Source organism: Salvelinus namaycush, unplaced genomic scaffold (assembly GCF_016432855.1).
Source record: "Salvelinus namaycush isolate Seneca unplaced genomic scaffold, SaNama_1.0 Scaffold455, whole genome shotgun sequence".
In the NCBI taxonomy this organism is placed as follows: domain Eukaryota; kingdom Metazoa; phylum Chordata; class Actinopteri; order Salmoniformes; family Salmonidae; genus Salvelinus; species Salvelinus namaycush.
The window spans coordinates 1-120,158 of NW_024061148.1; the positions used below are offsets into that span (position 1 = coordinate 1).

At 43.8% G+C, this 120,158-nt stretch overlaps 1 protein-coding gene across 5 annotated transcripts; it reads left to right on the forward strand.

Moving 5' to 3' along the window:
* Positions 1-8,587: 8,587 nt before the first annotated feature.
* On the forward strand, positions 8,588-98,663 carry LOC120041376 (probable global transcription activator SNF2L2). 5 transcript variants are annotated; one of them, XM_038986330.1, is made up of 16 exons: positions 8,588-8,690; positions 9,253-9,360; positions 9,659-9,745; positions 17,572-17,618; positions 17,805-17,971; positions 32,258-32,421; positions 32,526-32,753; positions 33,905-33,931; positions 41,469-41,546; positions 42,457-42,675; positions 53,775-53,998; positions 72,347-72,452; positions 72,557-72,658; positions 80,475-80,610; positions 94,935-95,098; positions 97,076-98,663. In XM_038986330.1, the coding sequence occupies exons 2-16, from the start codon at positions 9,277-9,279 to the stop codon at positions 97,109-97,111; spliced, it is 1,869 nt and encodes a 622-aa protein (XP_038842258.1). In that variant the 5' UTR covers positions 8,588-8,690; positions 9,253-9,276; the 3' UTR covers positions 97,112-98,663. The 5 variants fall into 5 exon arrangements, with proteins under 5 accessions (XP_038842258.1, XP_038842256.1, XP_038842257.1 ...); XM_038986328.1 differs by lacking the exon at positions 97,076-98,663 and adding an exon at positions 95,584-95,625 and having other exon boundaries at positions 32,526-32,801; XM_038986329.1 differs by lacking the exon at positions 33,905-33,931 and having other exon boundaries at positions 32,526-32,801.
* Positions 98,664-120,158: the final 21,495 nt, after the last annotated feature.

Sequence of the window (120,158 nt, forward strand, 5' to 3'; positions counted from 1 at the left end):
GTTAGGGTTATATCCTAGCCTATAGGGTAAGGGTTATATCCTAGCCATATAGGGTAAGGGTTATATCCTAGCCAATAGGGTAAGGGTTATATCCTAGCCAGATAGGGTTAGGGTTATATCCTAGCCAGATAGGGTTATATCCTAGCCATATAGGGTTAGGGTTATATCCTAGCCATATAGGGTTAGGGTTATATCCTAGCCAGATAGGGTTATATCCTAGCCATATAGGGTAAGGGTTATATCCTAGCCAGATAGGGTAAGGGTTATATCCTAGCCAGATAGGGTTATATCCTAGCCAGATAGGGTTATATCCTAGCCAGATAGGGTTAGGGTTATATCCTAGCCAGATAGGGTTAGGGTTATATCCTAGCCAGATAGGGTAAGGGTTATATCCTAGCCAGATAGGGTTATATCCTAGCCAGATAGGGTTAGGGTTATATCCTAGCCAGATAGGGTTAGGGTTATATCCCAGCCATATAGGGTAAGGGTTATATCCTAGCCAGATAGGGTTTATCCTAGCCAGATAGGGTAAGGGTTATATCCTAGCCAGATAGGGTAAGGTTATATCCTAGCCAGATAGGTTAGGGTTATATCCTAGCCAGATAGGGTAAGGGTTATATCCTAGCCATATAGGGTAAGGGTTATATCCTAGCCAGATAGGGTTAGGGTTATATCCTAGCCAGATAGGGTAAGGGTTATATCCTAGCCAGATAGGTAAGGGTTATATCCCTAGCCAGATAGGGTAAGGGTTTATATCCTAGCCAGATAGGGTAAGGGTTATATCCTAGCCAGATAGGGTAGGGTTATATCCTAGCCAGACAGATATAACCCAGGGTAAGGGTTATATCCTAGCCAGATAGGGTTAGGGTTATATCCTAGCCAGATAGGGTAAGGGTTATATCCTAGCCAGATAGGGTAAGGGTTATATCCTAGCCATATAGGGTTAAGGGTTATATCCTAGCCAGATAGGGTAAGGGTTATATCCTAGCCAGATAGGGTAAGGGTTATATCCTAGCCAGATAGGGTAAGGGTTATATCCTAGCCAGATAGGGTAAGGGTTATATCCTAGCCAGATAGGGTAAGGGTTATATCCTAGCCAGATAGGGTAAGGGTTATATCCTAGCCAGATAGGGTAAGGGTTATATCCTAGCCAGATAGGGTTAGGGTTATATCCTAGCCAGATAGGGTTAGGGTTATATCCTAGCCATATAGGGTAAGGGTTATATCCTAGCCAGATAGGGTAAGGGTTATATCCTAGCCAGATAGGGTTATATCCTAGCCAGATAGGGTTAGGGTTATATCCTAGCCATATAGGGTTATATCCTAGCCATATAGGGTTAGGGTTATATCCTAGCCAGATAGGGTTATATCCTAGCCATATAGGGTAAGGGTTATATCCTAGCCAGATAGGGTAAGGGTTATATCCTAGCCAGATAGGGTTATATCCTAGCCAGATAGGGTAAGGGTTATATCCTAGCCAGATAGGGTTAGGGTTATATCCTAGCCAGATAGGGTTAGGGTTATATCCTAGCCAGATAGGGTAAGGGTTATATCCTAGCCAGATAGGGTTTATATCCTAGCCAGATAGGGTTAGGGTTATAATCCTAGCCAGATAGGGTTAGGTTATATCCCAGCCATATAGGGTAAGGGTTATATCCTAGCCAGTAGCCAGATAGGGTTATATCCTAGCCAGATAGGGTAAGGGTTATATCCTAGCCAGATAGGGTTAGGGTTATATCCTAGCCAGATAGGGTAAGGGTTTATCCTAGCCAGATGGGTAAGGGTTATATCCTAGCCAGATAGGGTAAGGGTTATATCCTAGCCAGATAGGGTTAGGGTTATATCCTAGCCAGATAGGGTAAGGGTTATATCCTAGCCAGATAGGGTAAGGGTTATATCCTAGCCAGATAGGGTAAGGGTTATATCCTAGCCAGATAGGGTAAGGGTTATATCCTAGCCAGATAGGGTAAGGGTTATATCCTAGCCAGATAGGGTTGGGTTATATCCTAGCCAGATAGGGTTATATCCTAGCCAGATAGGGTAAGGGTTATATCCTAGCCAGATAGGGTAAGGGTTATATCCTAGCCAGATAGGGTTAGGGTTATATCCTAGCCAGATAGGGTAAGGGTTATATCCTACCAGATAGGGTAAGGGTTATATCCTAGCCAGATAGGGTAAGGGTTATATCCTAGCCAGATAGGGTAAGGGTTATATCCTAGCCAGATAGGGTTAGGGTTATATCCTAGCCAGATAGGGTTAGGGTTATATCCTAGCCAGATAGGGTTAGGGTTATATCCTAGCCAGATAGGGTAAGGGTTATATCCTAGCCAGATAGGGTTAGGGTTATATCCTAGCCAGATAGGGTTAGGGTTATATCCTAGCCAGATAGGGTTATATCCTAGCCAGTAAGGGTTATATCCTAGCCAGATAGGGTAAGGGTTATATCCTAGCCAGATAGGGTTAGGGTTATATCCTAGCCAGATAGGGTTATATCCTAGCCAGATAGGGTAAGGGTTATATCCTAGCCAGATAGGGTTATATCCTAGCCAGATAGGGTTATATCCTAGCCAGATAGGGTTAGGGTTATATCCTAGCCAGATAGGGTTAGGGTTATATCCTAGCCAGATAGGGTTAGGGTTATATCCTAGCCAGATAGGGTAAGGGTTATATCCTAGCCAGATAGGGTAAGGGTTATATCCTAGCCAGATAGGGTAAGGGTTATATCCTAGCCAGATAGGGTAAGGGTTATATCCTAGCCAGATAGGGTTAGGGTTATATCCTAGCCAGATAGGGTAAGGGTTATATCCTAGCCAGATAGGGTTAGGGTTATATCCTAGCCAGATAGGGTTAGGGTTATATCCTAGCCATATAGGGTAAGGGTTATATCCTAGCCAGATAGGGTTATATCCTAGCCAGATAGGGTAAGGGTTATATCCTAGCCAGATAGGGTTATATCCTAGCCAGATAGGGTTAGGGTTATATCCTAGCCAGATAGGGTAAGGGTTATATCCTAGCCAGATAGGGTTATATCCTAGCCAGATAGGGTTAGGGTTATATCCTAGCCAGATAGGGTTAGGGTTATATCCTAGCCAGATAGGGTTATATCCTAGCCAGATAGTGTTAGGGTTATATCCTAGCCAGATAGGGTAAGGGTTATATCCTAGCCAGATAGGGTAAGGGTTATATCCTAGCCAGATAGGGTTAGGGTTATATCCTAGCCAGATAGGGTTAGGGTTATATCCTAGCCATATAGGGTAAGGGTTATATCCAAGCCAGATAGGGTTATATCCTAGCCAGATAGGGTAAGGGTTATATCCTAGCCAGATAGAGTTAGGGTTATATCCTAGCCAGATAGGGTAAGGGTTATATCCTAGCCAGATAGGGTAAGGGTTATATCCTAGCCAGATAGGGTAAGGGTTATATCCTAGCCAGATAGGGTTAGGGTTATATCCTAGCCAGATAGGGTAAGGGTTATATCCTAGCCAGATAGGGTTAGGGTTATATCCTAGCCAGATAGGGTAAGGGTTATATCCTAGCCAGATAGGGTAAGGGTTATATCCTAGCCAGATAGGGTTAGGGTTATATCCTAGCCAGATAGGGTTAGGGTTATATCCTAGCCAGATAGGGTAAGGGTTATATCCTAGCCAGATAGGGTAAGGGTTATATCCTAGCCAGATAGGGTTAGGGTTATATCCTAGCCAGATAGGGTTGTATCCTAGCCAGATAGGGTTAGGGTTATATCCTAGCCATATAGGGTAAGGGTTATATCCTAGCCAGATAGGGTTATATCCTAGCCAGATAGGGTAAGGGTTATATCCTAGCCAGATAGGGTTATATCCTAGCCAGATAGGGTAAGGGTTATATCCTAGCCAGATAGGGTTAAGGTTATATCCTAGCCAGATAGGGTAAGGGTTATATCCTAGCCAGATAGGGTTATATCCTAGCCAGATAGGGTTAGGGTTATATCCTAGCCAGATAGGGTTAGGGTTATATCCTAGCCAGATAGGGTTAGGGTTATATCCTAGCCAGATAGGGTTATATCCTAGCCAGATAGGGTTAGGGTTATATCCTAGCCAGATAGGGTAAGGGTTATATCCTAGCCAGATAGGGTAAGGGTTATATCCTAGCCAGATAGGGTTAGGGTTATATCCTAGCCAGATAGGGTTAGGGTTATATCCTAGCCATATAGGGTAAGGGTTATATCCTAGCCAGATAGGGTTATATCCTAGCCAGATAGGGTAAGGGTTATATCCTAGCCAGATAGGGTTAGGGTTATATCCTAGCCAGATAGGGTAAGGGTTATATCCTAGCCAGATAGGGTAAGGGTTATATCCTAGCCAGATAGGGTAAGGGTTATATCCTAGCCAGATAGGGTTAGGGTTATATCCTAGCCAGATAGGGTAAGGGTTATATCCTAGCCAGATAGGGTTAGGGTTATATCCTAGCCAGATAGGGTAAGGGTTATATCCTAGCCAGATAGGGTTAGGGTTATATCCTAGCCAGATAGGGTTAGGGTTATATCCTAGCCAGATAGGGTAAGGGTTATATCCTAGCCAGATAGGGTAAGGGTTATATCCTAGCCAGATAGGGTTAGGGTTATATCCTAGCCAGATAGGGTTATATCCTAGCCAGATAGGGTTAGGGTTATATCCTAGCCATATAGGGTAAGGGTTATATCCTAGCCAGATAGGGTTATATCCTAGCCAGATAGGGTAAGGGTTATATCCTAGCCAGATAGGGTTAGGGTTATATCCTAGCCAGATAGGGTAAGGGTTATATCCTAGCCAGATAGGGTAAGGGTTATATCCTAGCCAGATAGGGTTAGGGTTATATCCTAGCCAGATAGGTTAGGGTTATATCCTAGCCATATAGGGTAAGGGTTATATCCTAGCCAGATAGGGTTATATCCTAGCCAGATAGGGTAAGGGTTATATCCTAGCCAGATAGGGTTATATCCTAGCCAGATAGGGTAAGGGTTATATCCTAGCCAGATAGGGTTAGGGTTATATCCTAGCCAGATAGGGTAAGGGTTATATCCTAGCCAGATAGGGTTAGGGTTATATCCTAGCCAGATAGGGTAAGGGTTATATCCTAGCCAGATAGGGTAAGGTTTATATCCTAGCCAGATAGGGTAAGGGTTATATCCTAGCCAGATAGGGTAAGGTTTATATCCTAGCCAGATAGGGTAAGGGTTATATCCTAGCCAGATAGGGTAAGGGTTATATCCTAGCCAGATAGGGTAAGGGTTATATCCTAGCCAGATAGGGTAAGGGTTATATCCTAGCCAGATAGGGTAGGGGTTATATCCTAGCCAGATAGGGTAAGGGTTATATCCTAGCCAGATAGGGTAAGGGTTATATCCTAGCCAGATAGGGTAAGGGTTATATCCTAGCCAGATAGGGTAAGGGTTATATCCTAGCCAGATAGGGTTAGGGTTATATCCTAGCCAGATAGGGTTAGGGTTATATCCTAGCCAGATAGGGTAGGAGTTATATCCTAGCCAGATAGGGTTAGGGTTATATCCTAGCCAGATAGGGTAAGGGTTATATCCTAGCCAGATAGGGTAAGGGTTATATCCTAGACAGATAGGGTAGGGGTTATATCCTAGCCAGATAGGGTAAGGGTTATATCCTAGCCAGATAGGGTAAGGGTTATATCCTAGACAGATAGGGTAGGGGTTATTTCCTAGCCAGATAGGGTAAGGGTTATATCCTAGCCATATAGGGTAAGGGTTATATCCAAGCCAGATAGGGTTATATCCTAGCCAGATAGGGTAAGGGTTATATCCTAGCCAGATAGGGTTAGGGTTATATCCTAGCCAGATAGGGTAAGGGTTATATCCAAGCCAGATAGGGTTATATCCTAGCCAGATAGGGTAAGGGTTATATCCTAGCCAGATAGGGTTAGGGTTATATCCTAGCCAGATAGGGTAAGGGTTATATCCTAGCCAGATAGGGTTAGGGTTATATCCTAGCCAGATAGGGTAAGGGTTATATCCTAGCCAGATAGGGTAAGGGTTATATCCTAGCCAGATAGGGTTAGGGTTATATCCTAGCCAGATAGGGTTAGGGTTATATCCTAGCCAGATAGGGTAAGGGTTATATCCTAGCCAGATAGGGTAAGGGTTATATCCTAGCCAGATAGGGTTAGGGTTATATCCTAGCCAGATAGGGTTGTATCCTAGCCAGATAGGGTTAGGGTTATATCCTAGCCATATAGGGTAAGGGTTATATCCTAGCCAGATAGGGTAAGGGTTATATCCTAGCCAGATAGGGTTATATCCTAGCCAGATAGGGTAAGGGTTATATCCTAGCCAGATAGGGTTAAGGTTATATCCTAGCCAGATAGAGTAAGGGTTATATCCTAGCCAGATAGGGTTATATCCTAGCCAGATAGGGTTAGGGTTATATCCTAGCCAGATAGGGTTAGGGTTATATCCTAGCCAGATAGGGTAAGGGTTATATCCTAGCCAGATAGGGTAAGGGTTATATCCTAGCCAGATAGGGTAAGGGTTATATCCTAGCCAGATAGGGTTAGGGTTATATCCTAGCCAGATAGGGTAAGGGTTATATCCTAGCCAGATAGGGTTAGGGTTATATCCTAGCCAGATAGGGTAAGGGTTATATCCTAGCCAGATAGGGTTAGGGTTATATCCTAGCCAGATAGGGTTAGGGTTATATCCTAGCCAGATAGGGTAAGGGTTATATCCTAGCCAGATAGGGTAAGGGTTATATCCTAGCCAGATAGGGTTAGGGTTATATCCTAGCCAGATAGGGTTATATCCTAGCCAGATAGGGTTAGGGTTATATCCTAGCCAGATAGGGTTAGGGTTATATCCTAGCCATATAGGGTAAGGGTTATATCCTAGCCAGATAGGGTTATATCCTAGCCAGATAGGGTTAGGGTTATATCCTAGCCAGATAGGGTTATATCCTAGCCATATAGGGTAAGGGTTATATCCTAGCCAGATAGGGTTATATCCTAGCCAGATAGGGTAAGGGTTATATCCTAGCCAGATAGGGTTATATCCTAGCCAGATAGGGTAAGGGTTATATCCTAGCCAGATAGGGTTAGGGTTATATCCTAGCCAGATAGGGTAAGGGTTATATCCTAGCCAGATAGGGTTAGGGTTATATCCTAGCCAGATAGGGTAAGGGTTATATCCTAGCCAGATAGGGTTAGGGTTATATCCTAGCCAGATAGGGTAAGGGTTATATCCTAGCCAGATAGGGTAAGGTTTATATCCTAGCCAGATAGGATAAGGGTTATATCCTAGCCAGATAGGGTAAGGTTTATATCCTAGCCAGATAGGGTAAGGGTTATATCCTAGCCAGATAGGGTAAGGGTTATATCCTAGCCAGATAGGGTAAGGGTTATATCCTAGCCAGATAGGGTAAGGGTTATATCCTAGCCAGATAGGGTAAGGGTTATATCCTAGACAGATAGGGTAGGGGTTATATCCTAGCCAGATAGGGTAAGGGTTATATCCTAGCCAGATAGGGTAAGGGTTATATCCTAGCCAGATGTGGTAAGGGTTATATCCTAGCCAGATAGGGTTAGGGTTATATCCTAGCCAGATAGGGTTAGGGTTATATCCTAGCCAGATAGGGTTAGGGTTATATCCTAGCCAGATAGGGTAGGAGTTATATCCTAGCCAGATAGGGTTAGGGTTATATCCTAGCCAGATAGGGTAAGGGTTATATCCTAGCCAGATAGGGTAAGGGTTATATCCTAGACAGATAGGGTAGGGGTTATATCCTAGCCAGATAGGGTAAGGGTTATATCCTAGCCAGATAGGGTAAGGGTTATATCCTAGACAGATAGGGTAAGGGTTATATCCTAGCCAGATAGGGTAAGGGTTATATCCTAGCCAGATAGGGTAAGGGTTATATCCTAGCCAGATAGGGTAAGGGTTATATCCTAGCCAGATAGGGTAAGGGTTATATCCTAGCCAGATAGGGTTAGGGTTATATCCTAGCCAGATAGGGTTAGGGTTATATCCTAGCCAGATAGGGTTAGGGTTATATCCTAGCCAGATAGGGTAAGGGTTATATCCTAGCCAGATAGGGTAAGGGTTATATCCTAGCCAGATAGGGTAAGGGTTATATCCTAGCCAGATAGGGTTAGGGTTATATCCTAGCCAGATAGGGTAAGGGTTATATCCTAGCCAGATAGGGTAAGGGTTATATCCTAGCCAGATAGGGTAAGGGTTATATCCTAGATAATAATATGTGAATAGTGATCATCATGTGAATAACTCTATAGATAATAATATGTATTATGCGCCACTGTGAAAGGCAGGTCGTTTATCCCTTACATTTTCAGGAAGGAACATCTGCTGTGAAACGGAAATAATGAAATAAATACATGTGAAAGTGGTGAAAAGCTTTAGAGATGAGAGATGGTGACAACAAATCAGCACTTTGGGCCATATTCAGTCAGACGGGTCTGTTGTAACCATAGTGACTTTGTCCATGACCATACATAACAGTTCATAAACCTCACCCTAGAGTAACTACACTAGTAACTAGCTTGTTAGTAGATGAAGTTAATGGAGGACCCTGATTGATCCCCAGGTGGACTTGAATGAGGAAGAGACAATCCTGATTATCCGCCGTCTCCACAAGGTGCTCCGCCCCTTCCTGCTCAGACGACTCAAGAAGGAGGTGGAGTCCCAGCTTCCAGAGAAGGTGAGAGGGCTTATACTATAGACACTTTACAGTAATTTAACCACAGATACTTGGTACTGAATGAAACTTTACAGTATGTAAACCACAGATACTTGGTACTGAATGAAACTTTACAGTAATTTAACCACAGATACTTGGTACTGAATGAAACTTTACAGTATGTAAACCACAGATACTTGGTACTGAATGAAACTTTACAGTATGTAAACCACAGATACTTGGTACTGAATGAAACTTTACAGTAATTTAACCACAGATACTTGGTACTGAATGAAACTTTACAGTATGTAAACCACAGATTCTTGGTACTGAATGAAACTTTACAGTATGTAAACCACAGATTCTTGGTACTGAATGAAACTTTACAGTATGTACCAAAGATACTTGGTACTGAATGATACTTGATGTATACAAACCACAGATACTTGGTTCTGAATGATACTTGATGTATACAAACCACAGATACTTGGTACTGAATGAAACTTTACAGTATGTAAACCACAGATACTTGGTACTGAATGAAACTTTACAGTATGTAAACCACAGATACTTGGTGTTGTAGGTGGAGTATGTCATCAAGTGTGACATGTCGGCCATCCAGAGGGTCCTGTACCGCCACATGCAGTGCAGAGGAATCCTCCTCACCGATGGATCAGAGAAAGACAAGAAGGTAGGAAGCAGAGATCCTGTTAACTCATTTTGTGACAGTCAGTTCTCTTTCTAACTATTGACCCTGATCAAGCAGCTCAGATATGTGACATTGTTATTGTGGTCCTCAGGGTAAAGGAGGAGCGAAGACCCTGATGAGCTCAGATATGTGACATTGTTATTATGGTCCTCAGGGTAAAGGAGGAGCGAAGACCCTGATGAGCTCAGATATGTGACATTGTTATTATGGTCCTCAGGGTAAAGGAGGAGCGAAGACCCTGATGAGCTCAGATATGTGACATTGTTATTGTGGTCCTCAGGGTAAAGGAGGAGCGAAGACCCTGATGAACACCATCATGCAGCTGAAGAAGATCTGCAACCACCCCTACATGTTCCCACACATTGAGGTATGTAACATGTTCCCACACATTGAGGTACGTTACATGTTCCCACACATTGAGGTATGTAACATGTTCCCACACATTGAGGTATGTAACATGTTCCCACACATTGAGGTACGTTACATGTTCCCACACATTGAGGTACGTTACATGTTCCCACACATTGAGGTATGTAACATGTTCCCACACATTGAGGTATGTAACATGTTCCCACACATTGAGGTACGTTACATGTTCCCACACATTGAGGTATGTAACATGTTCCCACACATTGAGGTATGTAACATGTTCCCACACATTGAGGTATGTAACATGTTCCCACACATTGAGGTACGTTACATGTTCCCACACATTGAGGTACGTTACATGTTCCCACACATTGAGGTACGTTACATGTTCCCACACATTGAGGTACATTAGTTCTAGAACCTCCCCTACATGTTCCCACACATTGAGGTACGTTACATGTTCTCACACGTTGAAGTACGTTACATGTTCCCACACATTGAGGTATGTAACATGTTCCCACACATTGAGGTACGTTACATGTTCCCACACATTGAGGTATGTTAGTTCTAGAACCTCCCCTACATGTTCCCACACATTGAGGTGCATTAGTTCTAGAACCTCCCCTACATGTTTCCACACATTGAGGTACATTAGTTCTAGAACCTCCCCTACATGTTCCCACACATTGAGGTGCATTAGTTCTAGAACCTCCCCTACATGTTTCCACACATTGAGGTACATTAGTTCTAGAACCTCCCCTACATGTTTCCACACATTGAGGTACATTAGTTCTAGAACCTCCCCTACATGTTTCCACACATTGAGGTACAATAGTTCTAGAACCTCCCCTACATGTTTCCACACATTGAGGTACAATAGTTCTAGAACCTCCCCTACATGTTTCCACACATTGAGGTACATTAGTTCTAGAACCTCCCCTACATGTTTCCACACATTGAGGTACAATAGTTCTAGAACCACCCCTACATGTTCCAACAAATTGATGTATGTTAGATCTAGAACCACCCCTACATTTTGAATAATCTCAAGTATTACATGTATTTTGATTTGCTGAACATTTTTTTGCTTACTACATGATTCCATGTTTTGTTTCATAGTTTTGATGTCTTCACGATTCTACAATGTAGAACATAGTAAAAAATAAAGAAAAGCCCTTGAATGAGTAGGTGTTCTAAATCTTTTGACCGGTAGTGTACATTTTGTAGCACATTGAGGTACATGACATTTTCCAACACATTGAGGTACATGACATTTTCCAACACATTGAGGTACATTACATTTTCCAACACATTGAGGTACATGACATTTTCCAACACATTGAGGTACATGACATTTTCCAACACATTGAGGTACATTACATTTTCCAACACATTGAGGTACATTACATTTTCCAACACATAGAGGTACATTACATTTTCCAACACATTGAGGTACATGACATTTTCCAACACATTGAGGTACATGACATTTTCCAACACATTGAGGTACATGACATTTTCCAACACATAGAGGTACATTACATTTTCCAACACATTGAGGTACATTACATTTTCCAACACATTGAGGTACATTACATTTTCCAACACATAGAGGTACATTACATTTTCCAACACATTGAGGTACATGACATTTTCCAACACATTGAGGTACATTACATTTTCCAACACATTGAGGTACATTACATTTTCCAACACATAGAGGTACATTACATTTTCCAACACATTGAGGTACATTACATTTTCCAACACATTGAGGTACATGACATTTTCCAACACATAGAGGTACATTACATTTTCCAACACATTGAGGTACATTACATTTTCCAACACATTGAGGTACATTACATTTTCCAACACATTGAGGTACATTACATTTTCCAACACATAGAGGTACATTACATTTTCCAACACATTGAGGTACATTACATTTTCCAACACATTGAGGTACATGACATTTTCCAACACATTGAGGTACATGACATTTTCCAACACATTGAGGTACATGACATTTTCCAACACATTGAGGTACATGACATTTTCCAACACATTGAGGTACATGACATTTTCCAACACATTGAGGTACATTACATTTTCCAACACATTGAGGTACATGACATTTTCCAACACATTGAGGTACATGACATTTTCCAACACATTGAGTTACATTACATTTTCCAACACATTGAGTTACATGACATTTTCCAACACATTGAGGTACATTACATTTTCCAACACATTGAGGTACATTACATTTTCCAACACATTGAGGTACATGACATTTTCCAACACATTAAGGTACATGACATTTTCCAACACATTAAGGTACATTACATTTTCCAACACATTAAGGTACATTACATTTTCCAACACATTAAGGTACATTACATTTTCCAACACATTGAGGTACATTACATTTTCCAACACATTGAGGTACATTACATTTTCCAACACATTGAGGTACATGACATTTTCCAACACATTGAGGTACATGACATTTTCCAACACATTGAGGTACATTAGATCTAGAACCACTCCTACGTGTTCCAACACGTTGAGGTACATTTCACTCAGAACCACCTTTAGATGTTCACACACATTGAGGTAGGTTACATGTTCTAACACATTGAGGTAAGTTAGTTCTAGAACCACCTCTACATTTTCCAACTCATTGAGGTATGTTACATGTTCTAACACATTGATGAGGTACATGTTCCAACACGTTGAGGTGCATTAGATCTAGAACCACCCCTACATGTTCCAACACATTGAGGTACATTCAATCTAGACACCACTACATGTTCCAATATAGATGTACATTAGATCTAGAACCACTCCTACGTGTTCCAGCACATTGAGGTATGTTAGATCTAGAACCACTCCTACGTGTTCCAGCACATTGAGGTATGTTAGATCTAGAACCACTCCTACGTGTTCCAGCACATTGAGGTATGTTAGATCTAGAACCACTCCTATATGTTCCAGCACATTGAGGTATGTTAGATCTAGAACCACTCCTACGTGTTCCAGCACATTTAGGTATATTAGATCTAGAACCACTCCTACGTGTTCCAGCACATTGAGGTATGTTAGATCTAGAACCACTCCTATATGTTCCAGCACATTGAGGTATGTTAGATCTAGAACCACTCCTACGTGTTCCAGCACATTGAGGTATGTTAGATCTAGAACCACTCCTACGTGTTCCAGCATATTGAGGTATGTTAGATCTAGAACCACTCCTACGTGTTCCAGCACATTGAGGTATGTTAGATCTAGAACCACTCCTACGTGTTCCAATGTAGAGATATGTTACAATGTTCCAATACATTGAGTGATGTTACATGTTCCAACACATTGAGGAACGCTAGCTTACCTGCCGTAACACCCCTGATTCAAGTTGCCAACGAATCAGTCTTCTGCTGTGTGTAGACTTCACAGTTACTGTCGTTTGTGTATTCTGATTATGGAGTTCTGTGCCTGGAAGTCTGAACGCATCATGCGTCCTCAGCTATTTAAATGTGTCCACATTGAATCCGGATTCCGTTTTCCTGCGCTATATTAAATTGGCAGTATGCATCCTGCAAACTGTGGAATTGGCAAAATATGACAACACAACAACAACTTGATGGCAGTAGCTAACTACTGTAGCTAACCAGCAAGCTAACCTATGTAGTTAGCCAGCATGCTAGCATACACAGCTAAAGGGATTGCAAACAGGTTACCATAACTCTAGCCAAACAAAAAATAGTTTTTTTCTAAATATTAGCTAGCTGGCTAGCATTTATGAGGCCATCAAACATATTCCTCACACGCTAGGAATGTATTTCCTCTCAACGTTATAATGAAAAGGTGCCTCTCTGTCTCAAAGTACACGTTTTTTGAAGGCTGGTGGGCAGAGTGCTGATGACTTTGCCCACTGTATGTGCTTTCCATAGCCTGATTATGCCCAGACTGAGGTAGCAGAAGTTTCATGTAAGTGTCAAGCTTAGACACGGCCTTCAACACAGACATATAAGTTGAATCAGCAGTGTTACTACTTTTTCTGCAGCATAAACCTGACCCCACAGTCTGGCAGGGTAAGACTTGCCTGGAGGGTAGAGGTCAGTCTGGCAGGGTAAGACTTGTCTGGCAGGGTAAGACTTGCCTGGAGGGTAGAGGTCAGTCTGGCAGGGTAAGACTTGCCTGGAGGGTAGAGGTCAGTCTGGCAGGGTAAGACTTGCCTGGAGGATAGAGGTCAGTCTGGCAGGGTAAGACTTGCCTGGAGGGTAGAGGTCAGTCTGGCAGGGTAAGGCTTGCCTGGAGGGTAGAGGTCAGTCTGGCAGGGTAAGGCTTGCCTGGAGGGTAGAGGTCAGTCTGGCAGGGTAAGACTTGCCTGGAGGGTAGAGGTCTGTCTGGCAGGGTAAGACTTGCCTGGAGGGTAGAGGTCTGTCTGGTAGGGTAAGACTTGCCTGGAGGGTAGAGGTCTGTCTGGCAGGGTAAGACTTGCCTGGAGGGTAGAGGTCAGTCTGGCAGGGTAAGACTTGCCTGGAGGGTAGAGGTCAGTCTGGCAGGGTAAGACTTGCCTGGAGGGTAGAGCTCAGTCTGGCAGGGTAAGACTTGCCTGGAGGGTAGAGGTCAGTCTGGCAGGGTAAGACTTGCCTGGAGGGTAGAGGTCAGTCTGGCAGGGTAAGACTTGCCTGGAGGGTAGAGGTCAGTCTGGCAGGGTAAGACTTGCCTGGAGGGTAGAGGTCAGTCTGGCAGGGTAAGACTTGCCTGGAGGGTAGAGGTCAGTCTGGCAGGGTAAGACTTGCCTGGAGGGTAGAGGTCAGTCTTGCAGGGTAAGACTTGCCTGGAGGGTAGAGGTCAGTCTGGCAGGGTAAGACTTGCCTGGAGGGTAGAGGTCAGTCTGGCAGGGTAAGACTTGCCTGGAGGGTAGAGGTCAGTCTGGCAGGGTAAGACTTGCCTGGAGGGTAGAGGTCAGTCTGGCAGGGTAAGACTTGCCTGGAGGGTAGAGGTCAGTCTGGCAGGGTAAGACTTGCCTGGAGGGTAGAGGTCAGTCTGGCAGGGTAAGACTTGCCTGGAGGGTACAGGTCAGTCTGGCAGGGTAAGACTTGCCTGGAGGGTACAGGTCAGTCTGGCAGGGTAAGACTTGCCTGGAGGGTAGAGGTCAGTCTGGCAGGATAAGACTTGCCTGGAGGGTAGAGGTCAGTCTGGCAGGGTAAGACTTGCCTGGAGGGTAGAGGTCAGTCTGGCAGGGTAAGACTTGCCTGGAGGGTAGAGGTCAGTCTGGCAGGGTAAGACTTGCCTGGAGGGTAGAGGTCAGTCTGGCAGGGTAAGACTTGCCTGGAGGGTAGAGGTCTGTCTGGCAGGGTAAGACTTGCCTGGAGGGTAGAGGTCTGTCTGGCAGGGTAAGACTTGCCTGGAGGGTAGAGGTCAGTCTGGCAGGGTAAGACTTGCATGGAGGGTAGTGGTCAGTCTGGCAGGGTAAGGCTTGCCTGGAGGGTAGAGGTCAGTCTGGCAGGTTAAGGCTTGCCTGGAGGGTAGAGGTCTGTCTGGCAGGGTAAGGCTTGCCTGGAGGGTAGAGGTCTGTCTGGCAGGGTAAGACTTGCCTGGAGGGTAGAGGTCTGTCTGGCAGGGTAAGACTTGCCTGGAGGGTAGAGGTCTGTCTGGCAGGGTAAGACTTGCCTGGAGGGTAGAGGTCTGTCTGGCAGGGTAAGGCTTGCCTGGAGGGTAGAGGTCAGTCTGGCAGGGTAAGACTTGCCTGGAGGGTAGAGGTCAGTCTGGCAGGGTAAGACTTGCCTGGAGGGTAGAGGTCAGTCTGGCAGGGTAAGACTTGCCTGGAGGGTAGAGGTCAGTCTGGCAGGGTAAGACTTGCCTGGAGGGTAGAGGTCAGTCTGGCAGGGTAAGACTTGCCTGGAGGGTAGAGGTCAGTCTGGCAGGGTAAGACTTGCCTGGAGGGTAGAGGTCAGTCTGGCAGGGTAAGACTTGCCTGGAGGGTAGAGGTCAGTCTGGCAGGGTAAGACTTGCCTGGAGGGTAGAGGTCTGTCTGGCAAGGTAAGACTTGCCTGGAGGGTAGAGGTCTGTCTGGCAGGGTAAGACTTGCCTGGAGGGTAGAGGTCAGTCTGGCAGGGTAAGACTTGCATGGAGGGTAGAGGTCAGTCTGGCAGGGTAAGGCTTGCCTGGAGGGTAGAGGTCTGTCTGGCAGGGTAAGACTTGCCTGGAGGGTAGAGGTCTGTCTGGCAGGGTAAGGCTTGCCTGGAGGGTAGAGGTCTGTCTGGCAGGGTAAGACTTGCCTGGAGGGTAGAGGTCAGTCTGGCAGGGTAAGACTTGCCTGGAGGGTAGAGGTCTGTCTGGCAGGGTAAGAGTTGCCTGGAGGGTAGAGGTCTGTCTGGCAGGGTAAGACTTGCCTGGAGGGTAGAGGTCTGTCTGGCAGGGTAAGACTTGCCTGGAGGGTAGAGGTCAGTCTGGCAGGGTAAGACTTGCCTGGAGGGTAGAGGTCAGTCTGGCAGGGTAAGACTTGCCTGGAGGGTAGAGGTCTGTCTGGCAGGGTAAGACTTGCCTGGAGGGTAGAGGTCTGTCTGGCAGGGTAAGGCTTGCCTGGAGGGTAGAGGTCAGTCTGGCAGGGTAAGACTTGCCTGGAGGGTAGAGGTCAGTCTGGCAGGGTAAGACTTGCCTGGAGGGTAGAGGTCAGTCTGGCAGGGTAAGACTTGCCTGGAGGGTAGAGGTCAGTCTGGCAGGGTAAGACTTGCCTGGAGGGTAGAGGTCAGTCTGGCAGGGTAAGACTTGCCTGGAGGGTAGAGGTCAGTCTGGCAGGGTAAGACTTGCCTGGAGGGTAGAGGTCAGTCTGGCAGGATAAGACTTGCCTGGAGGGTAGAGGTCTGTCTGGCAGGGTAAGACTTGCCTGGAGGGTAGAGGTCTGTCTGGCAGGGTAAGACTTGCCTGGAGGGTAGAGGTCAGTCTGGCAGGGTAAGACTTGCATGGAGGGTAGAGGTCAGTCTGGCAGGGTAAGGCTTGCCTGGAGGGTAGAGGTCTGTCTGGCAGGGTAAGACTTGCCTGGAGGGTAGAGGTCTGTCTGGCAGGGTAAGGCTTGCCTGGAGGGTAGAGGTCTGTCTGGCAGGGTAAGACTTGCCTGGAGGGTAGAGGTCAGTCTGGCAGGGTAAGACTTGCCTGGAGGGTAGAGGTCTGTCTGGCAGGGTAAGAGTTGCCTGGAGGGTAGAGGTCTGTCTGGCAGGGTAAGACTTGCCTGGAGGGTAGAGGTCAGTCTGGCAGGGTAAGACTTGCCTGGAGGGTAGAGGTCAGTCTGGCAGGGTAAGACTTGCCTGGAGGGTAGAGGTCAGTCTGGCAGGATAAGACTTGCCTGGAGGGTAGAGGTCAGTCTGGCAGGATAAGACTTGCCTGGAGGGTAGAGGTCAGTCTGGCAGGGTAAGACTTGCCTGGAGGGTAGAGGTCAGTCTGGCAGGGTAAGACTTGCCTGGAGGGTAGAGGTCAGTCTGGCAGGGTAAGACTAGCCACCCCAGGCCTGAGATGTGACACCCAGCCACAGCCCACCATCATCCTCTTGTTTTATTGTCTCTGCAGTGAAACCTTTAATGAGTCGTTGACTAGAAGAGTTCGGCAACATTTTAATTGGTCCCAGACTGCATGCAGATGTTTCATTTGTGTCTGTTTTAATTCACACAATTCAATCTACAATATTTACTTAGTGAAGTTAGGATTTGTTGTCTGATAACTATGTAGATGTGCCAACTAATCACAAATAAACTCTAAGAAAATAGATTTTTTTTTATTGTATTCTGATTTTCCACTATCTGTCTTGTCTCACAGGAGTCCTTTGCTGAGCACTTAGGCTTCCCGAACGGCGTTATAAGCGGGTAAGATACTCAACATTGCCCATTCAGTTATTAAACAAAACATGAATTTCCTTCAAAAGGCGAACGCTAAACACCCCAGACAACACTTTATAAGGTTATTTATTCTCCTTCCCCTCCTCCCCAGACAACACTTTTCCCTTCTGGAACCATAAGGTCATTTATTCTCCTTCTTCCCCTCCTCCCCAGACACGAGCTGTACCGTGCATCGGGGAAGTTTGAGCTGCTGGACCGGATCCTTCCCAAGCTGCACGTCACCAACCACAGAGTTCTGCTGTTCTGTCAGATGACATCACTCATGACCATCATGGAGGACTACTTTGCTTACCGCAATTTCCTCTACTTGCGCCTCGACGGTATGTATCTCTGACCCTAAACATTAACCATACCTCAATTTCCTCTACTTCAAATCAAAGTATTTGTCACGTGCGCTGAATACAACAGGTGTAGACCTTACAGTGAAATGCTGACTTACAGGCTCTAACCAATACACAATGCAAATAGTCCAGGTAGCCATTTGATTACCTGTTCAGGAGTCTTATGGCTTGGGGAGTAAAAATTGTTGAGGAGCCTTTTTGTCCTAGACTTGGCACTCCGGTACCGTTTGCCATGCGGAAGTAGAGAGAACAGTCTATGACTGGGGTGGCTGGAGTCTTTGCCAATTTTTAGGGCCTTCCTCTGACCCCGCCTGGTGTAGAGGTCCTGGAAGGCAGGCAGCTTTGCCCCAGTGATGTACTGGGCTGTACGCACTACCCTCTGTAGTCCCTTGCAGTCGGAGGCCGAGTAATTGCCGTAACAGGCAGTGATGCAACCAGTCAGGATGCTCTCGATGTTGCAGCTGTAGAACCTTTTTTTTTTTTATATATATATTTTTTTTTGCATTTTCCAATTAACAACATTCAAGACAAACGTGAAAAGATATTAGACAACAATAGGACAAAGTGACAATAACAGATGAGCATAACAAAGAAAGAAAAAATAAAACAAATTATAATTATATATACATACAGTAAAAAAAAATTATAATGAGACATTGGATCATATGGTCACCTGCCGTAGGCTACATATTATACGTTACGTGTGAAACATTATATAAGGATAATATAGAGATTCATTCAATGTGATGTGGGGGGAGATTCTCCATATAGTCAATAAAAGGTTGCCAAATTCTGTAAAATGTATTTAACTTATTCCTCAAGCGGTAAGTAATTTTCTCCAGTGGGATACAACTATTAACTTCTGATAGCCACATTGCAACTGGCAGGGGGGAATCCATTTTCCATTTCAAGGCGATACATTTCTTGGCAATCGCTAGCAATATTTCTGTTAGCTTTATAGTATGGCTTTGCCTAAGATTGGTGTTAGTAAAGTTGCCCAGTAGACAGACCTCCGGGTCTAGAGGGAATGCAACCCCATGAATTGAGGATATGGTATCGCATACCCCCTGCCAGAAACCGTGTAGTTTTGAACACTGCCAAGTGGAATGGAGGAATGTTCCTTCATCTGAGCCACATCTAAAACATAGGGAGGAGATATCAGGGTTGAACTTGTGCAGTCTAGATGGGGTGATGTAGAGCTGATGGAGGAAATTAAACTGGATCAGTCTGTATCTGGAGTTCAATGTGGATGTAACACCATCCCTGCATAGGTCACTCCATAGACCCTCATCAAGATCAATACCCAGATATTTTTCCCATCTAAGTCGGGGTTTATCTAGCCCAGGCAGTGTTAGTCCTGACATAAGAGCATCGTAAACACGGGAAATGGTCTTGAACAGTGGTTGGTCTGCGTGGCAGAGTTGTTCAATAGGTGACATCTTAGGTAGGTTCCATTGTCCCTTGAGAGACACCCTAATAAAGTTTCGTAGTTGTAGGTAGCTAAAGAAGTCCCTGTTAGGCAAGTGGTATTTCTGTTTCAGCTGATCAAAAGACATAAGAACTCGCTCCTCGTAACAATGTTCCAGAAGAGTGATCCCCTTATCAGACCATGGTCTAAAGTTACTATTCTGGAAAAACATAGGAATCAATCTATTGTTCCATAAAGGGGTTTTAGGGGAAAGGAATCCCCCTCGTCCGAACAGCTCATGCAGTTTGCACCATGCCAGGACAGAATGTATGATTAAAGGGTTGTCTGTGATGGTTTTTATAGATTTTCTGTCCCATTTGTAAAACAATTCTGCCCCAGTGTCATCATTTACCTCAAGCTTTTCAATGTTCAACCATGAGGGAGAGGGACCTGTCACGTTCCTGACCTGTTTTCTGTTGTTTGGTATGTGTTTACTGGTCAGGGCGTGAGTTTTGGGTGGGCAGTCTATGTTTTCTGTTTCTATGTTGGTTTTGGGTTGCCTGGTATGGCTCTCAATTAGAGGCAGGTGTTTGACGTTTCCTCTGATTGAGAGTCATATTAAGGTAGGTTGTTCTCACTGTTTGTTTGTGGGTGATTGTCGTCCGTGTCTGTGTCTGCGCACCACACGGGACTGTAGCGTTTGTTCGTTCGTTTGTTATAGTCTGTACCTGTTCCTACGTGCTTCGTGTTATATGTAAGTTCTCATGGTTTAGGTCAGTCTACATTCGTTTTTGTTATTTTGTAATCTTTCCAAGTGTTTGTTTTCGTGTCTCGTCGTTTGATTTAATAAATCATTATGTATTCACAACCCGCTGCATTTTGGTCGAATCACTACTCCTCCTCTTCGTATGAAGAGGAGGAGGAATGCCGTTACAGGACCCTTGTCAAACCTCTGAGCCAGAAACCTAGACTGTGCTGCCCAGTAGTACATTCTAAAATTGGGGAGGTTTAAGCCCCCTTGACTGTAATCCAGGGTCAGTTTATCCAGGCCAACCCTAGGGGTTTTGCCGTGCCAGATAAACCGTCTGGTCATCTTGTCGAGAGAGGAAAAGAATGCTGCGGGAACAGGGATAGGGAGAGATTGAAACAGATATAGAAATCTGGGCAGGACATTCATTTTAATTACATTGATTCTACCCAGTAGAGTGAGAGGTAAGTCCATCCATTTACAAAGGTCACCCTCCACCTTTTGCCAGAAATTGGCCAGATTGAGTTTATAGAGGTTGTTCAGGTTACCATCCACCATTATGCCCAAATATGTGAAGCCCATAGGCGACCATCTAAAAGGAAACTTGTGCTTGATGGTATGATGGTCAAAGACAGACAACGGTAAGATTTCGCTTTTATCTAAATTGACCTTATATCCAGAGAAAGAACTATAACACTGTAGTAGGATCTGCAAGTGAGAGAGGGAGTGTTCTGGGTTTGTTAGAAATAAGATAAGGTCATCCGCAAAGAGTGATAATTTATGGGTATGGGGGCCCACCTCAAAGCCATGTATGTCAGGGCACGTTCTAATAGCCTCAGCCAACGGTTCGATGGCGAGGGCAAAGAGGTGGGGGCTAATTGGGCAACCTTGTCTGTTCCCCCTATGGAGAGGGAAAGAGGAGGAAGTAATCCCGTTGGTAGCAATCCTAGCTTTAGGAGATTTGTAGAGTGATTTTATCAAATTTACAAACCCGGTACCTAAACCAAACTTTTCCAAGACGCGAAAGAGGTATGGCCATTCAACCCTATCAAAGGCCTTTTCAGCGTCGAGGGAGACTGCGACACTCGGTATTTTGTTTTTGTTAGCAAGGTGAATTATATCAAAGAACCTTCTGAGATTATTGGAGGACAATCTATTAATTATGAAGCCAGTCTGATCTGGGTTGACCAACAGGGGAAGACATGACTCCAGTCTCTTAGATAGCATCTTGGTGACCAGTTTACAATCTGTGTTAAGGAGAGAGATTGGTCTATATGAGGCGCACTTTAGTGGATTTTTCCCTTTCTTGTGGATTACAGTAATCACTGCTTGAGAGAAAGACTCTGGAAAGCAGTTGTCTTCCCTGGCTTTTTTAAGTACCTCCATAAGGTAGGGGACCAACAGCTCCCTAAATTCTTTATAGAACTCTGGAGGGAAGCCATCCTCCCCAGGAGATTTATTAGAAGGTAAGGATTTAATGGCCTCCAACAATTCAGGAACTGAGAAGTGTTCACTCAGGCGCTCGCTGTCTTCCCCTGACAGGCATGGGAGGTTGAGAGAGGAGAGAAAGGAGTCGATCTCTGATAGATCATCGCTTGATTGGGAAGTGTAGAGGTCTTCATAGTATTTCTTAAAAGTATTATTAATTTCAGTAGGGTCGAAAGATATCTCATTAGTAAGAGTTTCTATAGCATTAATTGTCCTCTTACTTTCCTCTGCTTTCAGTTGCCATGCCAATACTTTGTGTGCTTTCTCTCCAAGCTCGTAATAACGCTGTTTTGATTTAGTGATGGCCCTCTCAGCTTGATATGTGTTCAGAATATTATATTTCAGTTTTTTATTTACCAAAAGCCTGTATAGATCTTTAGTTGGGCCTCTTTGGTAGGTTTTCTCTAGCTCTGAGATTTCAGATTCAAGGGCACTCAGTTCCGCACCGTGTTTTCTCTTCAGCCCTTTAGTATAGGAAATGATCTGTCCCCTCAGATAGGCCTTCAATGTGTCCCAAAGAATGAAACTGTCAGGAGCGGAGGGTTTGTTTGTCAAAGTGAAAATATTGATCTGCTCTTTGATGAATGCACAAAATTCAGGTTGCTTTAGGAGTGTAGAATTTAGTCTCCATCTATATGCTCCATTTACCTTGGTAGGAATGGAGATTGATAATACCAGGGGAGAATGGTCACTAAGCAATCTGGGGAGATACTCGACATCTAACACTCTATGAAACAGTTGTGTCGACAGTAAAAAGTTATCTATGCGTGTGTGTGTCTTGTGTGGGTGTGAATAAAAAGAGTAGTCCCTATCCTGTGGGTGCAACTGTCTCCAGATGTCTAGTAAATTGAGATCTTTCATGAATGACATGGTGAGCTTGCTGGCTTTGGTAAGAAGTGAGGGTTTATCAGAGGACCTATCAAGAACTGTATCTAAACAAAAATTAAAATCTCCTCCAACCAGTAACCATCCTGGTGGTGCTTGAGCGACCTGAAGGAAGACATTCTGAATAAACATATGGTCATCGAAGTTAGGAGCATAGATATTCAATAGGGTCCAAGACTCTGAAAACATATGCCCCTGCACCAAAACAAACCTGCCAGAGGGATCAGAGATGGTGTTGCTGACGCAGAAGGGGATGTGTCTACTTATCAAAATTGCAGTTCCTCTTACTTTGGAGTTAAAAGAGGACGCAAAAACTTGTCCTACCCATTCCCTCTTCAATTTCTTGTGTTCACTGGCTGTAAGATGTGTTTCTTGTAAAAACACAATGTCAGCCTTTAATTTCTTAAGGTATGTATAGACTCTCTTCCTTTTAATCGGGCTGTTAAGACCTTTTACGTTGAATGTGACATATTTTAGTGGATTAAGCATAGTAGGGTTTCAAATATGTAACTGAATGGAAATCTATCATATGTAGATAGTTAGGAAATGTTTCAACTTTGGTTTGAACACAGAAGTGACCTATGTGTCTCTTTAGGAAGGAAACAATAAACATAGAAAAAAGGGGAAAAAAATAAAGAATCCCACCCACCCCGATTGTTAGACTAAAACCACAATCCCAACAATCAAACATGAATACACTTGTAGAGATACGTTGCTGCTCGCTTTCCATCTTGCTCTTACTAGCTAAGCCTTGGCGTAAACTAAAACCTGCGAGCTCTCTAAATTGAAAACAAACGTTGTGAATAGATATTTATGGCTGAATATTTACTGCCCACGGTAAGGGCTGCTTGAGTCTCTTTTCGAAAGATTAACATAAATGAGGGGGAAAGCAGTGGGCCTAAACCCACTTATTTGCTTCGCCCAGTGATATGTACTAAACCAAAATATACTCTCCTGTAAATGTAATAGAACTCACCCCGGAAAGATACGGTTAGTTGAAAATGTACAAATCAATTATAGCGACCGGAGGATATCAGCGGTTCAGTCCGGATAAGAGAAAACAAACAAACTGCATCTTATCCCCCAAAGAGACCGTCCTGGCTCAGACGTTGCTCAGTTCTTTGAGAAAAGTGTACACTTCTCCCGGCGTGTTGAAGAGATAGCTTCGGCCTTTGTACTGAACTTTCATCCGCGCAGGGTGGATGAGGTAGCCGATGATGTTCTTCTCCTTCAGTGCTTTGGCGGCAGGTCTGAACTGCTTGCGACGTCTTGCGAGATCCACGCTCATATCCGGGAAAAGGCTGACCCTCTTGCCATCAATGGTTATGTCCCCTTTGGCTCTTGCGAGTTGCAGTACCTTCTCTCTGTCTTGGAAACGGAGGAACCTGATCAGGACGGCCCGTGGGGGCTCATCTGGCCGGGGTTTCGGCGCTGATGTTCTGTGGGCGCGTTCGATTTCCAGTGACTTGGTGAAGTTGATTGTGCCTAGGACATCCGGGATCCATTGAGTGAAGAAACGGACCGGGTCACGGCCCTCGCTGTCCTCTTTCAATCCCACCACACGGATATTACTACGTCTGCTCTGATTCTCCATCTGATCTACCTTGTTTTTGAGGTAGGCATTGTCCTTTTGCAGTTGTATCAAGACCTGGTCATGTCGAGCGATGGTGTCTTCAACTGTGCTAATGCGCAACTCTGCCTCAGTCGTTCTCAAAAGGAGATCATTCATGGAGGATTTCAGGTCGTCAATGGAAGAATGGAGTTCAGCCGTTCTCTTATCGATTTTCATAGAAAGACCTTTGTTACCATCCTGAATTTCCCGGAGGAGAGTAGCCAGCATGTCGGCAGGCTCGCAAGAGGCCGAGAGCAACAGTCTGGAACTGTCGTTTGAGTTATGAGGGCTAATGCTAATCTTGCTAGCGTTATCGTTATCTTGGGAATCAACGACGTTTTGGTCGTCCTTCTTGCCTCTCTTTCGGCGGTCCATGGCTCTTTGGGAAGGTAAGTACTTGACAATTTATCAGCCGATGTTAGAATATTGTTTCAACGTTGTTATTTAGGTAATAATAGAATAACTTTGAAGAGCTCGGTTTGTCAACGTCTGCTCAGCTCCGCGGCATCACGTGCTCCTCCGCTGTAGAACCTTTTGAGGATCTCAGGACCCATGTCAAATCTTTTTAGTTTCCTGAGGGGGGATAGGCTTTGTCGTGCCCTCTTCACGACTGTCTTGGTGTGTTTGGACCATTCTAGTTTGTTGTTGATGTGGACACCAATGAGCTCTCAACCTGCTGTGCAGCCCCGTCGATGAGAATGGGGGCGTGCTCGGTCCTCTTTTTCCTGTAGTCCACAATCATCCCCTTAGTCTTGGTTATGTTGAGGGATAGGTTGTTATTCTGGCACCACCCGGCCAGGTCTCTGACCTCCCTATAGGTCGTCTCATCGTTGTTGGTGATCAGGCCTACCACTGGTGTGTCGTCTGCAAACTTAATGATGGTGTTGGAGTCGTGCCTGGCCATGCAGTCGTGGGTGAACAGGGAGTACAGGAGGGGACTGAGCACGCACCCCTGGGGAGCTCCAGTGTTGAGGATCAGCGTGGCAGATGTGTTGCTACCTACCCTCACCACCTGGGGGCGGCCTGTCAGGAAGTCCAGGCTCCAGAGGGAGGTGTTTAGTCCCAGGATCCTTAGCTTAGTGATGAGCTTTGAGGGCACTATGGTGTTGAACGCTGAGCTGTAGTCAATGAATAGCATTCTCACATAAGTGTTCCTTTTGTCCAGGTGGGAAAGGGCAGTGTGAAGTGCAATAGAGATTGCATCATCTGTGGATCTGTTTGGGCGGTATGCAAATTGGAGTGGGTCTAGGGTTTCTGGGATAATGGTGTTGATGTGAGCCTTTACCAACCTTTCAAAGCACTTCATGGCTACGGACGTGAGTGCTACGGGTCGGCAGTCATTTAGGCAGGTTGCCTTTGTGTTCTTGGGCACAGGGACTATGGTGGTCTGCTTGAGACATGTTGGTATTACAGACTCAATCAGGGACATGTTGAAAATGTCAGTGAAGACACCTGCCAGTTGGTCAGCACATGCCCGGAGCACACGTCCAGGTAATCCGTCTGGCCCTGCGGCCTTGTGTATGTTGACCTGTTTAAAGGTCTTACTCACGTCGGCTACGGAGAGCGTGATCACACAGTCGTCCGGAACAGCTGATGCTCTCTTGCCTCAGTGTTGCTTGCCTCGAAGCGAGCACTGAAGTTATTTAGCTCGTCTGGTAGGCTCGTGTCACTGAGCATCTCGCAGCTGTGCTTCCCTTTGTAGTCTGTAATAGTGTGCAAGCCCTGCCACATAAGACGAGTGCCGGAGCCGTTGTAGTACGAGACGATCTTAGCCCTGTATTGACGCTTTGCCTGTTTGATGGTTCGTCTGAGGGCATAGCGGGATTTCTTGTAAGATTCCGGGTTAGAGTCCTGCACCTTGAAAGCGGCAACTCTACCCTTTAGCTCAGTGCGAATGTTGCCTGTAATACATGGCTTCTGGTTGGGGTATGTACGTACAGTCACTGTGGGGACGACGTCCTCGCACTTATTGATAAAGCCAGTGACTGATGTGGTGTACTCCTCAATGTCATCGGAAGAATCGCGGAACATGTTCCAGTCTGTGATAACAAAACAGTCCTGTAGTTTATCATCTGCTTCATCTGACCACTTTTTTATAGACCGAGTCACTGGTGCTTCCTGCTTTAATTTTTGCTTGTAAGCAGGAATCAGGAGGATAGAGTTGTGGTCGGATTTACCAAATGGAGGGCGAGGGAGAGCTTTGTACGTATCTGTGTGTGGAGTACAGGTGGTCTAGAGTTTTTTTCCCTCTGGTTGCACATTTAACATGCTGATAGAAATTAGGTAGAACTGATTTAAGTTTCCCTGCATTAAAGTCTCCGGCCACTAGGAGTGCTGCCTCTGGGTGAGTGGTTTCCTGTTTGCTTATTTCCTTATACAGCTGACTGAGTGCGGTCTTAGTGCCAGCATCTGTCTGTGGTGGTAAATAAACAGCCACAAAAAGTATAGCTGAAAAGTCTCTATGCAAGTAGTGTGGCCTGCAATTTATCACAAAATACTCTACTTCAGGCTAGCAAAATCTAGAGACTTCCTTAGATTTCGTGCACCAGCTGTTGTTTACAAATATGCACAGACCGCCCCCCCTCGTCTTACCGGAGTGTGCTGTTCTATCTTGCCGGTGCAACGTATATCCCGCTAGCTGAATATCCATGTCGTCATTCAGCCACAATTCCGTGAAACATAGGATATTCGTTTTTGATGTCCCGTTGGTAGGATATTCGTGATCGTACCTCGTCTAGTTTATTGTCCAATGATTGCACGTTGACGAGTAGTATTGACGGTAACGGCAGCTTTCCCACTCGCCTTTTCTGGGTCCCGACCAGGCATCCGGCTCTTTGTCCTCTGTACCTGCGTCGCTTCCTCTTGCAAATAACGGGGATGTCGGCCCTGGCGGGTGTTTGGAGGATGTCCTGTGCGTCCTCCTTGTTGTAGAAGAAATCTTTGTCTAATCCGAGGTGAGTGATCGCTGTCCTGATATCCAGAAGCTCTCAGTCTAGTCCGAGGTGAGTGATCGCTGTCCTGATATCCAGAAGCTCTCAGTCTAGTCCGAGGTGAGTGATCTCTGTCCTGATATCCAGAAGCTCTCAGTCTAGTCCGAGGTGAGTGATCGCTGTCCTGATATCCAGAAGCTCAGTCTAATCCGAGGTGAGTGATCACTGTCCTGATATCCAGAAGCTCAGTCTAATCCGAGGTGAGTGATCACTGTCCTGATATCCAGAAGCTCTCAGTCTAATCCGAGGTGAGTGATCGCTGTCCTGATATCCAGAAGCTCTCAGTCTAATCCGAGGTGAGTGATCGCTGTCCTGATATCCAGAAGCTCTCAGTCTAATCCGAGGTGAGTGATCGCTGTCCTGATATCCAGAAGCTCTTAGTCTAATCCGAGGTGAGTGATCGCTGTCCTGATATCCAGAAGCTCTCAGTCTAATCCGAGGTGAGTGATCGCTGTCCTGATATCCAGAAGCTCTCAGTCTAATCCGAGGTGAGTGATCGCTGTCCTGATATCCAGAAGCTCTCAGTCTAATCCGAGGTGAGGGATCGCTGTCCTGATATCCAGAAGCTCTCAGTCTAATCCGAGGTGAGTGATCGCTGTCCTGATATCCAGAAGCTCTCAGTCTAATCCGAGGTGAGTGATCGCTGTCCTGATATCCAGAAGCTCTCAGTCTAATCCGAGGTGAGTGATCGCTGTCCTGATATCCAGAAGCTCTCAGTCTAATCCGAGGTGAGTGATCGCTGTCCTGATATCCAGAAGCTCTCAGTCTAATCCGAGGTGAGTGATCGCTGTCCTGATATCCAGAAGCTCTCAGTCTAATCCGAGGTGAGTGATCGCTGTCCTGATATCCAGAAGCTCTCAGTCTAATCCGAGGTGAGGGATCGCTGTCCTGATATCCAGAAGCTCTCAGTCTAATCCGAGGTGAGTGATCGCTGTCCTGATATCCAGAAGCTCTCAGTCTAATCCGAGGTGAGTGATCGCTGTCCTGATATCCAGAAGCTCTCAGTCTAATCCGAGGTGAGTGATCGCTGTCCTGATATCCAGAAGCTCTCAGTCTAATCCGAGGTGAGTGATCGCTGTCCTGATATCCAGAAGCTCTCAGTCTAATCCGAGGTGAGTGATCGCTGTCCTGATATCCAGAAGCTCTCAGTCTAGTCCGAGGTGAGTGATCGCTGTCCTGATATCCAGAAGCTCTCAGTCTAGTCCGAGGTGAGTGATCGCTGTCCTGATATCCAGAAGCTCTCAGTCTAGTCCGAGGTGAGGGATCGCTGTCCTGATATCCAGAAGCTCTCAGTCTAATCCGAGGTGAGTGATCGCTGTCCTGATATCCAGAAGCTCTCAGTCTAATCCGAGGTGAGTGATCGCTGTCCTGATATCCAGAAGCTCTCAGTCTAATCCGAGGTGAGGGATCGCTGTCCTGATATCCAGAAGCTCTCAGTCTAATCCGAGGTGAGTGATCGCTGTCCTGATATCCAGAAGCTCTCAGTCTAATCCGAGGTGAGTGATCGCTGTCCTGATATCCAGAAGCTCTCAGTCTAATCCGAGGTGAGTGATCGCTGTCCTGATATCCAGAAGCTCTCAGTCTAATCCGAGGTGAGTGATCGCTGTCCTGATATCCAGAAGCTCTCAGTCTAATCCGAGGTGAGTGATCGCTGTCCTGATATCCAGAAGCTCTCAGTCTAATCCGAGGTGAGTGATCGCTGTCCTGATATCCAGAAGCTCTCAGTCTAATCCGAGGTGAGGGATCGCTGTCCTGATATCCAGAAGCTCTCAGTCTAATCCGAGGTGAGTGATCGCTGTCCTGATATCCAGAAGCTCTCAGTCTAATCCGAGGTGAGTGATCGCTGTCCTGATATCCAGAAGCTCTCAGTCTAATCCGAGGTGAGTGATCGCTGTCCTGATATCCAGAAGCTCTCAGTCTAATCCGAGGTGAGTGATCGCTGTCCTGATATCCAGAAGCTCTCAGTCTAATCCGAGGTGAGTGATCGCTGTCCTGATATCCAGAAGCTCTCAGTCTAGTCCGAGGTGAGTGATCGCTGTCCTGATATCCAGAAGCTCTCAGTCTAGTCCGAGGTGAGTGATCGCTGTCCTGATATCCAGAAGCTCTCAGTCTAATCCGAGGTGAGTGATCGCTGTCCTGATATCCAGAAGCTCTCAGTCTAATCCGAGGTGAGTGATCGCTGTCCTGATATCCAGAAGCTCTCAGTCTAGTCCGAGGTGAGTGATCGCTGTCCAGATATCCAGAAGCTCTCAGTCTAATCCGAGGTGAGTGATCGTTGTCCTGATATCCAGAAGCTCTCAGTCTAATCCGAGGTGAGTGATCGCTGTCCTGATATCCAGAAGCTCTCAGTCTAATCCGAGGTGAGTGATCGCTGTCCTGATATCCAGAAGCTCTCAGTCTAATCCGAGGTGAGTGATCGCTGTCCTGATATCCAGAAGCTCTCAGTCTAATCCGAGGTGAGTGATCTCTGTCCTGATATCCAGAAGCTCTCAGTCTAATCCGAGGTGAGTGATCGCTGTCCTGATATCCAGAAGCTCTCAGTCTAATCCGAGGTGAGTGATCGCTGTCCTGATATCCAGAAGCTCTCAGTCTAATCCGAGGTGAGTGATCGTTGTCCTGATATCCAGAAGCTCTCAGTCTAATCCGAGGTGAGTGATCGCTGTCCTGATATCCAGAAGCTCTCAGTCTAATCCGAGGTGAGTGATCGCTGTCCTGATATCCAGAAGCTCTCAGTCTAATCCGAGGTGAGTGATCGCTGTCCTGATATCCAGAAGCTCTCAGTCTAATCCGAGGTAAGTGATCTCTGTCCTGATATCCAGAAGCTCTCAGTCTAATCCGAGGTAAGTGATCTCTGTCCTGATATCCAGAAGCTCTCAGTCTAATCCGAGGTAAGTGATCTCTGTCCTGATATCCAGAAGCTCTCAGTCTAATCCGAGGTAAGTGATCTCTGTCCTGATATCCAGAAGCTCTCAGTCTAATCCGAGGTAAGTGATCTCTGTCCTGATATCCAGAAGCTCTCAGTCTAATCCGAGGTAAGTGATCTCTGTCCTGATATCCAGAAGCTCTCAGTCTAATCCGAGGTAAGTGATCTCTGTCCTGATATCCAGAAGCTCTCAGTCTAATCCGAGGTAAGTGATCTCTGTCCTGATATCCAGAAGCTCTCAGTCTAATCCGAGGTGAGTGATCGCTGTCCTGATATCCAGAAGCTCTCAGTCTAATCCGAGGTGAGTGATCTCTGTCCTGATATCCAGAAGCTCTCAGTCTAATCCGAGGTAAGTGATCTCTGTCCTGATATCCAGAAGCTCTCAGTCTAATCCGAGGTGAGTGATCGCTGTCCTGATATCCAGAAGCTCTCAGTCTAATCCGAGGTGAGTGATCGCTGTCCTGATATCCAGAAGCTCTCAGTCTAATCCGAGGTGAGTGATCGTTGTCCTGATATCCAGAAGCTCTCAGTCTAATCCGAGGTGAGTGATCGCTGTCCTGATATCCAGAAGCTCTCAGTCTAATCCGAGGTGAGTGATCGCTGTCCTGATATCCAGAAGCTCTCAGTCTAATCCGAGGTGAGTGATCGTTGTCCTGATATCCAGAAGCTCTCAGTCTAGTCCGAGGTGAGTGATCGCTGTCCTGATATCCAGAAGCTCTCAGTCTAATCCGAGGTGAGTGATCGCTGTCCTGATATCCAGAAGCTCTCAGTCTAGTCCGAGGTGAGTGATCGCTGTCCTGATATCCAGAAGCTCTCAGTCTAGTCCGAGGTAAGTGATCGCTGTCCTGATATCCAGAAGCTCTCAGTCTAGTCCGAGGTGAGTGATCGCTGTCCTGATATCCAGAAGCTCTCAGTCTAGTCCGAGGTGAGTGATCGCTGTCCTGATATCCAGAAGCTCTCAGTCTAATCCGAGGTGAGTGATCGCTGTCCTGATATCCAGAAGCTCTCAGTCTAATCCGAGGTGAGTGATCGCTGTCCTGATATCCAGAAGCTCTCAGTCTAGTCCGAGGTGAGTGATCGCTGTCCTGATATCCAGAAGCTCTCAGTCTAATCCGAGGTGAGTGATCGTTGTCCTGATATCCAGAAGCTCTCAGTCTAATCCGAGGTGAGTGATCGCTGTCCTGATATCCAGAAGCTCTCAGTCTAATCCGAGGTGAGTGATCGCTGTCCTGATATCCAGAAGCTCTCAGTCTAATCCGAGGTGAGTGATCGCTGTCCTGATATCCAGAAGCTCTCAGTCTAATCCGAGGTGAGTGATCGTTGTCCTGATATCCAGAAGCTCTCAGTCTAATCCGAGGTGAGTGATCGTTGTCCTGATATCCAGAAGCTCTCAGTCTAATCCGAGGTGAGTGATCGCTGTCCTGATATCCAGAAGCTCTCAGTCTAATCCGAGGTGAGTGATCGCTGTCCTGATATCCAGAAGCTCTCAGTCTAATCCGAGGTGAGTGATCGCTGTCCTGATATCCAGAAGCTCTCAGTCTAATCCGAGGTGAGTGATCGTTGTCCTGATATCCAGAAGCTCTCAGTCTAATCCGAGGTGAGTGATCGCTGTCCTGATATCCAGAAGCTCTCAGTCTAATCCGAGGTAAGTGATCGCTGTCCTGATATCCAGAAGCTCTCAGTCTAATCCGAGGTGAGTGATCGCTGTCCTGATATCCAGAAGCTCTCAGTCTAATCCGAGGTGAGTGATCGCTGTCCTGATATCCAGAAGCTCTCAGTCTAATCCGAGGTGAGTGATCGCTGTCCTGATATCCAGAAGCTCTCAGTCTAATCCGAGGTGAGTGATCGCTGTCCTGATATCCAGAAGCTCTTTTCTGCCGTAAAATACGGTGGCAGAAACATTATGTACAAAATAAGTTACAAATATCGCGAATAAAACCACATAATAGCACAATGGGTTGGGCGCCCGTAAAACTGCTGCCATTTCGTCCCCCGCCATTTTAGATTGGCTTGCACCTCGACTGTATGCATCTCTGACCCTTAACTTTAACCTCAACTTCCACTACCTGTGTCTATACGGTATGAAATTGTCTTAACTTTAACCTAATCCAAATGCAGCCTCCTTTACCTGCGCCTCAACAATGTTTTCATCAGTTTATGACCGGTGTATTGAAGTACAGTGCTTGTGGTATGTGTTGCTGTGTGTTGTAGGCACCACCAAGTCTGAGGACCGTGCGATGCTGCTGAAGAAGTTCAATGAGAAAGGTTCCCAGTACTTTGTGTTCCTACTGAGCACCAGAGCCGGGGGACTGGGCCTCAACCTGCAGGCTGCGGACACTGTGGTCATCTTTGACTCTGACTGGAACCCTCACCAGGTACACACACACACACACACACACACACACACACACACACACACACAAACATTCTAGTTACCCCTGGCTAACCCTGTAGTTTCTCCGTTCTGATTGGCTCCCAGGACCTCCAGGCCCAGGACAGGGCTCATCGTATTGGTCAGAAGAACGAGGTCCGTGTTCTGCGTCTGTGTACGGTCAACAGTGTGGAGGAGAAGATCCTAGCGGCTGCTAAGTACAAACTGAACGTGGACCAGAAGGTGATTCAAGCTGGGATGTTTGACCAGAAGTCCTCCAGCCACGAGCGGAGAGCCTTTCTCCAGGCCATACTGGAAACAGAGGAACAGAATGAGGTTGGTCACGGTGGCGTGGGAATAAAGATTAAATGCAGTTCCTTGCAGGTATGTTGGAGATGTTCACACATTCACCTTGATCCATGTAACACAACTGATCTAGAGGGTTGATCCATGTAACACAACTGATCTAGAGGGTTGATCCATGTAACACAACTGATCTAGAGGGTTGATCCATGTAACACAACTGATCTAGAGGGTTGATCCATGTAACACAACTGATCTAGAGGGTTGATCCATGTAACACAACGGATCTAGAGGGTTGATCCATGTAACACAACTGATCTAGAGGGTTGATCCATGTAACACAACTGATCTAGAGGGTTGATCCATGTAACACAACTGATCTAGAGGGTTGATCCATGTAACACAACTGATCTAGAGGGTTGATCCATGTAACACAACTGATCTAGTGAGGAACATAAAACCAAAGTGCCCAGATACAAAAACTATTCAACAATGCTAAAACTCACTTAGCCGCATTCAAACATGCTAAAACTCACTTAGCCTTGTTCAACCATGCTAAAACTCACTTAGCCTTGTTCAACCATGCTAAAACTCACTTAGCCTTGTTCAACAATGCTAAAACTCACTTAGCCTTGTTCAACCATGCTAAAACTCACTTAGCCTTGTTCAACCATGCTAAAACTCACTTAGCCTTGTTCAACCATGCTAAAACTCACTTAGCCTTGTTCAACCATGCTAAAACTCACTTAGCCTTGTTTACCATGATAAAACTCACCTAGCGTCATTCAACCATGCTAAAACTCACTTAGCCTTGTTCAACTATGCTAAAACTCACTTAGCCTCGTTCAACCATGCTAAAACTCACTTAGCCTTGTTTACCATGCTAAAACTCACCTAGCCTCATTCAACCATGTTAAAACTCACTTAGCCTCGTTCAACCATGCTAAAACTCACTGACAAAACATGGAAAACGTAGATGACATGAAACCAGTTAGTTTAGGTGAGATCAGTACTGAGGCAATTTCAAAGCACACAGAATGCATACCATACCATGTTGTACTATATGCATCTACAATGTGCAGCGTATGCTTGATCCATTATCCTCAACATGGTAGAAGCCTTAACAAAACCACCTTATAATGTGAATGTTTCCTGTGTTCTTGTGTTTTTCCTTCTAAATGAAGGAGGAAGAGAAAAGTCAGGTGGCTATGGTAATTAACAACTATTATTATCATCATATTGTGGCTATAGTAATTAACTGTTATTATCATCATATTGTGGCTATAGTAATTAACAACTGTTATTATCATCATATTGTGGCTATAGTAATTAACAACTATTATTATCATCATATTGTGGCTATAGTAATTAACAACTATTATTATCATCATATTGTGGCTATAGTAATTAACTATTATTATCATCATATTGTGGCTATAGTAATTAACAACTATTATTATCATCATATTGTGGCTATGGTAATTAACTATTATTATCATCATATTGTGGCTATAGTAATTAACAACTATTATTATCATCATATTGTGGCTATAGTAATTAACTATTATTATCATCATATTGTGGCTATAGTAATTAACTATTATTATCATCATATTGTGGCTATAGTAATTAACAACTGTTATTATCATCATATTGTGGCTATAGTAATTAACAACTATTATTATCATCATATTGTGGCTATAGTAATTAACAACTATTATTATCATCATATTGTGGCTATAGTAATTAACTATTATTATCATCATATTGTGGCTATAGTAATTAACAACTATTATTATCATCATATTGTGGCTATGGTAATTAACTATTATTATCATCATATTGTGGCTATAGTAATTAACAACTATTATTATCATCATATTGTGGCTATAGTAATTAACTATTATTATCATCATATTGTGGCTATAGTAATTAACTATTATTATCATCATATTGTGGCTATAGTAATTAACAACTGTTATTATCATCATATTGTGGCTATAGTAATTAACAACTGTTATTATCATCATATTGTGGCTATAGTAATTAACTATTATTATCATCATATTGTGGCTATAGTAATTAACAACTATTATTATCATCATATTGTGGCTATAGTAATTAACTATTATTATCATCATATTGTGGCTATAGTAATTAACTATTATTATCATCATATTGTGGCTATAGTAATTAACAACTATTATTATCATCATATTGTGGCTATAGTAATTAACTATTATTATCATCATATTGTGGCTATAGTAATTAACAACTATTATTATCATCATATTGTGGCTATAGTAATTAACAACTGTTATTATCATCATATTGTGGCTATAGTAATTAACTATTATTATCATCATATTGTGGCTATAGTAATTAACAACTATTATTATCATCATATTGTGGCTATAGTAATTAACAACTATTATTATCATCATATTGTGGCTATGGTAATTAACTATTATTATCATCATATTGTGGCTATAGTAATTAACAACTGTTATTATCATCATATTGTGGCTATAGTAATTAACTATTATTATCATCATATTGTCATCTACGTTTTCCGGCGTAACATCAGCCTGTATGAGTGGCTGGCTGGCTGGCTGGCTGGCTGGCTGGCTGGCTGGCTGGCTGGCTGGCTGGCTGGACAGGAATAGGAGTAGGTTGGCCCCAGAGGCTGATCTAGGATCAGTTTTATATATTTTATTAAGGTTCAGGTTTAAAAAGGTTTGGACTGTAAGCTGATCTTAGACCAGTGCCCACAGCCAATTTCTATCTTGAATGGCTGGCTGTCTACTGCATGGCTTTGTGAAGCCCAGTAGGGAATGCATGAAGGACGGATCGGTGTTCAATACGATACAATACAATACAGGTACACAATACAATACAATACAGGTACACCATACAATACAATACAATACAATACAATACAATACAGGTACACCATACAATACAATACAGGTACACCATACAATACAATACAATACAATACAATACAGGTACAGGTACACCATACAATACAATACAGGTACACAATACAATACAATACAGGTACACCATACAATACAATACAATACAATACAATACAGGTACACCCTACAATACAATACAGGTACACCATACAATACAATACAGGTACACCCTACAATACAATACAGGTACACCCTACAATACAATACAGGTACAGCATACAATACAATACAGGTACACCATACAATACAATACAGGTACAGCATACAATACAATACAGGTACACCATACAATACAATACAGGTACACCATACAATACAATACAATACAGGTACACCCTACAATACAATACAATACAATACAATACAATACAGGTACAGCATACAATACAGATACAGCATGCAATACAATACAGATACAGCATGCAATACAATACAGATACAGCATACAATACAGATCCAGCATGCAATACAATACAGGTACAACACACTACAATACAGGTACAGCACACAATACAATACAGGTACAGCACACAATACAATACAGGTACAGCATACGATACAATACAGGTACAGCATACAATACAATACAATACAGGTACACCATACAATACAATACAGGTACACCATACAATACAATACAGGTACACCCTACAATACAATACAGGTACAGCACACAATACAATACAGGTACAGCATACGATACAATACAATACAGGTACACCATACAATACAATACAGGTACACCATACAATACAATACAGGTACACCCTACAATACAGGTACACCATACAATACAATACAGGTACACCCTACAATACAATACAGGTACACCATACAATACAATACAGGTACAGCATACAATACAATACAGGTACAGCATACAATACAATACAGGTACAGCATACAATACAATACAGGTACAGCATACAATACAATACAGGTACACCATACAATACAATACAGGTACACCATACAATACAATACAGGTACACCCTACAATACAATACAATACAATACAATACAATACAGGTACAGCATACAATACAGATACAGCATGCAATACAATACAGATACAGCATGCAATACAATACAGATACAGCATACAATACAGATCCAGCATGCAATACAATACAGGTACAACACACTACAATACAGGTACAGCATACGATACAATACAGGTACAGCATACAATACAATACAATACAGGTACACCATACAATACAATACAGGTACACCATACAATACAATACAGGTACACCCTACAATACAATACAGGTACAGCACACAATACAATACAGGTACAGCATACGATACAATACAATACAGGTACACCATACAATACAATACAGGTACACCATACAATACAATACAATACAGGTACACCCTACAATACAGGTACACCATACAATACAATACAGGTACACCCTACAATACAATACAGGTACACCATACAATACAATACAGGTACAGCATACAATACAATACAGGTACAGCATACAATACAATACAATACAATGCAGGTACAGCATACAATACAATACAGGTACAGCATACAATACAATACAGGTACAGCATACAATACAATACAGGTACAGCATACAATACAATACAGGTACACCATACAATACAATACAGGTACACCATACAATACAATACAGATCCAGCATACAATACAATACAGGTACAGCATACAATACAATACAGGTCCAGCATACAATACAATACAGGTCCAGCATACACTACAATACAGATCCAGCATACAATACAGATCCAGCATACACTACAGATCCAGCATACAATACAATACAGGTACAGCATACAATACAATACAGATCCAGCATACAATACAGATCCAGCATACAATACAATACAGGTCCAGCATACAATACAGATCCAGCATACACTACAGATCCAGCATACAATACAATACAGGTACAGCATACACTACAATACAGGTCCAGCATACAATACAATACAGGTCCAGCATACAATACAGATCCAGCATACACTACAATACAGGTACAGCATACAATACAATACAGGTACACCCTACAATACAATACAATACAATACAATACAATACAGGTACAGCATACAATACAGATACAGCATGCAATACAATACAGATACAGCATGCAATACAATACAGATACAGCATACAATACAGATCCAGCATGCAATACAATACAGGTACAACACACTACAATACAGGTACAGCACACAATACAATACAGGTACAGCACACAATACAATACAGGTACAGCACACAATACAATACAGGTACAGCATACGATACAATACAGGTACAGCATACAATACAATACAATACAATACAGGTACACCATACAATACAATACAGGTACACCATACAATACAATACAGGTACAGCACACAATACAATACAGGTACAGCATACGATACAATACAATACAGGTACACCATACAATACAATACAGGTACACCATACAATACAATACAATACAGGTACACCCTACAATACAATACAGGTACAGCACACAATACAATACAGGTACAGCATACGATACAATACAATACAGGTACACCATACAATACAATACAGGTACACCATACAATACAATACAATACAGGTACACCCTACAATACAGGTACACCATACAATACAATACAGGTACACCCTACAATACAATACAGGTACACCATACAATACAATACAGGTACAGCATACAATACAATACAGGTACAGCATACAATACAATACAATACAATGCAGGTACAGCATACAATACAATACAGGTACAGCATACAATACAATACAGGTACAGCATACAATACAATACAGGTACAGCATACAATACAATACAGGTACACCATACAATACAATACAGGTACACCATACAATACAATACAGGTACACCATACAATACAATACAGGTACAGCATACAATACAATACAGGTCCAGCATACAATACAATACAGGTCCAGCATACACTACAATACAGATCCAGCATACAATACAGATCCAGCATACACTACAGATCCAGCATACAATACAATACAGGTACAGCATACAATACAATACAGATCCAGCATACAATACAGATCCAGCATACAATACAATACAGGTCCAGCATACAATACAGATCCAGCATACACTACAGATCCAGCATACAATACAATACAGGTACAGCATACACTACAATACAGGTCCAGCATACAATACAGATCCAGCATACACTACAATACAGGTACAGCATACAATACAATACAGGTCCAGCATACAATACAGATCCAGCATACACTACAATACAGGTACAGCATACAATACAATACAGGTACAGCATACAATACAATACAGATCCAGCATACAATACAGATCCAGCATACAATACAATACAGGTACAGCATACACTACAATACAGGTACAGCATACAATACAATACAGGTCCAGCATAAAATACAGATCCAGCATACACTACAGATACAGCATACAATACAATACAGGTACAGCATACAATACAATACAGATCCAGCATACAATACAGATCCAGCATACAATACAATACAGATCCAGCATACAATACAGGTACAGCATACAATACAATACAGGTCCAGCATACAATACAGATCCAGCATACACTACAATACAGGTACAGCATACAATACAATACAGGTCCAGCATACAATACAGATCCAGCATACACTACAATACAGGTACAGCATACAATGCAATAGAATACCCTGGTACAGCATACAATGCAATACAATACAGATACAGCATACAATACAGATCCAGCATGCAATACAATACAGGTACAACACACTACAATACAGGTACAGCATACAATACAGATCCAGCATACACTACAGATCCAGCATACAATACAATACAGGTACAGCATACAATACAATACAGATCCAGCATACAATACAGATCCAGCATACAATACAATACAGGTCCAGCATACAATACAGATCCAGCATACACTACAGATCCAGCATACAATACAATACAGGTACAGCATACACTACAATACAGGTCCAGCATACAATACAGATCCAGCATACACTACAATACAGGTACAGCATACAATACAATACAGGTCCAGCATACAATACAGATCCAGCATACACTACAATACAGGTACAGCATACAATACAATACAGGTACAGCATACAATACAATACAGATCCAGCATACAATACAGATCCAGCATACAATACAATACAGGTACAGCATACACTACAATACAGGTACAGCATACAATACAATACAGGTCCAGCATAAAATACAGATCCAGCATACACTACAGATACAGCATACAATACAATACAGGTACAGCATACAATACAATACAGATCCAGCATACAATACAGATCCAGCATACAATACAATACAGATCCAGCATACAATACAGGTACAGCATACAATACAATACAGGTCCAGCATACAATACAGATCCAGCATACACTACAATACAGGTACAGCATACAATACAATACAGGTCCAGCATACAATACAGATCCAGCATACACTACAATACAGGTACAGCATACAATGCAATAGAATACCCTGGTACAGCATACAATGCAATACAATACAGATACAGCATACAATACAGATCCAGCATGCAATACAATACAGGTACAACACACTACAATACAGGTACAGCACACAATACAATACAGGTACAGCATACGATACAATACAATACAGGTACAGCATACAATACAATACAGATCCAGCATACACTACAATACAGGTACAGCATACAATGCAATAGAATACCCTGGTACAGCATACAATGCAATAGAATACCCTGGTACAGCATACAATGCAATACAGGTGTAAAATACAATATAGGTACATCATACAATACAATGCAGGTACAGCACAAAACACAGGTACAGTATATGGTACAATACAGGTACAGATACAGCATACAATACAATACAGGTACAGATACAGCATACAATACAATACAGGTACAGTATACGGTACAATACAGGTACACCATACAATACAATACAGGTACACCATACAATACAATACAGGTACAGATACAGCATACAATACAATACAGGTACAGTATACAATACAATACAGGTACAGCATACAATACAATACAGGTACACCATACAATACAGATCCAGCATACAATACAATACAGGTACAGTATACGGTACAATACAGGTACAGATACAGCATACAATACAATACAGGTACAGCATACAATACAATACAGGTACACCATACAATACAATACAATACAGGTACACCATACAATACAATACAATACAGGTACACCATACAATACAGGTACACCATACAATACAATACAATACAGGTACACCATACAATACAGGTACAGATACAGCACACAATACAATACAGGTACACCATACAATACAGGTACAGATACAGCACACAATACAATACAGGTACACCATACAATACAGGTACAGATACAGCACACAATACAATACAGGTACACAATACAATACAGGTACACAATACAATACAGATACACCATACAATACAGGTACAGATACAGCATACAATACAATACAATGCAGGTACAGCACAAAACACAGGTACAGTATACGGTACAATACAGGTACAGATACAACATACAATACAATACAGGTACACCATACAATACAATACAGATCCAGCATACACTACAATACAGGTACAGATACAGCATACAATACAATGTATCTGTACTGTGTGATGTCTTGTTCTGTACTGTCTGATGTCTGTCTTTTTGTACTGTCTGTCTGTAGGAGGAAGACGAGGTGCCTGATGATGAGACTCTGAACCAGATGATCGCCCGTAATGAGGATGAGTTTGAGCTGTTCATGGTGAGAAGCACATGACATTAACAGTAACCTTCAGTATGGTGCTTTACATTAACAGTAACCTTCAGTATGGTGCTTTCTAGACATTGATATGTATTATTGAATACTGACACAATAAGACCACTATAGGGTAAAGGTTAGGATTAAGGTAAAGGTTAGGGATAAGGGAAAGGTTAGGATTAAGGTAAAGGTTAGGATTAAGGAAAGGTTAGGATTAAGGGAAAGGTTAGGATTAAGGGAAAGGTTAGGATTAAGGTAAAGGTTAGGGATAAGGGAAAGTTTAGGATTAAGGAAAGGTTAGGGATAAGGGAAAGGTTAGGATTAAGGGAAAGGTTAGGATTAAGGGAAAGGTTAGGATTAAGGGAAAGGTTAGGGATAAGGGAAAGATTAAGGTAAAGGTTAGGATTAAGGTAAAGGTTAGGGATAAGGTAAAGGTTAGGGATGAGGTAAAGGGTAAAGGTCAGGGTAAAGGTTAGGATTAAGGTAAAGGTTAGGGTAAAGTTTAAGATTAAGGTAAAGGTTAGGGAAAGGGTAAAGGTAAGGATTAAGGTAAAGGTTAGGGATAAGGTAAAGGTTAGGATTAAGGTAAAGGTTAGGGATAAGGTAAAGGTTAGGGATAAGGTAAAGGTTAGGGATAAGGTAAAGGTTAGGGATAAGGTAAAGGTTAGGATTAAGGTAAAGGTTAGGGATAAGGTAAAGGTTAGGGATAAGGTAAAGGTTAGGGTAAAGGTAAAGGTAAGGGTAAAGGTTATGGTAAAGGTTAGGGTAAAGGTAATGGTAAATGTAAGGGTAAAGGTTAGGGTAAAGGTTATGGTAAATGTAAGGGTAAAGGTTAGGGTAAAGGTTAGTGTAGAGATTAGGGTAAAGGTAAGGGTTAGGGTTAGAAATCAATAAAGTGTTGTTTCCTCTTTAGAGTATGGACCTGGACCGGCGGCGGGAGGACGCCAGGAACCCTAAAAGGAAGCCTCGTCTGATGGAGGAGGTCGAGCTGCCATCTTGGATCGTCAAGGATGACGCAGAGGTGGAGCGGCTCACCTGCGAGGAAGAGGAGGAGAAGATCTTCGGCCGAGGATCACGCAGGAGAGGCGACGTTGACTACAGCGACGCCCTGACAGAGAAACAGTGGCTCAGGGTAGGCTGGAACATGTTATTTTATTCTCAATAATAACTTAAGTATTTATAAAGATGAAACAAAACAGAAACAATGGCTCGGGGTTTTGCCAGAATCTAATTCTTAATCCCATTAACCCCCTAGTGGAGAGCTAAATAACCCTAGGGAATGGGACAATATTACATCACTTGCAAACAGCCCCTAGTGGTAGGGAGAGCTAAATAACCCTAGGGAATGGGACAATATTACATCACTTGCAAACAGCCCCTAGTGGTAGGGAGAGCTAAATAACCCTAGGGAATGGGACAATATTACATCACTTGCAAACAACCCCTAGTGGTAGGGAGAGCTAAATAACCCTAGGGAATGGGACAATATTACATCACTTGCAAACAACCCCTAGTGGTAGGGAGAGCTAAATAACCCTAGGGAATGGGACAATATTACATCACTTGCAAACAACCCCTAGTGGTAGGGAGAGCTAAATAACCCTAGGGAATGGGACAATATTACATCACTTGCAAACAGCCCCTAGTGGTAGGGAGAGCTAAATAACCCTAGGGAATGGGACAATATTACATCACTTGCAAACAGCCCCTAGTGGTAGGGAGAGCTAAATAACCCTAGGGAATGGGACAATATTACATCACTTGCAAACAACCCCTAGTGGTAGGGAGAGCTAAATAACCCTAGGGAATGGGACAATATTACATCACTTGCAAACAGCCCCTAGTGGTAGGGAGAGCTAAATAACCCTAGGGAATGGGACAATATTACATCACTTGCAAACAACCCCTAGTGGTAGGGAGAGCTAAATAACCCTAGGGAATGGGACAATATTACATCACTTGCAAACAGCCCCTAGTGGTAGGGAGAGCTAAATAACCCTAGGGAATGGGACAATATTACATCACTTGCAAACAGCCCCTAGTGGTAGGGAGAGCTAAATAACCCTAGGGAATGGGACAATATTACATCACTTGCAAACAGCCCCTAGTGGTAGGGAGAGCTAAATAACCCTAGGGAATGGGACAATATTACATCACTTGCAAACAGCAGAAGCTGTCAAAGGAAAGCAATTCAGTAAAGTGCTGTTTACGGCCTTTTCACAATGTCTGTATTGGCGGCAGTACTAACTTTCCTTATATTTCTCATGCAACAAAATCGAATGAAGAATGGAGAAAGACCCACTTAGAATTTGTGGCATGCACTACTCATGTAAAAAAGCAAGATGGCGCCGACAGATAGGGCAGCTCTGCTTCTAGCTCCTAAGCAACTTTGCAGTTACATTATTAGCCCAGGAATTTTTTTGTGATATTACATACAACCGTAAATAACTTTTGAATATCAGACCGGCGGTAACTCAACAGCATTACGACCGGGAATATGACTTTCCCGAATTGGATCCTTTTTTCGTACCCCCCATGGCAATTTAACTGATTCCAGAGGCTGATCCAAAACACAGCCGGCGGAGAAGAGGTATTTGGAGTGGACTTCTAGTCCGACTCAGGAGGCGCGCACACCATCCACCGCTTCCGGGTGTATTACTCGCTAATGTTCAGTCTTTGGATAATAAAGTAGACGAGCTCAGGGCGAGGATCTCCTTCCAGAGAGACATCAGGGATTATAACATACTCTGTTTCACAGAAACATGGCTCTCTCGGTATATACTGTCTTTGTCCATACAGCCAGCTGGGTTCTCAGTATATCACGCAGACTGGAATAAAAAACTCCAGGAAGAAGAAAGGCAGGGGTGTATGTTTCGTGATTAACAACTCATGATGTGATTGTAATAACATACATAAACTCAAGTCCTTTTTTTCACCCGACCTAGAATACCTCACAATCAAATGCCAACCGTATTACCTCTCAAGATAATTCTCTTTGGTTATTGTCATAGCCGTGTATATTCCCCTCAAGCCGATACCACAACATCCCTCAAAGTACTACACTGGACTTTATGCAAACTGGATTACACATATCCTGAGGCCACATTTATTGTAGCTGGGGATTTTAACAAAGCAAATTTAAGAAAAAACGCTATCGAAGTTCTATCAACACATTGACTGTAGTACTCGCACTGCTAAAACACTCAACCACTGCTACTCCAACCTCTGGGATGCCTACAAGGCCCTCCCTCGTCCTCTCTTAGGCAAATCTGATCACTCCATTTTGCTCCAGGACTTTTCAACGCTCGTCTGAATCCACGCTGCACTATTGTTTTGATCACACAGACTGGGATATGTTCCGGGTAGCCTCTGAGAATAACATTGACAAATGCATTGATTTGGTGACTGAGTTTATCAGGAAGTGTATAGGAGATGTTGTACCCACTGTGATTGTTAAAACCTACCCAAACCAGTAACTGTGGAAATCGCATTTCACCATGGCAAGGTGACTGGGAATATGGCCGAATACTAACTAGGCAATGAAACAGGAAAAACGTCATTATAGAGACAAAGTGGAGTCACAATTCAACGGCTCAGACATGAGACGTATGTGGCAGGGTCTACATACAATCACGGACTACAAAAGGAAAACCAGCCACTTCGCGGAAACCGACACCTTCCTTCCAGGCAAGCTAAACACCTTCTTTGCCCGCTTTGAGGATAACACAGTGCCACTGACATGACCTGCTACCAAGGACTGTGGGCTCTCCTTCTCCGTGGCCGACGTGAGTAAGACATTTAAACGTGTTAACCCTCGCAAGGCTGCCGGCCCAGACTGCATCCCTAGCCGCGTACACAGAGCATGCACAGACCAGCTGACTGGAGTGTTTACGGACATATTCAATCTCTCCCTATCCCAGTCTGCTGTCCCCACGCTCCGTATCACTCACTTCTGTCATCATGAAGAGCTTTGAGAGGTTAGTTAATGATCATATCACCCTACCTGACATCCTAGACCCACTTCAATTTGCTTACCACCCCAATAGATCCACAGACGATGCAATCACCATCACACTGCACACTGCCCTATCCCATCTGGGCAAGAGGAATACCTATGTAAGAATGCTGTTCATTGACTACAGCTCAGCATTCAACATCATAGTACCCTCCAAGCTCATAATTTAGCTTGTGGCCCTGGTTCTGAACTAGAGGTCGACCGATTAATCGGAATGGCCGATTAAATAGGGCCGATATCAAGTTTTCATAACATTTTTTTTTTTTACACCACCTTTAATCTTTATTTAACTAGGCAAGTCAGTTCACCTCTCTGGGGTAGCCCTGGCCAATAGCCAGGGAAAATACAGAGCGCCACATTCAAATAAAATGATATAAAAATCAAACTTTCATTAAATCACACATGTAAGATACCAAATTAAAGCTACACTCGTTGTGAATCCAGCCAACATGTCAGATTTCAAAAAGGGTTTTCGGCGAAAGCATAAGATGCTATTATCTGATGATAGCACAACAGTAAACATAAAGAGTAGCATATTTTAACACTGCAGGCACGACACAAAACGCAGAAATAAAAATATAATTCATGCCTTACCTTTGACGAGCTTCTGTTGTTGGCACTCCAATATGTCCCATAAACATCACAAATGGTCCTTTTGTTCGATTAATTCCGTCGATATATATCCAAAATGTAAATTTATTTGGCGCGTTTCATCCAGAAAAACACAGCTTCCAACTTGCGCAACGTCACTACAAAATATATCAAAAGTTACATGTAAACTTTACCAAAACGTTTCAAACTACTTTTGTAATACAACGTTAGGTATTTTTAAACGTTAATAATCGATCAAATTGAAGACGGGATGATCTGTGTTCAATACAAAAAGAAAACAAACTGACGCAACTTTTCTGGTAATGTCCCTCCCTTAAACAATTTACTTCAAGTGACCCTCATTTAAGATGGACGTACTTCTTCATTACACAAAGGAAAAACCTCAACCAATTTCCAAAGACTGGTGACATCCAGTGGAAGCGGTAGGAACTGCAAACAAGTTCCTTAGAAATCTGGTGTCCTAATGAAAACTCATTGAAAAGACAGTGACCAAAAAAAAAAGAAATATGAATGGTTTGTCCTCTGGGTTTTGTCTGCTACATAAGTTCTGTTATACTCACAGACATGATTCAAACAGTTTTGCATATGTTATATTCTGGGGATGAGTAGCAGGCAGTTGAATTTGGGCATGCTATTTATCCAAAAGTGAAAATGCTGCCACCTACCCCAAAGAAGTTAAGAACACGTTCTTATTTTCAATGACGGCCTAGGAACGGTGGGTTAACTGCCTTGTTCAGGGGCAGAACGACAGATTTTTACCTTGTCAGCTCAGGGATTCAATCTTGCAACCTAACCTATGGTTAACTAGGAACCACCAGCTTTCATATGTTCTCATGTTCTGAGCAAGGAACTTAAACGTTAGCTTTCTTACATGGCACATATTGCACTTTTACTTTCTTCTCCAACACTTTGTTTTTGCATTATTTAAACCATATTGAACATGTTTCATTATTTATTTGAGGCTAAATTGATTTTATTGATGTATTATATTAAGTTAAAATAAGTGTTCATTCAGTATTGTTGTAATTGTCATTATTACAAATACATTTTTAAAAATCGGCCGATTAATCGGTATCGGCCTTTTTTGTCCCCCAATAATCGGTATCGGCGTTCAAAAATCATAATCGGTCGACCTCTAGTCTGAACCCCGCCCTGTGCAACTGGGTCCTGGACTTCCTGATGGGCCGCCCCCAGGTGGTGAAGGTAGGAAACAACACCTCCACTTCGCTGATCCTCAACACTGGGGACCCCAAGGGTGCGTGCTCAGCTCCCTCCTGTTCTCCCTGTTCACCCATGACTGCGTGGCCTCCAACTCAATCATGAAGTTTGCAGACGACACAACAGTAGTAGTCCTGATTACCAACGATGACGAGACAGCCTACAGGGAGGAGGTGAGGGCCCTGGGAGTGTGGTGTCAGGAGAATAACCTCTCACTCAATATCGACAAAACAAAGGAGCTGATCGTGGACTTCAGGAAACCCGAGAGGGAGCACGCCTGTCCACATTGAAGGGACCTCAGTGGAGCAGGTGGAAAGCTTCAAGTTCCTCTGCGAGCACATCACTGATGATCTGGAATGGTCCACCCACACAGACAGTGTGGTGAAGAAAGCCAACAGCGCCTCTTTTACCTCAAGAGGCTGAAGAAATTTGGCTTGTCACCTAAAACCCTCACAAACATTTACAGATACACAATTGAGAGCATCCTGTCGGTCTGTATCGCCACCTGGTATGGCAACTGCTATCACACGCAACTGCAGGGCTCTCCAGAGGGTGCTGCAGTCTGCCCAACGCATCATCGGGCAAACTACCTGCCCTCCAGGACACCTACAGCACCCAATGTCACAGGAAGGCCAAAAAGATCATCAAGGACAACAACCACCCGAGCCACTGCCTGTTCACCCCGCTATCATTAGAAGGTGAGGTCAGTACAGGTGCATCGAAGCTGGGACCGATAGAAGCTGTTATTCAGTCTATCTCAAGGCCATCAGACTGTTAAATAGCAATCACTAGGCGGATTTCACCCGGTTACTTAACCCTGCACCTTAAAGGCTGCTGCCCCATATACATAGACTGTCACGTTCGTCTTCCTCCTCTTCTGAGGAGGAGTAGTTGGAAGGATGGGAGGACCAATATGCAGCATGGTAAGTGTTCATCTTGAATTTATTTAAAAAGAGAACACTGAACGAACTATACAAAAATAAGAAACAACGAACGTGAAGCTATCGAATAATAGTGCTGACACAAAACACTACACATAGACAATCACCCACAACCCACAATGACAAAACAGGCTACCTAAATATGGCTCCCAATCAGAGACAACGACAAACACCTGCCTCTGATTGAGAACCATATCAGGCCAAACACATAGAAATAGACAAACTAGACATACAACATAGAATGCCCACTCAGATCACACCCTGACCAAACAAAACATAGAAACATACAAAGCAAACTATGGTCAGGGCGTGACATATACTTGAAATCACTGGCCACTCTAATAATGGAACACTAGTCACTCTAATAATGTTTACATTGTGGCAGACCAGGGGGTTGGGTCAAAACATTTACACAGATCAGACACGGACAGAGTAGGATTAGCTCAGTTTCAAAGGTGTTTATTAAAATAATAGTCCAAAAGAAAAGAAATAGGAATAAGAAAAGAAGAGACCATCTCCAAGATACTGTCTTCTGGGCTCCAGGTCTTGCTGTATCCTGTGGGGATCAAAAACTGAACTCCCTCCTATTACCTCTGGTACCGTCCCCAACTATACGGGAGTCCTTTCCTCCCTCAGTCTCTCCCCTGTGTGCTGCCCTTCTGGCAGCTTTATGGGACTTGTAAAGCTGGTGAGCAATCAGCCCTTGATTACTCACCAAACCCCCAATCAGCCCCAATTAGTCCTGGGCGGAGAGCCCGTCGAGACCTGGCACATCCAGCAGATGGAGCCATCGCCTCGTGATGTATACTCCGTCTGTCACCAGGCCTCGACGAGTCTCCCCCTGGTGGCTGCTGTACGCCACAACATATTTTTGCTTTACTCATCTCATATGTATATACTTTATTCTATTATAATGTATTTTAGTCAATGCCACTCCAACATTTCTCATCTAATATTGATATATTCCTTTATTCCATTCTTTTACTTTTAGGTTGTGTGTATTGTTGTGAAAATGGTTAGATATTACAGCACAGCTAGAAACCCAAGCGTTTCGCTTCACCCACAATAACATCTACACGTTTGTGACAAATACAATTTGATTTGATTTGAAGCAGGACTTTCATTCCAAAATAGCAGTTTGACAGGTGTAATTTTCTGCCATTTCTTGGGGATTAATTATTAACCAGTGGAAGCAAATAAAACCACTGTTCTGAACTAATATTTATACCAAATGTGTTAGGGTCTATACACAGGTCAGCTACATAGCTGTACGTCCATAGTACAGGTATTTTACCAAATGTGTTAGGGTCTATACACAGGTCAGCTACATAGCTGTACGTCCATAGTACAGGTATTTTACCAAATGTGTTAGGGTCTATACACAGGGGTCTATACACAGTCTATAAACTGACATCCAGGACCTATATACTAGGCAGTGTCAAAGGAAGGCCCAAAAAATGGTCAAAGACTCCAGTCACCCAAGTCACAGACTGGTCTCTCTGCTGCCGCACGGCAAGTGGTTCTGAAACGCCAAGTCTAGGACCAAAAAGTTCCTTAACAGCTTCTACCCCCAAGCCATAAGACTGCTGAACAATTAATCAAATGGCCACCCGGACTACAGTGGGGAGAACAAGTATTTGATACACTGACGATTTTGCAGGTTTTCCTACTTACAAAGCATGTAGAGGTCTGTAATTTTTATCATAGGTACACTTCAACTGTGAGAGACAGAATCTAAAATAGAGCTTTTTGATCTAAACTCCACTCGCCGTGTTTGGAGGAAGAAGAAGGATGAGTACAACCCCAAGAACACCATCCCAACCGTGAAGCATGGAGGTGGAAACATCATTCTTTGGGGATGTTTTTCTGCAAAGGGGAAAGGATGACTGCACCGTATTGAGGGGAGGATGGATGGGGCCATGTATAGCGAGATCTTGGCCAACAACCTCCTTCCCTCAGTAAGAGCATTGAAGATGGGTCGTGGCTGGGTCTTCCAGCATGACAACGACCCGAAACACACAGCCAGGGCAACTAAGGAGTGGCTCCGTAAGAAGCATCTCAAGGTCCTGGAGTGGCCTAGCCAGTCTCCAGACCTGAACCCAATAGAAAATCTTTGGAGGGAGCTGAAAGTCCGTATTGCCCAGCGACAGCCCCGAAACCTGAAGGATCTGGAGAAGGTCTGTATGGAGGAGTGGGCCAAAATCCCTGCTGCAATGTGTGCAAATCTGGTCAAGAACAACAGGAAACGTATGATCTCTGTAATTGCAAACAAAGGTTTCTGTACCAAATATTAAGTTCTGCTTTTCTGATGTATCAAATACTTATGTCATGCAATAAAATGCAAATTAATTACTTAAAAATCATACAATGAAATTTTCTGGATTTTTGTTTTAGATTCCGTCTCTCACAGTTGAAGTGTACCTATGATAAAAATTACAGACCTTTACATGCTTTGTAAGTAGGAAAACCTGCAAAATCGGCAGTGTATCAAATACTTGTTCTCCCCACTGTATTTATATTGTTTTTACACTGCTGCTGCTCGCTGTTTATTATCTATGCATAGTCACTTTACAAATTACCTCAAATAACTGGTGCACCCTTCCTATTGAATATGTACCGGTACCCCCTGTCTATAGCCTCGTTATTGTTATGTAATTTTATTGTGTTACTTTTTGATTTCATAGAGTTTATTTTGTAAATATTTTCTTAACTCTATTTCTTGAACTGCATTGTTAGTTAAGGGCTTGTAAGTAACTATTTCACGGTAAAGTCTACAATTGTTGTATTCGGCGCATGTGACAAATAAAATTTGATTTGATTTGAGTCTCATAGCAAAGGTTCTGAATAATTATGTAAATAAGTTATTTATTTCTAATGTAAAATACATTTACAAAAAGGTCTAACCTGTTTTTGCTTTGTTATTATGGGGTATTGTGTGTAGATTGATGAGAAAAACATTTAATTTAATCAATTTTAGAATAAGGCTGTAACGTAACAAAATGTGGAAAAAGTCAAGGGGTCTGAATACTTTCCAAATAGTGAATACTTTCAGTTTCATAACTAGAAGTCCTACGAACACATGCTTAATACTGTTAGACAGGTAAGAATTGTGGGATTCTGAAACAATGTGATACAATACACCTGCACATTTGTTCTTGGCTCATGAGTTCAGTCTCTAACCAGAACAATGGGAAGGACAGCTACAGTATATGAGTGTATTTCTATCTGTGTGTCGCCCTCTACAGGCAGTAGAGGGTGGTGACCTGTATTTCTATCTGTGTGTCGCCCTCTACAGGCAGTAGAGGATGGTGACCTGTATTTCTATCTGTGTGTCGCCCTCTACAGGCAGTAGAGGATGGTGACCTGTATTTCTATCTGTGTGTCGCCCTCTACAGGCAGTAGAGGATGGTAACCTGTATTTCTATCTGTGTGTCGCCCTCTACAGGCAGTAGAGGATGGTAACCTGTATTTCTATCTGTGTGTCGCCCTCTACAGGCAGTAGAGGATGGTGACCTGTATTTCTATCTGTGTGTCGCCCTCTACAGGCAGTAGAGGATGGTGACCTGTATTTCTATCTGTGTGTCGCCCTCTACAGGCAGTAGAGGATGGTAACCTGTATTTCTATCTGTGTGTCGCCCTCTACAGGCAGTAGAGGGTGGTGACCTGTATTTCTATCTGTGTGTCGCCCTCTACAGGCAGTAGAGGATGGTAACCTGTATTTCTATCTGTGTGTCGCCCTCTACAGGCAGTAGAGGATGGTGACCTGTATTTCTATCTGTGTGTCGCCCTCTACAGGCAGTAGAGGATGGTGACCTGTATTTCTATCTGTGTGTCGCCCTCTACAGGCAGTAGAGGATGGTAACCTGTATTTCTATCTGTGTGTCGCCCTCTACAGGCAGTAGAGGGTGGTGACCTGTATTTCTATCTGTGTGTCGCCCTCTACAGGCAGTAGAGGATGGTAACCTGTATTTCTATCTGTGTGTCGCCCTCTACAGGCAGTAGAGGATGGTGACCTGTATTTCTATCTGTGTGTCGCCCTCTACAGGCAGTAGAGGATGGTAACCTGTATTTCTATCTGTGTGTCGCCCTCTACAGGCAGTAGAGGATGGTGACCTGTATTTCTATCTGTGTGTCGCCCTCTACAGGCAGTAGAGGATGGTGACCTGTATTTCTATCTGTGTGTCGCCCTCTACAGGCAGTAGAGGATGGTAACCTGTATTTCTATCTGTGTGTCGCCCTCTACAGGCAGTAGAGGATGGTAACCTGTATTTCTATCTGTGTGTCGCCCTCTACAGGCAGTAGAGGATGGTAACCTGTATTTCTATCTGTGTGTCGCCCTCTACAGGCAGTAGAGGATGGTAACCTGTATTTCTATCTGTGTGTCGCCCTCTACAGGCAGTAGAGGATGGTAACCTGTATTTCTATCTGTGTGTCGCCCTCTACAGGCAGTAGAGGATGGTGACCTGTATTTATATCTGTGTGTCGCCCTCTACAGGCAGTAGAGGATGGTGACCTGTATTTCTATCTGTGTGTCGCCCTCTACAGGCAGTAGAGGGTGGTGACCTGTATTTCTATCTGTGTGTCGCCCTCTACAGGCAGTAGAGGGTGGTGACCTGTATTTCTATCTGTGTGTCGCCCTCTACAGGCAGTAGAGGGTGGTGACCTGTATTTCTATCTGTGTGTCGCCCTCTACAGGCAGTAGAGGGTGGTGACCTGTATTTCTATCTGTGTGTCGCCCTCTACAGGCAGTAGAGGATGGTGACCTGTATTTCTATCTGTGTGTCGCCCTCTACAGGCAGTAGAGGATGGTGACCTGTATTTCTATCTGTGTGTCGCCCTCTACAGGCAGTAGAGGATGGTAACCTGTATTTCTATCTGTGTGTCGCCCTCTACAGGCAGTAGAGGATGGTAACCTGTATTTCTATCTGTGTGTCGCCCTCTACAGGCAGTAGAGGATGGTAACCTGTATTTCTATCTGTGTGTCGCCCTCTACAGGCAGTAGAGGATGGTAACCTGTATTTCTATCTGTGTGTCGCCCTCTACAGGCAGTAGAGGATGGTAACCTGTATTTCTATCTGTGTGTCGCCCTCTACAGGCAGTAGAGGATGGTAACCTGTATTTCTATCTGTGTGTCGCCCTCTACAGGCAGTAGAGGATGGTGACCTGTATTTCTATCTGTGTGTCGCCCTCTACAGGCAGTAGAGGATGGTGACCTGTATTTCTATCTGTGTGTCGCCCTCTACAGGCAGTAGAGGATGGTAACCTGTATTTCTATCTGTGTGTCGCCCTCTACAGGCAGTAGAGGATGGTAACCTGTATTTCTATCTGTGTGTCGCCCTCTACAGGCAGTAGAGGATGGTAACCTGTATTTCTATCTGTGTGTCGCCCTCTACAGGCAGTAGAGGATGGTAACCTGTATTTCTATCTGTGTGTCGCCCTCTACAGGCAGTAGAGGATGGTAACCTGGAGGAAATGGAGGAAGAGATCCGTCTGAAGAAGTCGAGGAAGAGGAGAAGACGAGGGGACAAGGACGGAGGGAGGGAAGAGGGAGGAGAGAAGGCAAAGAAGAGGCGTGGACGTCCCCCTGCTGAGAAGCTGTCCCCCAACCCCCCCAAACTCACCAAACAGATGAACGCCATCATCGACACCGTCATCAACTACAGAGACGGGTAAGAGAACCATAGCAGGAGAGAGTGGTGGTACCCCCAACCAGTCCTCTAGTACCATAGCAGGAGAGAGTGGTGGTCCCCCAACCAGTCCTCTAGTACCATAGCAGGAGAGAGTGGTGGTACCCCCAACCAGTCCTCTAGTACCATAGCAGGAGAGAGTGGTGGTCCCCCAACCAGTCCTCTAGTACCATAGCAGGAGAGAGTGGTGGTCCCCCAACCAGTCCTCTAGTACCATAGCAGGAGAGAGTGGTGGTACCCCCAACCAGTCCTCTAGTACCATAGCAGGAGAGAGTGGTGGTACCCCCAACCAGTCCTCTAGTACCATAGCAGGAGAGAGTGGTGGTCCCCCAACCAGTCCTCTAGAACCATAGCAGGAGAGAGTGGTGGTCCCCCAACCAGTCCTCTAGTACCATAGCAGGAGAGAGTGGTGGTCCCCCAACCAGTCCTCTAGTACCATAGCAGGAGAGAGTGGTGGTACCCCCAACCAGTCCTCTAGAACCATAGCAGGAGAGAGTGGTGGTACCCCCAACCAGTCCTCTAGTACCATAGCAGGAGAGAGTGGTGGTACCCCAACCAGTCCTCTAGAACCATAGCAGGAGAGAGTGGTGGTCCCCCAACCAGTCCTCTAGTACCATAGCAGGAGAGAGTGGTGGTACCCCCAACCAGTCCTCTAGTACCATAGCAGGAGAGAGTGGTGGTACCCCCAACCAGTCCTCTAGTACCATAGCAGGAGAGAGTGGTGGTCCCCCAACCAGTCCTCTAGTACCATAGCAGGAGAGAGTGGTGGTACCCCCAACCAGTCCTCTAGTACCATAGCAGGAGAGAGTGGTGGTACCCCAACCAGTCCTCTAGTACCATAGCAGGAGAGAGTGGTGGTACCCCAACCAGTCCTCTAGTACCATAGCAGGAGAGAGTGGTGGTACCCCAACCAGTCCTCTAGTACCATAGCAGGAGAGAGTGGTGATACCCCAACCAGTCCTCTAGTACCATAGCAGGAGAGAGTGGTGGTACCCCCAACCAGTCCTCTAGTACCATAGCAGGAGAGAGTGGTGGTCCCCCAACCAGTCCTCTAGTACCATAGCAGGAGAGAGTGGTGGTACCCCCAACCAGTCCTCTAGTACCATAGCAGGAGAGAGTGGTGGTCCCCCAACCAGTCCTCTAGTACCATAGCAGGAGAGAGTGGTGGTCCCCCAACCAGTCCTCTAGTACCATAGCAGGAGAGAGTGGTGGTACCCCCAACCAGTCCTCTAGTACCATAGCAGGAGAGAGTGGTGGTACCCCCAACCAGTCCTCTAGTACCATAGCAGGAGAGAGTGGTGGTCCCCCAACCAGTCCTCTAGTACCATAGCAGGAGAGAGTGGTGGTACCCCCAACCAGTCCTCTAGTACCATAGCAGGAGAGAGTGGTGGTACCCCCAACCAGTCCTCTAGTACCATAGCAGGAGAGAGTGGTGGTCCCCCAACCAGTCCTCTAGTACCATAGCAGGAGAGAGTGGTGGTACCCCCAACCAGTCCTCTAGAACCATAGCAGGAGAGAGTGGTGGTACCCCCAACCAGTCCTCTAGTACCATAGCAGGAGAGAGTGGTGGTACCCCCAACCAGTCCTCTAGTACCATAGCAGGAGAGAGTGGTGGTACCCCCAACCAGTCCTCTAGTACCATAGCAGGAGAGAGTGGTGGTCCCCCAACCAGTCCTCTAGTACCATAGCAGGAGAGAGTGGTGGTACCCCCAACCAGTCCTCTAGTACCATAGCAGGAGAGAGTGGTGGTACCCCCAACCAGTCCTCTAGTACCATAGCAGGAGAGAGTGGTGGTACCCCAACCAGTCCTCTAGTACCATAGCAGGAGAGAGTGGTGGTACCCCCAACCAGTCCTCTAGTACCATAGCAGGAGAGAGTGGTGGTCCCCGAACCAGTCCTCTAGTACCATAGCAGGAGAGAGTGGTGGTACCCCCAACCAGTCCTCTAGTACCATAGCAGGAGAGAGTGGTGGTCCCCCAACCAGTCCTCTAGTACCATAGCAGGAGAGAGTGGTGGTCCCCCAACCAGTCCTCTAGTACCATAGCAGGAGAGAGTGGTGGTACCCCCAACCAGTCCTCTAGTACCATAGCAGGAGAGAGTGGTGGTACCCCCAACCAGTCCTCTAGTACCATAGCAGGAGAGAGAGGTGGTCCCCCAACCAGTCCTCTAGTACCATAGCAGGAGAGAGTGGTGGTACCCCCAACCAGTCCTCTAGTACCATAGCAGGAGAGAGTGGTGGTACCCCCAACCAGTCCTCTAGTACCATAGCAGGAGAGAGTGGTGGTCCCCCAACCAGTCCTCTAGTACCATAGCAGGAGAGAGTGGTGGTCCCCCAACCAGTCCTCTAGTATCTGGGTTGCACATGTTTTCTCTAGTCCAGCAATAGTATCCCTGATTAAATTATTGACAGAGTTGTGATAGTGTTTAGGCAGTATTCCTCTGGGGTTCCTATATCAGTATCGTCCTCTGGGGTTCCTATATCAGTATCATGCTCTGTCCTCTGGGGTTCCTATATCAGTATCGTCCTCTGGGGTTCCTATATCAGTATCGTGCTCTGTCCTCTGGAGTTCCTATATCAGTATCGTCCTCTGGGGTTCCTATATCAGTATCGTGCTCTGGGGTTCCTATATCAGTATCGTCCTCTGGGGTTCCTATATCAGTATCGTGCTCTGTCCTCTGGGGTTCCTATATCAGTATCGTCCTCTGGGGTTCCTATATCAGTATCATGCTCTGTCCTCTGGGGTCCCTATATCAGTATCGTGCTCTGTCCTCTGGGGTTCCTATATCAGTATCGTCCTCTGGGGTTCCTATATCAGTATCGTGCTCTGGGGTTCCTATATCAGTATCGTCCTCTGGGGTTCCTATATCAGTATCGTCCTCTGGGGTTCCTATATCAGTATCGTGCTCTGGGGTTCCTATATCAGTATCGTCCTCTGGGGTTCCTATATCAGTATCGTCCTCTGGGGTTCCTATATCAGTATCATGCTCTGTCCTCTGGGGTTCCTATATCAGTATCATGCTCTGTCCCCTGGGGTTCCTATATCAGTATCGTCCTCTGGGGTTCCTATATCAGTATCGTGCTCTGTCCTCTGGGGTTCCTATATCAGTATCATGCACTGTCCTCTGGGGTTCCTATATCAGTATCGTCCTCTGGGGTTCCTATATCAGTATCGTCCTCTGGGGTTCCTATATCAGTATCATGCTCTGTCCTCTGGGGTTCCTATATCAGTATCATGCACTGTCCTCTGGGGTTCCTATATCAGTATCGTCCTCTGGGGTTCCTATATCAGTATCGTCCTCTGGGGTTCCTATATCAGTATCGTGCTCTGTCCTCTGGGGTTCCTATATCAGTATCATGCTCTGTCCTCTGGGGTTCCTATATCAGTATCGTCCTCTGGGGTTCCTATATCAGTATCGTCCTCTGGGGTTCCTATATCAGTATCATGCTCTGTCCTCTGGGGTTCCTATATCAGTATCGTCCTCTGGGGTTCCTATATCAGTATCATGCTCTGTCCTCTGGGGTTCCTATATCAGTATCGTCCTCTGGGGTTCCTATATCCGTATCGTCCTCTGGGGTTCCTATATCAGTATCGTCCTCTGGGGTTCCTATATCAGTATCGTCCTCTGGGGTTCCTATATCAGTATCGTCCTCTGGGGTTCCTATATCAGTATCGTCCTCTGGGGTTCCTATATCAGTATCATGCTCTGGGGTTCCTATATCAGTATCATGCTCTGGGGTTCCTATATCAGTATCGTCCTCTGGGGTTCCTATATCAGTATCGTCCTCTGGGGTTCCTATATCAGTATCGTCCTCTGGGGTTCCTATATCAGTATCGTCCTCTGGGGTTCCTATATCAGTATCATGCTCTGTCCTCTGGGGTTCCTATATCAGTATCGTCCTCTGGGGTTCCTATATCAGTATCGTCCTCTGGGGTTCCTATATCAGTATCATCCTCTGTCCTCTGGGGTTCCTATATCAGTATCGTCCTCTGGGGTTCCTATATCAGTATCGTCCTCTGGGGTTCCTATATCAGTATCATGCTCTGTCCTCTGGGGTTCCTATATCAGTATCGTCCTCTGGGGTTCCTATATCAGTATCATGCTCTGTCCTCTGGGGTTCCTATATCAGTATCATGCTCTGTCCTCTGGGGTTCCTATATCAGTATCGTCCTCTGGGGTTCCTATATCAGTATCATGCTCTGTCCTCTGGGGTTCCTATATCAGTATCGTCCTCTGGGGTTCCTATATCAGTATCATGCTCTGTCCTCTGGGGTTCCTATATAAGTATCATGCTCTGTCCTCTGGGGTTCCTATATCAGTATCGTCCTCTGGGGTTCCTATATCAGTATCGTCCTCTGGGGTTCCTATATCAGTATCGTCCTCTGGGGTTCCTATATCAGTATCGTCCTCTGGGGTTCCTATATCAGTATCATGCTCTGTCCTCTGGGGTTCCTATATCAGTATCGTCCTCTGGGGTTCCTATATCAGTATCGTCCTCTGGGGTTCCTATATCAGTATCATCCTCTGTCCTCTGGGGTTCCTATATCAGTATCGTCCTCTGGGGTTCCTATATCAGTATCATGCTCTGTCCTCTGGGGTTCCTATATCAGTATCATGCTCTGTCCTCTGGGGTTCCTATATCAGTATCGTGCTCTGTCCTCTGGGGTTCCTATATCAGTATCATGCTCTGTCCTCTGGGGTTCCTATATCAGTATCATGCTCTGTCCTCTGGGGTTCCTATATCAGTATCGTCCTCTGGGGTTCCTATATCAGTATCATGCTCTGTCCTCTGGGGTTCCTATATCAGTATCGTCCTCTGGGGTTCCTATATCAGTATCGTCCTCTGGGGTTCCTATATCAGTATCGTCCTCTGGGGTTCCTATATCAGTATCGTCCTCTGGGGTTCCTATATCAGTATCGTCCTCTGGGGTTCCTATATCTGTTCCGTGCTCTGTCCTCTGGGGTTCCTATATCTGTATCGTCCTCTGGGGTTCCTATATCAGTATCGTCCTCTGGGGTTCCTATATCAGTATCGTCCTCTGGGGTTCCTATATCAGTATCGTCCTCTGGGGTTCCTATATCCGTATCGTCCTCTGGGGTTCCTATATCAGTATCGTCCTCTGGGGTTCCTATATCAGTATCGTCCTCTGGGGTTCCTATATCAGTATCGTCCTCTGGGGTTCCTATATCAGTATCGTCCTCTGGGGTTCCTATATCAGTATCATGCTCTGGGGTTCCTATATCAGTATCATGCTCTGGGGTTCCTATATCAGTATCGTCCTCTGGGGTTCCTATATCAGTATCGTCCTCTGGGGTTCCTATATCAGTATCGTCCTCTGGGGTTCCTATATCAGTATCATGCTCTGTCCTCTGGGGTTCCTATATCAGTATCGTCCTCTGGGGTTCCTATATCAGTATCGTCCTCTGGGGTTCCTATATCAGTATCGTCCTCTGGGGTTCCTATATCAGTATCATCCTCTGTCCTCTGGGGTTCCTATATCAGTATCGTCCTCTGGGGTTCCTATATCAGTATCGTCCTCTGGGGTTCCTATATCAGTATCATGCTCTGTCCTCTGGGGTTCCTATATCAGTATCGTCCTCTGGGGTTCCTATATCAGTATCATGCTCTGTCCTCTGGGGTTCCTATATCAGTATCATGCTCTGTCCTCTGGGGTTCCTATATCAGTATCGTCCTCTGGGGTTCCTATATCAGTATCATGCTCTGTCCTCTGGGGTTCCTATATCAGTATCGTCCTCTGGGGTTCCTATATCAGTATCATGCTCTGTCCTCTGGGGTTCCTATATAAGTATCATGCTCTGTCCTCTGGGGTTCCTATATCAGTATCGTCCTCTGGGGTTCCTATATCAGTATCGTCCTCTGGGGTTCCTATATCAGTATCGTCCTCTGGGGTTCCTATATCAGTATCGTCCTCTGGGGTTCCTATATCAGTATCATGCTCTGTCCTCTGGGGTTCCTATATCAGTATCGTCCTCTGGGGTTCCTATATCAGTATCGTCCTCTGGGGTTCCTATATCAGTATCATCCTCTGTCCTCTGGGGTTCCTATATCAGTATCGTCCTCTGGGGTTCCTATATCAGTATCATGCTCTGTCCTCTGGGGTTCCTATATCAGTATCATGCTCTGTCCTCTGGGGTTCCTATATCAGTATCGTGCTCTGTCCTCTGGGGTTCCTATATCAGTATCATGCTCTGTCCTCTGGGGTTCCTATATCAGTATCATGCTCTGTCCTCTGGGGTTCCTATATCAGTATCGTCCTCTGGGGTTCCTATATCAGTATCATGCTCTGTCCTCTGGGGTTCCTATATCAGTATCGTCCTCTGGGGTTCCTATATCAGTATCGTCCTCTGGGGTTCCTATATCAGTATCGTCCTCTGGGGTTCCTATATCAGTATCGTCCTCTGGGGTTCCTATATCAGTATCGTCCTCTGGGGTTCCTATATCTGTATCGTCCTCTGGGGTTCCTATATCTGTTCCGTGCTCTGTCCTCTGGGGTTCCTATATCTGTATCGTCCTCTGGGGTTCCTATATCTGTTCCGTGCTCTGTCCTCTGGGGTTCCTATATCAGTATCGTCCTCTGGGGTTCCTATATCCGTATCGTCCTCTGGGGTTCCTATATCAGTATCATCCTCTGGGGTTCCTATATCTGTATCGTCCTCTGGGGTTCCTATATCTGTTCCGTGCTCTGTCCTCTGGGGTTCCTATATCTGTTCCGTGCTCTGTCTGTAGCTGGAGTCCTATATCTGTTCCGTGCTCTGTCTGTAGCTGGAGTGTTATATCTGTTCCGTGCTCTGTCTGTAGCTGGAGTCCTATATCTGTTCCGTGCTCTGGGGTTCCTATATCTGTTCCGTGCTCTGTCTGTAGCTGGAGTGTTATATCTGTTCCGTGCTCTGTCTGTAGCTAGAGTCCTATATCTGTTCCGTGCTCTGGGGTTCCTATATCTGTTCCGTGCTCTGTCTGTAGCTGGAGTGTTATATCTGTTCCGTGCTCTGTCTGTAGCTAGAGTCCTATATCTGTTCCGTGCTCTGGGGTTCCTATATCTGTTCCGTGCTCTGTCTGTAGCTGGAGTGTTATATCTGTTCCGTGCTCTGTCTGTAGCTGGAGTGTTATATCTGTTCCGTGCTCTGTCTGTAGCTGGAGTGTTATATCTGTTCCGTGCTCTGTCTGTAGCTGGAGTGTTATATCTGTTCCGTGCTCTGTCTGTAGCTGGAGTGTTATATCTGTTCCGTGCTCTGTCTGTAGCTGGAGTGTTATATCTGTTCCGTGCTCTGTCTGTAGCTGGAGTGTTATATCTGTTCCGTGCTCTGTCTGTAGCTGGAGTGTTATATCTGTTCCGTGCTCTGTCTGTAGCTGGAGTGTTATATCTGTTCCGTGCTCTGTCTGTAGCTGGAGTGTTATATCTGTTCCGTGCTCTGTCTGTAGCTGGAGTGTTTGACAGATGTTTGGAGCTACACATGGAAACATTCCTCCACTACTCCCCAGTCAGCCTAACCCTGACCCGCTGAACACCAGGATGATTTAATGGATGAAGTCATCTTTGAGCAACAAAACATCATGCTATGTGGCTGGAAAAACCTTTTTCCTCTCCTCCTCTCCTCTCTTCTCCTCCCCTCTCCTCCTCTTCCTTCTCCTCCCCTCCCCTCTCTTCTCCTCTCTTCTCCTCCCCTCCCTTCTCCTCCCCTCTCCTCTCTTCTCCTCCCATCTCCTCTCCTCTCTTCCTCTCGTCCTTATTGTATTTATGATAACCATTATTATTCCAGGAGCTCTTGGGCTCCCGAGTGGTGCAGCGGTCTAAGGCACTGCATCTTAGTGCTTCAGGAGTCACTACAGACACCCTGGTTCGAATCCAGGCTCCAGCCGTGATTGGGAGTCCCATAGGGGGTCGCACAATTGGCCCAGCTTCGTCCAGGTTTGGCCAGTGTAGGCTGTCATTGTAAATAAGAATTTGTTCTTAACCTTTCTGGCTAGCGACCCACCTCAACAGCATCCGGTGAAATTGCAGAGCGCCAAATTCAAAATACAGAAATAGTCATAATAAACATTCATAAAAAATAAATTAATCCAGCAGCTTTGTCAGATTTCAAAAAGGCTTTACGCCCGAAAGCATACTATGCGATTAATTGAGGACAGCGCCCCGCTTACAAAACCATACAAACATTTTACAACCAAGTAAAGGAATTACAAAAGTCAGAAATAGCGATAAAATTAATCACTTACCTTTGAAGATCTTCATATGGTTGCAGTCACAAGAGTCCCAGCTACACAATAAATGTTTGTTTTGTTTGATAAAGTCCCTCTTTATATCCCAAAAACTCAGTTTTGTTGGCGCGTTTTGTTCAGTAATCCACTGGCACAAAGGCGGTCAAAACATGCAGACGAATACATCCTAATAGTACCGGTAAAGTTCGTTGAAACATGTCAAACGATGTTTATAATTAATCATCAAGTTGTCAATTGTCTAAATAATCGATAATATTTAAACCGGACAATAGCGTATTCAATAGAAAGGAAAAACAACGAAGGGCCCACAAACCAGCTCTGCATTCTTCCTCAGTCCACTGACAGAAAGGTCTCTTTCTTCTTCATTTTTTAGAAAACAAGCCTGAAACAATGTCTAAAGACTGTTGACATCTAGTGGAAGCCATAGTTGTTTCTATTAGACAGGAACTCTCTAGCTGTTTTCTACTAGACAGGAACTCTAGCTGTTTTCTACTAGACAGGAACTCTCTACCTGTTTTCTACTAGACAGGAACTCTCTACCTGTTTTCTACGAGACAGGAACTCTCTACCTGTTTTCTACTAGACAGGAACTCTCTACCTGTTTTCTACGAGACAGGAACTCTCTACCTGTTTTCTACTAGACAGGAACTCTCTACCTGTTTTCTACAAGACAGGAACTCTCTAGCTGTTTTCTACTAGACAGGAACTCTACCTGTTTTCTACGAGACAGGAACTCTCTACCTGTTTTCTACTAGACAGGAACTCTCTAGCTGTTTTCTACTAGACAGGAACTCTACCTGTTTTCTACTAGACAGGAACTCTACCTGTTTTCTACGAGACAGGAACTCTCTACCTGTTTTCTACGAGACAGGAACTCTCTACCTGTTTTCTACGAGACAGGAACTCTACCTGTTTTCTACGAGACAGGAACTCTCTAGTTGTTTTCTACGAGACAGGAACTCTCTAGCTGTTTTCTACGAGACAGGAACTCTCTAGCTGTTTTCTATTAGACAGGAACTCTCTACCTGTTTTCTACTAGACAGGAACTCTCTAGCTGTTTTCTACGAGACAGGAACTCTCTACCTGTTTTCTATTAGACAGGAACTCTCTAGTTGTTTCTACTAGACAGGAACTCTCTAGCTGTTTTCTACGAGACAGGAACTCTCTACCTGTTTTCTACGAGACAGGAACTCTCTAGCTGTTTTCTACGAGACAGGAACTCTCTAGCTGTTTTCTACTAGACAGGAACTCTCTAGCTGTTTTCTACTAGACAGGAACTCTCTAGCTGTTTTCTACGAGACAGGAACTCTCTAGCTGTTTTCTACGAGACAGGAACTCTCTACCTGTTTTCTACTAGACAAGAACTCTACCTGTTTTCTACGAGACAGGAACTCTCTAGTTGTTTCTACTAGACAGGAACTCTCTAGCTGTTTTCTACGAGACAGGAACTCTCTACCTGTTTTCTACGAGACAGGAACTCTCTACCTGTTTTCTACGAGACAGGAACTCTCTAGCTGTTTTCTACTAGACAGGAACTCTACCTGTTTTCTACGAGACAGGAACTCTCTACCTGTTTTCTACTAGACAGGAACTCTCTAGCTGTTTTCTACGAGACAGGAACTCTCTACCTGTTTTCTACTAGACAGGAACTCTAGCTGTTTTCTACTAGACAGGAACTCTCTACCTGTTTTCTACTAGACAGGAACTCTCTACCTGTTTTCTACTAGACAGGAACTCTCTACCTGTTTTCTACTAGACAGGAACTCTCTAGCTGTTTTCTACGAGACAGGAACTCTCTAGCTGTTTTCTACTAGACAGGAACTCTCTACCTGTTTTCTACGAGACAGGAACTCTCTAGCTGTTTTCTACGAGACAGGAACTCTCTAGCTGTTTTCTACTAGACAGGAACTCTCTACCTGTTTTCTACTAGACAGGAACTCTCTAGCTGTTTTCTACTAGACAGGAACTCTACCTGTTTTCTACGAGACAGGAACTCTCTACCTGTTTTCTACTAGACAGGAACTCTCTAGCTGTTTTCTACTAGACAGGAACTCTCTACCTGTTTTCTACTAGACAGGAACTCTCTAGCTGTTTTCTACGAGACAGGAACTCTCTAGCTGTTTTCTACTAGACAGGAACTCTACCTGTTTTCTACTAGACAGGAACTCTAGCTGTTTTCTACGAGACAGGAACTCTCTAGCTGTTTTCTACGAGACAGGAACTCTCTAGCTGTTTTCTACTAGACAGGAACTCTCTACCTGTTTTCTACGAGACAGGAACTCTAGCTGTTTTCTACGAGACAGGAACTCTCTAGCTGTTTTCTACGAGACAGGAACTCTCTAGCTGTTTTCTACAAGACAGGAACTCTCTAGCTGTTTTCTACGAGACAGGAACTCTCTACCTGTTTTCTACGAGACAGGAACTCTCTAGCTGTTTTCTACTAGACAGGAACTCTCTACCTGTTTTCTACGAGACAGGAACTCTAGCTGTTTTCTACTAGACAGGAACTCTCTAGCTGTTTTCTACGAGACAGGAACTCTCTACCTGTTTTCTACGAGACAGGAACTCTACCTGTTTTCTACGAGACAGGAACTCTCTAGCTGTTTTCTACGAGACAGGAACTCTCTACCTGTTTTCTACGAGACAGGAACTCTCTAGCTGTTTTCTACAAGACAGGAACTCTCTAGCTGTTTTCTACGAGACAGGAACTCTCTACCTGTTTTCTACGAGACAGGAACTCTCTAGCTGTTTTCTACTAGACAGGAACTCTCTACCTGTTTTCTACGAGACAGGAACTCTAGCTGTTTTCTAAGCCTCAATGTCAGGAGTTATTATGGTACATCACTAAGCCTCAATGTCAGGAGTTATTATGGGACATCACTAAGCCTCAATGTCAGGAGTTATTATGGGACATCACTAAGCCTCAATGTCAGGAGTTATTATGGGACATCACTAAGCCTCAATGTCAGGAGTTATTATGGGACATCACTAAGCCTCGATGTCAGGAGTTATTATGGGACATCACTAAGCCTCAATGTCAGGAGTTATTATGGGACATCACTAAGCCTCGATGTCAGGAGTTATTATGGGACATCACTAAGCCTCAATGTCAGGAGTTATTATGGGACATCACTAAGCCTCGATGTCAGGAGTTATTATGGGACATCACTAAGCCTCAATGTCAGGAGTTATTATGGGACATCACTAAGCCTCAATGTCAGGAGTTATTATGGGACAGCACTAAGCCTCAATGTCAGGAGTTATTATGGGACATCACTAAGCCTCAATGTCAGGAGTTATTATGGGACATCACTAAGCCTCAATGTCAGGAGTTATTATGGGACATCACTAAGCCTCAATGTCAGGAGTTATTATGGGACATCACTAAGCCTCAATGTCAGGAGTTATTATGGGACATCACTAAGCCTCAATGTCAGGAGTTATTATGGGACATCACTAAGCCTCAATGTCAGGAGTTATTATGGGACATCACTAAGCCTCGATGTCAGGAGTTATTATGGGACATCACTAAGCCTCAATGTCAGGAGTTATTATGGGACATCACTAAGCCTCAATGTCAGGAGTTATTATGGGACAGCACTAAGCCTCAATGTCAGGAGTTATTATGGGACATCACTAAGCCTCAATGTCAGGAGTTATTATGGGACAGCACTAAGCCTCAATGTCAGGAGTTATTATGGGACATCACTAAGCCTCAATGTCAGGAGTTATTATGGGACATCACTAAGCCTCAATGTCAGGAGTTATTATGGGACATCACTAAGCCTCAATGTCAGGAGTTATTATGGGACATCACTAAGCCTCGATGTCAGGAGTTATTATGGGACATCACTAAGCCTCAATGTCAGGAGTTATTATGGGACATCACTAAGCCTCAATGTCAGGAGTTATTATGGGACATCACTAAGCCTCAATGTCAGGAGTTATTATGGGACATCACTAAGCCTCAATGTCAGGAGTTATTATGGGACATCACTAAGCCTCAATGTCAGGAGTTATTATGGGACATCACTAAGCCTCGATGTCAGGAGTTATTATGGGACATCACTAAGCCTCAATGTCAGGAGTTATTATGGGACATCACTAAGCCTCAATGTCAGGAGTTATTATGGGACATCACTAAGCCTCAATGTCAGGAGTTATTATGGGACATCACTAAGCCTCAATGTCAGGAGTTATTATGGGACATCACTAAGCCTCAATGTCAGGAGTTATTATGGGACAGCACTAAGCCTCAATGTCAGGAGTTATTATGGGACATCACTAAGCCTCAATGTCAGGAGTTATTATGGGACATCACTAAGCCTCAATGTCAGGAGTTATTATGGGACATCACTAAGCCTCAATGTCAGGAGTTATTATGGGACATCACTAAGCCTCAATGTCAGGAGTTATTATGGGACATCACTAAGCCTCAATGTCAGGAGTTATTATGGGACATCACTAAGCCTCAATGTCAGGAGTTATTATGGGACATCACTAAGCCTCAATGTCAGGAGTTATTATGGGACATCACTAAGCCTCAATGTCAGGAGTTATTATGGGACATCACTAAGCCTCAATGTCAGGAGTTATTATGGGACATCACTAAGCCTCAATGTCAGGAGTTATTATGGGACATCACTAAGCCTCAATGTCAGGAGTTATTATGGGACATCACTAAGCCTCAATGTCAGGAGTTATTATGGGACATCACTAAGCCTCAATGTCAGGAGTTATTATGGGACATCACTAAGCCTCAATGTCAGGAGTTATTATGGGACATCACTAAGCCTCAATGTCAGGAGTTATTATGGGACATCACTAAGCCTCGATGTCAGGAGTTATTATGGGACATCACTAAGCCTCGATGTCAGGAGTTATTATGGGACATCACTAAGCCTCAATGTCAGGAGTTATTATGGGACATCATTAAGCCTCGATGTCAGGAGTTATTATGGGACATCACTAAGCCTCAATGTCAGGAGTTATTATGGGACGTCACTAAGCCTCAATGTCAGGAGTTATTATGGGACGTCACTAAGCCTCAATGTCAGGAGTTATTATGGGACGTCACTAAGCCTCGATGTCAGGAGTTATTATGGGACGTCACTAAGCCTCAATGTCAGGAGTTATTATGGGACGTCACTAAGCCTCGATGTCAGGAGTTATTATGGGACGTCACTAAGCCTCAATGTCAGGAGTTATTATGGGACATCACTAAGCCTCAATGTCAGGAGTTATTATGGGACATCACTAAGCCTCAATGTCAGGAGTTATGGGACATCACTAAGCCTCAATGTCAGGAGTTATTATGGGACATCACTAAGCCTCAATGTCAGGAGTTATTATGGGACATCACTAAGCCTCAATGTCAGGAGTTATTATGGGACATCACTAAGCCTCAATGTCAGGAGTTATTATGGGACATCACTAAGCCTCAATGTCAGGAGTTATTATGGGACATCACTAAGCCTCAATGTCAGGAGTTATTATGGGACATCACTAAGCCTCAATGTCAGGAGTTATTATGGGACATCACTAAGCCTCAATGTCAGGAGTTATTATGGGACATCACTAAGCCTCAATGTCAGGAGTTATTATGGGACATCACTAAGCCTCAATGTCAGGAGTTATTATGGGACATCACTAAGCCTCAATGTCAGGAGTTATTATGGGACATCACTAAGCCTCAATGTCAGGAGTTATTATGGGACATCACTAAGCCTCGATGTCAGGAGTTATTATGGGACATCACTAAGCCTCGATGTCAGGAGTTATTATGGGACATCACTAAGCCTCGATGTCAGGAGTTATTATGGGACATCACTAAGCCTCGATGTCAGGAGTTATTATGGGACATCACTAAGCCTCGATGTCAGGAGTTATTATGGGACATCACTAAGCCTCAATGTCAGGAGTTATTATGGGACATCACTAAGCCTCAATGTCAGGAGTTATTATGGGACATCACTAAGCCTCAATGTCAGGAGTTATTATGGGACATCACTAAGCCTCAATGTCAGGAGTTATTATGGGACATCACTAAGCCTCAATGTCAGGAGTTATTATGGGACATCACTAAGCCTCAATGTCAGGAGTTATTATGGGACATCACTAAGCCTCAATGTCAGGAGTTATTATGGGACATCACTAAGCCTCAATGTCAGGAGTTATTATGGGACATCACTAAGCCTCAATGTCAGGAGTTATTATGGGACATCACTAAGCCTCAATGTCAGGAGTTATTATGGGACATCACTAAGCCTCAATGTCAGGAGTTATTATGGGACATCACTAAGCCTCAATGTCAGGAGTTATTATGGGACATCACTAAGCCTCAATGTCAGGAGTTATTATGGGACATCACTAAGCCTCAATGTCAGGAGTTATTATGGGACATCACTAAGCCTCAATGTCAGGAGTTATTATGGGACATCACTAAGCCTCAATGTCAGGAGTTATTATGGGACATCACTAAGCCTCAATGTCAGGAGTTATTATGGGACATCACTAAGCCTCAATGTCAGGAGTTATTATGGGACATCACTAAGCCTCAATGTCAGGAGTTATTATGGGACATCACTAAGCCTCAATGTCAGGAGTTATTATGGGACATCACTAAGCCTCAATGTCAGGAGTTATTATGGGACATCACTAAGCCTCGATGTCAGGAGTTATTATGGGACATCACTAAGCCTCGATGTCAGGAGTTATTATGGGACATCACTAAGCCTCGATGTCAGGAGTTATTATGGGACATCACTAAGCCTCAATGTCAGGAGTTATTATGGGACGTCATTAAGCCTCGATGTCAGGAGTTATTATGGGACATCACTAAGCCTCAATGTCAGGAGTTATTATGGGACGTCACTAAGCCTCAATGTCAGGAGTTATTATGGGACGTCACTAAGCCTCAATGTCAGGAGTTATTATGGGACGTCACTAAGCCTCGATGTCAGGAGTTATTATGGGACGTCACTAAGCCTCGATGTCAGGAGTTATTATGGGACGTCACTAAGCCTCGATGTCAGGAGTTATTATGGGACGTCACTAAGCCTCGATGTCAGGAGTTATTATGGGACATCACTAAGCCTCAATGTCAGGAGTTATTATGGGACATCACTAAGCCTCAATGTCAGGAGTTATGGGACATCACTAAGCCTCAATGTCAGGAGTTATTATGGGACATCACTAAGCCTCAATGTCAGGAGTTATTATGGGACATCACTAAGCCTCAATGTCAGGAGTTATTATGGGACATCACTAAGCCTCAATGTCAGGAGTTATTATGGGACATCACTAAGCCTCAATGTCAGGAGTTATTATGGGACATCACTAAGCCTCAATGTCAGGAGTTATTATGGGACATCACTAAGCCTCAATGTCAGGAGTTATTATGGGACATCACTAAGCCTCAATGTCAGGAGTTATTATGGGACATCACTAAGCCTCAATGTCAGGAGTTATTATGGGACATCACTAAGCCTCAATGTCAGGAGTTATTATGGGACATCACTAAGCCTCAATGTCAGGAGTTATTATGGGACATCACTAAGCCTCAATGTCAGGAGTTATTATGGGACATCACTAAGCCTCAATGTCAGGAGTTATTATGGGACATCACTAAGCCTCGATGTCAGGAGTTATTATGGGACATCACTAAGCCTCGATGTCAGGAGTTATTATGGGACATCACTAAGCCTCGATGTCAGGAGTTATTATGGGACATCACTAAGCCTCGATGTCAGGAGTTATTATGGGACATCACTAAGCCTCAATGTCAGGAGTTATTATGGGACATCACTAAGCCTCAATGTCAGGAGTTATTATGGGACATCACTAAGCCTCAATGTCAGGAGTTATTATGGGACATCACTAAGCCTCAATGTCAGGAGTTATTATGGGACATCACTAAGCCTCAATGTCAGGAGTTATTATGGGACATCACTAAGCCTCAATGTCAGGAGTTATTATGGGACATCACTAAGCCTCAATGTCAGGAGTTATTATGGGACATCACTAAGCCTCAATGTCAGGAGTTATTATGGGACATCACTAAGCCTCAATGTCAGGAGTTATTATGGGACATCACTAAGCCTCAATGTCAGGAGTTATTATGGGACATCACTAAGCCTCAATGTCAGGAGTTATTATGGGACATCACTAAGCCTCAATGTCAGGAGTTATTATGGGACATCACTAAGCCTCAATGTCAGGAGTTATTATGGGACATCACTAAGCCTCGATGTCAGGAGTTATTATGGGACATCACTAAGCCTCAATGTCAGGAGTTATTATGGGACATCACTAAGCCTCAATGTCAGGAGTTATTATGGGACATCACTAAGCCTCAATGTCAGGAGTTATTATGGGACATCACTAAGCCTCAATGTCAGGAGTTATTATGGGACATCACTAAGCCTCAATGTCAGGAGTTATTATGGGACATCACTAAGCCTCAATGTCAGGAGTTATTATGGGACGTCACTAAGCCTCGATGTCAGGAGTTATTATGGGACGTCACTAAGCCTCAATGTCAGGAGTTATTATGGGACATCACTAAGCCTCAATGTCAGGAGTTATTATGGGACATCACTAAGCCTCAATGTCAGGAGTTATTATGGGACATCACTAAGCCTCAATGTCAGGAGTTATGATACAACACTGAGCTCTGTGACTAATAACTGGGCACAGTTGGATGTTTAAGACTCGTGGTTATGATGTGTTGGTGCTATGCTGTGGGGTGAGAGAGAAGTCATTGGTGTTGGTGAACAGCCAATAGGCCTGGATGATTTGGTCTGATATTAAACTTTAACCTCTCTAGGGGATGTGGGACGGTACCACCTGGCCAACATCCGGTGAAATTGCAGAGCGCCAAACTCAAAAACAGAAATACCCATTATAAAAATTCATAAAACATACAAGTGTTATACATCGGTTTAAAGATGAACTTCTTGTTAATCCAACCACGGTGTCAGATTTCAAAAAGGCTTTACGGGGAAAGCATACCATGCGATTATCTGAGAACAGCGCCCAGCAGACAAATCATTACAAACAGTTACCAGCCAAGTAGAGGAGTTACACAAGTCAGAAATAGCGATAAAATGTATCACTTACCTTTGATGATCTTCATATGGTTGCACTCACAAGACTCCCATTTACTCAATAAATGTTTGTTTTGTTCGATAAAGTCCCTCTTTATATCCATAAACCTCCGTTTTGTTTGCGTGTTTTGTTCAGTAATCCACAGGCTCAAAGGCAGTCACAACAAGCAGACTAAAAATCCAAAAAGTATCAGTAGAGTTTGTAGAAACATGTCAAACAATGTTTTTAATCAATCCTCGGGTTGTTTTTAGTCATAATAATCAATAATATTTCGACCGGACAAAAGCTTCGTCAATATAAAAGGAAAACAAGAAAGGCGCGCTCTCGTTCGCGAGCATCAGAATACAAGCCTGAAACAATTTTTAAAGACTGTTGCCATCTAGTGGAACCCATAGGAAGTGCAATTTGAGTCCTAAGTCAATGGAATCTGTATAGGCAGTCTATGGAAAACTACAAATACTCTATAGGCATTCAATTGAAATAACCACATCAAAAAATCCCACTTCCTGGATACATTTTTCTCAGGTTTTCACCTGTCATATCAGTTCTGTTATACTCACAGACATTATGTTAACAGTTTTAGAAACTTTAGAGTGTTTTCTATCTAAATCTACCAATTATATGCATATCCTAGCTTCTGGGCCTGAATAACAGGCAGTTTACTTTGGGCACGCTTTTCATACAGAAGTGAAAATAGTGCCCCCTACCCTAATGAAGTTAAACTGAGTGTGCAAAGCTGTCATCAAGGCAAAGGGTGGCTACTTTGAAGAATCAAAAACGTGTTTAACACTTTTTTGGTTACTACATAATTCCATGTGTTATTTCATAGTTTTGATGTCTTCACTATTATTCTACAATGTAGAACATTTGACTGGTACTGTATATTTGTATAAAAACCAAGCAGCGTTGTAGTTCTTGACACAAAGCAGTGCGCTTGGCACCTACTACCATACCTGGTATTTTAAAGTGTTGTTTGTTAACAGGTCTAACAGACAGCTGTCAGAGGTGTTTGTCCAGCTGCCGTCCAGGAAAGAGCTGCCAGAGTACTACGAGCTGATCAGGAAACCTGTTGACTTCAAGAAAATCAAGGTACCTAACAACAGATAATACATATTAAACACAGACAGAGGAACCTACCAAAGTGTGACAGACTGATTGTGTGCGTGCGTGTTTGTTTGTTTGTTTGTTTCCAGGAGCGCGTGCGGAGCCACAAGTTCAGGAGTGTGTCTGACCTGGAGAAGGATGTGATGCTGCTCTGTCACAACGCTCAGACCTTTAACCTGGAGGGGTCACAGGTCAGTCACCTCTAACCCTGAACTATATTCCTCACCCTGTCTATGTGTTGTATATCTATGATGTTGCGCCTGTCTATGTATCTAGCTCTATAACATGGTGTGGTTTGTCTATGTGTTGTATATCTATGATATGTATGTTTATGTGTTGTATATCAATGGTGGGTATTTCCATGTTTTGTATAGGATAGGTCTGTCTATGTGTTGTAGATCTATGATGTGCTGCCATTCTAGGTGTTGTAGATACAGTATATGATGTTATGTCTGTCACTGGCTGCGTTCACACAGGCAGACAAATTATGATCTTATTTTCTACAATTGGTCTTTTGACCAATCACATCAGATCTTTTCAAATCTTTGTCAGAGCTGATCTGGATGGTCAAAAGACCCATTATTGAAAAGAATATCAGAATTGGGCTGCATGTCTGAACGCAGCCTATGTGTTGTAGATCTATGATGTTGGTATGTTCTATGTGTTGTAGGTCTACAATGTTACCTCTGTCTATGTGTTGTAAATCTATGATGTTATGCCTGTCTATGTGTTGTAGAGCTATGATGGTCTGTATGTCTATGTGCTGTGTATCTATAATGTCTGTCTATGTGTTGTAGATCTTTGATGTTGTCTGTCTGTTGTAAATCTATCATGTTTTGTCTATGTGTTGTGTATCTATGACATGGTGTCTATGTATTGTAGATCTATGACATTGTGCCTGTCTATGTGATTTAGATGAAATCAAATCAAACTTTATTTATCACATGTGCCGAATACAACAAGTGTAGACCTTAGTGTGAAATGCAGTCTTATGGCTTGGGGGTAGAAGCTGTTAAGGAGCCTTTTGGTCCTAGACATGGTGCTCCGGCACCGCTTGCCGTGCGGTAGCAGAGAAAACAGTCAATGACTTGGGTGACTGGAGTCTCTGACAATTTATGGGCCTTCCTCTGACACCGCCTACTATATAGGTCCTGGATGGCGGGAAGCTTGGCCCCAGTGATGTACTGGGCTGTACACACTACACTCTGTAGTGCCTTACGGTCAGATGCCGAGCAGTTGCCGTACCAGGCGGTGATGCAACCGGTCAGGATGCTCTCGATGGTGCAGCTGTAGAACTTTTTGAGGATCTGGGGACCCATGCCAAATCTTTTCAGTCTCCTGAGGGGGAAAAGGTTTTGTCGTCACGACTGTCTTGGTGTGTTTGGACCATGATAGTTCGTTGGAGATGTGGACACCAAGGAACTTGAAACTCTCGACCCGCTCCACTACAGCCCCGTCGATGTGAATGGGGGCCTGTTCGGGCCCGCCTTCTTCTGTAGTCCACGATCAGCTCCTTTGTCTTGCTCACATTGAGGTAGAGGTTGTTGTCCTGGCTAAACACTGCCAGTTCTCTGACCTCCTTCCTGTTGGCTGTCTCATCGTTGTTGGTGATCAGGCCTACCACTGTTGTGTCGTCAGCAAACTTAATAATGGTGTTGGAGTCATGCCTGGCCGTGCAGTCATGAGTTGAACAGGGAGTACAGGAGGGGACTAAATACACACCCCTGCGGTGCACCAGTGTTGAGGATCAGTGTGGTAGACGTGTTGTTACCTACCCTTACCACCTGGGGGGGGGCGGCCCGTCAGGAAGTCCAGGATCCAGTTGCAGAGGGAGGCGTTTAGTCCCAGGATCCTTAGCTTAGTGATGAGCTTCGTGGCCACTATGGTGTTGAATGACTATGGTGTATTCAATGAACAGCATTCTCACATACAGTTGAAGTCGGAAGTTTACGTACACTTAGGTTGGAGTCATTAAAACTTGTTTTTCAACCACTCCACAAATGTATTGTTAACAAACTAGTTTTTCCAAGTTTATTAGGACATCTACTTTGTGCATGACGCAAGTAATATTTCCAACAATTGTTTACAGAGAGATTATTTCACTTATAATTCACTGTATCACAATTCCAGTGGGTCAGAAGTTTACTTACACTAAGTTGACTGTGCCTTTAAACAGCTTGGAAAATTCCAGAAAATGATGTCATGGCTTTAGTAGCTTCTGATAGGCTAATTGACATCATTTGAATCAATTGGAAGTGTACCTGTTGATGTATTTCAAGGCCTACCTTCAAACTCAGTTCCTCTTTGCATAACATCATGGAAAAATCAAAAGAAATCAGCCAAGACCTCAGAAAAAAAAATTGTAGACCTCCACAAGTCTGGTTCATCCTTGGGAGCAATTTCCAAACTCCTGAAGGTACCACGTTCATCTGTACAAACAATAGTATGCAAGTATAAGGACCATGGGACCATGCATCCATCATACCGCTCAGGAAGGAGATGCGTTCTGTCTCCTAGACATGAACGTACTTTGGTGCGAAAAGTGCAAATCAATCCCAGAACAACAGCAAAGGACCTTATGAAGATGCTGGAGGAAACAGGTGCAAAAGTATCTATATCCACAGTAAAACAAGTCCCTATATCGACATAACCTGAAAGGCCGCTCAGCAAGGAAGAAGCCTCTGCTCCAAAACCGACATAAAAAAGCCAGACTACGGTTTGCAACTGCACATGGGGACAAAGATCGTACTTTTTGGAGAAATGTCCTCTGGTCTGATGAAACAAAAATAGAACTGTTTGGCAATAATGACCAACGTTATGTTTGGACGAAAAAGGGAGAGGCTTGCAAGCCAAAGAACACCATCCCAACCGTGAAGCACGGGGGTGGCAGCATCATGTTGTGGGGGTGCTTTGCTGCAGGAGGGACTGGTGCACTTCACAAAATAGATGGCATCATGAGGTAGGAAAATTATGTAGATATATTGAAGCAACATCTCAAGACATCAGTCAGAAAGTTTTTTAGCTTGGTCGCAAATGGGTCTTCCAAATGGAACAATGACCCCAAGCATACTTCCAAAGTTGTGTCAAAATGCCTTAAGGACTACAAAGTCAAAGTATTGGTGTGGCCGTCACAAAGCCCTGACCTCAGTCCCATAGAACATTTGTGGGCAGAACTGAAAAAGCATGTGCGAGCAAGGAGGCCTACAACCCTGACTCAGTTATACCAGCTCTGTCAGGAGGAATGGGCCAAAATTCACCCAACTTATTGTGGGAAGCTTGTGGAAGGCTACCTGAAACATTTGACCCAAGTAAAACAATTTAAAGGCAATGCTACCAAATACTGATTGAGTGTATGTAAACTTCTGACCTACTGGAATGTGCTGAAATAAATCATTCTCTCTACTATTATTCTGACATTTCACATTCTTACAATTAGGTGGTGATCCTAAATGACCTAAGACAGGGAATTCTTACTCATCAGGATTAAATGTCAGGAATTGTGAAAAACTGAGTGTATGTAAAGCTAAGGTGTATGTAAACTTCTGACTTCAACTATAGGTGTTCCTTTTGTCCAGGTGGGAAAGGGCAGTGTGGAGTGCGATTGAGATTGCGTCATCTGTGGATCTGTTGGGGCGGTATGCAAATTGGTGTGGGTCTAGGGTATCCGGGAGGATGCTGTTGATGTGAGCCATGACCAGCCTTTCAATACACTTCATGGCTACCGACGTGAGTGCCACGGGGCGGTAATCATTTAGGCAGGTTACCTTCGCTTTCTTGGGCACAGGGACTATGGTGGTCTGCTTGAAACATGTAGGTATTACAGACTCAGACAGGGAGAGGTTGAAAATGTCAGTGAAGACACTTGCTAGTTGGTCAGCGCATGCTTTGAGTACACGTTCTGGTAATCCATCTGGTCCCGCGGCTTTGTGAATTTTTACCTGTTCAGAAGTCTTGCTCAAATTGGCTACCAAGAGAATTATCACACAGTCATCCAGAACAGCTGGTGCTCTCGTGCATGCTTCAGTGTTGCTTGCTTCGAAGCGAGCATAAAGGGCAATTAGCTCATCTGGTAGGCTCGCGTCACTGGGCAGCTTGCGTCTGGGTTTCCGTAATAGTATCTATGATGTTATGCCTGTCTGTGTCGTAGATCTATTGTCTGTTTTAAGTGAGAATAGGTATTGGTCTGAAGCTGAAAAAGAAAGGAAATTCATATGAGCACCATAATGCCTAATTCACCCATGCACTTCCAAGGTTTTCCAGATCACAGCTTTGACCTAATACTAGGGATGCACGATATATCGGTGAACATATCGGAATCGGCCGATATTAGCTAAAAATGCCAACATCGGTATCGGCCCGATGTCTAGTTTAACGCCAATGTTAAAAACCTATGTCAAAGCTGCTGTGCGTACCTATATAACGTAGGTACATAACGTAATGACGCCACGTAAAATTTTGCGCTACACGTGCAACACAGCATTCCTAACCTAGCCCACAATGTCTGTTGTGTGGATCAAGCATGCAACAAGTTGAGCAGACATTTGAAAGAGTAAGAAAATTTAAGCAAGACAACTCAAAAGGCAAAATCCATTAAAGCCAAGATAATGGAATTCATTGCCCTTGACAATCAAACGTTCTCTGTCGTGGATGATGTTGGCTTTCGCCGACTGGTCGATCACCAGTACACACTACCAACCTCGCTTTTTTTCAGATGTTTCCCTACCGGAGTTACACACTAGTAGCGTCACTGCTATTAGCTTCACGACATACATACTATGGAACGCCGTTTGGGTCTTTGCGTGTCAAAAAATATACAGTAACACTGTCAAAGCAAACCATACAAACAAGTCTGCAAACAAGCAAACACCGGCCATGAACGATGTGTTTACAATACCGCGTTGGTAATAAAGCATCATTGTTCGACCGCAACTTCTGGGGTAGCTAGCTTTAGCTAGGTACCTAGCTAGCACAATACAACTAGCCTGAAAACAATGACCAGTAGAAACTGCAGTCATTTTCGTTATTCTTAGCAATGATTTAGGAATCCTTGTGAGTAAGTATTAGCTAGGTAGCCACTTGTTGTTCGACTATTGAAATTGAACTTCAGTTCATGAAAATAAATAGCTAGCCAGCTACTTAACCCTGTTGCCCAAAGCTAACGTTATAAGCAGCCAGCTAGCTTCATCTGGCTAGTGAGGCTTGACCGGACCGGGTTATGTGTTGTGAAGCTAGCCACAATAAGGATTAAGCACAATAGTGGAATTTGCGGTTTGCCTTCAAAATAAAAGTATGTCATTGACAGTGATGCAAATTAATTCAAATAGTCTGTGTTGTAGAGATATGACATGGTGTCTGTCTGTGTTGTAGATATGACATGGTGTCTGTCTGTGTTGTAGAGATATGACATGGTGCCTGTCTGTGTTGTAGATATGACATGGTGTCTGTCTGTGTTGTAGATATGACATGGTGTCTGTCTGTGTTGTAGATATGACATGGTGTCTGTCTGTGTTGTAGAGATATGACATGGTGTCTGTCTGTGTTGTAGATATGACATGGTGTCTGTCTGTGTTGTAGATATGACATGGTGCCTGTCTGTGTTGTAGAGATATGACATGGTGTCTGTCTGTGTTGTAGAGATATGACATGGTGTCTGTCTGTGTTGTAGAGCTATGACATGGTGTCTGTCTGTGTTGTAGAGATATGACATGGTGTCTGTCTGTGTTGTAGATATGACATGGTGTCTGTCTGTGTTGTAGAGCTATGACATGGTGTCTGTCTGTGTTGTAGATATGACATGGTGTCTGTCTGTGTTGTAGATATGACATGGTGTCTGTCTTTGTTGTAGAGATGACATGGTGCCTGTCTGTGTTGTAGATATGACATGGTGTCTGTCTGTGTTGTAGAGCTATGGCATGGTGTCTGTCTGTGTTGTAGATATGACATGGTGTCTGTCTGTGTTGTAGAGATATGACATGGTGTCTGTCTGTGTTGTAGATATGACATGGTGTCTGTCTGTGTTGTAGATATGACATGGTGTCTGTCTGTGTTGTAGATATGACATGGTGTCTGTCTGTGTTGTAGATATGACATGGTGCCTGTCTGTGTTGTAGAGATATGACATGGTGCCTGTCTGTGTTGTAGAGCTATGACATGGTGTCTGTCTGTGTTGTAGATATGACATGGTGTCTGTCTGTGTTGTAGAGATATGACATGGTGTCTGTCTGTGTTGTAGAGCTATGACATGGTGTCTGTCTGTGTTGTAGATATGACATGGTGTCTGTCTGTGTTGTAGAGATATGACATGGTGCCTGTCTGTGTTGTAGAGCTATGACATGGTGTCTGTCTGTGTTGTAGATATGACATGGTGTCTGTCTGTGTTGTAGATATGACATGGTGTCTGTCTGTGTTGTAGATATGACATGGTGCCTGTCTGTGTTGTAGATATGACATGGTGTCTGTCTGTGTTGTAGATATGACATGGTGTCTGTCTGTGTTGTAGAGATATGACATGGTGTCTGTCTGTGTTGTAGATATGACATGGTGTCTGTCTGTGTTGTAGATATGACATGGTGCCTGTCTGTGTTGTAGATATGACATGGTGTCTGTCTGTGTTGTAGATATGACATGGTGCCTGTCTGTGTTGTAGATATGACATGGTGTCTGTCTGTGTTGTAGATATGACATGGTGCCTGTCTGTGTTGTAGATATGACATGGTGTCTGTCTGTGTTGTAGATATGACATGGTGCCTGTCTGTGTTGTAGATATGACATGGTGTCTGTCTGTGTTGTAGATATGACATGGTGCCTGTCTGTGTTGTAGAGATATGACATGGTGCCTGTCTGTGTTGTAGATATGACATGGTGTCTGTCTGTGTTGTAGATATGACATGGTGTCTGTCTGTGTTGTAGAGATATGACATGGTGTCTGTCTGTGTTGTAGATATGACATGGTGTCTGTCTGTGTTGTAGATATGACATGGTGCCTGTCTGTGTTGTAGATATGACATGGTGTCTGTCTGTGTTGTAGAGATATGACATGGTGTCTGTCTGTGTTGTAGATATGACATGGTGCCTGTCTGTGTTGTAGAGCTATGACATGGTGTCTGTCTGTGTTGTAGAGATATGACATGGTGTCTGTCTGTGTTGTAGATATGACATGGTGTCTGTCTGTGTTGTAGATATGACATGGTGCCTGTCTGTGTTGTAGATATGACATGGTGTCTGTCTGTGTTGTAGATATGACATGGTGCCTGTCTGTGTTGTAGATATGACATGGTGTCTGTCTGTGTTGTAGATATGACATGGTGCCTGTCTGTGTTGTAGATATGACATGGTGTCTGTCTGTGTTGTAGATATGACATGGTGTCTGTCTGTGTTGTAGAGCTATGACATGGTGTCTGTCTGTGTTGTAGATATGACATGGTGTCTGTCTGTGTTGTAGAGATATGACATGGTGCCTGTCTGTGTTGTAGATATGACATGGTGCCTGTCTGTGTTGTAGATATGACATGGTGTCTGTCTGTGTTGTAGAGCTATGATATTAATCCTGTCTATGTGTTGTAGATCTATAATGTGGTGTGTCTGTGTTGTAGACCTATGATATTAATCCTGTCTATGTGTTGTAGATCTATAATGTGGTGTGTCTGTGTTGTAGAGCTATGATATTAATCCTGTCTATGTGTTGTAGATCTATAATGTGGTATGGTGTGTCTGTGTTGTAGACCTAGGATGCTAATCTTGTCTATGTGTTGTAGATCTATAATGTGGTATGGTGTGTCTGTGTTGTAGACCTAGGATGTTAATCCTGTCTATGTGTTGTAGATCTATAATGTGGTGTGTCTGTGTTGTAGACCTATGATGTTAATCCTGTCTATGTGTTGTAGATCTATAATGTGGTGTGTCTGTGTTGTAGACCTATGATGTTAATCATGTCTATGTGTTGTAGATCTATAATGTGGTGTGTCTGTGTTGTCGACCTATGATGTTAATCCTGTCTATGTGCTGTAGATCTATGAGGACTCCATCGTGCTCCAGTCTGTGTTTAAGAGTGCCAGACAGAGAATCGTAAAGGAGGAGGAGAGTGAAGAGGACAGCGATGATGACAATGAAGATGATGATGATGAGGAAGAGTCGGAGGCAGAGTGTAAGATAAAGGATTCTCTCTTTCTCTCCCTCTCCCCTCCCTCTCTCTTGACAATAAATCATATATAATGGCATGTAAAATCAATGCAAGGTACCCAACTCATCCAACTGAAAAATATAGCTACTGTATCTCTGTGGATGTGTACTTGACTTGTCTGTCATGTGGTCCTCTGGAGCTCAGTTGGTAGAACATGGCTCTTGCAATGCCAGGATAATGGGTTTGATTCCCTGGACCAGTACCAGTCAAAAGTTTGGACACACCTACTCATTCCAGGGTTTTTTTCCTCATTTTTACTATTTTCTACATTGTAGAATAATAGGTGAAGACATCAAAACTATGAAATAACACATATGGAATCATGTAGTAACCAAAAAAGTGTTAAACAAATAAAAATATATTTTATATTTGAGATTCTTCAAAGTAGCCACCCTTTGCCTTGATGACAGCTTTGCACACTCTTGGCATTCTCTCAACCAGCCACCTGGAATGCATTTCAGTTAACAGGTGTGCCTTGTTAATTTGTGGAATTTATTTTCTTCTTATTGCGTTTGAGCCAATCAGTTGTGTTGTGACAAGGTTTTTTTATATGTATTTGTATTATTTCTTTAAACAGGGAGTCCCATTGAGATCAAACATCTATTTTACAAGTGAGCCCTGTATACATTACAATAAAAACAGAATACTAAAACACACACGTGCGTATAAAACAATATAATGCAACACACAATAATAAAATAAACACATTTAATAAAAGCAACAACAGCACATCTAACTGCAGTGAAGTCTGCAGATTGTTCCACAAATTAGGGGCAAAAAAAAACAAAATGCAGATTTTCCCAAATCTTTGTAGACTGAAGGGATCTCTAGTGTTATCCTTTCCTGAGAACGGGTTTGGTAACTTATGATTCTTATCTTGAAGTTACGTATGGAGGGAGTTTCTGTCAGATTGCTTTGTAAATAAATACAAGAGAATGCAGCTCTCTTCTAACTGTAACGGTTGTCCTCCTCCTCTTCGTCCGAAGAGGAGGAGTAGGGATTGGACCAAAGCTCAGCGTTGTGGTATGACATAATGATATTTATTAAAGTAAAGACGAAACACGAAAATACTTCAACAAACTACAAAACAAATAAACGAACGTAGACAGACCTGAACTAGAGAACTTACATAACACGAAGAACGCATGAACAGGTACAGACGACACAAACGAACGAACAAACCGAAACAGTCCCGTGTGGTGCACAGACACAGGAGACAATCACCCACAAACAAACAGTGTGAACAGCCTACCTTTATATGGTTCTCAATCAGAGGAAACGTCAAACACCTGTCCCTGATTGAGAACCATATAAGGCTAATTACCACTAACCTAAACATAGAAACACAAAACATAGAATGCCCACCCCAACTCACGCCCTGACCAACTAAACACATACAAAACAACAGAAAACAGGTCAGGAACGTGACACTAACAGACAGAGAGGTCCGTCCTACATTTATTACAGACTATAATGATGAGTCCTAACATGGCCCCCTGTGATAAAACGTATTGCTGAATGGTAGACTGTGTCCAAGGGTTTTCAAAACAGAGGATTGCCACATGCATGTAAACAATATCACCAAAGTCCAATACAGGGAGAAGTGTTGTTTGAACAAGCTTTCTCCTATTTTCAATACTGAGGCAGGATTTATTTAGATATAAAAAAAACAATCTTAGCTTTTTAGTCAGATGTTCTATATGCGTGACGAAGGACAACTTGTCATCAATCCAGACACCCAGGTACTTATATTGAGAAACAAGCTCAATTTGGGATCCATTTATAGGGCAGATATGCAGGTCCTCAGGGTCAACATTTCATGACCTAGAGAACAGCATGAGCTTGGTTTTACTTATATTTAACACTAATTTAAGATCTGTAAGTGATTTCTGAACTGAATCAGTCATGCTGAAGTTCACGAATGGCCTGCTGCACTGAGGGTCAGCCCTAACCCTGACCATTACCCTAACCCTAACACTGACCCTAACCCTGAGGTGGCACATGAACACAAAACTGTGTCATCTGCTTAGAGATGAATGCTAAGAGAATTAACAGTGTTTCACTATGTCATTAATATACAAAGTGAACAATGGAACCAAAATCGAACCCTGAGGAACACCTTTTTGATTCTCAAGACATTCTGATTTAACCCCATCTATCAAGATGGCCTGAGTTCTGTCACTAAGATAATTCTGATTTAACCCCATCTATCAAGATGGCCTGAGTTCTGTCTCTAAGATAATTCAGATTTAACCCCATCTATCAAGATGGCCTGAGTTCTGTCACTCAGATAATTCTGATTTAACCCCATCTATCAAGATGGCCTGAGTTCTGTCACTCAGATAATTCTGATTTAACCCCATCTATCAAGATGGCCTGAGTTCTGTCACTAAGATAATTCTGATTTAACCCCATCTATCAAGATGGCCTGAGTTCTGTCACTAAGATAATTCTGATTTAACCCCATCTATCAAGATGGCCTGAGTTCTGTCACTAAGATAATTCTGATTTAACCCCATCTATCAAGATGGCCTGAGTTCTGTCACTGAGATAATTCTGATTTAACCCCATCTATCAAGATGGCCTGAGTTCTGTCACTCAGATAATTCTGATTTAACCCCATCTATCAAGATGGCCTGAGTTCTGTCACTAAGATAATTCTGATTTAACCCCATCTATCAAGATGGCCTGAGTTCTGTCACTGAGATAATTCTGATTTAACCCCATCTATCAAGATGGCCTGAGTTCTGTCACTCAGATAATTCTGATTTAACCCCATCTATCAAGATGGCCTGAGTTCTGTCACTAAGATAATTCTGATTTAACCCCATCTATCAAGATGGCCTGAGTTCTGTCACTGAGATAATTCTGATTTAACCCCATCTATCAAGATGGCCTGAGTTCTGTCACTGAGATAATTCTGATTTAACCCCATCTATCAAGATGGCCTGAGTTCTGTCGCTGAGATAATTCTGATTTAACCCCGTCTATCAAGATGGCCTGAGTTCTGTCACTAAGATAATTCTGATTTAACCCCATCTATTAAAATGGCCTGAGTTCTGTCACTAAGATAATTCTGATTTAACCCCATCTATCAAGATGGCCTGAGTTCTGTCACTAAGATAATTCTGATTTAACCCCATCTATCAAGATGGCCTGAGTTCTGTCACTAAGATAATTCTGATTTAACCCCATCTATCAAGATGGCCTGAGTTCTGTCACTAAGATAATTCTGATTCAACCCCTTCTATCAAGATGGCCTGAGTTCTGTCACTAAGATAATTCTGATTCAACCCCATCTATCAAGATGGCCTGAGTTCTGTCACTAAGATAATTCTGATTTAACCCCATCTATCAAGATGGCCTGAGTTCTGTCACTAAGATAATTCTGATTTAACCCCATCTATCAAGATGGCCTGAGTTCTGTCACTAAGATAATTCTGATTTAACCCCATCTATCAAGATGGCCTGAGTTCTGTCACTAAGATAATTCTGATTTAACCCCATCTATCAAGATGGCCTGAGTTCTGTCACTAAGATAATTCTGATTTAACCCCATCTATCAAGATGGCCTGAGTTCTGTCACTAAGATAATTCTGATTTAACCCCATCTATCAAGATGGCCTGAGTTCTGTCACTAAGATAATTCTGATTTAACCCCATCTATCAAGATGGCCTGAGTTCTGTCACTAAGATAATTCTGATTTAACCTCATCTATCAAGATGGTCTGAGTTCTGTCTCTAAGATAATTCAGATTTAACCCCATCTATCAAGATGGCCTGAGTTCTGTCACTAAGATAATTCTGATTTAACCCCATCTATCAAGATGGCCTGAGTTCTGTCACTAAGATAATTCTGATTTAACCCCATCTATCAAGATGGCCTGAGTTCTGTCACTAAGATAATTCTGATTTAACCCCATCTATCAAGATGGCCTGAGTTCTGTCACTAAGATAATTCTGATTTAACCCCATCTATCAAGATGGCCTGAGTTCTGTCACTAAGATAATTCTGATTTAACCCCATCTATCAAGATGGCCTGAGTTCTGTCACTAAGATAATTCTGATTTAACCCCATCTATGAAGATGGCCTGAGTTCTGTCCCTAAGATAATTCTGATTTAACCCCGTCTATCAAGATGGCCTGAGTTCTGTCACTAAGATAATTCTGATTTAACCCCATCTATCAAGATGGCCTGAGTTCTGTCACTCAGATAATTCTGATTTAACCCCGTCTATCAAGATGGCCTGAGTTCTGTCACTCAGATAATTCTGATTTAACCCCGTCTATCAAGATGGCCTGAATTCTGTCACTAAGATCTTTCTGAAACCATGAATATCCCAGGCCGACTCTTGATCATTTCTTCAGCCAAACAGAATGATCAACAGTGTCGAACACCTTTGACAGGTCAAGGCGGCACAGTTCTTTCTAGCATCCAAGGCATTGACAAGATCATTAACAACTAGCGTGGTTGCTGTGGTAATACTATGCCCAGGACTAAACCCTGATTGGTTAATATTAAAGATACAATGATCAGATAAAAAGGAAGGAAGTTGTACATTAACCAACGATTTTAGAATCTCAGCTGAACAAGGTGGTCTTGAAATGAGGCGACAGTTGTCCAGATCATTTGTATCCCCATCCTTATGGAGTGGCAGCACATATGCGGACTTCCATGCTTTTGCTTTTTTGCTTCCTGATAAGAATGTTAAATTAAGAAAATGTGGGCTGCAGAGGCAGCAGTAAGGGGTGCTGCACACCAACGCAGACCAGGCTCCAAATGATCAGCCCCTGTCGATTGTCTTTGGTCTGATGTTAGCAAAGTGTACATGACTCCTGACCAGCATGTTCAGAAGCATTCAGTAGATTTTCACCAAACTATTATTTTCCAGAGCTGGCTTTGAAATACATTCAAATATAAAGCCTGCAGAGATACAATTGTGATTAAATGCATGAAATATATTAATTTTGTCAGTAATAGGGCCAGAATCTAAATTAATTTCTTGGGGGAGAGAAGAGGAGACACAACCCTTCAGTGACGTAACAGCTTTCCAAAATGTAGCTGGGTTCCCTGTACATTCAGAAAGTGTATTAACATAATAATCCGATTTTTCTTTTTTAACTAGTTTTACACAGATTTCTCAAATCGCCTGAAAGACTGCCAGTCTGGGCCCGAGTCTGTGAATCTAGCTTTGGCCCAGGTAGCATCTCTGTTGTGTAGGACTTCAGCTCTGGACTGAACCAAGACCTATTTTTACATTACATTTACATTTAAGTCATTTAGCAGACACTCTTATCCAGAGCGACTTACAAATTGGAAAGTTCATACATATTCATCCTGGTCCCCCCATGGGAATTGAACCCACAACCCTGGCGTTGCAAGCGCCATGCTCTACCAACTGAGCCACACGGGACCACGTGTTTAATTCAACATGTTGTTTGAAGGGTTTATCTACAATACAATTGAAAACCTTTGAGAAGTGGTCCAGAGCCAACTCTGGGTCAGGTATAGATTAGAGGTCGACCTCTAGTATAGATGCAATACAATCAAAGTCACCAAAATTAAGGTCACATTGAAATGTTTAAAATTCCTCTTGTTGATAAAACGAGGTTTAAAACTAGGCATTTGTATATCCCTGACACACACAATGGGACAGTGGTCACTAATATGGTCTACACCTGTTGTATTCAGCATTTCACTGTGAGGTCTACTACACCTGTTGTATTCAGCATTTCACTGTAAGGTCTACTACACCTGTTGTATTCAGTATTTCACTGTAAGGTCTACTACACCTGTTGTATTCTGCATTTCACTGTAAGGTCTACTACACCTGTTGTATTCAGCATTTCACTGTAAGGTCTACTACACCTGTTGTATTCAGCATTTCACTGTGAGGTCTACTACACCTGTTGTATTCAGCATTTCACTGTAAGGTCTACTACACCTGTTGTATTCAGCATTTCACTGTGAGGTCTACTACACCTGTTGTATTCAGCATTTCACTGTGAGGTCTACTACACCTGTTGTATTCAGCATTTCACTGTGAGGTCTACTACACCTGTTGTATTCAGCATTTCACTGTAAGGTCTACTACACCTGTTGTATTCAGCATTTCACTGTGAGGTCTACTACACCTGTTGTATTCAGCATTTCACTGTGAGGTCTACTACACCTGTTGTATTCAGCATTTCACTGTGAGGTCTACTACACCTGTTGTATTCAGCATTTCACTGTAAGGTCTACTACACCTGTTGTATTCAGCATTTCACTGTGAGGTCTACTACACCTGTTGTATTCAGCATTTCACTGTGAGGTCTACTACACCTGTTGTATTCAGCATTTCACTGTGAGGTCTACCTACACCTGTTGTATTCAGCATTTCACTGTGAGGTCTACTACACCTGTTGTATTCAGCATTTCACTGTGAGGTCTACTACACCTGTTGTATTCAGCATTTCACTGTGAGGTCTACTACACCTGTTGTATTCAGCATTTCACTGTGAGGTCTACTACACCTGTTGTATTCAGCATTTCACTGTAAGGTCTACTACACCTGTTGTATTCAGCATTTCACTGTAAGGTCTACTACACCTGTTGTATTCAGCATTTCACTGTGAGGTCTACACCTGTTGTATTCAGCATTTCACTGTAAGGTCTACACCTGTTGTATTCAGCATTTCACTGTAAGGTCTACTACACCTGTTGTATTCAGCATTTCACTGTGAGGTCTACTACACCTGTTGTATTCAGCATTTCACTGTGAGGTCTACTACACCTGTTGTATTCAGCATTTCACTGTAAGGTCTACTACACCTGTTGTATTCAGCATTTCACTGTGAGGTCTACTACACCTGTTGTATTCAGCATTTCACTGTAAGGTCTACTACACCTGTTGTATTCAGCATTTCACTGTGAGGTCTACTACACCTGTTGTATTCAGCATTTCACTGTGAGGTCTACTACACCTGTTGTATTCAGCATTTCACTGTGAGGTCTACTACACCTGTTGTATTCAGCATTTCACTGTGAGGTCTACTACACCTGTTGTATTCAGCATTTCACTGTGAGGTCTACTACACCTGTTGTATTCAGCATTTCACTGTGAGGTCTACTACACCTGTTGTATTCAGCATTTCACTGTAAGGTCTACTACACCTGTTGTATTCAGCATTTCACTGTGAGGTCTACTACACCTGTTGTATTCAGCATTTCACTGTGAGGTCTACTACACCTGTTGTATTCAGCATTTCACTGTAAGGTCTACTACACCTGTTGTATTCAGCATTTCACTGTGAGGTCTACTACACCTGTTGTATTCAGCATTTCACTGTAAGGTCTACTACACCTGTTGTATTCAGCATTTCACTGTAAGGTCTACTACACCTGTTGTATTCAGCATTTCACTGTAAGGTCTACTACACCTGTTGTATTCAGCATTTCACTGTGAGGTCTACTACACCTGTTGTATTCAGCATTTCACTGTGAGGTCTACTACACCTGTTGTATTCAGCATGTCACTGTAAGGTCTACTACACCTGATGTATTCAGCATTTCACTGTGAGGTCTACTACACCTGTTGTATTCAGCATTTCACTGTAAGGTCTTCTACACCTGTTGTATTCAGCATTTCACTGTAAGGTCTACTACACCTGTTGTATTCAGCATTTCACTGTGAGGTCTACTACACCTGTTGTATTCAGCATTTCACTGTAAGGTCTACCTACACCTGTTGTATTCAGCATTTCACTGTAAGGTCTACCTACACCTGTTGTATTCAGCATTTCACTATGAGGTCTACTACACCTGTTGTATTCAGCATTTCACTGTGAGGTCTACTACACCTGTTGTATTCAGCATTTCACTATGAGGTCTACTACACCTGTTGTATTCAGCATTTCACTGTGAGGTATACTACACCTGTTGTATTCAGCATTTCACTGTGAGGTCTACTACACCTGTTGTATTCAGCATTTCACTGTGAGGTCTACTACACCTGTTGTATTCAGCATTTCACTGTGAGGTCTACTACACCTGTTGTATTCAGCATTTCACTGTGAGGTCTACTACACCTGTTGTATTCAGCATTTCACTGTGAGGTCTACTACACCTGTTGTATTCAGCATTTCACTGTAAGGTCTACTACACCTGTTGTATTCAGCATTTCACTGTGAGGTCTACTACACCTGTTGTATTCAGCATTTCACTGTGAGGTCTACTACACCTGTTGTATTCAGCATTTCACTGTAAGGTCTACTACACCTGTTGTATTCAGCATTTCACTGTGAGGTCTACTACACCTGTTGTATTCAGCATTTCACTATGAGGTCTACTACACCTGTTGTATTCAGCATTTCACTGTGAGGTATACTACACCTGTTGTATTCAGCATTTCACTGTGAGGTCTACTACACCTGTTGTATTCAGCATTTCACTGTGAGGTCTACTACACCTGTTGTATTCAGCATTTCACTGTGAGGTCTACTACACCTGTTGTATTCAGCATTTCACTGTAAGGCTTACCTACACCTGTTGTATTCAGCATTTCACTGTAAGGTCTACTACACCTGTTGTATTCAGCATTTCACTGTAAGGTCTACTACACCTGTTGTATTCAGCATTTCACTGTAAGGTCTACTACACCTGTTGTATTCAGCATTTCACTGTAAGGTCTACTACACCTGTTGTATTCAGCATTTCACTGTAAGGTCTACTACACCTGTTGTATTCAGCATTTCACTGTAAGGTCTACTACACCTGTTGTATTCAGCATTTCACTGTAAGGTCTACTACACCTGTTGTATTCAGCATTTCACTGTAAGGTCTACTACACCTGTTGTATTCAGCATTTCACTGTAAGGTCTACTACACCTGTTGTATTCAGCATTTCACTGTAAGGTCTACTACACCTGTTGTATTCAGCATTTCACTGTAAGGTCTACTACACCTGTTGTATTCAGCATTTCACTGTAAGGTCTACTACACCTGTTGTATTCAGCATTTCACTGTAAGGTCTACTACACCTGTTGTATTCAGCATTTCACTGTGAGGTCTACTACACCTGTTGTATTCAGCATTTCACTGTGAGGTCTACTACACCTGTTGTATTCAGCATTTCACTGTGAGGTCTACTACACCTGTTGTATTCAGCATTTCACTGTGAGGTCTACTACACCTGTTGTATTCAGCATTTCACTGTGAGGTCTACTACACCTGTTGTATTCAGCATTTCACTGTGAGGTCTACTACACCTGTTGTATTCAGCATTTCACTGTGAGGTCTACTACACCTGTTGTATTCAGCATTTCACTGTAAGGTCTACTACACCTGTTGTATTCAGCATTTCACTGTGAGGTCTACCTACACCTGTTGTATTCAGCATTTCACTGTGAGGTCTACCTACACCTGTTGTATTCAGCATTTCACTGTGAGGTCTACTACACCTGTTGTATTCAGCATTTCACTGTGAGGTCTACTACACCTGTTGTATTCAGCATTTCACTGTGAGGTCTACTACACATGTTGTATTCAGCATTTCACTGTAAGGTCTACTACACCTGTTGTATTCAGCATTTCACTGTGAGGTCTACTACACCTGTTGTATTCAGCATTTCACTGTGAGGTCTACTACACCTGTTGTATTCAGCATTTCACTGTGAGGTCTACTACACCTGTTGTATTCAGCATTTCACTGTAAGGTCTACTACACCTGTTGTATTCAGCATTTCACTGTGAGGTCTACTACACCTGTTGTATTCAGCATTTCACTGTGAGGTCTACTACACCTGTTGTATTCAGCATTTCACTGTAAGGTCTACTACACCTGTTGTATTCAGCATTTCACTGTGAGGTCTACTACACCTGTTGTATTCAGCATTTCACTGTGAGGTCTACTACACCTGTTGTATTCAGCATTTCACTGTGAGGTCTACTACACCTGTTGTATTCAGCATTTCACTGTAAGGTCTACTACACCTGTTGTATTCAGCATTTCACTGTAAGGTCTACTACACCTGTTGTATTCAGCATTTCACTGTAAGGTCTACTACACCTGTTGTATTCAGCATTTCACTGTAAGGTCTACTACACCTGCTATATTCAGCATTTCACTGTAAGGTCTACTACACCTGTTGTATTCAGCATTTCACTGTGAGGTCTACTACACCTGTTGTATTCAGCATTTCACTGTGAGGTCTACTACACCTGTTGTATTCAGCATTTCACTGTGAGGTCTACTACACCTGTTGTATTCAGCATTTCACTGTGAGGTCTACTACACCTGTTGTATTCAGCATTTCACTGTGAGGTCTACTACACCTGTTGTATTCAGTATTTCACGGTAAGGTCTACTACACCTGTTGTATTCAGCATTTCACTGTAAGGTCTACTACACCTGTTGTATTCAGCATTTCACTGTAAGGTCTACTACACCTGTTGTATTCAGCATTTCACTGTAAGGTCTACTACACCTGTTGTATTCAGTATTTCACTGTAAGGTCTACTACACCTGTTGTATTCAGCATTTCACTGTGAGGTCTACTACACCTGTTGTATTCAGCATTTCACTGTAAGGTCTACTACACCTGTTGTATTCAGCATTTCACTGTAAGGTCTGCTACACCTGTTGTATTCAGCATTTCACTGTAAGGTCTACCTACACCTGTTGTATTCAGCATTTCACTGTGAGGTCTACTACACCTGTTGTATTCAGCATTTCACTGTGAGGTCTACTACACCTGTTGTATTCAGCATTTCACTGTGAGGTCTACTACACCTGTTGTATTCAGCATTTCACTGTAAGGTCTACTACACCTGTTGTATTCAGCATTTCACTGTAAGGTCTACCACACCTGTTGTATTCAGCATTTCACTGTGAGGTCTACTACACCTGTTGTATTCAGCATTTCACTGTAAGGTCTACTACACCTGTTGTATTCAGCATTTCACTGTGAGGTCTACTACACCTGTTGTATTCAGCATTTCACTGTGAGGTCTACTACACCTGTTGTATTCAGCATTTCACTGTGAGGTCTACACCTGTTGTATTCAGCATTTCACTGTGAGGTCTACACCTGTTGTATTCAGCATTTCACTGTAAGGTCTACTACACCTGTTGTATTCAGCATTTCACTGTAAGGTCTACTACACCTGTTGTATTCAGCATTTCACTGTAAGGTCTACTACACCTGTTGTATTCAGCATTTCCCTGTGAGGTCTACTACACCTGTTGTATTCAGCATTTCACTGTGAGGTCTACTACACCTGTTGTATTCAGCATTTCACTGTAAGGTCTACACCTGTTGTATTCAGTATTTCACTGTAAGGTCTACTACACCTGTTGTATTCAGCATTTCACTGTGAGGTCTACTACACCTGTTGTATTCAGCATTTCACTGTGAGGTCTACTACACCTGTTGTATTCAGCATTTCACTGTGAGGTCTACTACACCTGTTGTATTCAGCATTTCACTGTGAGGTCTACTACACCTGTTGTATTCAGCATTTCACTGTAAGGTCTACTACACCTGTTGTATTCAGCATTTCACTGTAAGGTCTACTACACCTGTTGTATTCAGCATTTCACTGTAAGGTCTACTACACCTGTTGTATTCAGCATTTCACTGTGAGGTCTACTACACCTGTTGTATTCAGCATTTCACTGTGAGGTCTACTACACCTGTTGTATTCAGCATTTCACTGTAAGGTCTACTACACCTGTTGTATTCAGCATTTCACTGTGAGGTCTACTACACCTGTTGTATTCAGCATTTCACTGTGAGGTCTACTACACCTGTTGTATTCAGCATTTCACTGTGAGGTCTACTACACCTGTTGTATTCAGCATTTCACTGTGAGGTCTACTACACCTGTTGTATTCAGCATTTCACTGTCAGGTCTACTACACCTGTTGTATTCAGCATTTCACTGTGAGGTCTACTACACCTGTTGTATTCAGCATTTCACTGTGAGGTCTACTACACCTGATGTATTCAGCATTTCACTGTAAGGTCTACTACACCTGTTGTATTCAGCATTTCACTGTAAGGTCTACTACACCTGTTGTATTCAGTATTTCACTGTAAGGTCTACTACACCTGTTGTATTCAGCATTTCACTGTAAGGTCTACTACACCTGTTGTATTCAGTATTTCACTGTAAGGTCTACTACACCTGTTGTATTCAGCATTTCACTGTAAGGTCTACTACACCTGTTGTATTCAGTATTTCACTGTAAGGTCTACTACACCTGTTGTATTCAGCATTTCACTGTGAGGTCTACTACACCTGTTGTATTCAGCATTTCACTGTGAGGTCTACTACACCTGTTGTATTCAGCATTTCACTGTGAGGTCTACTACACCTGTTGTATTCAGCATTTCACTGTGAGGTCTACTACACCTGTTGTATTCAGCATTTCACTGTGAGGTCTACTACACCTGTTGTATTCAGCATTTCACTGTGAGGTCTACTACACCTGTTGTATTCAGCATTTCACTGTGAGGTCTACTACACCTGTTGTATTCAGCATTTCACTGTAAGGTCTACACCTGTTGTATTCAGTATTTCACTGTAAGGTCTACTACACCTGTTGTATTCAGCATTTCACTGTGAGGTCTACTACACCTGTTGTATTCAGCATTTCACTGTGAGGTCTACTACACCTGTTGTATTCAGCATTTCACTGTGAGGTCTACTACACCTGTTGTATTCAGCATTTCACTGTGAGGTCTACTACACCTGTTGTATTCAGCATTTCACTGTAAGGTCTACTACACCTGTTGTATTCAGCATTTCACTGTAAGGTCTACTACACCTGTTGTATTCAGCATTTCACTGTGAGGTCTACTACACCTGTTGTATTCAGCATTTCACTGTGAGGTCTACTACACCTGTTGTATTCAGCATTTCACTGTAAGGTCTACTACACCTGTTGTATTCAGCATTTCACTGTGAGGTCTACTACACCTGTTGTATTCAGCATTTCACTGTGAGGTCTACTACACCTGATGTATTCAGCATTTCACTGTAAGGTCTACTACACCTGTTGTATTCAGCATTTCACTGTAAGGTCTACTACACCTGTTGTATTCAGTATTTCACTGTAAGGTCTACTACACCTGTTGTATTCAGCATTTCACTGTAAGGTCTACTACACCTGTTGTATTCAGTATTTCACTGTAAGGTCTACTACACCTGTTGTATTCAGCATTTCACTGTGAGGTCTACTACACCTGTTGTATTCAGCATTTCACTGTGAGGTCTACTACACCTGTTGTATTCAGCATTTCACTGTAAGGTCTACTACACCTGTTGTATTCAGCATTTCACTGTGAGGTCTACTACACCTGTTGTATTCAGCATTTCACTGTGAGGTCTACTACACCTGTTGTATTCAGCATTTCACTGTGAGGTCTACTACACCTGTTGTATTCAGCATTTCACTGTGAGGTCTACTACACCTGTTGTATTCAGCATTTCACTGTGAGGTCTACTACACCTGTTGTATTCAGCATTTCACTGTGAGGTCTACTACACCTGTTGTATTCAGCATTTCACTGTGAGGTCTACTACACCTGTTGTATTCAGCATTTCACTGTGAGGTCTACTACACCTGTTGTATTCAGCATTTCACTGTGAGGTCTACTACACCTGTTGTATTCAGCATTTCACTGTGAGGTCTACTACACCTGTTGTATTCAGCATTTCACTGTGAGGTCTACTACACCTGTTGTATTCAGCATTTCACTGTAAGGTGTACTACATACTCATCCGTATATTTATATGTACATATTCTCATTCACCCCTTTACACTTGTGTGTATAAGGTAGTAGTTGTGGAATTGTTAGGTTAGATTACTTGTTGGTTATTACTGCACGGTCGGAACTAGAAGCACAAGCATTTCGCTACACTTGCATTAACATCTGCTAACCATGTGTATGTGACCAATAATATTTGATTTGATTTATTGCTGTAGAGGTTAGCTAAGTGATTTCTCCACGTTTCCCCATTTTGGATAGCCAATCCCTCATGATGAGGTTACTGGGCCGTAATGCTTTCTCTCTCTCTCTCTCATCCCTCTCGCTCTCTCTCCTCATCCCTCTCTCTCTCTCATCGCTCTCTCTCCTCATCCCTCTCTCTCTCATCCATCTCTCTCTCTCATCCCTCTCGCTCTCTCCTCATCCCTCTCTCTCTCTCATCTCTCTCCTCATCCCTCTCTCTCCTCATCCCTCTCTCTCTCCTCATCCCTCTCTCTCTCCTCATCCCCCTGTCTCCCTCGCTCCTCTGCAGCTAATTCAGTGAGGGTGAAGATACTGCTAGGTAAGAAGGAGTCTGGCGGTAGCAGCATCGGAGCCCGTCACCATAACAAGGACAAAGGCAAGAAGAGACTGAGTCGCTCCAAGGCCAAACCCGTCGTCAGTGACGATGATAGCGACGAAGACCAGGATGACAACGTAAGTCACCATGACAACCTGCTGGGGTCCCGGGCGGTTTTCAGACTAACAGGGTAAAGGTATTTGACCAGCTGTGTCTCTCTCTCTCTCTCTCTCTTTCCCTCTTACCATGCTTCTCTCTCTCCATATGTCTCTCTCTTTCTCTCAATTTAATTCATCGGCTTTATTGGCATGGGAAACATAAACTCAGCAAAAAAAGAAACGTCCCTTTTTCAGGACCCTGTCTTTCAAAGATAATTAGTAAAAATCCAAATAACTTTACAGATCTTCATTGTAAAGGGTTTAAACACTGTTTCCCATGCTTGTTCAATGAACCATAAACAACTAATGAACATGCACCTGTGGAACGGTCGTTAAGACACTAACAGCTTACAGACGGTAGGAAATTAAGGTCACAGTTATGAAAACTTGGGACACTAAAGAGGCCTTTCTACTGACTCTGAAAAACACCAACTTTCACGCTCATCTGTGTGAACGTTCCTTAGGCATGCTGCAAGGAGGCATGAGGACTGCAGATGTGGCCAGCAATGTCCGTACTGTGAGACGCCTAAGACAGCGCTACAGGGAGACAGGACGGACAGTTGATCGTCCTCGCAGTGGCAGACCACGTGTAACAACACCTGCACAGGACTTGTACAACCAAACATCACACCTGCAGGACACCAAGTTACACCAGGAAGACACAATCCCTCCATCAGTGCTCAGACTGTCCTCAATAGGCTGAGAGAGGCTGGACTGAGGGCTTGTAGGCCTGTTGTAAGGCAGGTCCTCACCAGACATCACCGGCAACCACGTCGCCTATGGGCACAAACCCACCATTGCTGGACCAGACAGGACTGGCAAAATGTGCTCTTCACTGACGAGTCGTGGTTTGGTCTCACCAGGAGTGAGTACCCTTCCTGCAGGCTCATCCTGACATGACCCTCCAGCATGACAATGCCACCAGCCATACTGCTCGTTCTGTGCGTGATTTCCTGCAAGATAGGAAGGTCAGTGTTCTGCCATGGCCAGCGAAGATCCCGGATCTCAATCCCATTGAGCACGTCTGGGACCTGTTGGATTGGAGGGTGAGGGCTAAGGCCATTCCCCCCAGAAATGTTCAGGAACTTGCAGGTGCCTTGGTGGAAGAGTGGGGTAACAGCTCACAGCAAGAACTGGCAAATCTGGTGCAGTCCATGAGGAGGAGATGCACTGCAGTACTTAATGCAGCTGGTGGCCACACCAGATACTGACTGTTACTTTTGATTTTGACCCCCCCTTTGTTCAGTGACACATTATTCCATTTCTGTTAGTCACATGTCTGTGGAACTTGTTCAGTTTATGTCTCAGTTGTTGAATCTTGTTATGTTCATACAAATATTTACACATGTTAAGTTTGCTGAAAATAAACGCAGTTGACAGTGAGAGGACTTTTCTTTTTTTGCTGAGTTTATATGTTTACATTGACAAAGCAAGTGAAGTAGATAATAAACAAAAGTGAAATAAACAATACAAATGATCAGTAAACATTACCCTCACAGAAGACTGTGTCTCTCTTTCTCTCTCTCCATGTCTCTCTCTCTCTCCATCCCCATGTTTCTCTCCATCCCCATGTTTCTCTCTCTCCATGTCTCTCTCTCTCTCTCCATCCCCATGTTTCTCTCCATCCCCATGTTTTTCTCTCTCCATGTCTCTCTCTCTCTCCACTCATGTCTCTCTCTTTCTTTCTCTCCATGTTTATCTCTCCATTTCTCTCTTTCTTTCTCTATCTCTCTCGCTCTTTGTCTTTCTGTCTCTCTCTTTCTCTGCTCTTCTGCAGTTCAGGAGGAAAAGGTAAGTTATGCTTCTCTCTCCTCTTCTCTCTTATCTTTGTTCTCTGAGCTATTCTAGAGTTTGGATTTTGACTTGGTTGTTAGGTTGTTAATTCTTGTGGTCTGCTGAAGTCTCAGCACAGCAGGTCCACTGTTGATGACCTCATAGTGTTGTCTTCCTCTGCAGAATCAGTCTGAGGAGAGCAGAAGTGAAGATGAGTGAAGAAGAGGAAGGCTGATCCTTAGGACTTAACAAGAAAATCCTTTCATTATTTCTTTTATTTTCTACAGTATGGCACTTATTCAATCATTTTTGGTTTTCTTAGTTTTTTCTCTTTCTACTATATGGATGTTTTCTCTCAGAGCTGTCGTCACCATAGTGATGGCATGTGACTATGTTGGTACAGACAGACAGACAGACAGACAGACAGACAGACAGACAGACAGACAGGGTTTTCTATGGCAATTTTCTTCTTAGTTTACCTTACAGGAATATTTTAAAGATCAAACATTGTGGAGAATCTATATTTTATGTGTGTTTGTACATTTTATATATTTATGCTTTAATTCAATGAGATTAAAAACAAATTCAGAATCAACAACATTTGGTTACAAACAACACATATGCTTGCAAATGCTTAGTTTATATAATTGCATTTTTAAAAGTGTTTATATCATGGCACTATAGATATATGGTATCTAATGTTATATTTCCCACTATTCAGTCCCATTAGCATTAGTTTCCTATAGAGCTCCCCAGCTTGTCGTCCGAACAACAGGAAATGATTTACCTCTGGTTTGTTCAGACATTCCTATGGGGAAAATTAATGGGGTTTTGGAATAAAGGCATAAAATAAGGTCAGAGGTTAACACAGGCTTAGGAGGTCTTATATGTTGTGTTCTATGAGATATCAGTCAGTTAACATGACCTTTATGAAACTATGTTGTGTTTTTTTTTTTTATTATTACGTAAATGCTTCAAAATTCACAAGAAGTGTTAGCTGATGAAGACGATCTCATAGAACAAAACGTACGGTCTCCTAAACCTGTGTTTCCCACAGACCTTATTTCTCTGTTTATCCAAAAACATTCATTTTCCCATAGGTTTTGTCCATCGAACCATGGCGGAGTGAGTGCCTACAAAAAGACGCCATTACGATTTCTCTATATTATCCTAAGCAATATCTTAATCTCTCCATACTGCAGTTTACTAGTTAGTAGTCCTAGCTGCTGCCGTTATCTTAATCTCCCCATACTGCAGTTTAACAGTTAGTAGTCCTAGCTGCTGCCTTTATCTTAATCTCCCCATACTGCAGTTTAACAGTTAGTAGTCCTAGCTGCTGCCTTTATCTTAATCTCTCCATACTGCAGTTTAACAGTTAGTCGTCCTAGCTGCTGCCGTTATCTTAATCTCTCCATACTGCAGTTTAACAGTTAGTCGTCCTAGCTGCTGCCTTTATCTTAATCTCCCCATACTGCAGTTTAACAGTTAGTCGTCCTAGCTGCTGCTCATGTAGAGATAGACCACATACTGCAGTATATTGATTTCCTTCTTTATGGATTGAAGTGCTCTGTTTTGATTTACTCATTTAGATATTAGATATCATCAAGAGATATCAGTTAGATATGAGTCATTAATCTAGTAGTGATCTCCTCTCTCTGTTACCCTGCAGTGTTGTTGTGTGGTGGTGGTGTTGTGTGGTTGACTAGATAGACAGACGGGCAGGCAGGCAGACAGGAAGACAGACAGGCTGACATGAAAACAGACAAACAGGCAGACAGGACAAAAGACAGACAGGAAGACAGCGTGGTAGAGAGACAGGAAGAAAGACAGACAGGCAGAGAGAGGCAGACAGACAGGAAGAAAGACTGACATGCAGACCGGAAGACAGACAGACAGGCAGAGAGAGGCAGGCAGGCAGACAGGAAGACGTACATGCTGTATCTCTCTGAATGGTCTGTTCTGGTCTCTTCTGTTCTTGTCATCTTTGTGGTTGTATCATCTTTGTATTTGTAGTTGTATCTCAATGCCCAGAGCAAAATAAAATTAATGAACTGATTATTACCTCTGGTTCTACCGTTGTATTTCTTCAACTTCTGTTCTGTACGTCCACTTTATTACGATAGCCTTCAGTGTCTTTAGACCTGTTAGACCAGTATCTTTAGACCTGTTAGACCAGTATCTTTAGACCTGTTAGACCTGTATCTTTAGACCTGTTAGACCTGTATCTTTAGACCTGTTAGACCAGTTTTTTGTTCTCTTGAGAGTCAGGTCCGCCTACGGCGGCCTTTTTCAATAGCAAGGTTATGCTCAGAGCGCCAAATTCAAATTAATTACTATAAAAATCAAACTTTCATTAAATCACACATGAAAGATACCAAATTAAAGCTACACTGGTTGTGAATCCAGCCAACATGTCAGAATTCAAATAGGCTTTTCAGCGAAAGCATACGATGCTATTATCTGAGGATAGCACCATAGTAAACAGAGAGAAGCATATTTCAACCCTGCAGGCGCGACACAAAACACAGAAATAAAAATATAATTCATGCCTTACCTTTGACGAGCTTCTGTTGTTGGCACTTCAATATGTCCCATAAACATCACAAATGGTCCTTTTGTTCGATTAATTCCGTCGATATATATCCAAAATGTCAATTTAATTGCCGCGTTTCATCCAGAAAAACACCGGTTCCAACTTGCTCAAACGTGACTACAAAATATCTCAAAGGTTACCTGTAAACTTTGCCAAAAAATTTCAAACTACTTTTGTAATACAACTGTAGGTATTTTTTAACGTTAATAATCGATAAAATTGAAGACGGGATGATCTGTGTTCAATACAGGATTAAAACCAACTGTAGCTAGCTTTCTGGTCACGCGCCTCTAACAAACAGGACACTTCCAGTGACTCTCGTTCAAGATGGCCGTACTTCTTCATTACACAAAGGAATAACCTCAACCAAATTCTCAAGACTGTTGACATCCAGTGGAAACGATAGGAACTGCAAGCATGTCCCTTAGAAATCTGGTTTCCCAATGAAAATTGATTGAAAAGAGAGTGACCTAAAAAAAAAAAAGATCTGAATGGTTTGTCCTCGGGGTTTCGCCTGCTAAATAAGTTCTGTTATACTCACAGGCATGATTCAAACAGTTTTAGAAACTTCAGAGTGTTTTCTATCCAAATCTACTAATAATATGCATATCTTCTCTTCTGGGGATGAGTAGCTGGCAGTTGCATTTGGGCATGCTTTTCATCCAAAATTCCGAATGCTGCCCCCTACCCTAGAGAAGTTAAGTCAGTTAAGAACAAATTCTTATTTACAATGACGGCGTGCCAGGAAACTGTGGGTTAACTGCCTTGTTCAGGGGCAGAAACACAGGAAACTGGGTTAACTGCCTTGTTCAGGGGCAGAAACACAGGAAACTGTGGGTTAACTGCCTTGTTCAGGGGCAGAAACACAGGAAACTGTGGGTTAACTGCCTTGTTCAGGGGCAGAAACACAGGAAACTGTGGGTTAACTGCCTTGTTCAGGGGCAGAAACACAGGAAACTGTGGGTTAACTGCCTTGTTCAGGGGCAGAAACACAGGAAACTGGGTTAACTGCCTTGTTCAGGGGCAGAAACACAGGAAACTGGGTTAACTGCCTTGTTCAGGGGCAGAAACACAGGAAACTGTGGGTTAACTGCCTTGTTCAGGGGCAGAAACACAGGAAACTGTGGGTTAACTGCCTTGTTCAGGGGCAGAATGACAGATTTTTTTCCTTGTCAGCTCGGGGATTCAATCCAGCAACCTTTTGGTTACTGGCCCAATGCTCTAACCACTAGGCTAGACTTTGCCTTTGTTTTGGTTTGTTTGATTGTCAATAAGGGTGTGCAGGGTGTCGTCTCTTTGGCTATGCCGGATTAAGTGATATGACATGCTATTCTGTAAAATAATTTCTCTGTAATTAATATTACCTAGTTTACCTAGTTTACTCTATGACAAACCGTTCTCTCATTAACTAGCTATATTACATTTCATCTTTTCACAAATAGTTTCATATTTAAACATTTAAATTGCACAACAATTCCATGTGAATCTGATAACTATAATGTGTAGACTTTCCAAGATACAGTTTATCTCATCCTGTCATCAGTCATAATGTCTCAGACGACAACTGATCTGACATCATATTAATTTAGTACCCATGCATATTTTCAGCTGTTTGGATTACCGAAATATGGTTCCTTTCCCCCCACCTTTTGATGTTCCCAGACTCTCTATGTTTAACAAAGGCTTTTCAAGAGTCCTTCTGTAGAGTCAAGAGGGAGAAAGGTATTTATGGGGGGGGGGTCATAAACCTTACCCACAGGCCAACGTCATGACAAGGGTGAATACATGGTCTGTAGTACGGTAACAAGCCATTTTGACATTTGCTCAGTACATTTTTTTTTGACTGAGGAATGTAAGAGTCTGCTGTTAATGATAATGCAGAGTATTTTCCCAAGGTTGAAGCATATCCCACGGTAGTTATTGGGGTCGGTCAAATTGGTCTCCACTTTTGTGGATTGGGGTGATCAGTCCTTGGTTCCAAATATTGGGGAAGATGCCAGAGCTAAGGATGATGTTAAAGAGTTTAAGTATAGCCAATTGGAATTTGTGGTCTGTATATTTTATAATTTCATGTAGGATACCATCAACACAGCAGGTCTTTTTGGGTTGGAGGGTTTGTATTTTGTCCTGTAGTTCATTCAATGTAATTGGATAATCCAGTGGGTTCTGGTGGTCTTTAATAGTTTTTTCTAAGATTTCTATTTGATCATGTATATGTTTTGGCTGTTTGTCTTTGTTATAGGGCCAGTGGTTTATCCATAACTCTTTGTGGAGAAACGTATGTGTTAGGACTTTACACCCCGTGCTATAATGTGTTATGGCTTTACACCCCCTGCTATATTGTGTTATGGCTTTACACCCCCTGCTATAATGTGTTGTGGCTTTACACCCCCTGCTGTAATGTGGATAAAGAGTTACCTGTCTAACAGAACACAGAGGGTGTTCTTTAATGGAAGCCTCTCCAACATAATCCTGGTAGAATCAGGAATTCCCCAGGGTAGCTGTTTAGGCCCCTTGCTTTTTAATTTTTTTACTAATGACATGACACTGGCTTTGAGTAAAGCCAGAGTGTCTATGTATGTGGATGACTCAACACTATACACATCAGCTACTACAGAGACTGACATGACTGCAACACTCAACAAAGAGCTGCAGTTAGTTTCAGAGTGGGTGGCAAGGAATAAGTTAGCATTGTATTTGGAACAAAACACTCACTAAACCCTTAACCTCAACTAAATATTGTAATAAATAATGTGTAAATTGAGCAAGTTGAGATGACTAAACTGCTTGGAGTAACCCTCGATCGTAAACTGTCATGGTCAAAACATATTGATACAACAGTAGCTAAGATGGGGAGAAGTCTGTCTATAATAAAGCACTGCTCTGCCTTCTTAACAACACGATCAACAAGGCAGGTCCTACAGGCCCTCGTTTTGTCACACCTGGACTACTGTTCAGTCAGGTGCCACAAAGAGGGACTTAGGAAAATTGCAATTGGCTCAGAACAGGGCAGCACGGCTGGCCCTTGGATGGACACAGAGAGCTAATATTAATAATATGCATGTCAAATCTCTCCTGGCTCAAAGTAGAGGAGAGACTGACTTCATCACTACTTGTATTTATGAGAGGTACTGACATGTTCAATGCACCAAGCTGTCTGTCTAAACTACTGGCACACAGCTCAGACTCCCATGCATACCCCACAAGACATGCCACCAGAGGTCTCTTCACAATCCCCAAGTCCAGAACAGACTATGGGAGGAACACAGTACTACATAGAGCCATGACTACTTGGAACTATATTCCACATCAAGTAACTCATGCAAGCAGTAAAATCAGATTTAAAAAGCAGATAAGAAACACCTTATGGAACAGCGGAGACTGTGAAGCAACACAAACATTGGCACAGACACATGCATATACACACACACACAATAGCATATGCACTATACATACACATGGATTTGGTACTGTAGATATGTGGTAGTGGTGGAGTAGGGACCTGAGGGCACACAGTTTGTTGTGAAATCCGGGAATGTATTGTAATGTTTTTAAAATTGTATAAACTGCCTTAATTTTGCTGGACCCCAGGAAGAGTAGCTGCTGCCTTGGCAGGAACTAATGGGGATCCATAATAAACCCCAGGAAGAGTAGCTGCTGCCTTGGCAGGAACTAATGGGGATCCATAATAAACCCCAGGAAGAGTAGCTGCTGCCTTGGCAGGAACTAATGGGGATCCATAGTAAATACAAATACAAAGTCTTCGTGTTGTTGTTTGTTTAGTGTTTTCCAATTTTCCCAGAAGTGGGTTAGGGTTAGGGTTAGAAAAAAATTATAAGAATAATGAGACCGCCTATAGGGAGGAGGTCAGAGACCTGGTAGTGTGGTGCAAGGAGAACAATGTGAGAAAGACAAAGGAGCTGATCGTGGACTACAGGAAAAGGAGGGCCGAACAGGCCCCCATTAACATTGACGGGGCTGAAGTGGAGCGGGTTGACAGTTCCTTGGTGTCCACATCACCAACAAACTACAAACTATCATGGTCCAAGACAAAGCCTATTCCCCCTCAGGAGACTGAAAAGATTTGGCATGGGTCCCCAGATCCTCAAAAGGTTCTACAGCTGCACCATCGAGAACATCCTGACTGGTTGCATCACCGCCTGGTGTGGCAACTGCTCGGCATCTGACCGTAAGGCACTACAGAGGGTAGTGTGTAAGGCCCAGTACATCAATGGGGCCAAGCTTCCTAACATCCAGGGCCTATATACTAGGTGGTGTCAGAGGAAGGCCCAAAAAATTGTGAAAGACTCCATCACTCAAGTGTTCTCTCTGCTACCGCACGGCAAACGATACCGGAGCGCCAACTCTAGGACCAAAAGGCTCCTTAACAGCTTCTACCCCCAAGCCATAAGACTGCTGAACAACTAATCAAATGGCCACCGGACTATTTATATTGACACCCCCCCTTTGTTTTTACACTGCTGCTACTCACTGGTTATTATCTATGCATAGTCACTTTACAAATGATCTCGACTAACCTGTACCCCCACACATTGACTCGGTATCTGTACCCCCACACATTGACTCGGTATCTGTACCCCCACACATTGACTCGGTATCTGTACCCCCACACATTGACTCGGTATCTGTACCCCCACACATTGACTCGGTATCTGTACCCCCACACATTGACTCGGTATCTGTACCCCCACACATTGACTCGGTATCTGTACCCCCACACATTGACTCGGTATCTGTACCCCCACACATTGACTCGGTATCTGTACCCCCACACATTGACTCGGTATCTGTACCCCCACACATTGACTCGGTATCTGTACCCCCACACATTGACTCGGTATCTGTACCCCCACACATTGACTCGGTATCTGTACCCCCACACATTGACTCGGTATCTGTACCCCCACACATTGACTCGGTATCTGTACCCCCACACATTGACTCGGTATCTGTACCCCCACACATTGACTCGGTATCTGTACCCCCACACATTGACTCGGTATCTGTACCCCCACACATTGACTCGGTATCTGTACCCCCACACATTGACTCGGTACCGGTACCCCCACACATTGACTCGGTACCGGTACCCCCACACATTGACTCGGTACCTGTACCCCCACACATTGACTCGGTACCTGTACCCCCACACATTGACTCGGTATCTGTACCCCCACACATTGACTCGGTATCTGTACCCCCACACGTTGACTCGGTATCTGTACCCCCACACGTTGACTCGGTATCTGTACCCCCACACATTGACTCGGTATCTGTACCCCCACACATTGACTCGGTATCTGTACCCCCACACATTGACTCGGTATCTGTACCCCCACACATTGACTCGGTATCTGTACCCCCACACATTGACTCGGTATCTGTACCCCCACACATTGACTCGGTATCTGTACCCCCACACATTGACTCGGTATCTGTACCCCCACACATTGACTCGGTATCTGTACCCCCACACATTGACTCGGTATCTGTACCCCCACACATTGACTCGGTATCTGTACCCCCACACATTGACTCGGTACCGGTACCCCCACACATTGACTCGGTACCTGTACCCCCACACATTGACTCGGTACCTGTACCCCCACACATTGACTCGGTATCTGTACCCCCACACATTGACTCGGTATCTGTACCCCCACACATTGACTCGGTATCTGTACCCCCACACATTGACTCGGTATCTGTACCCCCACACATTGACTCGGTATCTGTACCCCCACACATTGACTCGGTATCTGTACCCCCACACATTGACTCGGTATCTGTACCCCCACACATTGACTCGGTATCTGTACCCCCACACATTGACTCGGTATCTGTACCCCCACACATTGACTCGGTATCTGTACCCCCACACATTGACTCGGTATCTGTACCCCCACACATTGACTCGGTATCTGTACCCCCACACATTGACTCGGTATCGGTACCCCCACACATTGACTCGGTATCTGTACCCCCACACATTGACTCGGTATCTGTACCCCCACACATTGACTCGGTATCTGTACCCCCACACATTGACTCGGGATCTGTATGTAGCCTCGTTATTGTTATGTAATTTTCTTGTTACTTTTTGATTTTATTGCATTTTTCTTTACTTTAGTTTATTTAGTAAGTATTTTCTCAATAATTTTTCTTGAACTGCAATTTGTAAGTCGCTCTGGATAAGAGTGTCTGCTAAATGACTTAAATGTAAATGTAAATGTTGGTTAAGGGCTTGTAAGTAAGCATTTCACAGTCAGGTTTACACCTGTTGTTTTTGGTCTCTTTTTGCTTTCTTGAGATCGGCAGCTTCAAAGGGCAGGTGTTTCAACCAAGCTCAGTGCTTTCTGTGGTGGTGTGGCAGCCAGAAAATACGGTGCGTAAGGGTTGGTAATGTTCTCTAGTTCCACCGTGATTGGCTCAGTGTTCTGTCACTCATGGGGACACAACGTCACCGCAAAATCTACGTCAAGAACTTGAAAATTCAAGCCCCTTGGCTGTTGCCATAGATTTACATTAGAAGTGCCCATCCAAGCAGGCTCAATGTCATTGGCCACATTTACAACAAATCACGTTGTTCTACCGTAGCTTTGATTGTCATGTCAACATCACACTTTCAAAATCTTAGCTAGCAGTCATCATCAAGAATCAAGTCGACAATCTGCTGGCAAATCCTTTTCAATCCTTGTCGTATGAAGAGAAATTATAGATAAAACGTATCGGTGCTCATCGGCCATTAGACATAAATATTACACAACAAGTTGGAAATTGCAAATTCAACAATGAGTGGTTTGGAAGTAATCAGTGGTTAAGAGTTGGTGTGTGGTCAAAGTCTGGGTAAAGGATAAATATTGACATGCAACACCAAGGGCCAAAAAAGTTTGAATACATTGGTCATGCTGTCAATCCAGCATGACCTCTACCGCGTTCAAAACAACTGGGAACTCGGAACTGGGAAATCTCAGACTTCAGTGAGTTCAAGACGACTGGGATCTCGGGAAAAAACAAGCTCCGACTGGGAAAATATGTTTTGAACGGTCATCCAACTGGGAATTCCAAGTGGGGAACTCGGACCTCTTTCTAGAGCCCCAACCTGAAGATCACTGACGTCATGATTTGACCTTGTTTTTTTCTGAGTTCCCAGTTGCCTTGAAAGTACCATAAATGCAGAGACTGACAGACTTTGATGACAAAGTTTTATAATGAAATGTACCCACAAGAAGGACCCCGCGCCACCTTCCTGTTCAAGTGACCACAGCACAACAAGGTGAGTCCAAAAATGTATTGTAGAATATGCTGCTGCATAAATGATGTAATATGCCAGGGAGATATTTATACTGTAGCCAAGAAAGTAATACTAAGTGTATGCTGTGCATAAATGATGTAATATGCCAGGGAGATATTTATACTGTAGCCAAGAAAGTAATACTAAGTGTATGCTGTGCATAAATGATGTAATATGCCAGGGAGATATGTATACTGTAGCTAAAAAAGTAAGTGTATGTTTTGTTCTAAGCTGTTAGTAGCCCATGTGCCTCACCCTAATAATTTGGCCCCTTTCCCCCTCATAACATAGCCTACTGTTCTGACTTGGTGGTGCACATGTAGCCTTTTGCCTGTTTTAGAGAAATGTCATCATCGAGTATTGTAAGAGCTTTCATTGTCTGCTTATATGCCCCCTTTATTTATCCTACGGTTCTGACTTGGTGTACAGGGAGAATGCTGTAAGAATGGCCCATGTTCTTAATTCTTTCACTGTACATTTCAAAAGTGCTGAACAAGTAGTTATATTGACTACGTCCATCCTAGCTCGCTCATTAATGTCTTAATCGATTGCCTTTTATCCGCTCGTCGTTCCCTTATAACATAGTTTGTACATCTCAATCGTGAGTAGAAACCACATTTGTTTAAGCAAGTCAGCCATATCAGCCAAGTTTTATTTAAAGGCAGTAAATGAGGCTGAATGAACTGTGTCGCTGCCAGACAAGGCTCCGCTGATAGCCAGGTGTAGCAGAGGTAAGGATTCACTCCATGGTGCTGAACAGAAAGCTCTGCTGTTGGGACAGCTTTATGTAGAGCCTAACAGTTTGTGGGCACCGTTTGTCACCGTTATAGTGAAATTAATGTATTGTTTCGTGTTGTGTAGTGGCTTCGCTGGCATGCTAAAATCACCACTGTCTACTAGTCATGTATTATTCCACCAGGACTAGATCGGGTCATTAGCTAAAATCACCACTGTCTACTAGTCATGTATTATTCCACCAGGACTAGATTGGGTCATTAGCTAAAATCACCACTGTCTACTAGTCATGTATTATTCCACCAGGACTAGATCGGGTCATTAGCTAAAATCACCACTGTCTACTAGTCATGTATTATTCCACCAGGACTAGATCGGGTCATTAGTTAAAATCACCACTGTCTACTAGTCATGTATTATTCCACCAGGACTAGATCGGGTCATTAGTTAAAATCACCACTGTCTACTAGTCATGTATTATTCCACCAGGACTAGATCGGGTCATTAGTTAAAATCACCACTGTCTACTAGTCATGTATTATTCCACCAGGACTAGATTGGGTCATTAGCTAAAATCACCACTGTCTACTAGTCATGTATTATTCCACCAGGACTAGATCGGGTCATTAGCTAAAATCACCACTGTCTACTAGTCATGTATTATTCCACCAGGACTAGATCGGGTCATTAGTTAAAATCACCACTGTCTACTAGTCATGTATTATTCCACCAGGACTAGATCGGGTCATTAGTTAAAATCACCACTGTCTACTAGTCATGTATTATTCCACCAGGACTAGATCGGGTCATTAGTTAAAATCACCACTGTCTACTAGTCATGTATTATTCCACCAGGACTAGATCGGTTAATTAGTTAAAAGCACCACTGTCTACTAGTCATGTATTATTCCACCAGGACTAGATAGGTTAATTAGTTAAAATCACCACTGTCTAGTAGTCATGTATTATTCCACCAGGACTAGATAGGTTAATTAGTTAAAATCACCACTGCCCTCACACATCAAGACATCTCCCTCAGAACGCCAGCTAAACTAACGTGATGTGCTGGGGAGAGGAGCAGACCAGGCCAGGTCCAGTGTGTGTTTGTTGGCTCTTTGAAGTGAGAAACTGTTTAGACAGAACTAAGCTGGGTAAGAAAGAGGTAAATTGGAGGCTAATCCTGGTCCTGAAGCCAGAGATATCAGCTGGACTAAGCCCGGTGCCAAAGCCATCCCTGCTATTCCTCTGGAGCCTAAAGCCATCCCTGCTATTCCTCTGTAGCCTTTGTGAGACCATCCACAATCATCACAACCAGCCAGTGATAGCTGACAGACCACCATAGTCCCTGTGCCGACCTGCTCAGATTCAAGGGATTGTCCCAGAGAGCGGTGGATGTGAGTCATGTATGATGAGAAAGGAGCAGCTGTTCTCTATAGTAATATAGTGTTGTAGCGTGTTAACTTTAGTCCTCTGAACTCCCACTCTGCACCACTTAAAAGGCCTGACGGGAAGAGGCTAACAGAGGCATTGTCCTCTGTCGGATTCCTGGGTTCGCTCCGGGTTTAACGCATGGCTGACAAACACTCCTGTTCTGTTCTATACTGTACCATCACGCCAGACCTCTCAACTATCAAGCTGCCCAGCTAGGCCAAAGTCCCGAGCGGAGCAGGGCGCATGGAAAACCATTTGTTGGAAAACAGAGCGGCGGTTGGATCTGAACCAGTCAGATGTGTCTGACCTCTACAGTGAGAGGAGAAGCAGCAGCTGGAATAGAGACAGATAGAATAGAGCCAGATGGAGTAGAGGCAGATGGTGTGGAGGCAGATGGTGTGGAGGCAGATGGTGTGGAGGCAGATGGTGTGGAGGCAGATGGTGTGGAGGCAGATGGAGTAGAGGCAGATGGAGTAGAGACAGATAGAGTAGAGAAAGATAGAGTGGAGGCAGGTGGAGTGGAGGCAGGTGGAGGCAGGTGGAGTGGAGGCAGATGGTGTGGCAGATAGAATAGAGCCAGATAGAATAGAGACAGATAGAGTAGAGCCAGATAGAGTAGAGACAGATAGAGTAGAGACAGATAGAGTAGAGACAGATAGAATAGAGCCAGATAGAGCAGAGCCAGATAGAGTAGAGCTAGAGGCAGATAGAGTAGAGACAGATAGTGTAGAGTCAGATAGAGTAGAGCCAGAGCGAGATATAATAGAGACAGATAGAGTAGAGCCAGAGATAGATAGAGTAGAGACAGATAGAGTAGAGACAGATAGAGTAGAGACAGATAGAATAGAGACAGAGCAGAGCCATAGACAGATGGAGTAGAGCCAGATAGTATAGAGCCAGATAGTATAGAGCCAGATAGTATAGAGCCAGATGGAGTAGAGCCAGATAGTGTAGAGCCAGATGGTGTAGAGCCAGATGGAGTAGAGCCAGATGGAGTAGAGCCAGATGGAGTAGAGCCAGATGGAGTAGAGCCAGATAGAGTAGAGCCAGATGGAGTAGAGTCAGATGGAGTAGAGCCAGATGGAGTAGAGCCAGATGGAGTAGAGCCAGATGGAGTAGAGCCAGATAGAGTAGAGCCAAATAGAGTAGAGCCAGAGTGAGATATAATAGAGACAGATAGAGTAGAGCCAGAGATAGATAGAGTAGACAGATAGAGTAGAGACAGATAGAGTAGAGACAGATAGAGTAGAGACAGATAGAATAGAGACAGAGCAGAGCCATAGACAGATGGAGTAGAGACAGATGGAGTAGAGCCAGATGGAGTAGAGCCAGATGGAGTAGAGCCAGATAGTATAGAGCCAGATAGTATAGAGCCAGATGGAGTAGAGCCAGATAGTGTAGAGTCAGATGGTGTAGAGCCAGATGGAATAGAGCCAGATGGAATAGAGCCAGATGGAGTAGAGCCAGATAGAGTAGAGCCAGATAGTATAGAGCCAGATAGAGTAGAGCCAGATAGAGTAGAGCCAGATAGAGTAGAGCCAGATAGAGTAGAGCCAGATGGAGTAGAGTCAGATGGAGTAGAGTCAGATGGAGTAGAGTCAGATGGAGTAGAGTCAGAGACATATATTGTAGAGGCAGAGACAGATAGAGTAGAGACAGATAGAGTAGAGACAGATAGAGCAGAGCCAGATAGAGCAGAGCCAGATAGAGTAGAGCTAGAGACAGATAGTGTAGAGTCAGATAGAGTAGAGCCAGAGCGAGATATAATAGAGACAGATAGAGTAGAGCCAGAGATAGATAGAGTAGAGACAAATAGAGTAGAGACAGATAGAGTAGAGACAGATAGAGTAGAGACAGATAGAGTAGAGACAGATAGAGTAGAGACAGATAGAGTAGAGACAGATAGAATAGAGACAGAGCAGAGCCATAGACAGATAGAGTAGAGACAGATGGAGTAGAGCCAGATAGTATAGAGCCAGACAGTATAGAGCCAGACAGTATAGAGCCAGATGGAGTAGAGCCAGATAGTATAGAGCCAGATGGAGTAGAGCCAGATGGAGTAGAGCCAGATGGAGTAGAGCCAGATGGAGTAGAGCCAGATGGAGTAGAGCCAGATAGAGTAGAGCCAGATAGAGTAGAGCCAGATAGAGTAGAGCCAGATAGAGTAGAGCCAGATAGAGTAGAGCCAGATAGAGTAGAGCCAGATAGAGTAGAGCCAGATAGAGTAGAGCCAGATAGAGTAGAGCCAGATAGAGTAGAGCCAGATAGAGTAGAGCCAGATAGAGTAGAGCCAGATAGAGTAGAGCCAGATAGAGTAGAGCCAGATAGAGTAGAGCCAGATAGAGTAGAGCCAGATAGAGTAGAGACAGATAGAGTAGAGACAGATAGAGTAGAGACAGATAGAGTAGAGACAGATAGAGTAGAGACAGATAGAGTAGAGACAGATAGAGTAGAGACAGATAGAGTAGAGACAGATAGAGTAGAGACAGATAGAGTAGAGACAGATGGAGTAGAGCCAGATGGAGTAGAGCCAGATGGAGTAGAGCCAGATGGAGTAGAGCCAGATAGAGTAGAGCCAAATAGAGTAGAGCCAGAGCGAGATATAATAGAGACAGATAGAGTAGAGCCAGAGATAGATAGAGTAGACAGATAGAGTAGAGACAGATAGAGTAGAGACAGATAGAGTAGAGACAGATAGAGTAGAGACAGATAGAATAGAGACAGAGCAGAGCCATAGACAGATAGAGTAGAGACAGATGGAGTAGAGCCAGATAGTATAGAGCCAGATAGTATAGAGCCAGATGGAGTAGAGACAGATAGTGTAGAGTCAGATGGTGTAGAGCCAGATGGAGTAGAGCCAGATGGAGTAGAGCCAGATGGAGTAGAGCCAGATGGAGTAGAGCCAGATGGAGTAGAGCCAGATGGAGTAGAGCCAGATAGTGTAGAGCCAGATAGAGTAGAGCCAGATAGTATAGAGCCAGATAGTATAGAGCCAGATTGAATAGAGCCAGATTGAATAGAGCCAGATAGAGTAGAGACAGATAGAGTAGAGACAGATAGAGTAGAGACAGATAGAGCAGAGCCAGATAGAGTAGAGCTAGAGACAGATAGTGTAGAGTCAGATGGAGTAGAGCCAGAGCGAGATATAATAGAGACAGATAGAGTAGAGCCAGAGACAGATAGAGTAGAGACAGATAGAGTAGAGACAGATAGAATAGAGACAGAGCAGAGCCATAGACAGATAGAGTAGAGACAGATGGAGTAGAGCCAGATAGTATAGAGCCAGATGGAGTAGAGCCAGATAGTGTAGAGTCAGATAGTGTAGAGTCAGATGGTGTAGAGCCAGATGGTGTAGAGCCAGATGGTGTAGAGCCAGATGGAGTAGAGCCAGATAGAGTAGAGCCAGATGGAGTAGAGCCAGATGGAGTAGAGCCAGATGGAGTAGAGCCAGATGGAGTAGAGCCAGATAGTATAGAGCCAGATAGAGTAGAGCCAGATGGAGTAGAGCCAGATAGTATAGAGCCAGATGTAGTAGAGCCAGATAGTATAGAGCCAGATAGTATAATGCCAGATGGAGTAGAGTCAGATGGAGTAGAGCCAGATAGAGTAGAGCCAGATAGAGTAGAGCCAGATAGAGTAGAGCCAGATGGAGTAGAGCCAGATGGAGTAGAGCCAAATGGTGTAGAGCCAAATGGTGTAGAGCCAGATGGAGTAGAGCCAGAGAGTAGAGCCAGATGGAGTAGAGCCAGATGGAGTAGAGCCAGATGGAGTAGAGCCAGATGGAGTAGAGCCAGATGGAGAAGAGCCAGATAGTATAGAGCCAGATGTAGTAGAGACAGATAGTATAGAGCCAGATAGTATAATGCCAGATGGAGTAGAGTCAGATGGAGTGGAGTAGAGTCAGATGGAGTAGAGTCAGATGGAGTAGAGTCAGATGGAGTAGAGTCAGATGGAGTAGAGTCAGATGGAGTAGAGTCAGATGGAGTAGAGTCAGATAGAGTAGAGTCAGATAGAGTAGAGTCAGATAGAGTAGAGTCAGATAGAGTAGAGTCAGATAGAGTAGAGTCAGATAGAGTAGAGTCAAATAGAGTAGAGCCAGATGGAGTAGAGCCAGATGGAGTAGAGCCAGATGGAGTAGAGCCAGATGGAGTAGAGCCAGATAGTATAGAGCCAGATAGTATAGAGCCAGATAGTATAATGCCAGATGGAGTAGATCCAGATAGAGTAGATCCAGATAGAGTAGAGCCAGATGTAGTAGAGCCAGATAGTATAGAGCCAGATAGTATAATGCCAGATGGGGTAGAGTCAGATGGGGTAGAGTCAGATGGGGTAGAGTCAGATGGAGTAGAGTCAGATGGAGTAGAGTCAGATGGAGTAGAGTCAGATGGAGTAGAGTCAGATGGAGTAGAGTCAGATGGAGTAGAGTCAGATGGAGTAGAGTCAGATGGAGTAGAGTCAGATGGAGTAGAGTCAGATGGAGTAGAGCCAGATGGAGTAGAGCCAGATGGAGTAGAGCCAGATGGAGTAGAGCCAGATGGAGTAGAGCCAGATGGAGTAGAGCCAGATAGAGTAGAGCCAGATAGAGTAGAGCCAGATAGAGTAGAGCCAGATAGAGTAGAGCCAGATGGAATAGAGTCAGATAGAGTAGAGCCAGATAGAGTAGAGACAGATGGAGTAGAGACAGATGGAGTAGAGACAGATGGTGTAGAGACAGATGGTGTAGAGTCAGATGGTGTAGAGTCAGATGGTGTAGAGTCAGATGGTGTAGAGCCAGATGGAGTAGAGCCAGAGAGTAGAGCCAGATGGAGTAGAGCCAGATGGTGTAGAGCCAGATGGTGTAGAGCCAGATGGTGTAGAGCCAGATGGAGTAGAGCCAGATGGAGTAGAGCCAGATGGAGTAGAGTCAGATGGAGTAGAGTCAGATAGAGTAGAGTCAGATAGAGTAGAGCCAGATGGAGTAGAGCCAGATGGAGTAGAGCCAGATGGAGTAGAGCCAGATGGAGTAGAGCCAGATGGAGTAGAGCCAGATGGAGTAGAGCCAGATGGAGTAGAGCCAGATGGAGTAGAGCCAGATGGAGTAGAGCCAGATAGTATAGAGCCAGATGTAGTAGAGCCAGATAGTATAGAGCCAGATAGTATAGAGCCAGATGTAGTAGAGCCAGATAGTATAGAGCCAGATAGTATAATGCCAGATGGAGTAGAGTCAGATGGAGTAGAGCCAGATGGAGTAGAGCCAGATGGAGTAGAGCCAGATGGAGTAGAGCCAGATGGAGTAGAGCCAGATAGTATAGAGCCAGATGGAATAGAGCCAGATGGAGTAGAGCCAGATGGAGTAGAGCCAGATGGAGTAGAGCCAGATGGAGTAGAGCCAGATGGAGTAGAGCCAGATGGAGTAGAGCCAGATAGTATAGAGCCAGATGTAGTAGAGACAGATAGTATAGAGCCAGATAGTATAATGCCAGATGGAGTAGAGTCAGATGGAGTAGAGTCAGATGGAGTAGAGTCAGATGGAGTAGAGCCAGATGGAGTAGAGCCAGATAGTATAGAGCCAGATAGTATAGAGCCAGATGGAGTAGAGCCAGATGGAGTAGAGCCAGATGGAGTAGAGCCAGATGGAGTAGAGCCAGATGGAGTAGAGCCAGATGGAGTAGAGCCAGATAGTATAGAGCCAGATGTAGTAGAGACAGATAGTATAGAGCCAGATAGTATAATGCCAGATGGAGTAGAGTCAGATGGAGTAGAGTCAGATGGAGTAGAGTCAGATGGAGTAGAGTCAGATGGAGTAGAGTCAGATGGAGTAGAGTCAGATGGAGTAGAGTCAGATGGAGTAGAGTCAGATGGAGTAGAGTCAGATAGAGTAGAGTCAGATAAAGTAGAGCCAAATAGTGTAGAGCCAGATGGAGTAGAGCCAGATGGAGTAGAGCCAGATGGAGTAGAGCCAGATGGAGTAGAGCCAGATGGAGTAGAGCCAGATAATATAGAGCCAGATAGTATAGAGCCAGATAGTATAATGCCAGATGGAATAGAGCCAGATAGAGTAGATCCAGATAGAGTAGAGCCAGATGGAGTAGAGCCAGATAGTATAGAGCCAGATGTAGTAGAGCCAGATGTAGTAGAGCCAGATAGAGTAGAGCCAGATGGAGTAGAGCCAGATAGTATAGAGCCAGATGTAGTAGAGCCAGATAGTATAGAGCCAGATAGTATAATGCCAGATGGAGTAGAGTCAGATGGAGTAGAGTCAGATGGAGTAGAGTCAGATGGAGTAGAGTCAGATGGAGTAGAGTCAGATGGAGTAGAGTCAGATGGAGTAGAGTCAGATGGAGTAGAGTCAGATGGAGTAGAGTCAGATGGAGTAGAGTCAGATGGAGTAGAGCCAGATGGAGTAGAGACAGATAGAATAGAGACAGAGCAGAGCCATAGACAGATAGAGTAGACACAGATGGAGTAGAGCCAGATAGTATAGAGCCAGATAGTATAGAGCCAGATGGTGTAGAGTCAGATGGTGTAGAGTCAGATGGTGTAGAGTCAGATGGTGTAGAGTCAGATGGTGTAGAGTCAGATGGTGTAGAGTCAGATGGTGTAGAGCCAGATGGAGTAGAGCCAGATGGAGCAGAGCCAGATGGAGCAGAGCCAGATGGAGTAGAGTCAGATAGAGTAGAGCCAGATGGAGTAGAGCCAGATAGTATAGAGCCAGATGTAGTAGAGCCAGATAGAGTAGAGTCAGATAGAGTAGAGTCAGATAGAGTAGAGTCAGATAGAGTAGAGTCAGATAGAGTAGAGTCAGATAGAGTAGAGCCAAATGGAGTAGAGTCAGATGGAGTAGAGTCAGATGGAGTAGAGTCAGATGGAGTAGAGTCAGATGGAGTAGAGTCAGATGGAGTAGAGTCAGATGGAGTAGAGCCAGATGGAGTAGAGCCAGATGGAGTAGAGCCAGATGGAGTAGAGCCAGATGGAGTAGAGCCAGATAGTATAGAGCCAGATAGTATAGAGCCAGATGTAGTAGAGCCAGATAGTATAGAGCCAGATAGTATAATGCCAGATGGAGTAGAGTCAGATGGAGTAGAGTCAGATGGAGTAGAGTCAGATGGAGTAGAGTCAGATGGAGTAGAGTCAGATGGAGTAGAGTCAGATGGAGTAGAGTCAGATGGAGTAGAGTCAGATGGAGTAGAGTCAGATGGAGTAGAGTCAGATAGAGTAGAGTCAGATAGAGTAGAGTCAGATGGAGTAGAGCCAGATGGAGTAGAGCCAGATGGAGTAGAGCCAGATGGAGTAGAGCCAGATAGAGTAGAGCCAGATGGAATATAGCCAGATGGAGTAGAGCCAGATGGAGTAGAGCCAGATGGAGTAGAGCCAGATGGAGTAGAGCCAGATGGAGTAGAGCCAGATAGAGTAGAGACAGATAGAATAGAGACAGAGCAGAGCCATAGACAGATAGAGTAGACACAGATGGAGTAGAGCCAGATAGTATAGAGCCAGATAGTACAGAGCCAGATGGAGTAGAGCCAGATAGTGTAGAGCCAGATGGTGTAGAGTCAGATGGTGTAGAGTCAGATGGTGTAGAGCCAGATGGTGTAGAGCCAGATGGTTAGAGCAGAGAGTAGAGCCAGAGAGTAGAGCCAGATGAGTCAGATGGAGTAGAAGCCAGGATGATAGTATAGAGCCAGTAGAGTAGAGCCAGATGGAGTAGAGCCAGATAGTATAGAGACCAGATGTAGTAGAGCCAGATAGTATAGAGCAGATAGTATAATGCAGATGGAGTAGAGTCAGATGGAGTAGAGCCAGATAGAGTAGAGCCAGATAGAGTAGAGCCAGTAGAGTAGAGCCAGATGGAGTAGAGCCAGATGGAGTAGAGCCAAATGGTGTAGAGCCAAATGGTGTAGAGCCAGATGGAGTAGAGCCAGAGAGTAGAGCCAGATGGAGTAGAGCCAGATGGAGTAGAGCCAGATGGAGTAGAGCCAGATGGAGTAGAGCCAGATGGAGAAGAGCCAGATAGTATAGAGCCAGATGTAGTAGAGACAGATAGTATAGAGCCAGATAGTATAATGCCAGAGGAGTAGAGTCAGATGGAGTGGAGTAGAGTCAGATGGAGTAGAGTCAGATGGAGTAGAGTCAGATGGAGTAGAGTCAGATGGAGTAGAGTCAGATGGAGTAGAGTCAGATGGAGTAGAGTCAGATAGAGTAGAGTCAGATAGAGTAGAGTCAGATAGAGTAGAGTCAGATAGAGTAGAGTCAGATAGAGTAGAGTCAGATAGAGTAGAGCCAGATGGAGTAGAGCCAGATGGAGTAGAGCCAGATGGAGTAGAGCCAGATGGAGTAGAGCCAGATGTATGAGCCAGAAGTAAGAGCCAGATAGTATATGCCAGATGGAGTAGATCCAGATAGAGTAGATCAGATAGAGTAGAGCCAGATGTAGTAGAGCCAGTAGTATAGAGCCAGATAGTATAATGCCAGATGGGGTAGAGTCAGATGGGTAGAGTCAGATGGAGTAGAGTCGAGGAGGTAGAGTCAGATGGAGTAGAGTCAGATGGAGGTAGAGTCAGATGGAGAGAGTCAGATGAGTAGAGTCAGATGGAGTGAGTCAGATGGAGTAGAGTCAGATGGAGTAGAGTCAGATGGAGTAGAGTCAGATGGAGTAGAGCCAGATGGAAGTAGAGCCAGATGGAGTAGAGCCAGATGGAGTTAGAGCCAGATGGAGTAGAGCCAGATGGAGTAGAGCCAGATAGAGTAGAGCCAGATAGAGTAGAGCAGATAGAGTAGAGCCAGATAGAGTAGAGCCAAGATGGGATAGAATCAGATAGAGTAGAGCCAGATAGAGTAGAGACAGATGGAGTAGAGACAGATGGAGTAGAGACAGATGGTGTAGAGACAGATGGTGTAGAGTCAGATGGTGTAGAGTCAGATGGTGTAGAGTCAGATGGTGTAGAGCCAGATGGAGTAGAGCCAGAGAGTAGAGCCAGATGGAGTAGAGCCGATGGTGTAGAGCAGCAGATGGTGTAGAGCCAGATGGTGTAGAGCCAGATGGAGTAGAGCCAGATGGAGTAGAGCCAGATGGAGTAGAGTCAGATGGAGTAGAGTCAGATAGAGTAGAGTCAGATAGAGTAGAGCCAGATGGAGTAGAGCCAGATGGAGTAGAGCCAGATGGAGTAGAGCCAGATGGAGTAGAGCCAGATGGAGTAGAGCCAGATGGAGTAGAGCCAGATGAGTAGAGCCAGATGGAGTAGAGCCAGATGGAGTAGAGCCAGATAGTATAGAGCCAGATGTAGTAGAGCAGATAGTATAGAGCCAGAAGTATAGAGCAGATGTGTAGAGCCAGATAGTATAGAGCCAGATAGTTAATGCCAGATGGAGTAGAGTCAGATGGAGTAGAGCCAGATGGAGTAGAGCCAGATGGAGTAGAGCCAGATGGAGTAGAGCCAGATGGAGTAGAGCCAGATAGTATAGAGCCAGATGGAATAGAGCCAGATGGAGTAGAGCCAGATGGAGTAGAGCCAGATGGAGTAGAGGCCAGATGAGTAGAGCCAGATGAGTAGAGCCAGATGGAGTAGAGCCAGATAGTATAGAGCCAGATGTAGTAGAGACAGATAGTATAGAGCCAGATAGTATAATGCCAGATGGAGTAGAGTCAGATGGAGTAGAGTCAGATGGAGTAGAGTCAGATGGAGTAGAGCCAGGATGGAGTAGAGCCAGATAGTATAGAGCCAGATAGTATAGAGCCAGATGGAGTAGAGCCAGATGGAGTAGAGCCAGATGGAGTAGAGCCAGATGGAGTAGAGCCAGATGGAGTAGAGCCAGATGGAGTAGAGCCAGATAGTATAGAGCCAGATGTAGTAGAGACAGATATGATAGAGCCAGATGTATAATGCCAGATGGAGTAGAGTCAGATGGAGTAGAGTCAGATGGAGTAGAGTCAGATGGAGTAGAGTCAGATGGAGTAGAGTCAGATGGGTAGAGTAGATGGAGTATGAGTCAGATGGAGTAGAGTCAGATGGAGTAGAGTCAGATAGAGTAGAGTCAGATAAAGTAGAGCCAAATAGTGTAGAGCAGATGGAGTAGAGCAGATGGAGTAGAGCCAGATGGAGTAGAGCCAGATGGAGTAGAGCCAGATGGAGTAGAGCCAGATAATATAGAGCCAGATAGTATAGAGCCAGATAGTATAATGCCAGAGGAATAGAGCCAGATAGAGTAGATCCAGATAGAGTAGAGCCAGATGGAGTAGAGCCAGATAGTATAGAGCCAGATGTAGGAGAGCAGATGTAGTAGAGCCAGATAGAGTAGAGCCAGATGGAGTAGAGCCAGATAGGATAGAGCCAGATGTAGTAGAGCCAGATAGTATAGAGCCAGATAGTAAATGCCAGATGGTAGAGGTCAGATGGAGTAGAGTCAGAGAGTAGAGTCAGATGGAGTAGAGTCAGATGGAGTAGAGTCAGATGGAGTAGAGTCAGATGGAGTAGAGTCGAGGAGTAGAGTCAGATGGGTAGAGTCAGATGGAGTAGAGTCAGATGGAGTAGAGCCAGATGGAGTAGAGACAGATAGAATAGAGACAGAGCAGAGCCATAGACAGATAGAGTAGACACAGATGGAGTAGAGCCAGATAGATAGAGCCAGATAGTATAGAGCCAGATGGTGTAGAGTCAGATGGTGTAGAGTCAGATGGTTGTGAGTCAGATGGTGTAGAGTCAGATGGTGTAGAGTCAGATGGTGTAGAGTCAGATGGTGTAGAGCCAGATGGGTAGAGCCAGATGGAGCAGAGCCAGATGGAGCAGAGCCAGATGGAGTAGAGTCAGATAGAGTAGAGCCAGATGGAGAGTAGAGCCAGATAGTATAGAGCCAGATGTAGTAGAGCCAGATAGAGTAGAGTCAGATAGAGTAGAAGTAGGTCAGATAGAGTAGAGTCAGATAGAGTAGAGTCAGATAGAGTAGAGTCAGATAGAGTAGAGCCAATGGGTAGAGTCAGATGGAAGTAGAGTCAGATGGAGTAGAGTCAGATGGAGTAGAGTCAGATGGAGTAGAGTCAGATGGAGTAGAGTCAGATGGAGTAGAGCCAGATGGAGTAGAGCCAGATGGAGTAGAGCCAGATTGGAGTAGAGCCAGATGGAGTAGAGCCAGATATATAGAGCCAGATAGTATAGAGCCAGATGTAGTAGAGCCAATAGTATAGAGCCAGATATTATAATGCCAGATGGAGTAGAGTC

Excerpts from the sequence above, each read along its gene's own strand:
- LOC120041376 (XM_038986328.1), top strand. The coding sequence starts at position 9,277 with ATGTCGGCCATCCAGAGGGTCCTGTACCGCCACATGCAGTGCAGAGGA. Across the intron at positions 9,361-9,658 it reads GATCAGAGAAAGACAAGAAG|GGTAAAGGAGGAGCGAAGAC; the intron begins GTAGGAAGCAGA and ends TGTGGTCCTCAG. Across the intron at positions 80,611-94,934 it reads GGAAGAGTCGGAGGCAGAGT|CTAATTCAGTGAGGGTGAAG; the intron begins GTAAGATAAAGG and ends GCTCCTCTGCAG.